We start from the raw sequence: 137,464 nt of genomic DNA, 5'->3' as shown, positions 1-137,464 counted from the left end.
ACTCCAGGACAGCACCTGCTGGACCGTCCAGGGGCTCCACTGGCCCAAGGCTCGGGCCCTGCTCCAGCTGTGGGCATGGGAGGGGCAGGTGAGCCTGGCTGGCTGGGCAGGCCCTGTGTGCCCCGGGCACCCTCCCCTGCTCACCGCCTCCTCCAAGGCTCGCAGGGCCAGCTGGTCCCGCAGCACCCCCTCCAGGCCCTCCAGCAGCAGCTGGCACAGCTCTCTGTCCAAGAGCTCCAGTTCCTTGGAGATGGCCTCCACCTCTGCCCTTAGGCCCTGGAAGTCTTCAGTGAACGTCCCCTCCGCAGGGACCCCATCTGTAGGAACAGAGGAGCTGGCACTGCCTAGGTGCTTACAGGGCCCTGGAAAGCCTTGGTCAGGATAGGCAGACCCCAGGGGGCAGAAGGAGAGCCCACCAAAGGTCCCCAGGGCGGTCAGGAGGGTACTGACCTGCCGAGAAGTTGTGGAGGCACCCCATCATGGAGAGGACTGAGTGCAGCTGTGGCCAGGCGCCTACACTCCTGGAAGGCTTGTGGCCTGGGCAGGGGTATGGGAGGGCAGGGCTGGTCAGTGCAGGAGATGGGTGTCTGAGCCAGAGAGGGCTGAGGACTTCCCTGGGCCGTCACAGCCCCGGTCACCACCTCTAACAATGGCAGCCCAGGGCGGGGGGGGCCAGGGAGGCCCAGGGTCAACTGTCCTGTGTCACCCCTTGTGTGTGTATGGGGGGTGCCCACCGCCTCAGGGGGCTGCCCGGCCTCCCTATGCCCTGAGAACATGAGAAGAAAGCCTCAATTGCCAAGGAAGCGTGCTTTTCCCACCGGACACCCCACGCTGGGGTCTCTCGGTTCTCACCTGTCGGGGGCGGCTGGAAGGTCCTCTGCTTCTTATCCGGGAAGAGAAGGATGTCTGCCAGCCAGGTGGGAACAGACAGGGACAGGCATGTCACCTAGATCCCAGCCTCCCCTCCCCTCCCCTACTGGGAGCTCCCTTCCAGCTCAGGCCCTGCCCAATCACCCACACACCAGAGCACAGGACCTCAGCCACCTGCCAGACACAGGACGTTGTTCAGCCAGGGGCCCACAGCAGCCCATGCTGGCAGGTAGCTCTCCGCAGGCCTCCCTGCTTCTCTTCCAGAGCCTGGGCCCGAGACACCCCCAACTCCAGCTCACCCAAGTCAGAGTTAATAACCAGCTGGGCCACTCGGAATGCGAGGATGCTGCCCGAGGGGATGGTGACCGTCTTCTTCTGGCTCAGGTGGCCCTGGCCCTCACCCTGAGGCATGAAGATGGGCTCAGGGCTGGGCCCTGGGCACCAGACTGTGGGGTATGGGTGTGGGCTGGGTGCAGGTGTGGGCTGGGTGCTGGGGGCAGGCCTGCCACCAGGTGACTTCAGCTCCGCAGCCAAGCACAGGGCTGGGAGCTGCTCTGAGGGGCCTTGGCAGAGCCCAGCCCCGCAGCCTCCATCACCCGCCGCTGCATGCCCATGTGGGGCCAAGTGTGGCCCGGGGCTGGCTACATACCTGCAAGCACATGGCTCCCGGCAGGGAAAACTGGCCCGAACCCTCCCGCTTGTGGGTCTGTGTGACTTCCACCTCCTTCTGCGTCTGTAGCACCTCCGTCACCACATACACGTTGTCCCCGCGGCTCCGCAGCTGCTGCAGGATTTTGTGCTCTGGCTGCTGCAGGTGCCTGTGGTCCGAGAAGCCACAAGCTCACTGGGCCACAGTCCCCGAAGATGTCTTCCCTCCCCTCACAGCCCCATGCCACTGAGGGAGGTGGTGCAGAGGGGCCTCCAGACGTCTGTGGATGCCAGGGGACCGGCAGCCTCTCTGTGGGCTCTCCACGGGGATGGGATCCCATGGGGAAAGGTGGACTCGGGGACTCCAAGTCCAGACTCGGGGAGCAGCCCCCTCATCTGGGCCCCTATGTTCACACCACCACTTGTCCTCACAGCAGCCTGGGGCTCAGTCTGGTCCTTAGGATCCAGTCCTGGCAGCTGAGGCCCCAGATGACCCCTGCAGCGTCCTTCCACAACCCGGTTCCAGCCACAGCGCTCCTTTGCCTTTGGGACTTTTCAGATGCCCCAAGGTTGTGACCTTCCCAAGAGCAAGGCTGGGACCGGGCACAGTGGCTCACCCTGTAATCCCAGCCCTTTGGGAGGCCGAGGCAGGAGGATTGCTTGAGACCAGGAGTTCAAGACCACCCTGGTCAAGACAGCAAAACCTCACCTCAAAAAATAATTTAAAAAATAAATAAATTTTTTTTTTTTTTTTTTTTTGAGACGGAGTCTTGCTCTGTCACCCAGGCTGGAGTGCAGTGGTGTGATCTCGGCTCACTGCAAGCTCCGCCTCCTGGGTTCACGCCATTCTCCTGCCTCGGCCTCCTGAGTAGCTGGGATTACAGGTGTCTGCCACCACACCCGGCTAATTTTTGTGTATTTAGTAGAGACAGGGTTTCACCATGTTCACCAGGCTGGTCTTGAACTTCTGACCTCAGGTGATCCACCTGCCTCAGCCTCCCAAAGTGCTGGGATTACAGGCGTGAGCCACCACACCCGGCTAAAAATAAATAAATAAAAGCAGGGTTGCTTGGGGTCGGTGGGGCCCTGCCCTCTTTGGGCCCACCTCTCATGGAGCAGGGTCTGCCAGGTGTTCGGGTCCACACTCAGTGAGTACACATGCATTGAGGTGCTGGAGCTGTCAGACACCGAGGCCCCGCCTGCGATCTTCGCCTGTCCTGGGGCTGACAGTTCCACGCCGCCCCGTAGCTGCCCATCCACGGCATCGTAGAAGTGGAAGGTGCTGCCACGCTGCAAATCTAAAGCAAGGCCAGACCTGAGGCCCTGCCCACCCACCCCGCCTCTCCCCTGCCCCCACCAGCCCTGTCCCATAACCAGGGCAGAGGGACCTTTGGAAAAGCCCTGCCCTCTGGAAGGGAGGCCCAGAGCTACAGCCTGCAGAGCACGGCGGGTGGCTGGCTGGACCTGGCCCACTGCCCTCTCCCACCCAGCCTCCCTGGGGCTCTGCCTCAGCACCACGTCAGGCACCTGGTTCTGGGGCATCCGGCTCCAGGATGTCCTTGATTGACAGGTTGAGAGGCTTATAACACGGTTTCCAGAACCATGAGCTTGAGGGCTTCCTGACCACCAGGAAGTAGGGCTGGAAGCCAGGGGAGTCCTTTGGGCTGGTCATGGGGATGAGCTCCCCACTGTGGTCCAGCTCCTGGACCACTCTCCGGACCACCCACTCAAAGGCTGACCCCATGCTCCTGAGGAGGGAAAATGGGTGAGGCATTGTGCCCTCCGCGGGAGGGCAGGAGGGAGTGGGAGAAGGGTCAGTACCTGGATGCCTCCCATGGTGGGGGACTCCCTCCCTCGAGAGCAGGCCTGCCCAGCTCATCCTGGGATGCTCCGGCTGGCAGAAAACTCCTGTCCCTGGCTGCTCCCCAACACAGAAATAGTGTCCTCCCTGCTGTCTACGGGGCCATGAGCACCTCCAGCCCGGGACAGTGGGGCCTGATGCCCAGACCTGCTCTAACACAGAGGGCTCTGTCCGCTAGAATGGCTGCCTCTGGCTGCGAGGAAACAAGCTGTCACCTCCTGAAAAGGCACAGGGACTCACTGTAAGACCCAGCCAGAGTGTCGCCCCATCCCAGCTGCGTCCTCCAGGGCCTTCTCTGTGTCTAGGCCACCTGTCCAAGGCTGAGGCTTCAGGCGTTAGAGGCCATAGCGGGCCTCTGCTGGAATAGGGGTCACCTGGGCCCCAGTGGAGGGGCCGCGGCTGCCCCAGGAAGCCTCTGAGTGCCGGCCCTGCTGAAAGTGGAGGCTGGGCCCAGAAGGCAGCTGGGAGCGGGACGAACACCAGCCCGGACACCTGGACCTGGACGGCGGACCTGGGAGTCAAGCCCAAGCCCAGGTCCAAAGGCGGGGCCCCTGGGCTGGCCAAGGGCAGCCTTCCCCGCAGCCCGGAGCTTCCCTCCCCGCAGCCCGGACCTTCCCTCCCCGCAGCCCGGACCTTCCCTCCCCGCAGCCCGGACTTTCCCTCCCCGCAGCCCGGACCTTCCGCCCCAGTGTGCGGCGCGGAGCCTTCCGGGTGAACGCTGGGACCGTGGACGCAGGGGCGCAGCAAGGTCAGCATCCCCGACCCGGGAGCCAGCGACCGGCCCCACCCAGGAGCTCCAGCCAGGCCGGGGGAGGGAGCGGGGCAGCAGCTCACCGTGACCGTCGGTGGCCCGAGGGGCGCGTCTGGTCTCCCTGGGAGCTGTCCGGCGAGCGGAATTCCGCGGAGGTGCCCAAACCTAAAAGTGAAACTGCGACCCGAGGCAGGGCCCGCCCAGGACACCCTCCCGGAACTGTCCCGGAGAGCCCGCCCCCGGCCCCCTTCCTGCCCCCTCTTCCCGCAAGTCGGCCTGGAGCACCAGCCTCGTGCGTCCCGAGGAACCTCGGCCTGGCGCCCCATCCTGCTAGGCTCAAACTTCGTAGCGCTTTGTGGTTTTTCTTAAAATTCTGGACCTGTGCCTGGGCAGATCACCTGAGGTCGGGAGTTCAAGATCAACCTGACCAACATGGTGAAACCCCGTCTCCACTAAAAATACAAAATTAACCGGGCGTGGTGGCGCATGCCTGTAGTCCCAGCTATTCGGGAGGCTGAGGCAGGAGAATCGCTTGAACCTGGGAGGCGGAGGTTGAGGCAGGAGAATCGCTTGAACCTGGGAGGCGGAGGTTGCAGTGAGCCGAGATCATGCCATTGTACTCCAGCCTGGGTGGCAGAGTGAGACTCCCTCTCAAAAACAAACAAACAAACAAACAACTTTGGGCCTGTGCCAAAGGGGCTGGGCAGATCTTCCAAAGATATACAAAATGTAGAACTTGCCCTCAAGCAAATGCAAAGATGCTCAACATACTTAGCCATCAAGGAAATGCAAATGGCATCCACAGAGAGATACTGCACACCCACAAGGGTGGTCGTATTACTAAAGGTGAATAACCAGCACGGGATGACATGGAGTCACTGGAACGCTGTGCAGTGCTGGTGGGAATGTCAACCCATGTGGCCCTCTGGAATAAGCCTGGCAGCTCCTCCAAGAGTCACCCTGTGACCCAGCAATTCCACCCCTAGCTCCACCTAAGCCTGGCAGCTCCTCCAAGAGTCACCCTGTGACCCAGCAATTCCACCCCTAGCTCCACCCACAGGAACCGAAAGCAAGACTTGAACAGATGCCTGTGCACCAAACTTCGCGGCAGCATCCTTGGCCATACGGCAGCATCCTTTGCCATAGCAGCAAGGTGGAAACCCCATCCATTCACTGAGGCATACATAGACTAAACATGGCCAGTCCAGGCGCTGGAATCCAGGCCATGGAACGGCGCCCACGGTCAAAAGGAACAAGACCCTGAGGCACTGGACGACACAGACGGACCTCGGAGACATCATGCTAAGTGAAAATCCAGGCACAAGGAGCAGATGGCGTGATCCCGCTCACATGACGTGTCCAGAATGGGCACGTCCAGAGGGCAGAAGGGAGATGGCGCTGCCGGTGTCTGGGGGAGGGGGTGGGAGCGACGGTTGCTGGTTTGGGGTTTCTTTCTGGGGTGAGGAAGTGTTTTGATATTGGCCGTGGTGGTGTTTGCATACCTCTGAATATGCTAAAACCCACAGAATTGCACACTTTAAATGGATGAATTGTATGATATGGGAATTATATAATTATGTCTCATTAAAGCCGTTATTTTAAAAATCTAGTGCCCAGTAGCAACACCCAGTCTCGGCACAGGCTCCCTCAGTGCCCTGCTGACCTAAGTCATGGTGGGCCCGGGGCCAGGGGCCTTGGGCCCGCCCCTGTACATGGTAGTCCTCACACCCGGCCCTCCCAGCTGCTCTGAGGTTGTGGATGGGGCCATTTGGGCTTGGGCCCGACTGCCAGGCCTGAACACAGTGGGGACGAGGTGGTGCCCTGTGGGTCCTTCTTATGCTGTCTCCTGGCTCTTTTGCGTATTTTTTATTGTTTGTTTTGTTTTGTATGAGGCAAGATCTCTCTGTCGCCCAGGCTGGAGAGCAGTGGTGCAATCCCTGCTCATTACAACTTCGACCTCCTGGGCTCAAGTGATCCTTTCTTGTCAGTCTCCTGAGTAGCTAGGACTACAGGTGCTCAGCACCACACCTGGCTAAGTTTTTGTTTTTGTTTTGAGACTGAGTCTCGCTCTGTCACCAGGCTGGAGTGCAGTGCTCACCCAGATCCTGCAGCCCAACCTTGAGCCCAGCCGGAGGTGTTCAGGGCAGGGGTGTTGTGGCAGCCTGGGGCTCTGCACCCTCCACTCTTCACCACCACATTCTGCCTCTTGGCCTTTCCCTCCAAGACCTCTGGGGCCAGAGCAGACCCCCACCCTGCCTGGCTGGCCTGGCCTGAGCCTCACCCCGAAGGCTCTGTCACGCTCCCTCATTCATCCAACAAATGTGTATTAGCACCTGCTGCTAGGTGATCTTCCAGCAAACAAGACAAGGTCTCTGCCCTGGTAGGTCTGAGGCTAGTACGCTGAAGGAGATTTCTGATGGTGTGTGCATTGGGATGCTGCAGCCACAAATAACTGGAAATTCAGATGCCAACAGAAGGAAACGTTATCTTAGGTAATCAGAAACCCAGAACTGCTGTGTACCCCAGGCTGAACACAGGCAGGCCTGAGAGCTTTGGCTGGTGGTGGGCACCTAAAGCGGGGGGTACCCAACTCTGCCTGGTGGGCTTCTAGCTCTGGTCCAGCTGGAGCCCATTAGCTGGGTGTGGGCCCAGAATCCTTGCTCATAGTGGCAGGAGACTCCAGAAGCCTGAGTAGCGACTAATGAACGCGTTTGTGCGCGTTTGCATGCACGTGCGTGTTGTGTGGGCGTTGGGCGCGTGTATGCAGTGCGTGTTTGTGTGCATGTGTATGCACGTGTGTGTTGTGTGCATGCTTGTGTGCTTGTGCATGCATGTGTGTTTGTGCACGTGTGTATGCACGTGCGTGTTGTGTGCGTGTTTGCGCGCATGTATGCACGTGCGTGTTGTGTGCGTTTGCGCATGTGTATGCACGTGTGTGTTGTATGCATGTTTGTGCGTGTGTGCACGCATGTGCGTGTTATGCGTATGTGTATGCATGTGTGTGTTGTGTGCATGTTTGTGTGTGCATGCATGTGCATGTTGTGTGCGTGTTTGTGCGCGTCTGCACGCACGTGCGTGTGCGTTTGTGTGTGTGTGCACACGTGCGTGTGCACGTTTGTGCGCATATGCACGCACGTGCGTGTTGTGTCCACGGGTTTGTGCTCACATAGTGCATGTACACGTGCATTTGCTCATGTGCTCCAGCTCGTTGATGCAGGCACGCGTCTGCATTTAGAAGCATGTAAGGGCCGGGCGCGGTGGCTCAAGCCTGTAATCCCAGCACTTTGGGAGGCCGAGACGGGCGGATCACGAGGTCAGGAGATCGAGACCATCCTGGCTAACACGGTGAAACCCCATCTCTACTAAAAAATACAAAAAACTAGCCGGGCGAGGTGGCAGGCGCCTGTAGTCCCAGCTACTCGGGAGGCTGAGGCAGGAGAATGGCGTAAACCCGGGAGGCGGAGCTTGCAGTGAGCTGAGATTCGGCCACTGCACTCCAGCCCGGGCGACAGAGCGAGACTCCGTCTCAAAAAAAAAAAAAAAAAAAATAGAAGCATGTAAGTGGGACTTTGTGTTCCTGTGTGTGACATGTTGCTGTGTGTGTTCATGTGCAGGTCAGGGTGCGCAGCAGGTTTCACGCCCGTGGCTGTCCGCTGCCTGAAGATGAGCCCCTCTGGGCCTCCTCCCTCCTCCCTTCTCCCCTCCTCCTGCTTTTCTCCTTTCCTTTGCAGCAAAATTCCTGGAAAGCCTGCGCTGCCTCTAGGTCTGTGGTGCGCCAGGCCCCTCCCAGACACCAGTGGGAGGTGGCGGCCTCCTGAGCGCAGGGCGGGCCTTGCCTCCAGCAGGGTTGTGAAGAGTCCAGGCTTATTTTCCGGGAAGGCCTCGCTGCCTTGTGGGGGAATGGGGTGGAGGCGGCAGGCACGGCAGCCTCTGTGGGACTTGATCTGAGGCCAAGCAGGCGCTGTCTGTGGGCAGGAGGGGCAGGTGAGGGCCCGGACGGCTGAGGGGGGTGTGGCCCACTATGCCTGCAGGTCAACGGGCAGTGAAGTCACCTCAGCTTCCAGCTGGGCGCTGGCGAGGACAGGTGCAATGACAGCTCTGTCCACACTCAGTTCTTTAATAATGACAGGAAGTGCTCGAAGGAAGGCAGAGGTCAGCCTGGGAGGAAGGAGGGAGGCTGGCCCTGCCCCATTGCTCCCAGCCACCATTCACCAGCGGGGCCAGAAGTCTTGAGGGTAGGAACTCTGCACGGAGAGGGCAGCCCCTCCGTCGCCTGTGTCGGGGTTCATCCGTCCTCCCAGTTTACGGAAGTGGGCGAGGTGCCCTGAGCCAGGTCCACGCAGGTCCTGGGGGGCCAGAGCCTGGGGGACACCACGTCCCTTCTGCTGTGTGTGCAGAGTGAGCGGCGGGTGGCGGGCGGCAGGGCTCCAAGGAAAGGCGACCCTGGAGGCGGCTATCTCGGAGTGTGGCTGAGGGGCCAGCTCCTCAGAGGGGGCGCCTCTGCCCTGAGCAGCGTCCAGGCCCCTGGTCCTAGGAGCCGAGACAAGCGCTGGGGTGGAGGTGCGCAGAGCACAGAGGAGGGCACCAACGAGAGAGGTGATCTCGGGGCAGGGAGGGGCACGAGGACCCCATGCCTGACGGCAACCTGGACAACCCGGCCTGTGGAACCAGCCCCGTGCAGGGCGGGACTTCGGGTGCCTGCCAGACCTTGTCCCGGCCTGGCAGCAGCTCCCGAGGGGGTCTGGGGTGCCAGGGAAGTCCCCACCATGTCCTGGCAGCCTCACCCCTCGCTGGCTTCTCTGCCCTGCCCTGCCCCTCTCCCACCCTCTCCCCCCTTCCCCCCCCGCACCCATCCCCCTGCCCCCTCCCCCTCCCCGCCTTTCCCACTCTGCTCCCCCTGCCCTCTCCCCCTCTCCGCCTTTCCCACTCTGCCCCACCCTGCCTCTTCACAGCTTCACCTTTCCTGGTCCTCTTACCCGCTGCGCTACACACAACCCAACCCCCAGCCCCCACCTCCGCCTCCGGGGCTTTGGGCGTCTGAGCCCACGTGGGGCAGATTGTGGTGATGGGGCCTGGTAGGAGAAGGTGTCGGGTTCAGAGGCGCCCCAAGAGTGAGGAGAGGCAGGTGGCAGGGGAGCCCTGCTAAGGCCAGCAGCTCCTGGGCACCCCACGGCTTACACCCTCCCCTGGGGCAGAGGGCGATGGGGTTAGGGGCCAGCCACTGCCTGCAGAGAACCCAGGCCTTGCCTCCCAGTGCTCTTCCCTGGCGCGCACCCCCCATCCTGTCTCCTTCTGGGGTCCCTGCCCTGAGGCCTGTCCTTTCCTCCCCAGCTCCGGGAGAAGTGTTGCTGCCTGGGCAGGTTTGGGGTGGGCTTGAGGGAGGGTGACACAGAAACGTGCCCCACCTGGCTTCTGGCTTTCTGGGCCTCTGCCTCTCTTCACTTTGCTAGAAGAAGCCGTGACTGCCGGGATCCAGGCGTTACTTTGGGGGTGGGGAGTGTTTTCCGTGCAGGCAGGGACCCCGCGCTTTGGCCAGTGCTTAATGCCCATGGAAGCCTGGCACAAAGAGATTCACACCCTCCACCCACCATGGTCCCAGAGAGCCTGATGGCAACGCCTGACCTCAGGAATAGGAGACCAACAAAATACACTTACTTGGCTCGGTGCGGTGTCTCACGCCTGTCATCCCAGCACTTTGGGAGGCCGAGGCAGGCGGATCACATGAGGTCAGGAGTTGGAGACCAGCCTGAGCAACGTGGTGAAACCCCGTCTCTACCAAAAATACAAAAATCAGCTGGGCGTGGTGGCATGCCCCTGTAATCTCAGCTACTTAGGAGGCTGAGGCAGAATAGCTTGAACCTGGGAAGCAGAGGTTGCAGTGAGCCAAGATCACGACACTGCACTCCAGCTTGGGGGAGGGACAGAGCAAGAACCCATCTAAAATAAATTTTAAAAAATACACTTTCTCCCAAAGGTGCCAGCCCAGAGGGCCTGAGGGCCTTGCAGTGGAAGGTGAGTGTCATGCGCGTCTGTGACAGTGGGGAGAGTGGGATGCGGGGGACCCACCGGACCTCTAGGGCAGTTTTCTCCCACCATCGCTTTCTCCCTCCACAATAGAGGGCACAGGGGGCATCATGGGGCACTGGCTGTGGCCGGCCAGACACCTGTTCCCACCTGAGTGATGCATGACTTTCCTCAATCACTTTTGCCAGCTGGAGACACCCAGCCAGCAACACCCTTGCCCTGCCTCGGTCCTCGACTTCAGGGCTGGCTCAGGCCCAGCGCCATTTCTGCCACAGAGGGCGGAGGGCCACAGTGTCACAGCCTTCTCTGTACCACGTTCGGTGGGCCCCATGCTCTTGTACTGCATCCAAGAAGAATGAGGATCTGTTGACAATCAGATAGTGAGGAGGGGCTGTGTGCAGTGGCTCAGGCCTGGGAGGCTGAGGTGGGAGGATCACTTGAGGTCAAGAGTTCGAGACCAGCCTGACCAACATGGTGAAACTCTGTCTCTACTAAAAAAAAAAAAAAAAAAAAAGCCAGGTGTGGTGGCGTGTACCTGTAATTCCAGCTACTCAGGAGGCTGAGGCAAGAGAATCACTTGAACCTGGGACATGGAGGTTGCAGCAGTGAGCTAAGATCATGCTACTGCACTCCAGCCTGGGTGACAGAGTGAGACTCTGTCTCAAAAAATAAAACAAATTAAAATACAAATAAAAAATTACCCTGGGGTGGCAGGCACCTGTAGTCTCAGCTACTTGGAAGGCTGAAGTAGAATTGGTTGAACCCAGGAGGTGGTTACGGTGAGTCGAAATTGCGCCACTGCACTCCAGCCTCTGTGACAGAGTGAGACTCTGTCTCTAGACAAACAACCCCAGAACACCCCAATAAAGAGTGAGGAGGGTGGAGAACAATTTTATTGAGCAATGGAGTAGCTGTCAGCGGAGGGGATAATGCTGAGGCAGTTTCTCTCCCAATGTGGCTGAGTCCTGGGCTGTCATGGACTCAGAACAGGGGAGGGCGTGCTGATTGGTTTGTGGGCATGCAGAGAGAGGCTAAAGCAAAGGCACCACTGAAAGGTGGGCATAACGGTGTAGAAAGCCAATTATGTCGGGTAGGCATATGTAAAATAGGTGAAGGGTGGGGACAAATCAGAGGAAAGTGCGCCAGACAGGAAGACAGGTTCTCAAGCCGGACTGAGATTTAACTTGTAGCTTGGCTTTCAGGCTGTCTTTGGCTTGGAGGTGGGGCTCCACCAGGGACCCACTCCTATCTGCGTAGGCGTTTGTCTGTCTCCTGCCGCTGTCTCGCTATCACGAGTGCCTGGGGCCTGGCTGCAGGCAGAATCCCCACCTGGCAAGGAAGGCAGCTGGAGGGGTCAGGGCTCCAGGGCCACACCCCGAGGCGGGAGTGGCTGAGTCACTGGATGGGAGAGGCAGGGACTTCCGCAGGGCAATGAGATGGGGTTGGGGGTGGGGTGGAGGGGTGGTGGGGTCTGGGGAGTGGTGTTAGGGGGTGCATAACTAGCCCACAAAAGGCCTGACATTCTGCGCACGTCCCCTGATAAAAGTGCGTTTAGCATGGCTACACTGCGTCTCATTAGTCCTCCCTCCCCCAACAGAGGCTAGTGCTCGGGGCAGCCTTCTGAGGTTGGGCTGGAGAGAAGTGGGGTGCTTTGGGGCCCAGGGCACACCTGGGGGAGTGTTGGGCAGGTGGAGAGCTGCCTGTGGATCCAGAGGGAAGAAGGCTGCTTAGGCTCTGGTGCAGAGAAAGCCTCTGCATAAGAAAAGAGCTGGAAGCTGGGTGTTGGGGAGGGGAGGAGAGCAGAGGGAGGTGGGATGGGGCAGAGAAAAATCTCCCATGGGGAAGGAGAGGGAGAGGTCCACCGCAACGGACAACAGGGATGGCTCACTCTCGGGGTTCATCTGTTTACTGGAGTCTGTGATGGGAATCCCACCCCACTCAGACCCACACTGGGCAGCGCTATGGGAAGGAGCTCCACGAGAAGGAAGGAGACGCCGAGGGAGAGTGGGCGGCCAACACCTGCAGGCGCCGGTGGGAGAGACGGCCACGAAGCAGCTGGCCCAGGATGTGCAGTGCACTGCCCTTGGGAACACCAGTGTGCACAGCAGGTGGTGTAGGTGACTCTGCTTCCCGCCAAGGTGCGTTGTTTTCACGTTTGCTGGTTTCACACGTGCCAGAGCTTTCAGCGTAACTGCGGGGACCGGTTTTAGCAAGTTAACTCTGACAGTGCTCACATCCCATTTGCAGTTTCACAACCCCAGAAAAAAAACCCACACACCTTGCCCCGTCTCAGCAAGTGGCTGGGCCTCTCCCACCACCCTAGTACCCAAGAATACATCAGTTGTCGCTATCCACTGATTTGCTGATAATTATGGGAGTTGGTAATTTAGGCTGTGTTCAGCTAAGATGGCTCAACTCTGGTCCCTGTGGTGCCATCTGGGTTCACTGGCTGGCAAGAGACAGTCAGCTGGCTGACATGTTGGGCAGATAACTGTTGGCAGGAGGGTCAGTGGTAGGAAACTGGAGTCTCACTCAGCTCGAGCTGCTATGCAAATCACCACAGAATCGGTGGCTTATGGCCCAGCACAGTGGCTCATGCTTGTACTACCAGCACTTTGGGAGGTCGAGGCAGGTGAATCACCTGAGGTCTGGAGTTCGAGACGAGCCTGGCCAACATGGTGAAACCCCATCTCTACTAAAAGTACAAAAATTAGCCAAGTGTGGTGGCAGGTGCCTGTAGTCCCAGGTACTCAAGAGGCTAAGGCACAAGAATTGCTTGAACCGGAGGCAGAGGTTGAGTGAGCTGAGATCACACCATTGCACTCCAGTCTGGATGATGAGAGCAAAACTCCATCTCAAAAAAAAAAAAAAAAAAAAATCAGTGCCTTAGATAGTGAATATTTTTCATAATTCTGAAGGCTGAAAGTCTGAGAGCAAAGTGCCAACCTGGCTGGGGTGTTGGTGAGGGTCCACTTCCTGGTTTCAGTGGGATGGGAATTCAGCACAGCTTGTTTCACAAGATACAGGTCACAAAGAGCCCACTGAGACAGCAGGCTGAGGGAAAGGAGCCAGCCCAAACCCACCAACACCGAGATGGTGATGAAAGTGACCTCAGCGGGCCTTGGTGAAGGCTCAAGCCTGAAATCCCAGCACTTTGGGAGGCAGGCAGGCCCGGATCATGAGGTCAGGAGATCAAGACCATCCTGGCTAACCTGGTGAGCCCGTCTCTACTAAAATACTAGCCCGAGGCGAGGTGGCCGGGCACCTGTAGTCCCAGCTACTCGGGAGAGGAGCTGAGGCACAGGAAGAATGGCATGAACCCAGGAAGTGGCGGGCTTGCAGTGAGCTGAGGTCCGGCCCTGCCTCAGCCTGGAGTGACAGGCCGAGGGCCCCTCAGCCTCAAAAAAAAAAAAAAAAAAAGAAAGTAGTGACCCCTATTCGTCCTCACAGCTCACTGTGCCCTACTTGCAACACGTTAGCATACTACAGGAAAGTCCCACCAGCACCGTGATGGTTTACAAATGCCAGGGATCTTCTGCAAGTTATTCTATATGGTCTGAAAGGGGGAGGACAATCCGTTCTAGGAATTCTCCACCCCTTTCCTGGAAAACTCATGAGTAATCCACTGCTGGTTTAGCACATAATCAAGAAATAATCATAACAAGAGTCAGTCAAGCAGCCCAGGCTGCTACTCTGGTATCGATAGTCACCCATTTATTCCTTTTACTGTTTTTTGAGACGGAGTCTCACTCTGTTGCCAGGCTGTAGTGCAGTGGCGTGATCTCGGCTCACTGCAACCTGTGCCTCCTGGGTTCAAGTGATTCTCCTGCCTCAGCCTCTGAAGTAACTAGGACTACAGGCACCTGCCACCACGCCCGGCTAATTTTTGTATGCTTAGTAGAGACGGTGTTTCACCATGTTGGCCAGGCTGGTCTCGATCTCTTGACCTTGTGATCTGCCCATTTTGGCCTCCCAAAGTGCTGGGATTACAGGTGTGAGCCACCTCACCTGGCCTTCCTTTACTTTCTTAATAAACTTGCTTTCATTTTCCTCTACAGGCTTGCTCTTAAATTCTTTCCTGTGGCCGGGTGCTGTGGCTCATGCCTGTAATCCCAGCACTTTGCGAGGCCAAGGCAGGCGGATCATAAGGTCAGGAGTTTGAAACCAGCCTGACCAACATGGTGAAACCCCTTCTCTACTAAAAATACACAAACTAGCCAGGTGTGGTAGCGTGCGCCTGTAGTCCCGGCTACTCTGGAGGCTGAGGCAGGAGAATCACTTGAATCCAGGAAGCGGAGGTTGCAGTGAGCCAAGATTGTGCCACTGCACTCCAGCCTGGGCAACAAGGGCAAAACTCTGTCTCAAAAAAAAAAAAAAATTCTTTCCTGTGTGAAGCCAAGAACCCGTGTAGCCTCCTGGGCTGAGCCCCAATTTGGGGATTTGCCCTGTGACATGCAGACACACAGTCAGCTGTCTTCTTTTCTTTTCTTTCTTTCTCTTTCTCTCTTGCTTTCTTTTTTTGCGACAGGATCTTGCTTGGTTACCCAGGCTGGAGTGCAGTGGTGCGATCATAGCTCATTGCAGCCTCAACCTCCTGAGCTCAACCAATCCCCACACCTCTGCCTGACTAGTAGCTGGGACTACAGGCACGCACCGCCATGCCCAGCTGACTTTTGGTATTTTTTTGTAGAGACGGGGTTTCACTAGGTTACCCAGGCTGGTCTTGAACTCCTGGGCTCAAGTGATCTGCCTGTCTGGATCTCCCAAAGTGCTGGGATTCCAGGCAGGAGCCACTGTTCCTGGCCCAGCTGTCATCTTGCTGTGTCATCACATGGTGGATGTTACATATAAAGTTCCGGTGATACAAAAGAAATAGCACTCAACGCGGTGGCTCACGCCTGTAATCCCAGCACTTTGGGAGGCTGAGACGGGCAGATCACGAGGTCCGGAGATCGAGACCATCCTGGTTAACCCGGTGAAACCCCGTCTCTACTAAAAAATACAAAAAACTAGCTGGGTGAGGTGGCGGGCGCCTGTAGTCCCAGCTACTCGGGAGGCTGAGGCAGGAGAATGGCATGAACCCAGGAGGTGGAGCTTGCAGTGAGCTGAGATCCGGCCACTGCACTCCAGGCTGGGCCACAGAGCGAGACTCCGTCTCAAAAAAAAAAAAAAAGAAATAGCACTCGAATATAAAATTTTCTTTTTTAATTCTCAGCAAGGCAAGGTACTTCTACAGAAGGGCGCGCCCTTACAGATGGAGCAATGGTGAGCATACACCTAGACAAGGGAGGGGAAGGGGTTCTTATCCCTGAGGCATGTGGCCCCTGCTGCTATGTCATTCCCCTGTTGGCTAGGGTTAGACCACACAGGCTAAACTAATTCCGATGCGCTAATTTAAAGAGAGTGACAAGGTGAGTGGTTTGGCTGGAAAAACGGTTATGACAGAGCAGGTAATCGGAATGAGTCAGGGTGGAGCAGGTAATCGGAATGAGTCAGGGTGGAGCAGGTAATTGAAAAATGTTGCTTTATGAGGAAGTTAAGTTTAAAAGTAGAAGGCAAATAATTCAACATACTGACATATTGATTCCTTTTTTTTTTTTTTTTTTTTTTTTGAGACGGAGTCTCGCTGTGTCGCCCAGGCTGGAGTGCGGTGGCGCGATCTCGGCTCACTGCAAGCTCCGCCTCCTGGGTTCACGCCATTCTCCCGCCTCAGCCTCCGAGTAGCTGGGACTACAGGCGCCCGCCACCTCGCCCGGCTAGTTTTTTGTATTTTTAGTAGAGACGGGGTTTCACCATGTTAGCCAGGATGGTCTCGATCTCCTGACCTCGTGATCCACCCGCCTCGGCCTCCCAAAGTGCTGGGATTACAGGCTTGAGCCACCGCGCCCGGCCGACATATTGATTCTTTGAAAAGAAATTTAGCACCCATATCTAACAGCGGAGAAAAGAGAGAGGTAGTCTCTGGCTGCTTCTTTTTGTTTGAGATAAAGATCAGCTCTGTCACCCAGGCTGGAGTACAGTGGTATAATCTCGGCTCACTACAATCTTTGCCTCCCTGGTTCAAGCGATTCTCCTGCCTCAGCCTCACAAGTAGCTGGGATTACAGGTACCCGCCACCATGCCCGGCAATTTTTTTTTTTTTTTTTTGAGATGGAGTCTTGCTCTGTCACCCAGGCTGGAATGCAATGGTGCGATCTCAGCTCACTGCAAGCTCCATTTCCTGGATTCAAGTGATTCTCTTGCCTCAGTCTCCCAGATAGCTGGGACTACAGGCATGTGCCACTATGCCTGGCTAATTTTTGTATTTTGAATAGAGATGGGGTTTCACCATGTTGGCCAGGCTGGTCTTGAACTCCTGACCTCAGGTGATCCACCTGCCTTGGGCCCTCCCAAAGTGCTGAGATTACATACAGGCGTGAGCCACTGCGCCCAGCCACACTGTCCGCTTTTTTTTCTTTTCTTTTTTTTTGAGAGAGAGTCTTGCTCTGTCACCCAGGCTGGAGTGCAGTGACGCCATCTCAGCTCACTGCAACCTCCGCCTCCTGGGTGCAAGCGAGTCTCCTGCCTCAGTCTCTCGAGTAGCTGGGACTAAAGATGCGTGCCACCATACTTGGCTAATTTTTGTATTTTTAGTAGAGATAGGGTTTCACTATGTTGGCCAGGCTAGTCTCGAAGTCCTGACCTTGACCTTGTGATCTGCCCACCTCGGCCTCCCAAAGTGCTGGGATTACAGGTGTGAGCCACTGTGCCCAGCCTCTGTAATTTTTTTTTGACATGGAGTTTCGCTCCTGTTGCCCAGGCTGGAGTGCAATGACGTGATCTCGGCTCACTGCAACCTCTGCTTCCTGTGTTCAAGCGATTCTCCTGCCTCAGCCTCCTGAGTAGCTGGGATTACAGGTGTGTGCCACCACGCCCAGCTAATTTTTTTGTATTTTTAGTAGAGATGGGGTTTCACCATGTTGGTCAGGCCAGTCTCGAACTCCTGACCTCATGATCCACCTGCTTCGGCCTCCCAAAGTGCTGGGATTACAGGTGTGAGCCACTGTGCCCGTCCTATCTGCTTCTTATAGGGCACTAGTCCCATTCACGAGGGCTCCACTCTCATGACCTAACCACCTTCTAGAGGCCCCACTTCCTGATACTATCACACTGATAGTTTGGATTTGAACAGATGAAGTTAGCATGTGGGGGCGCAAACATTTCGTTCTCAATGCTCTGCATGTGCTGGGCACAGTCTGGCAGGCCACCCCCGGCTGTCACAAGGTAGTGGTCACAAGAGTCTCAAGGGAGACAAGACAGGGCTAGTCCACGGCACAAGTGCTCATCAAGCCTCCTGGTGGGAAATTTCATCCCATTCATTCTCAGAGTCCTCTCATGGTCACCCAAGTCCTGGCACATAAGTCACTCCAGAGTCACCCACGGGCTTGTCTCCAGGCCACTCGCAGTCTGCCTGGAGGGATAGAGGCAGAGACTCTAGCGAAATGATCAGCTGGGAGAGTTGCAGTGGGAGCGAAGGAAGAGGAGGGAGGAGGGAGGATAGACAGGACTGGGTGGTGCTTGGATGGAGTCTGCAAGGCAGCAGGAAGCAAAGATGGTTTCACATGGATTCCGCCTCTCCTCGATCCATCTGGGTTAGGTGGGACTCCTGGCTGGGGCTCCCATGGCCTGAGTCGGCCTGTTCTACTGCCTTGACTTCCCAGCCTCCATTCGCCCTTCTGCTTGGGGAGCCAGCCCTCTCCAGCCAGCAAGCTGCCTTTGCCACTGCCACTGCAGAAGCCCTCACAGTGCCCATCACTGTATGGGGGGTGGAGTCACACTAGCCTGGCTAGTGCTGGCCTTAGGAGCAGGACAGAGGCAGGCTGGGTGGAGGCCATGGATTGCGTCCTTACCTACGTGCACAGGTATCTCTTCAGAGGCACCATGCACGGGAGTCCTCTGCATCACTGTTGCCATGTGTTTCATGTCTACATATGTTAGAAACCTCAATATCTTATTTTTGCTGCAGCTCCTTGTGTTTTACAGAAAACAAAGAGAAAAAATTTTCATTTTCTAACATACTTCTCATTTCCTACACTCTTTCTTCTTGTAGATCTGAGTCTCCATATTGTATCCTCTTCAGCCTGAAGAAATTTCTTCTTTTATTTTTATTTTTTTTGAGATAGAGTTTCACTCTTGTCGCCCAGGCTGGAGTGCAGTGGTGCCATCTTGGCTCACTGCAACCTCAGCTTCCCAGGTTCAAGTGATTCTCCTGCCTCAGCCTCCTGAGTAGCTGGGACTACAGGCATCCCCTACCACATCCAGCTAATTTTTGTATTTTTAATAGAGAAAGGGTTTCACCATGTTAGTCTGGCTCGTCTCAAACTCCTGACCTCAGGTGATCCACCCACCTCAGCCTCCCAAAGTGGTGGGATTACAGGTGTGAGCCACTGCAACCAGCCTGAAGAACTTTGTTTCTTTTCTTTTTCTTTTTTTTTTTTTGGAGACGGAGTCTCACTCTGTTGCCCAGGCTGGAGTGCAGTGGCGCGATCTCGGCTCACTGCAACCTTCGCCTCCCGGGTTCAAGCGATTTTCCTGTCTCAGCCTCTCGAGTGGCTGGGACTACAGGCATGTGCCACCACACCCAGCTAATTTTTTTGTATTTTTAGTAGATGGGGGTTTCACCATGTTGGTCAGGCTGGTCTTGAACTCCTTACCTCATGATCCACCCGCCTTGGCCTCCCAAAGTGCTGGGATTACAGGTGTGAGCCACTGCGCCTGGTCCTGAAGAACTTTAACATTGCTTATTCCTTATTCATTATTGTAAAATACATACAGCATAGAAGTGGTCATTTTAGCCTTTTTTTTTTTTTTTTTTTTTTTTGAGACAGAGTCTTGCTCTGTCTCCCAGGCTGGAGTGCAGTGGCACGATCTTGGCTCATTGCAACCTACGCCTCCAGGCTTCAAGCAATTCTCCTGCCTCAGCCTCCTGAGTAGCTGGGATTACAGGCACCTGCCACCACGCCCTGCTAGTTTTTGTATTTTTAGTAGAGACGGGGTTTCGCCATGTTGGCCAGGCTGGTCTTGATCTCTTGACCTCGTGATCTGCCCGCCTTGGCCACCCAAAATCCAAAGTGCTGGGATTACAGGCTTGAGCCACCCCGCCCAGCCTAGCCTTTTTTATTTGTTTTTTTGAGATAGAGTCTCACTCTGTCGTCCAGGCTGGAGTGCAGTGGCGCAAACTGGGCTCACTGCAAGCTCTGCCTCCTGGGTTCACGCCAGTCTCCTGTCTCAGCCTCCTGAGTAACTGGGACTACAGGCGCCTGCCACAATGCCTGGCTAATTTTTGTATTTTTAGTAGAGACAGGGTTTCATCATGTTAGCCAGGGTGGTTTCCATCTCCTGGCCTCGTGATCTGCTCACCTTGGCCTCCCAAAGTGCTGGGATTACAGGTGTGAGCCACCGCGCCTGGCCCAGCCTAGCCATTTTAACGTGTGTAATTCAGTGGCATTATTACCATCACAATTTTGTGTAACCATCACCACTACTTTCAAAACTTTTTCGTCACTCCAAACAGAAACCCTATACCCATTAAGCAACACTTCTCCATTCCTCCTTATCCCAGCCACTGAACCTCTAATCTACCTTCTGTCTCTAGGAATGTGTATTCCAGGTACTGCACGGAAGTGGAATCACACAAGATTTGTCTTTTTGTGACTGGCTTATTTTACATAGCATAATGTTTTCAAGGTTTATCCATGGTGTATCCTGTGTTAGAATTTCCTTCCTTTTTTTCTTTTCTTTCTTCTCTTTTTTGAGACAAAGTCTAGCTCTGTCGCCCAGGTTGGAGTGCAGTGGCTCAATCTTGGCTCACTGCAACCTCCGCCTCCTGGGTTCAAGTGATTCTTCTGCCTCAGCCTCCTGAGTAGCTGGGACTACAGGTGCGCACCACTATCCCCGGCTAATTTTTTGTATTTTTAGCAGAGACGCGGTTTCACCATGTTGACCACACTGGTCTCCAACTCCTGACCTCGTGATCCGCCCGCCTCAGCCTCCCAAAGTGCTAGGATTACAGGCGTGAGCCACTGCACCCGGCCGAATTTCCTTCCTTTTTAAGGCTGAAAAATATTTCATTGTTTGTATGGACCACATTTTGTTTATCATTCCATCCACCCACTTTTGTTGCTGTCTTTTGGCTATTGTGAAAAATGCTGCAGTGAACATGGGGGCACAAATATGTTTGAGTCTCTGATTTACATTCTTTTGGGAATATAGGCAGAAGTAGGGTTGCTGGATCATACGGTAGTTCCGTTTTTGTTTTCTCCTAGAAAGGCAGATTGCCACATGCAGCGCCTCATTTGGATGCGTCTGGAATCTTGGAAGCTTGACTACCCTACATTCTCCTACAAATGGACCTTGAGAGCTTGTTTGGATGTTCTAGCAGGGGAGCCCAACTCCTCTCTTGGGTACAGTCGTCCCCTTCGATTGAGCCGCAGCTTTGGGAGGGACGCACATGAAACAGTGAGGAAGGAAGGGGACACTGACCTAGCCAACCAGATCAGCCGAATCAACCCTGGCAATCAGTGGGATGACAGGTGTCGCAGCCAGATCGCCCTCATATCCGGTAGTTCTACTTTTAACCTTTTGTGGAATCTCCATAGTTTTCTGCGGTGCTGCGCCATTTACATTCCCACCAACTGCGCACTTGTACATGTTTCCACTGACGAACCAAAAACTTTCATGTTTTCAGAGGTTCAACATGTCTATCCAGGGAAACTTGCTCTCCGATGTCTTCTCCTCTGGCCACAGTAAGAGGTTTCACAGACCCTCGTGGGTCAAGAGTAACTGTTAACTGGCCCTTCTCCCATGGGGTCCCCCCGTAGACCTCCAACTCTCAACTGGGGCGAAATGAAACGCAGGGACTGTGGGAAGGAACTGCGGTATGGGCTGGGAGGGCCCCAGGTCTCGCCCCTCGCCCAGTCTCCCAAGGGGACCCGATCCCGGACTGCACAAGCTGGGCCGCGCGGCCTCCCAGCACCCGAACCGTCCCTTCCCAGCGGCAACCAGGCTACTTCCCGACGCTCACTAGTGACGTCCCCGCCTCGCTCTGCGCGTGCGCGGCTCCGCCTCTTCGCTGCCGTTGCCAGGGCGACGGCGGGTCGTCTGCGGCCGGCAGACATCCGGGCCTGCTCCCCGCGGCTCCGCCCCGGCCCGCTCTGCCCCGCCAGCGGCAAAAAGGTCGCGTAGCGATGACGTCGCGGGGGCTTGGCCGGGCGTCGCGGACTTGGGAGATGGAGGAAAAGGAGATATTACGGCGGCAGATCCGTCTCCTGCAGGGTAGGTCCGGCCGGGGCTAGGACGCGAGTCCCCTTCTTTCCCCCTCACCTCGCGGCCGGTCTCTGTCCGCCTCGTCGAAGGGGTCGCTCACCGCCCGCGTGTTCCTGGTGGCGGCTGGTGTGGGGAACGGTAGGGTCCGCCAGGACTTGTGGGCCGGCTCAGGGCCCGGGTCAGTCCCCGGCTCCAGCTTTGTGGAGGGAGCGGTGCCGGCCCTGCGGGGGCTGCGGAGGGTGGAGGCAGGGCCATCGCTTAGTAACCCGCGGGAGGCGTCGGCCCTCCCCACCTCGGCGCCCACCCTCGCTCCCCGCGCCCCACTGCGGGACTGGGACTGGTTCATGGGTCATTTCGGCAGAGCAGGCTCCGGGCGCACACGGATTCTTTTCTTGACGCCCATTTTTTTGTTGTTTTGTTTTGTTTTGTTTTGTTTTTTTGAGACAGAGTGTTGCTGTTACCCAGGCCGGGGTGCAGTGACGCTATCTCGGCTCGCTGCAACCTCCGCATCCCGGGTTCAAGCGATTCTCCTGCCTCAGCCTCCCGAGTCGGTGGGATTACAGATATGCGCCACAACGCCCGGCTGATTTTTGTATTTTGAGTAGAGACGGGGTTTCACCATGTTGGCCAGGTTGGTCTCTAACTCGCGACCTCAGGTAATCCACCCACCTGGGCTTCCCAAACTGCTGGGATTACAGGCATGAGCCACCGCTCCCAGCCTCGACGCCCAATTTTGATGCCCCTTTTCTCCAAACAGTCACACTTCCCTTGCATTTCAGGCGCAGACTCAACAGGCTTCAGCTTCCACACTTAAACATTAAAAAACCCAAATTGGTGTTTCTAAACTTAAAAAAAAAAAAAAATCCATGTACGGACGCAATGGCCCACGCCTGTAATCCCAGCACTTTGGGAGGCCATGGCAGGAGGATGGCTTGAGCCCGGGAGTTTGAGACCATCCTGGGCAACATGAGGAGACCCCGTCTCTACAGAAAAATTTTTAAAAATGAAATGGGCGTGGTGGCTTGCGCCTGTAGTCCCAGCTACTCAGAGGTGGAAGGTTCGCTTGTGCCCAGGAGGTCCCGGCTGCAGTGAGCTGTGATTGGGCCACTGCACTCCAGCCTGGGCAACAGAGATAAGCCAAATAAAATAAATAAATTAAAAAAGCCAAATAACATCTCAAATAAAAAGCCAAAACCAACCAAACAAAAAAAACTAACAAAAATTAAAACTCCTTTTTGCTTTTACTCTCACAAAGGGAAGACTTAAGGATTGGGAAAGTGTGTATGGATAAGAGGCCGGGTGGACTGCCTCCCACTTGGGGACACTTCTTGGGCTCCCATCACACCTGCTCGGGGTGTCACCACGTCTGGACATGGCTTTCTGTGTCCCCAGGGGCAGGGCCTGTGGTGGGGGAATGCTGATGTCTGGGAGGCTGGCTGCTGCTAGTTTGCTGGTTGAGTCGGAGCACCCCTGGCTGCTGCTGCCCTTGCCTGTGTTCCTGGCCCTCCTGCACTGGGATAGCTATCCAGGGACTTATTTGGAAAGTCCTGTGATTGTGTCAGTTTACTGCAATAGGACTCTAGCCCATTGCTGTCTCCTCTTCTGCAGGGAAGACTGTGACGTCTGGCAGGGCAATGGTCTCTGCTCCTAGTATTCTTTTTTCCTGTTGTCAGGCAAGGCGTCCTCAGGAGTGTCAGTTCTGTTTCCCTTAGTGGAGTGACTCCTTTCCATCTGTAGGCAAGCCAGAGGGCCTGCGCGGCCGACTTGTCCCCTCTGATTCAAACAGTGCAGAGGGGATCTTTGCGATTCTCTTCAGACTGAGTGATACTTCTCATCAAAGGACTGTGGACTCAGTAGACCAGCAAATAAGGGTTGTACCACATGGTTCATTTTTGTGTTAAGCAGGTGGAAGTAGGATTGAAGTGGAGCTGTTGGAGAAAAGGCTCATAGAAGTGACAGGCCCAGGTGGCGCGGCCTGAGTTGTCAGTGAGTCCCAGGTGCTGGGGGCTGTGCCTCCTGAAACCGGCAGGGGCTCAGAAGTGAGATGAGATCTGGGGGTATCTTGCCAGCTGATGCCCTTCCAGGGTAGTCATGATTGTTACGGTTACCCTCTGGCTAACTGAGCCTGTGGTTCTGTCTTCTCAGGTCTAATTGATGACTACAAAACCCTCCATGGCAATGCCCCAGGCCCTGGTACCCCAACAGCTTCTGGGTGGCAGCCACCCACTTACCACAGTGGCAGGGCCTTCAGTGCCCGCTACCCTCGTCCAAGCCGGAGGGGCTACTCCTCACACCATGGGCCTTTGTGGCGCAAGAAATACTCCCTCGTGAATCGGCCCCCGGGACCCTCAGACCCACCTGCCGACCCTGCTGTGCGGCCGTTGCACGGGGCCCGGGGGGGCCCGGCTCCTGTCCCGCAGCAGCACATCCTTGGGAGACAGGTCCAGCTCAATCAAGGTCAGAACGTGGTCATCAAAGTTAAACCACCATCAAAGTCTGGCTCTGCCAGTGCTTCAGGGGCCCAGCGGGGCTCTTTGGAAGAATATGAGGACACCCTCTGGAGTGACCAAAGGCCCCGGGAAGGTGAAGGTGAGCCCCCTCGGGGACAGCTGCAGCCCTCGAGACCAGCAAGAATGAGGGGGACCTGCAATGTGGAAGATCCTCTTCTGGTCTGCCAGAAGGAGGCCGGTAAGCCCAGGGTGGTGAAATCAGTGGGCAGTGTGGGCGACAGCCCCCGGGAGCCCCGCCGGACAGTCAGCGAGAGCGTGATTGCCATCAAGGCGAGCTTCCCATCCTCCGCTCTGCCCCCACGCACTGGTGTGGTCCCCGGCCGGAAGCTGGGTTCTCATTCCGTGGCCAGCTGTGCTCCACAGCTCCTTGGGGACAGGAGAGTAGATGCTGGCCACACAGATCAGCCAGTTCCGTCAGGCTCAGTGGTGGGCCCAGCCAGACTGGCCTCAGGACCCAGGCAGGCCCGGGAGGCCTCGCTGGTTGTGACCTGTCGAACTAACAAGTTCCGGAAAAACAACTACAAATGGGTGGCTGCCTCCGCGAAGAGTCCCCGGGCTGCTCGGAGGGCCCTCAGTCCCAGAGTGGCCGCAGAGAATGTGTGCAAGGTCCCTGCTGGCACGGCAAACAAGGTGGAGAAGCCGCAGCTCATAGATGACCCAGAGCCCAAGCCCAGGAAGCCAGCCACGTCCTCCAAGCCAGGGTCTGCCCCCAGCAAGTACAAGTGGAAGGCCTCCAGCCCCTCTGCCTCCTCCTCTTCCTCCTTCCGTTGGCAGTCAGAGGCCGGCAGCAAGGATCATGCCTCCCAGCTCTCCCCAGTCCCGTCTAGGTCCCCGCCGGGGGACAGGCCAGCCGTAGGACTCAGTGGCTTGAAGCCCGTCTCTGGGGAGACCCCGCTTTCGGCTTACAAAGTGAAGAGCCGCACCAAGATCATCCGGAGGCGGGGCAGTACAAGGTGGGCATCTCGGCCGGCTGCGGTGGAGTGTGAGGGGCCGTGAGGAGGGTTTGTTTGGCACCCCGATGGATCTTCTGAGCTCGGAGCTTTGCCTGCAGTTGGGTTCACGTTTCCAGCAAGAAATGAGGCAGGAAGTGCTGCTGTGGTGGTTTGGGCTAGCCTGGGGCACAGAGTTAGGGGGCAGGTTTCCCATCCCTCATGCTGCTGGCAAGCCCATGCTTTCTCCTGCTGGTGAGAGACAGCAGCTTCCATTCCAGTTGCACAGGGTTCACAGAGGGAAGGCTTTGGGCCAGGCCAGGCGCAGGGGGAGTAGTTCCCAGGGACCAGCCCAGGGTCCATGTGTCCCCAGGGGGATGGTGAGACAGTGAGAGCAGGTGTCTGCCCCTGGCCTGGAGCTGCCAGCCACAGGTCTGTGCTGGGAGGTGGACCAGGGCTCTGGGCCCTGCCAGGGGTGTCTGGTCTTTCCTTCCTGCCCTGTGTCTAGGGCTTGGGCTCCAGGAGACCTGGCCTTTGCTGGCCCCCAGGCTGAGGACTGCTCCAGCTGGGCTGATGGGCGGGGGCCAGGAGCTGCTGGTAGGCGGGAGCCTCCTTGGGCATTCCTGGCTTTGGGCTCTGTGGCCTGCCTCGCGCAGTGCTGAGGCTGCGGTTGGCCTCTGGTCCCAGGGCGACCAGATTGGTGTTAGGTCCCAGCCCCCTTGGCTAGGCAGCCAGGCAGAGTCACTCACTTGCTTGGCACACTTCTCTCCCGGCCTCCACCTTTGCGGACTTGTGATGAGACTGAGAGATGGTGTCATGGCGCAGTGCTTGGTCTGGGCTCAGGGACTCCATCAGGTTGGCAGCTAAGGTGGCAGCTGCACCTGCTGGGCAGAGGGTGGAGGTCCTGCCTTCGTCATCAGACACAGCGGCGCGCACTGTCTTGGAAGGCACCTCCTTGCTGCGCACCCCTGCTGTCTGGTCTAGGTCGCTGGCTCGTGTAGCTCATTCTCTCTGGCCCTGCTCCCCGAGACAGGTGCTGTCTTGAGGCACATGGGCACCTGGCTCCCACTCCTGGCTGTTTCTCGGTGGCAGCTCTGCTCTAAACCATGCTGGCAGCTCCCTCTGTCCAGGAAGTGTGGAGAGGGAGTGCGGAGAAGCTGCCCCCTTACTGAGGGGCTTGGAAAGCCACGTGGGGCTGGTGGCCGCTCTCCTCAGGGATGTTGGCCCTTCCCTTTGCCCCATGCAGGGACTCCTCTGGCCTGGGTAGATGGGGAAGGGGTGGACATGTGTGTGGGGACAGAGTGCTGAGGCCCCTCTGTTCTCCCTGGGAGCATGGTAGCCTGCCCTAGTTCTGGGGTCATCTGGGATTGTGGATCCAAGCCTGCCGCCTCAGCCTGGCTGTGGAGAGTGGGCAGAGCTGCCATGGGTTGAGGGAGGCAGGGTCCAGAAAGGACCCGATGTGTCCGGGTCCTGGCCTTCAGGAGCTGCTCCCATGTTCCTCGGGTCCTGGTGAGGAAGGGTAGGTGGGCAGAACCCCCAGGGCTTGTTGAGAGCTGCCTGTATTTTGTCTCCACAGCCTTCCTGGAGACAAGAAAGGCAGCCCCGCACCTGCCACCACCGCCAAGAGCCACCTCAGCCTCCGGCGGAGACAGGCCCTCCGGGGGAAGAGCAGCCCTATCCTGAAGAAGACCCCCAACAAGGGCCTGGTACAGGTCACCACGCACCGACTGTGCCGCCTGCCTCCGAGCCGGGCCCACCTCACCACCAAGGAAGGTATGCTGGGAGCAGGGGCGCTGGGTACTGGGGCTGGGCATGCCTGCACTGGATCTGCTGGCGTGTTAGGAGCCATGGTCACCTTCCCTGCCTTATGCTGTTAGAGGCCCTGGCTGGGCGGGCACTGCCTGGCAGACGGTGGTGGTGGGCTGGCAGGTAGAGGAGAGGGCCCGGGGCCGGGCGCGGTGGCTCAAGCCTGTAATCCCAGCACTTTGGGAGGCCGAGTCGGGCGGATCACGAGGTCAGGAGATCGAGACCATCCTGGCTAACAAGGTGAAACCCCATCTCTACTAAAAAATACAAAAAATAACTAGCCGGGCGAGGTGGCGGGCGCCTGTAGTCCCAGCTACTCGGGAGGCTGAGGCAGGAGAATGGCGTAAACCCGGGAGGCGGAGCTTGCAGTGAGCTGAGATCCGGCCACTGCATCCCAGCCTGGGCGACAGAGCGAGACTCCCTCTCAAAAAAAAAAAAAAAAAAAAAAAAAAGAGGAGAGGGCCCGGGTGCTGCGCCCTGCAGTCTGGGTGTGGGATGTGCTGCTAGGCAGGTGCTGTGGCCTCTTCTGTGTGTCTCTTGGTATGGACCCAGCTGCGTCCCTCCTGAGGGAGGAGGGGCGGCGGCTGCTGAGCCCTTAGGCAGGGGTGAAGCCCTCACTTGTGCTGTGCTGGGCACCCCCAGGCCTCTGCCTCCTCCAGGGCCCTTCTGTGCTCAGCTGGCTGGGGCTGCAGGTCTGCCTGCCCTGCCCTTTCTGAGTGTCACATGGTGCTGTGCGAGTGTTTTGAGCGGACTGAAAGAATTGGTCTGGTCTCCCGCCGTACCACTCTGAGTGCACCCGGTCCCGCCTGGAGAGAAGTGGTCTGAGCTCCTGAGAGCCCCTGTGGTGGCCGGGGAAGGTCCCGGCCTGCAGAGAAGTGGTCTGAGCCCCTGTCGCGGCCGGGGAAGGCCCCGGCCTGGAGATTGTGGGGTGTAGCCCCTTTGAGGTTGACCCCCACTGCGGTGATGGTGCCGACACACTGGGGGAGCAGCCTCCAGGCGGGCACGTGGTTGGGGGTATGTGGTGAGAGTCTAGCCCTTGGGTGTGGCACCCCCCAGACACTGTAAGGGTCAGTGTGGAGCCACGTTTGTCCGTGTGCACCTGGTCCCGTGCGACTCTGTGGCTCCCCTGGGCGCGTTAGGGCAATGGCTTCCTGAGCTCGTGTCTGTGACATCTGGAGAAGGTGGGGTGTTGGGGATTGAGCAGGCTTGGACCTGGGCACTCCGACTGGGGACTGGTGCTCAGAAATCTAGCCAAGGCTGGCGTGGTTGCTCACGCCTGTAATCCCAGCTCCTTGGGAGGCCAAGGTGGGAGGATCACTTGAGGCCAGGAGTTTGAGACCAGCCTGGCCAACATGGCAAAACCCCGTCTCTACCAAAAATACAAAAATTAGCTGGGCATGGCGGCACATGCCTGTAATTCCAGCTACTCGAGAGGCTGAGGCAGGAGAATTGCTCAAGCCTGGGAGGTTGCAGTGAGCTGAGATCGCGCCATTGCACTCCAGCCTGCAGCCTGGGCGACAGAACAAGACTCTCTCTCTAAAAAAAAAGAAACCCATTCAAGCATACTATCATCTAGGGAGGCTTCAGAAGACTGTGGAAGGAGCTGGGCCTGGGCAGAGCCAAGAGTCATGTGGGGGCTGCCACGGGAGGGCAGGGCGTGTGGTTCCAGATGGAGGACTGAATGGGGCGATGCAGCCGGGTGTTGCAGCACGGGGAAGGGGGGGCAGGCGAAAGTGAGGCTGGGGGCGCAGGTCGGCTGTCCCCTATTAGCAGACACCTGCTGCATGCCAGAACACGTGGATTTCATCCTGGTGACAGGGAGCAAGCAGAGACCCATGTGGTCCCTGGTGGCCACAGTGAGGTGGCCGGATGGGGGTTAGGTCATGGGCTTGTCTGGGAGTGGATAGTAGGGTTGGCTTGGACAGTTGGCAGTGTCCCCTGGTCACCTGGGGAGGAGGGGTTGAGGAGGCGTCCAGCTCTGGGAGGTCAGGAGGGGCTGCTGAGCCCTAGGAGGCTGAGGCTTGCAGATGGCGTGGTGGTTGGGGTGAGAGGCTCCCCACTGGGTGCAGGGTCAGCCCTGCTCACCTGGCCTGCTCCCTCTTCGGGCCTCTAGTAGAGTGGGGCATAGGCAGGGGATGGGGGAGGCTGCTTCCGGCTAATGGGGCCTTGCTCGGCACCCCCGGACTCCTGTCGGAAGGAGTGTGGCTTGGGAGGCCACCAGCTTCACCGGCTGACCATGGTGGAGTGCACGGTTGTGGGGCTGCTGCGGTCCTGCCTCACTAGGGGGAAGGGTGTAATTGATCTCATCTTTTTTTTTTTTTTTTTTTTTTTTAAATAATGTTTTTAGAAACAGGGCCCTGCTTGCCTCCCAGGCTGGAGTATGGTGGTGCAATCACGGCTCACTGCAGCCTCAACCTCCTGGGCTCAAGTGACCCTGCTGAATAGCTGGGACTGCAGGTACCGGTCACTATGCCTAGCTAATTTTTACTTTTTTTGTAGGGACAGGGTCTTGCTTTGTTGCCTAGGCTGGTCTTGAACTCCTGGGCTGACGGGATCCTCCTGCCTTAGTCTCTTAAAGTGCTGGGATTACAGGTATGAGCCACTGTGCCCAGCCAAACTCATAAAGACCAGTGTGAAGCTGGGTGTGGTGGCTCACGCCTGTAATCCCAGCACATTGGGAGGCTGAGGTGGGCAGATCACCTAAGGTCAGCAGTTCAGGACCAGCCTTGGCAACATGGCAAAACCCATCCCTACTAAAAATACAAAAATTAGCCGGGCATGGTGGCAAGTGCCTTAATCCCAGCTACTTGGGAGGCTGAGGCAGGAGAATCACTTGAACCCAGGAGGCAGAGGTTGCAGTGAGCGGAGATCTCCAGCCTGGGTGACAGAGTGACATTTTGTCTCAAAAAAAAAAAAAAAAAAAGACCAGTGTGACTGCATGGAGTGAGAGGAGAGGGTCCTGTGTGAGGAAGGGGTGGGGGTGGGGAAGGCGTCCCCCTGACTTGCCCACCACTGGCCCATCTGGCAAGCACAGTTGAGTCACTGTGCCTGGCAGCCTGCTGGCTCCTGCAGTGAAGGTGAAGAGATGATGAGGCTGGAGCCGCCTTCCAGTGGTGGAGACAGGCAGCCACCGGAGTGCTTGTACATTAGCCAGAAAGGTGCTTCTGAGTGGAAAATGCCTTCTGAGGAACAGGCAGGGGGATAGCACAGGACCAGCTGCAGAGAGGTGGTCGGCGAGTGGGAGGGCTTCTCTGAGGAGGTGACCTGAGCAGAGAGGAGCGAATAGGGCTCAGCTCTGTAGGCTGAGATGGAGGTGGGAATGAGCTTGCTGCGTTCTGGAGCATGAGGAGGCTGTGGGGCCGGTTCACCGTCTGGGAGTGTGGCTTGGAGGGGGTGGAGCCAACGGGGCAGAGGGACCAGGTCCCGGGAAAGGGTCTTGTAGGCCACAGGAGGCAAAGGGGGGTTGGTTCTGGTTACGTTGGGAAGCCAGGGAGGGACAGGGGAGGACCCTGAGAGGGGAAGGTCCGGGGCCCCAGGGTGTCTGGCAGGCCTGAGCAGGCAGTGAATCAGGAGGGCCTGTGTGCGAGGCTGTGGACGCCAGGCCAAGGAGCAGAGTCCACACGCTCTCAAGTGGGCAGGGAGCCCATGGCGATGTGTGCAGAGGTGAGAGGCCGAGCCTGCATCTTGGCCTGGTCACTCAGGCAGCTGATCCCAGAGACAACCACTGCAAGACTCCAAGCTGGCCGCAGGGGAGATGGGCATGGCCGGGACATCTGCTGAGGTGGGAGGCTGGGGCCCGGGAAGCTGGTGAGTGGCTCCCCGAGGCGCCCTCCTGCAAGGCCCACCATCTCCCTCCCTGCTTGCCTAAGAACTGAGGCTTGCCTGTCCTCAGCCCTGGTCAGGTGGGCTTCTGGGCAGGGCCCAGCTTTGTTTCGTTTAACACTGCAGTGCCCTGGTGAGCCAGTGAGCCCTCCCGCGTGGCCAAGGCCTCCATCGGCCGGGGCGTTCGTTCCTGGATGCCGGGGTTGTGTGGGCTGTGGGTGGGGCCGCCAGGTGGGGCTGCTCCTTCGTTTGGCTGTTTGGAGTTTTCTTTTCCCATTTTCTGCCCAGCAAAAGCTTAGTTCCAGCTCCACCTCTCCTCTTCAAGGAGAGGGCAGTGTCCCAGTGTCCAGATGGGGACGACTGCCCTGTGGGCTCCTGCACTAGGGACGGGCTTCTGAAAGCTGCCAGGCAGCCGCAGCCCTGCTGCCCCGTCCCTCCCCCGCCACACTTCAGCCTTGCCGTGCGGCCCAGTGGCCAGCAGAGGGCGTGCTTGCCCCTCCTATCCCCTCTGTCCGCCCTTTTTTGGTAATTGATCGCCTAATTTCCTCTTTATGTGAAAGAAAGCAGATATCAAGTAATTTGCAGCAATAACCTGCTAATGCTGGGCCAGTATCGAAACTCCCTTGTTCATTTCAAGTGGTAGATAAAACGCTAATACATAATTATCCTTGCAAATTGGATTATTTTAAATAACCAAAAGGCTACGGCCAGGAGAAAGCGATCCCATCTCCCCTGAGTTACTATTGCAGCGTAATTGCCGCGTTCAATCAATTTCCCTGGCATTAGAAATTCCATCACAATCAACATTAAGCTTTATTCATTGTGATGGCTGAGAGCTGGGCCATTTCTCCTCTTTTTCTTAACTGGCAAAATTAATCAGGGAAAAGATTTTAAACATTTACCCGTGCGAAAGAGGTCAGCCCTGCCACTATATTGCTCAGCAGATAAGGGGGCTAATAAAAAGAAAATTGAATTACTAATGATCACCAAGAACAGAGTATATAAAACCTGGCCATCGCCAGTTCAGGAAAAGGGAGAATCAATTTTCTTGGGACAAGGTGCGTTCATTTTTTATTTTGGCGCATATTATCAGCAATTTAATTTGAGAGGCATAAACAGGAGGAAACAGTTAGGGAATAATGAGCCTGGAGGTGTAAAGTGCCGCAGGATATATGCTGTACACAATTTATTTGGCACAACAGATAATCGCTTTAATTGAATTCAAAAGTGCATTGTTCAGCAGCAGCGTGGCGGCTCACGCCTGGGGACTGAGACTGTTAGGAAGGCTCCAGTCTGACTCCTCGGTGCCTTTTCTCCCCTCCCCTCTCCTGGCCCTGCGAAGTCCTCTGGGCCTGGAGTCAGACCTCGGCTGGAGTGGGGCAGGGGATTCCTGGGGGTCTCTCCCTCTGCCATCAGTGTGCCCCTTGCCTTCCATTTCTTCCTTTCCTTTTCTCCTGGGGATGGGTCTGTTGGCAGCTGGGGGATGAGAATGTGAGACACTGGCCGGGCGCCCAGGCTCATGCCTGGAATCCCAACATTTCGGGAGGCTGAGGCGGGTGATTACTTGAACCCAGGAGCTCAAGACCCGCCTGGGCAAAGTGGCAAAACCCCATCTCTACAAAAAACGCAAGAATTACCTGGGCGTGGTGGCACATGCCTGGAGTCCTAGCTACTCGGGAGGCTGAGGTGAGAGGATCACTTAGGTCTGGGAGGTTGAGGCTCTAGTGAGCCATGATCGCACCACTGCACACTGCAGCCTGGGTGATAGAATGAGACCTTGTCTCAAAAAAAAAAAAAAAAAAAAAAAGAAGCTATAAGACAGCCCCAGAAGGGCAGCCTGGGCGAGTAGCCTTTGCTGGAGGCTGCAGTAGAGACCTGCCTGGGTTGATCGGTCTCTGGTGGACCGGTGCTAGAGAGGGCATTTGGGCAGAAGAGATGAAAACCTTTTCGGAGTCTGAACATGGGGTCCTGCTTGCCACTCGTGTAACTGTGGCAATTAGTGCTCTTGGTGTGCAGTGTTTACAGAACACACAGCTGAGCCGTGTGGCCAGGCCCTCACTCTGGTGCGGGGGATGCGGGGCCAGCTTCGTGGTACGTCCTCCTGGGGCCCGTTGCTGTGCTTGGCCACTCTGGGATGACAGGCATGACTCCCTAAGCCTAGCTGGCCTGTGCAGAGGAACGCTGTCCAGGCTGTACACTCCAGGCCAGGCCAGAGTGAGGGCCAGCTCTCCCACCCACCCCAATGCGCCCAGGCTGAGGAGCTTCTTGGTGGCGGGAGGTGATGGAACTCCTACCAGCCACATGGAAGCATCTGCTCTTTTATGCCAAGGAAAAGTCGTGGTAGGTGGGTAGGCAGTGGTGTCGTCATCTGCTGGGGTGGGAGGGCCCCCTCTGCTTCACCCACCCAGGATAGTGGATGCATGCCATTGGCCTGCCCCCTTACCCCATGGCCTGGAATGAGCCCAAGGCCCTGCCTGGGAAGCAGCCACCTTCCCAGACTTGTTGCCAGTGTGCTGGGTGAGGGTGTGGGCCTGGTAGGTCCTGGGCACACCTGTGGTGGACAGAAAGGGCCTGGCTTACATGGTGGTCTCGTGTGGACAACCAGGCTGGGTCGAGGCCTGCTGGCTGCCCAGGCTTTGACAGGTGCCAGGCCAGGCATCTGCCTCTGGCCCAGAGCTTGCTGCACAAAAGGCGATTCCTACCCATCCCTCAGTTCGCCGTGCCGGCCCCAGGGTGTGGAGGAACTGCTGTCAGCATTCGCAGACGAGAAGTGGAGTCTCCACTCACCCCAGGTCACTGGCAGAAAGGGCAGGCATGGGTCTTGGACCCTCCTCTGGTGTCACCAGGTGCCAGGGCTGCCCCACCCGGGTGAGTCTTTTGGGGCCTGGATGCCTATTCCCTGACTCCAAGTTTCTCTGAGGAAGTGCTTAGGGATACGCTGTGTGAGCTGTTGGCCCTCAGCCCCTCCCTGCCACCAGGTGGTTGTCGTGGCTTCCCCCAGCCCCAGAGCGGGACCCAGAGTGGGACCTGAGGGGCTGGGGTCCCTCAGGCACATGGGCTAGAGGGTGAGGATACTGGGTCTCACCCTCTAGCCCTGGCAAAGCCAAAGGCAGCCTCCCAGGAGCCCTGGCCGTCCGCCCAGTCCTTTGTGGGGTCTCCCCTGACTGTGGTGTGACATTTCCACGAACACTGCCTCCTGACTGCTGGGTCTCGGAAGGGCCTGCCTTGGCGGCTGTTCATGGGACCCCTCTGAGTCCTGGGGCCCTCCTGTGTCCTGGGGCCCTCTGTGTCCTGGGGCCCTCTGTGTCCTGGGGCCCTCTGTGTCCTGGGGTCCTCTGTGTCCTGGGGTCCTCCCTGTGCACATGGTCATTTCTGTGTTGCCTCCCGGTACCTTGGAGAGGGGTGGTTTGCCAGGCAGCCCTGGCATCAGAGCCCCGGGTGGATTCTGCACCCAGCCCATGCTGTGGCTTTGCACTGTTTGGCCACAGATGCTTACGGGGATGTCACTGAGCAGGCACCAGCTTGGGAGTGTGGTGGCCCCTCTGCCTCTCTGTCCCCAGCGGCTTCTCCCAGTGACCCCCGCAGCCTGTGGATTCCAGTGCATGGGAAAAACCCAACTGCTTTCTCTCGACTGGCCCTGCCCCCACCGAAGACCCTCTGTAGCTCCAACCAGGCCCAACCTCTGGCCAGGCTCCTCCCCCACCCTTAGGGGTACACAGTTTGCTCCCCTCATTCGGGAGTCTGTGAGGTGGGCCATGGTCCACCCTGCCAGGCCAGCTCCTCTAAGATTGCGTCCCAGCCGCCCCGCCACCGTGGGCGTTCCTTCCTCCTGCCTCATGTTTTGTATTGCAGGAATTGCCGGATTATTGTCCGTCCTGTCAGTAGGAAGGTGCTGTGGGCAGCACCTTGGCTGCCCTGTGTGCATTTGAGCCTCAGGCTGTGGCAGCTCCTGGTGTGGGTGAGGCGCCCCCTCCCAGAGGACTGGGCCTGGGCAGAAGGGAGGGCCTCGCTCCCTCAGGAGACCCCATGGGCAGGCCTTGAGCGGGAAGGCGGGGCAGTCGCCATGCTGAGTGGGCAACCGAGTGGTGAGGGCCTGGCAGAGGGCTGCCCACCAGGAGGAAAAGCCGCAGGGCTCCCTGCCCCGACACTGTCCTGCCCCCTTTGAGATGCACAGGGTGGTGGAGGTTGGCAGCAGCACTCAGAGGCTCAGTGAGCAAGTGGGCAGGGTGCCACCAGCCTCGAGCCCCGGCCTCCAGCGGAGGGGCTGGTTTTTGTGCCATCCGAGCTGTAACCTCCTGTGCCAGGCTGCTGGGAGGCCTTTCTGAGCCTGGCGGTCTCCCCAGGAGGCTGGCCATGGATGGGACGTGAGGCATCGGTGGAGCCCTGACCTGCTGCACAGAGCCTGAGAACAGAAGCTTGACCGTGGAGGGTGTCTGTCGCTGCCTGGCCCAGGCGTGGGCGCTGGCCCCACAGCCCCTCGGCAGTGCCACCTGGCTTCTGTGGTGAGCTGGCCGGGTCTGGGTCCCAGCCTTGTGGGGAGCTGGAGCGCTGTGGTCAGGAACAAGATGGCTCCCCTGCCCTGCGTAGAGATGAGTGGCAGCCCCTGAGGAGGCAGGAGTGCCCAGGGCCCGAGGCGCACCACAGGGTGGGTGCCAGGGTGGGCTTACTATGTCTTGGCAGTGGGGGAGGGTGCCAGGGGCAGAGGGGCCAGAGACTCTCCCATGGCCCCAGCGAGAGTGAGGGGCAGGCACCCTGCCCCATGCTGCTAGGTACGGGGGAGCAGCCCTGTGTCCGGTGCTGGAGGCTTGGATCTTTGCTGGATGCCAGGAGGCAGGGTTATGAGCCCCCAGGCGTGATGCGGGCATGGCCTGGCGGGAGACTTTGGCCCTGTCTGTCCGTTCTCCTTGCTGGTGCTCGGTTCCGTATCTGTGAATGGGGTCGAGAGTGTTTGCCATGGGGCTGGGTGTTTGTTGTGGGGCTGGGCGTTTGCCGTGGGGTTGGGCGTTTGCCGTGGGGCTGGGCGTTTGCCGTGGGGTTGGGCGTTTGCCGTGGGGCTGGGTGTTTGCCGTGGGGCTGGGTGTTTGCCGTGGGGCTGGGCGGTGCTTTCGGGTGCTGTGGCCCGGTGTGGTGTTCCAGCTGGGCTGCGCTGGCGGCCAGCATTGCCCACCTGGGAGGCTCTGCCTGGCGCCTCTGGGGTATGTGATCCAGCATTGCTTGCTGTGTGCAGCGGGGCTGTTCGATTTTACTGTGGTGAACCCCGTGAAAGGGCATGAGAGCAGTTAGATCTGGAGTCCTGCTTTCATAAGGGAAAAAGAAAATGCTGAATTAGGCTTCAGGAAAGGCAGCCACAGCGATCCTTGAATCTTGCATAAATTATCAGGCATGCCGGAGGCCTCCAGTTCTGCGTGTGTTGTGGCTGTGCTAATTAATTACTCCACAGAGCTGGCATGGGGTTGCGTGTGTGCCGTGGTGGTGCTGCACTGCACTGTGGGCGCAAAGCTGAAGATCTGGGCTGCCTGGGCAGGGTGGCGTTCTCAGGAGAGCCAGAACTCACACTGCCGTAGGACGCTGGGTCCCCAGACTGGGGACAGCTTGGGCTGGTCCTTTTGTTGAATGGATTGAGATAGTCCTCTTGTCCCTCTCCTCCCAGCCCAGGGCTGCCACGTCCCCCTAATCACATGTCTTGTCAGACTTTGAATCAAGTGCAGGACACCCCGGGTGGGTCCCTCACCCTGGTGGCCTCTCTCAGGAGTCCACCAGACAGTGGGTGTTGGGGTGCAGGACACAGGCTCTCTCATCACCTGCCAACCCCCACCACGCAGCCAGGGGCACGCTGCCGCGTGCTCGGGTGACTGGTGGGCATGGCTCAGGGCCGTCCCAGTGGCCACCCCTGCTGGCCTGGTCCTCTTCCCACTCTGCCGGCGTGTGCCCTTCCTGTGACCGGCCTCTGGGGTCTGTCTCCAGGCACAGCCAGCAGGGCTTATGCTGCCTGCCTCCTGGCGGTGTCTTTTCGCCAGCTCTCGGTTCTCCCACTGGAGTAACGGGGGCATGGCTCTGCCAGCCTCAGCTGGCCTCCTGTTGAGGGGCTGGGGAGTGGGTGTGGCTCTGGGCACTGAGGCGGCTTTCCAGCTGGGGACGAGTGTGGCCTGCGCCTTCTGGGATTTGGCCCCTTCTCCGCATGGGGTCAGGATGTTGCTGGGCCCCCGTGTAGGCCCCTGCTGGGGCTGCAGCCTTCTGCGCCCCATCCGCTGCCCATAAGTGGCCCCTGCCAGCCTCCTCTGTCTCTCCACCTTGACCCTTGCCTGAGGGCACCTGCTGTGGTCCCACAGGTGGGTCGTGGCAAAGCTGGGTGTGGTCAGAGTCCATGTGGACTTGGGCATCGTCTGGGAACCCTGTGATCCCACTGGTTGTTTCCCCTGCACCAAGTCTGATCATGTTCTGGGCGGGGTCCTGTTGGGCCGGAAGTCCTGGTTCCCCAAGGGGTCTCCTGCTCGGCACCAGCAGCAGTACTGGGAGAGGAAGTAGCCCCAGCCCAGTGTTTCCTGCCCACAGACACCTGGTCTTCCTGCCACTCATCCTCCAGAGCTGGCCCTGCCCTTGCTCACTGGGCATCTGCTGAGCTCTGGGGCTATGTTGGGACCGTGACTGGTGGGCCAGCCCGGCAAGGCCCTGATGGCACGGGTGTGACTCTTGGTGGGAGGTGCTGGGCTCTTGCCTGATGGCAGACAGAGAATGTCCAGCCAGGGTCTCTCCAGGGCCTCTCCCACTGGACCCCCACTGAAGTCAGTGCCCTCTGTGGCCCACTGGGGCAGCAGCCTGCATCCTAGCATGGGTTTCAGTGTGGCCCTGGGTGGACTTGAACTATAGTGGCTGTGAGGGTTCTCCAGGTCCCCCACATCTTCAGCGCCAGTGCCAGCACCCTGGGCTCTGGGCCAGCTGCAGGCTGATGCCACTGAAGCGGGGACAGTGCCAGGCCCAGGCAGAACGTCAGGCTTGGGGTTGTGTGGCAGGCATGGCATCCAGATGGGTGGGGAGGCCTCCTGGGAGAGTGGTGCACAGGCACTGCCTGCCCCCGTGGCCTGGCCCATTCCCTGTCCTCCTGTCCCATCCTGTCCCTTGGTACAGATCTGCTGCAACCATTGGCCAGCTCTGGTCACTGCGTGTGTGCTGAGTGGTGGAATCCCAGCTGGCCAAGCTGTGCTTCCCGTAGAGAGGTGCATGGGAAGGCATAGCAGGAAGACCAGGGCTGTCTGTGGCACCCTTGATTGGAGCCCCCTCTTTCCAGGGCTGAGTCCAGTGACCGCAGTCTCTGGTCCGTGTCCTCGTGGGAGCAGGGTGACATGCAAGGAGCCCCTCAGGATGGGCCCCAGGGATGCTCCTGTCCCGGCTCCCAGCTGAGACCTCTTCTTTCCGTGCTCTGGGGTCCCTTGGGTGGCTCTGCCTTGGGAGGGACACAGAGTCTCTGGGCCCAGCTGTTCTGGAAAGGGCTGGGCCACATGTCTCTCTTCAGGGCTTCTAGATGGCCACGGGAATCCTGAAGAGGAGACCGTGGCCATGCCCGTGCCTGCGCCACCTGCCACCCCTTAGGGCCCTCCTTTCTGGTCCGCCTGCCCGTGGCTGTCCAAGGCCGTGCCGACCTTGCTGTCAGGAGCTTTCACTCGGCAGGAGGCTGGCACTGTCACCAGCTCCTGGGGTAGCCTCAGGCTGCACGGCCAAGTGCGACTGCTGGGAGGCCTGGGCCGACTGGCCAGGCCAGAAGAAGCCAAGCACTTGCCACGGCCTGGGCCATCTGGCCCAGCTGGACGGCGAAGTGCAACTGTGCGTGGCCTGGGCCTCGGGGCTCGCAGAGAGAGCAGATGGAATTTCAGAGGATTCTGTAGCTGGATATGATGACCGTAAACTTAGCAGCTTCTAGACGTTAAGTGTCAAGTTGTCTGTTGGTTTGCTTGAGTGTGTGTTACGGATCCCTGGTCTCGGAGATCAGCCCGGGGACCCCAAGCTCCCTCTGGCGCCTTTGATCCGGGGGCTGGCAATGGTCTACACCCAGCCCAGGGACTGGCGTGGCACTTGGCGTGGCACATGTGCGGCTTCTGCCGCTGGCTGGTCTGCGCAGCATGGACATGGAGCTTGGGCTTGGGGCAGAGCGTGGCCGGCAGGTCCCCTGCTGTGGGGTTTTGTGTGCAGAAGCATCAGCTGCCCTCCCTATTCCTCTCGTTCCCCCAGGGAGCTGAAGCCCAGGGCCAGGCAGCCACCAGTGCAGCACAGCGCAGCTCATTCCCCTTTGCCTCGAAGGTGCTGCCCAGTGCAGGTGTCAGGTGTGCGCCTGGAGCTCACAGGGGCCAGTCTCCTCCCCCAGGGCCAGGGACCAGCTGCTGTTGGCCCCTTCCTTGACCCACCTTTGTGTGGCTTGCCCGCTGCTAGCGTGATGGGTTGGGGGCCCGGCTCTGAGGCCGCGGCCTCATGGCCCAGCTGGGGTTTCTTTGAGGCAGACCGGCTGGCGGTGAGCTCTGGGCCCTTCAGCCAGGTGTGTCTGACCAGCGCAGTCAGGCATGAAGTACCGAGGCTGCCCTGCGCTTGCAGAGCATGGCATGTGTCAGGGGCTCTGGGAACCTTAGCCCAGACCCCCAGGGAGCTCTCCCCTAGGGCCTGGTGTCATAGACTGTTTGGTCTCAGTAACTGTGGACTCCGGGACTGTGTCCCCACCTGCTGGAGTTGTGGGAAGGGCTGAGAGAGAGTGGGGCTCGGAGCCCACCAGGGTCTGCTCTGTGCCGGCCATGTTGCTCCAGGGCCCATCCTAAAACAGGCTGTGGGCACCGCAGGGGCACTGTGCCCGGTGTCTCTCCCAGGCACACTTGCCCTTCCTGCCCATTGGGGGACGGGGAGGCTGCCCTGGAGAGACAGGACCACCTGGGAACACGGACTTCTGTTCCAGGACTGCGCCCTCCCCCACTGGCTAGCTCTGTCTGGGAGACTCCTGGCATCCAGGCAGTCCTCCAGGCTGCCCTGGGCGCTTGGGTGGCCTTGGGTACCCCGACATGGCCCCGTGAGGCCTGTAGTGAGGCCCCGTCCTTCACCCACCCCAGCCCATGCCAGCTCGCTCTCCGTCGTCCTGCGGCCCCGCTCTGACTCAGTTGGCCCTGGAGTGTTGCTGCGTCTCAGTGCGCTCTGGCTCCAGCAGGTTAGTGGCGGGAGGTGGCAGCTCTTCTCCCGCCAGTTGCCCTCTGTGTTATCTCGGGGTGATTCAGGGGTGGGGCAGCCTGCAGAGAACGCACTCCTGGTGGCATGAAGCCTGGCGGTGGCCACTTTCCTAGAACGCAGCAGAGGGTCTGCCTGCCCAAGCTGTGTGAGGACAGGGGCCCTCACACGGATGTCCTGGAATTCTAAGCTGTGGTCTCCCACTGCCTCTGGGAGCTCACCAAGCTGGTGCTTGAGGAATGGTGACAGTTGTCCTGAGGTGGCTTCCATCTGTAGCAGGCAGTGTCTTCCAGGATGGCTGCAAACACCACCCTCCCTGAGATCACCTTGCAGACAGGATGTCGGGAAAGCATGAGCTGCAGGGGTGTGGTGGGAGCGTTCTGAAGCCGCCTGCTCTTGTGGGACCCCTGTCGGGCTCTGAGCCACTGGTGCTGCAGGTGAGCTCGGTTTCATTGTGCGTCTGTCTTTGCTACAGCCCCCGGGGATGTGGAGCAAACCTGGAGGGTTGTGTGCAGTGGGAGGTGTGGGGGCCAGGTGGTGCCCACCAGAGTGCTGGTTGACGAGGGAGCGGTAGCCAACACAACCGAAAGCACCTCCTCCAGGGAGAAGAGGCCTAGTCTGGGGCACCTCTGGGCAGGGCGTGTGGCAGATTGCCCTGTCGCTAGCCCCTGTCACTAGCCCCTGCCCCTGAGGGGCCCTGGACTAGCAGGATGAGGGGGCTTAGGTTCTGTGTACGTGAAGGGCTAGGCTGGATGGCTCCAAGTCACCCAGGACAGGGCTCTTGCTGAAATCAGAGGGCAATGTATGTATTTTTGAGACAGGGTCTTGCTCTGTCACCAAGGCTGGAGTGCAGGGGCACCATCTCACTGCAATCTCTGCCTCCCGGGCTCAAGTGATCCTCCCACCTTAGCTTTCCAAGTAGCTGGGACTACAGGTGTGCGCCACCACACCTGGCTAATTTTTGTATTTCTTTTTTTTGTAGAGACAGGGTCTCACCATGTTGCCCAAGCTGGTCTCCAATTCCTGGGCTTAGGTGATCTGCTTAACTCGGCCTTCCAAAGTGCTGGGATTCCAGGCGTGAGCCACTGCACTCAGCCCAATACGTTTGTGTGTGTGGTTTTTTTTTTTTTTTTTTTGACGGAGTCTTAGTCTTGCTCTCTTCCCTAGGCTGGAGTGTGCAGTGGCACGATCTCAGCTCACTGCAACCTCCACCTCCTGGGTTCAGGAGATCCTCCCACCTCAGCCTCCTGAGTAGCTGGAATTACAGGCTCACGCCACCACATCCGGCTAATTTTTGTGTTTTTAGTAGAGACGGGGTTTCACCATGTTGGCCAAGCTCGTCTTGAACTCCTGACCTCAGGTAATCCTCCAGCCTCAGCCTCCCAAAGTGCTGAGATTACAGGCGTGAGCCCCTGTGCCTGGCTTCCAATACAGTTTTAATGAGGTGAAGGAAATAGGCCTGTCGTCAGGTCAGGGCGTCTTCTGTGCTGTGCGGTGCTGCGGCCCACAGGGTTGTGTGTGGCCCATGCAAAGACCTGTCAGGAGCAGCATGACATCTGCAGTGAGCAGCCAGGCTCTGCTGAGGCCACGGGTCATCAGTTCTATTTCAGAGGTAAACTTGGATTCCGAGGGAAGGCTGGCAGAGGACCAGGTGTCAGGGGGCTCAGCACTGGGCCACACGCTTACAGCAGCAGAGGGACCCCAGAGACACACCTGGGCAGGCACACCTCTTCTAGTTTGACCCCTCCATAGAGGGCACTTTGTGGGGATCCCCTGAGCCCCCAGCAGGGAGAACTCCCGTGACAGCCATGCCCATTGATGCTGGCTCTCCTTTCAATATGGGAGCTGCCTCTGTGGCCAGAGGCTGGGGCTGCATGGGTGGGGTGGGGGGTGGAGGACAGAAAAACCCTCCCTCCTGTTCTAGCACCTCTGAAAGGTGCATGGGTGCTCGAGTTACGTTCTTCCTGGGGACCCCTTCTGGGGGCCTCAGGCTCTGAGAGCCCCAGACAGGTGCACTGGTGGGGGCGGGGCTGAGTCCTGGCCTCACGGCTGTGGGGTGGTGAGAATGAGGTAAGGCGGTGTGGGGATGCTGCTTGGATGGGCTGGCCTCCCAGGAAGTCCTCCGTGCCTGTCCCACCTCCTGCCTGCCCTGGCGGGTGCCACTGGACGGTTGCAGGTGTGGCTTGTTTCTGGGCCCTTTGAAAACATAAGTAGCAGATGCCCCATGTACAGGAGGCCCGAGCTGCTCCAACCTGGGCTTCCTGCCCACAGCCAGTCCCCCTCCCTGCTGGGAGCTCCCCAGAGGCGGACATAGTGCTGGGGGGCAGGGCCTGCCCAGTGGGGCACCAGGACTTGAGGAGCCCTTAAGGCTTGGGAGGGGGTCCCAGTGGGTGGAGGGTGGGGTCAGTGCCTTCAGACTTCCGAGGCTGTGCCCACATATCACCACTTTCACGACCTGGGTCTTGGTGTGCTCCGTAGCCTCGTGACTTTGGGCCATTGCCACCACCTGTGCCTCCGCCCTGTGTCTCCAGCCTCCTTGCCTCGTCTCATTGAAGGCCTCTTGGGAGGAGCCAGGCTGCCCCTGGGGTGGCTGTGGTTTTCTTGTTGAGAACACTCTGGGCTGGGCAGGGGCTGTGGCAGAGCCGGGCTTGCCCCTCCCAGGGTCTGTTTCCCTGTCCCAGGCCAGCTGTTCGCAGTGAGAGCCCTATGGGCTGGGCGGGCCGTCTGCCTGTGTGGCTGTTAGTGTGTGTGGGAAACCTGCCGCTGTGAAGCCTGATCCCCTCTCTGGGTAGACGGGCCAGAAACCCAGCCATAGGGGGTGCTGCTGGGCAGAGATCACGGTTGCCAGCCAGCGAGGCTGGAGGATGAGGGCAGGGAGGGGGCAGTTCCTGGCCTAGCTCCTGGGCAGCGGTGGGCCCTGGTGGGTGCCATGAGCTGCCCTCAGTGGGAAATCAGATGTTCTGTCCCGTGGGGCAGAAGGACGCTGTGAGATTCAGCCCCACAGCCCTGTTAGCAGGGCGGTGCCAGCCGGCTGGGATCTGGGCACATCCCTGACCTGCACCCCAGTGCTTCCCAGCTGGTTCCCACTGTGTGGGCCTGGGAGGACAAAGCAGCACTAGGGCTGTGTGGAGGCCCGGGGTGGGCAGCTGGCCATCGGCTCCACCCACCCAGGCCTTCCTGGTGGCCTGCAGCTGCCCCTCCCACCGCATGCAGGGCTGGAGTGGCCTGGGAAGGGTGCTCTTACCTCCTCCCAAGTCAGGGGAGCCTGCCCCCAACCTGCCCTCTCCCAGGAGACGTCAGTCCCCTGCCAAAGAGCTCTCAGCATCTTCTTTGTTCTGTTGAGGAGGAGACCCCACCTGCCTCTTCCTCATGGTGGCCCCTGGGAGCATTTTCATGATGCTGGCCATGCATCCAGGACTGGGACTGCCCTGCAGAGCTCTGGGCACCCCCACTGCTCTTGCCTTCTGCCAGGGCCCCTTCTTGGGCCCTGAAGAAGCCCACCCAGCTCCATCGTGCCTTCGTGTGGGAAGGAGGTGGGTAGGGCAAGCAGTACTGTTCTAGTCCTGCCAGGCCTGGGGAGCGGCCCTAGGCAGGCTATGGAGTGGTTTGTGTCTGTTGGGATGGCATGGGGCTGGCGGTCTGGCTGCAGCTCCCCTGTGGCACCGTCGGGCTCAGAGGTGCTGGGCCGTGGCTTCCCACAGGGTAGGGCACCTCTGGACTGCGGGGGTGTTCTGCGTCCCCTGCAGTGCAGCCTTTGGGCCCATGATGAGTCCTGGGCATGGGACTGGAGTGGTGGTCTTGGCTGCCCTGAGGTCTGGTTAGGCTATTGTCCCCAGGTGGCCTGCTCATGGGGCCTGCGGCTGTGAAAGGTGAGGCGGGGCCGGGCGCGGTGGCTCAAACCTGTAATCCCAGCACTTTGGGAGGCCGAGACGGGCGGATCACGAGGTCAGGAGATCGAGACTATCCTGGCTAACACGGTGAAACCCCGTCTCTATTAAGAAATACAAAAAACTAGCCGGGCGAGGTGGCGGGCGCCTGTAGTCCCAGCTACTTGGGAGGCTGAGGCCGGAGAATGGCGTGAACCCGGGAGGCGGAGCTTGCAGTGAGCTGAGATCCGGCCACTGCACTCCAGCCTGGGCGACAGAGCGAGACTCCGTCTCAAAAAAAAAAAAAAAAAAAAAGGTGAGGCGGGCTGTTTGCCCCGTGCTGCTGTGTGGGCTGCTGTGGCCCATGTGCACACACAGCATGGCACGCTCGCCTGTCCTTCCCATGGGTGCCAGTGTGAGCACACGTGCACACTGGTCAGATCTTGCCCGCCGCTTGGGGCTTGCCTCTGTGCACCCCGAGCCTCTGTTTCTGCAGCTGTGACGTGGGGTGCTCAGGACTGGGGTAATGAGGCATGTGAGGCTTAGTCATTCTTAACCTTTGCGCTTTCAAGACACATAAGCTCATCTTACTGAAAGATGAGCTCCCAACCCCAGGTCCCGCCCACTGCACCATGGTCTGGGGCCCTGAAGGCCAGGGCTGGTGCTGGCCCCAGTGGTTCTCACCCATCCTTCCCCGTGCTCTCCCTGAAGGCTGGAGCCCCAGGGCATTGGCCAGGAGTCTAGTTAGGGGGAATGGAGCTGGTCGGGGACCTGTCTGCAGCCCACCTCCTCAGCTCCTACCCTAACCCAAATGCGGGGCCACTGCCTGCCTGGCCCTGTGCCCCACTGCCCTCGGTCAGCCGTCGCCCCACTGCCCCCGTCAGCCGTCAGCACACTCGCTGCTACCCCTCCCCTCCTCTCCTTCAGAGGATCGGTGAGTCACCTTCCTGGGGAGGCTGGCATAGTGCTCGCTGCACCCTGGCCTGGCCTTAGACCCCATAGGGTCCGTTGCTCACTGTGCACTGGGGAGGCATCGCCGGGAGGCAGGCATTGCTGCTGGGGCTGCACCCCGTGCTTGGGGATGGAGGATCCAGAGGAGAGGGGATGGGCTTCCCTCAAAGGCAATGGGCTGCCGGCCGGGCTGGTGCCACCCCAGTCAAGGCCAGGGGAGCCTCTGTCCCTTGCCCCTGTGGCCCCTGTTGGGTCGACTGAGGGCAGCAGCCCCTTGCTGCCTTCTCAGGGTCCCCAGTTGCACGTTTGTGTGTCCCAGAGGGAGCACAAGCTGTCGAGCCAGTGTCCCTGAGACTGCGATTGTGGCTCCCACGCACCATCTCCAGCCTTGGTGGGCCTGACCCCGATGCTGTGGCTGCCAAGACCAGCCCTGGAGGAGGCCCTCAGGGCACACCTGGTGCCTGGCACCCACGACCTCCCCTCTGCGGCCTGCCCACTGTCCCACAGCCATAGGAAAGGCCAGGAGTGGCCCAGAGGAGAGCAGCATGTGGCCGGGGAGTCCTGACAGCCTGCAGTTTCTGAGTTGGACACGCGGTTTCTCTCGGGGGCTGCTGCTTTCTGTAGAGGGTGTTGCCAGGACTCTCTCCAAAGAATCTTTCTTGGGCTGTGCTCAGAGGAAGAAGAGGATTCCTGAGAGAAGGCCGTGCCACATGGCGGAGCTGGGTCCTCGTGCCGCCCGGCAGCCACTTGGTCCCAGATCTGTTCCACTGACCTTGGGATCCAACCAGACCCAGCCATGTGAAGGTCAAGGGTGGGCTGGGAGGGAAGGGCCTGGGGCTTCCTGGGTTAGGCTGAGGCCGTTTCCAGTCTGGGCTGCCCAGTGGAATCACCGGGGTCCCCCCAAACAGGAGCCTGACTCTGCACTAGGCATCCTGGCTCTGGAGCTGCCTGCTGGCCCACAGCACCAGCCCCTCTTGCAGCACCAGGGCCATGGCGTTCATGCGGAAGGGCTGGGTGCCCTGTGGACCAGGAGACCTGAGGCTCTGCTGAGTGGCCGCCTCCAGGTCCAGTACCCTGAGACGTGGTGGCCAGGGCCTCGGGACTTGGCTGTGCCTCGCTCAGAGCCTGGAGCTGCTGTCCTGGCCCGGAGCAGGTCTGTCCTCTGGGGGCTGCTCTTCCGCCCTCGAGTGTCTGGGTGCCCCCAGTAACTATGTGTGCAGGTGGGGCAGGGAGCACAGGTGGGCCTGGAGATTTGGGGAGGGAGCTCAGGTGCCGGGCAGGCGGGAGCTGGGGATCAAAGCAGAGACAAGGTGAAGAGGCGTTCTCAATCCGGTCAGAGCTCCCAGCCTTGGGAAGGGCCCGTCCCAGGTGCCTCTTATGGTGAGACGGGGAGCAGGTTGAGCTGCAGGCCTGGGGTTCTGGGCACACAGGCTCTCTCCAGGCTGGCTGGGGCTGCAGGCCGGTGGGGAGAGCTTGGGGAACATCGTTCACAAAGCACGTGCCCTAGACCCCAGTCCCCTTCTTTGTGAAGTGGGGACGGAGGCTGGGTGCACGCCTGGCAGCACACACCTGGCCAGGCCCAAGCCCAGCTGTCTTTCACTGCAGCCTGCATACCCTGAGCCTACCCCACCTGCTTGGAGCGTGGCCTGGGGTACAGGGCCAGCTTGGTCCCGTTTCCTCCTGCTCCCCTGCACCCCTGCCCAAGGCCTGTGTTCACCCTTTTTGGGTGAATGCTGCACTGTCCCCTCCAGCCGTGAAGGGCAGGGAGGCCCCCTTTCTTCCCCTGCACCTGAGGCTGGGTAGAGCTGTGGGGAAGAGGGGAGGAAGCCCCACCCTCTATAATCTATAGTGACTGTCACAGAGCAAACTATTCTCATTTCATACAGGCGGGTCAGGTGCCGGCGTGCGATCGATGGCTTGCGCACAATAATTACAGGAACTAGCAGCTTGTGTTGCTTGAGTGACTTTAAGAAGAGTAGGGTCTCAATCTTCCCTTTAATAGGGCTCTGACAGTCTGCAGCGGCAGCTTCGGTGGTGCTGCATCTCTGGCTGACAGTGTTGTCATTAAACACCAGGTAGTGTGGAACAACAGAGAGCACGGATCCCACACTGGGGGACAGGGCGGCTGATAGCGGTCATTTGTCATCACTGAGCTGCCCAAATTCAGACTGCACTGCGAACGGCTGCTTAGGGTGACTTATGGCCCTGTCGGGCTGCTGTTGTGATTTGATAATCCGTAAATGTTTGTCAAAGATGAATCCCCAGATCCCACAGGGCTGCAGCCCAGGGACGCGAGGCCGGGGCGTGAAAGCTGAGGGGCCATCCTCTCATGTGGCCAGCCACGTGCTGCACCCACCTGGGGAGGTGCTGGGGCCCAGCCTCCAAGACAGTCCTGGCAGGGCTCCCAGGAGGGGCCGGGTGCGCCTGCTCCTCCTCTCTCAAGACTGGAGTCCTCTGCCGTCTCTGTTGTGGGGTGAGCATGTGCATGAGAGCGAGTGTGTGTGTGTGTGTGTGTGTGTGTGTGTGTGTGTGTGATTGCAAAGTTTCCTTTCGTGCTGACGAGGCTTTGAGGCAAGTTTTTCTGCCAACGTGGGATTCTGGCAGGGAGGGCCTAATGGCGGCAGCGAGCAGGTCTCTGCGCTCCACCCTGCTGAGCAGCCTCAGGGCGTGGGGCCAGAGGATTTGAGGTTGCCCAGGAGGACCCCAGCAGCCCCGTGGCCCTGCTCCTGGCCACCACCACACACAGGAGCTCCTGCCCTCCGTCTGCAGCGTTTGAGGTCCTGGGAGCCATCATGCACAAGAAAAGTGAAGTGATTTATTAGACTCATAAAAATTCATACTTTGTGGTTCCAGTCATCCCACATCTGAGGCTTGTTAGAGCGCGGTCCTGGCAGCTCCCACCGCACCAGCATGGGGGTGGGGCACTCACCAGCCGCCCCCTGCCTCGGCTGCCATTGCGGCTCATTTATAGAAATGGACGGGCCTGAAGCACACGCAAGCACGCAAGGGGAGGGCCAGCAGCGGTGGAGGGCCCAGCCGTGTCACCAGCACACTCCCCGAACCTGCAGGGCCTGGGCTGGAACCAGCAGGGCTGGCTAGATGCCAGGGTGCTGAGTGTGGGCAACCCCTGGGGCTGGCTCCAGATGGGCAGTGAACCTGTGACAACACAGCCAGGGGTCTGCCCACATAGATGGTGGTCTGGGTGCGCAGGTGGAACGGCCAGTGTTTCCAGCCGTCTTGAGTGACGCAGGTGGAGTGCCTGTGCAGGGGCCGGTGTTTCCAGCCGTCTTGAGTGACACAGGTGGAGCGCCTGTACAGGGGCCGGTGTTTCCAGCCGTCTTGAGTGACACAGGTGGAGCTCCTGTGCAGGGGCCGGTGTTTTAGCTGTCTTGAGTGACAGGTGGAGCGCCTGTGCAGGGGCCGGTGTTTCCAGCTGTCTTGAATGACAGGTGGAGCGCCGGTGCAGGTGGAGGGGGCTGGTGTTTCCAGGCTCCATCCCTTCCAAAGGCACCCGCAAAGGCTCCTTGGCCCAGCACCTGCCTGACCCAGCTGTACCATCTGTGGGCATCATGGGCTGGTGTCTTCCTCTAGGCCTTGGCCACATTCCCACTGCCCTCAGCTGATGTGGCTGGCATTGTGGGTTCTGTGTGGTGGCCAGGAGGGGCAGAGGTGCCTCCCTTCTCGTGATGGGGATGTTCTGCCTGACCTGGCCAGAATCAGGCAGGAGCCCTACCTGGATCTTTCCCTCCAAACAGTGGAGGAGCCTGGGAGGCCCGTTTGTGGGGAGAGGCTGAGCCTCCCGTGGTGCCCACTTTGATTCCACTTTTCCGCACAACTGCAGGGTCCCCACAGCCTACCAGTGCTGTCTGCGGGAAGCTGATGTCATGCATGACCAGCTGGGTTGTGTGCTCATCAGCACTAATCGCTGCAGCCCCTCGCTGCGCCCCAGGGGCCCTGCCGATGACCCGCCTGGCTGGCGCGATGGAGGGCTGAGGCGTTGCAGGCCGGGGAGTGTGTGTGCGCCACAGGCTGGCTCCATCCTGCTCTTCTCGGTGTCTAGGTGAGAAAAGCAGCTGGGAACTGCCCATCTGTGGTCGGGGAAGAGAAGAGCAGAGGCTGGGCTTCTGGATCGGGGAGCGGGGCAGGAGCCCCATGGCAGGCCTGGGCCCCAGGGACTGACCCTCATGTTTCTCAGAACCCAGCAGTAAGGACTGGTGAGTCCAGACAGTGGGTGCAGGGCATGGCAGGCTCCCTGAGCTCCCAGCGTTCACCGAGGGGTGTGTCTACAGGATGGTGGGGGCACTGGCCAGGCACAGGCCTCGTCCTGCGGGAGCAGACACCCAGGACCACAGCAGTTGCGGCGGCCGGGCCTAGCTGCACATGGGCCAGACAGGGAGGGGACTGAGAAGGGCAGAGAGAAGAAACAGACAAAAAACCAAGGAGGCTTTCCTGTCCTGCCTCGGAGAGTGGCCTTGGAGAGTGGCCTTGCAGCCCCTAACTTCACCAGGTGTCAGTAGAAATGAGGCTGTTGGTCCTGCAGATGGGTGCCCACAGGTGCACGTCCAGGCGGTGAGCCCAGCTCCTGGGTTGGGCCGCATTTGAGCTGCACAGCCTGGCTCAGCACAAAACTCGAGGGCCTGAGTGGGGGAGCGAGAGCCGGGTACAGGTTTGTGGGGTGAGCAACCTGGCCCTGTCCTGGCTGCTAGCGGCGAGAACCACAGGATCGGGAATGACCAGGCCCGTGTGCTCACGCCTGTGTGCATGCCCACCGCCCACCATGTGCATGTCAGTCTCTGCGCGTGTGCTCTTGAGTGCACTTGTGTGTCCCGGCAGGATCATGCTTGCTGTGTGGTGACACCAAGTGGACGCTGGCAGGCAGGCCTTGGGTGGGCCAGTGGCTCCAGGCCAGCTCCACTGTAGATGATGCAGACACTGGGGAGACAAGGGCCCGAGCCAGGGTGGGGCCTGCAGTGGCAACCCAGGTGGGAGTGATGGGGACCCATGGCCTGAGGCTCCTGGGAGAGCAGGCAGTCTCCTGTGGACCTCATGGTGGCACTTGAGAGCCAGAGACCTCCTGTTTGACCTCACTGCCCCCTGCACATGGTGGACCTCAGGGAAGCTGCTCCTGATGGCCCCTGGGATCTACCCACCCTTCCTTGGAGGCCAGAACCCATGTCACCCCCAGTGTAGCGTTGGCCTCGCCACCTTCAGGACCTAGCACGTGGAAGGGCTGGGGGTGAGCACCAGGCTACCAAGGTGGTGACCGTGCGGCCCCAGGGGACAACTCAGACTGGGCCAAACTTCAGAAAGGGCCTGGTGGAGGGACCCTTGGTGGTCAGGCACTGGCGAGCTTCACTGATTTCAGCTGCTCCACAGCCCTTCACCTTGGCTGGGCTACCCTGTCCACCCCCACCAGCCTCAGCAAAGGCTATGAGGAGCTGCCAGGCCCGGGTGCCTTCCAGGAGGTGCCCCGGACTAGGCCTGGGCTGTTCAGGGAAGGGCTCTGTGCTCGCGATGGTCAGAGCCTCCTGCCCTAGGAATAGTGAGAACTGTTACCTGAGCTGCCTTCAACGGGAGACAGTTCTGCGAACGCTACCTCTGATTGGCTGCAGTAGCAGGCGCTGTGCCCCCACCAGGTCTGGGTGTCTGCGCACCACTCAGACATACGTCACGGCCTGAAATGCAAGAGCCCGGGGCTCTCAGGAACATGGGCCATATGCTCTGTTGGAGTTTTCATGGCTGTTTCTCCAAGAGCGCGATCAGCTGCTGTCAGGGACGCTGCCTGATGGGACTCCGTGAGCCTCCAGCATGGGGCCTGGTGCTGGGTGTTCAGCAGCCTTGGTGGGGGCGGGATCACCTGCCAGCTGCAGCAGAGGAGATGGGGCCTCTGGGCTCACCTGCCTGTCGGCTGGTCTGGAACTTGCCTGCCCCGTTCCCTGGGGCGCCCCCTACTCCCTTGCCTTTGCCCCTCAGCAGTCTCCTAGCCAAGTTGGGAGGGGTGGGGGTGTGAGGGGTCTTTGAGCTGGACCTGCAGGGGTGGAAGGTGGGGCCTGCGCTTGGCAGGTGCTTCCTGAGGGCGGCATGGTACCAGAGGCTGTGGAGCCAGCTGAGGCCGCGGGTGTGAGCATGGTGCCAGCCAGGCAGGAGCACAGGGTAGGCCTGGCCCTGACTCCCAGTGCCCCCAGCTCTCCTCCCACGCTCCCTGCCCCGACTTCCCCACGGTGCCTGGGCACCCCCCGCCCAGGCTGTCCCAGCCTCTTGCAGCCCCTACTCCTCTAGTCCTGTGCCTGTGCCCTGCTCTCCCCTCTCTCAGGAACCCCAGGCTCTGCTCCTTCCAGGCAGGCTTGGCTCTCCTGGAGGGGCACTTCCCGGTGTTCCGCCCGCCACGTGGACGTCCCCGCGCCACTGAGCACTCTCTGTTGTAATCACAGCTCTAATTAGGCGATTAATCGTGGGAACTCTGCTCTCTGGGAGTCGTTGCCTCGTCCCTGGCGCCCTCTTGCGGCTGTGGGGCTGAAGGCGCAACCCTGAGCTCTGGGTTGGTCAGGCAGTGCGGGAGGGAGAGAGGAAGAGGCCCGGCCAGTGAGTGGGGCGGGGAGTGTGACTGGAGCTGTGTAGGGGGGCCTCGTGAACTCAGGTTTCTGGGAACGGCACAGGGCCTCCTGCCCTCTCTTTAGGCTGTGTCCTGCTTGCCTGCGGGACACTCACGGCCCTACTGGAAGGTGCCATCCCTAGTCTGTGCTGTTGCCAGGCCCCTCCTGCCTCGTGCTCAGGGCACCGGGGCCAGAGACCTGGGCTGGCACAGAGTTGGCACCACCTCAAAAACTACAACAGGACTGGAAAGACACAGAACTAGGTCACAGACACCAGGAGAAGTGGGTTTGCAGCGTTTAAGCTGCCATTAGTCAGAGAAGGGCATAGGCAGTGTGGAGATGGTGAGGTGCCAGGGCAACTGTTGATAAAAAGCAGATCAGGTAATGTACAGAGAAGGTGGAATTGTCAGGAATTAGGGATGGGGGGCCTGACTGGCTGGAATGTCCATGGCCCACAGCCATCCATCACCCTGGGCAGCGCTGTAGCAGCCCCGGGGGCTGCACCTGGACTGGCCCCTTCCTTGCTCGCTCTCCTTGCATGCAGGGTCTGGGCTGCCCCAGGCCTGTTCTGTGGGCCTGGCCCATTCTGGCTGCTCACTGCTGCCACTTGTGTCAGGAATGTGGCGTGGTGCGAGGCGTCTGTTGGGCAAGTCAACATCATCCCTTCATGGGCCCAACACCGTCCTGTCTGCTGCTGTGGGGGTGGCTATGGCCGATTCCAGCAAATTCCATGCCAGTCTTTGGCCTCCTCCTCAACCGTCCCCACTCCCCAGCTGGGATGAAGCCTGCGGAGGCTTGGGGAAGGGGCTTCTAGAACCAGGGTACTGTCTTGGGCCGGCAGCCCGGCAGTGACAGTTTTGCTGTCTTTGCGCTGGGCCTGTCTGCACCAGGGCCCACTCTTGTGCCTGCTGTTTCTGGAGGCCTTGGTGCTCCCATCTCTGTAGCCCACTGTGCATGAGGCCCAGGGGCTGGTGGATACTGGCCTGGGGCCAGTCAGAGTCTGTCTGGGTCTCCACCTCAGTTAATGGGCGAGGCCCTCCCTGATGGAGTTGATCCTGCTCCCATCGGCAGGCTGGGAGCTGGACAGACAGCTGGACAGCTCCCTGGGACACTCACTCTGGCCCTGGTGGGCTGGACAGTGGAGTGGTGGAGCCGCCTTCTCTCCTGCTTGGCAGCCTCACACAGTTCTTTGCACAGAGTAGTAATTCTAGTTTCATCTTTTTATTCATTAACCAATTGTGAAATTGGCAACTCATTTTCTTGCTAGTTATTTCCCTTTGAAGTTCCATAAAAATCTGAACTCTCCCTCAACTCCTGCTCCGCGTAAAACAGAGAAAGGCTGCAACTTCCATCTGATCAGATCAGCCATCTGTGTTGGAATTGTCCGAGGAGAGTGAGCTGGGTGGGCAGGGCCAGGCTCTGCAGGAGCAGCTCCTGCCGGGGGTGGGACCAGACTCCTGGACCCCTGATGGCCGGGCCCAGCCTCAGCTGCCGCCCTCCTGACGGTGCATCGTTGGGCATGTGGTGCTTGGTACACAGGAGGGCTCTTGGGGTGCCTGAGGGCTGCCCCACCTGGCCCCTGGCCCGAGGTGGTGCCGTGTGCAAGAGCTCAAACCCTGCTGATGGATGGGCTCATATCCCATTCACATATGATGCCAGCAGTTTTTTTGTAGTTTGTCTTCCATTGCGGTAGTAAAGTTTTTAATTAGGAAAGCTAATGAGATCGATTAGTCATTAGAAGTGACCTCTTGATGGCGGGCGGAGAGGGCCGTGTGTGCGGGGCTGATAACACGGGCCGGGGCATTGCCGGCAATAAAGGCGCAAGGGGCTCGACGTGCGCCGAGTGTGCCACGGGAATGCGTCACGTGGAGAAAAAAATTACAGCCCTGGGAGTCTGTAATGAAGGGAATTAAACCAACATCCTATCTAAATAACATGATTATCTACACAAACCCCAGCCAGCCAGGAGGGATGGGCGCCTGGGCCTGTGTCCTCAGGGAGGAGGGAAGAGGCCTGTTTCTGCCTGGGTCCTGCTTGGCCACAGAGCAGCGTCCTATAGCCTCCCAAGCCTTACCACCTGCCCACGCCGTCGCCGCACACCCTGGGGAACCGGGCCGGGGAGGGACGCTTCCTTCCCGCAGCCCTGACTTTCTGGGTCTGTGTGCCCTTGCTCCTGCCAGCCGCTGGGGGCCCAGCTCAGAATTCATCTGCCACTACCCCTCTGTCCGGCTGTGCCCTGCCCGTCCTGGGTTGTCATGAGCTTGTCCGAGCTGCCCATCTGGGAATGACAGGGACTGCCCATGGTCTGCAGGGCCAGGCTGTGGGGGACATGACCCTGCTGTGGGGGTGGGTTGCAGGCTAGAGCTCAGCTTGGCCCCACACTGGCTGCCACCTTCCCACTGTGAGCCCCTCGAAGTGCCCCCACTCTGCTAGCGACTGTGGGAGAGGGGTCTGTCTAGGTGACATGTGCAGAACATACCTGCCCAGCCTGAGGAGGTTGTGACAAGAGGTTGGGGCCGCGTTATGACCGTGTGGTTTTCAGGAGGGGACGTAACACGCAGTAAGGCAGAGAAGCCTGACCTGACTGCTGTCAGCACCGCGCGGGAGCGTGATCACGGTGCCGCCACCTGCCAGGCCCTGCCTGCCCCAAGCTGCCCCTCCTGGGCAGAAGTGTTCCAGAGTGCAGAGTCTGGTCCTGTGTGCAGTGGGGGCTGGGACTTCCTAGAGGACTTGGCATGTGCTGGACCTGGGAGGGAGGGCGAGCTGTGGTCCCCAAGGTTAGAGGTGATTTTAGCCAAAGGGATGCTGTGCACTTGGCGATGGGGATGGAACTGGGCCAGGTCTGGGGGCTCCTGTGCTCAGAATTTGGGGAAAGAGGTTGATGAGGGGAACACAAACCCCCAGGGCCCGAGTGTGGCCCAGTGTCCCTCCTGCCTTGCTTGGCCCCACCTGGCCTCTGAGCAGGACTGCACCCTAGTTTTGTCGCACTGTGGCTCCAAGGGGGCCAGCATTGCCCCAGGCTCTACGTCCCAGAGCAGCAGGCATTGGGCGGCCTGGGAGGCTTGTGGGAAGCCGTGGTGGGAAGCAGGCTGCAGGCTGGCAAGTGGGTCACCAGGGCACTCTGGGGTTGGGGGTGGGCAGGTGGCAACCCTGAGCCCTGGCCCCACAGCTGGTGGTGCTCCAGTGGGTGCCCTGACTGCCCAGGTGCCGAGGCTGGCCCCCAGCTTGGCCCAGGTGGGGCAGGAGCAGCTGGGCAGCCCATTGCTCTCCTCAGGCAGAAGCAGGGAGCCTGCAGCAGGGCTGGAAGGTGGGGAGGTCACCTCGGGGTAATTGATAACTTAAGGACTTCTTATGTTCTCCAGCGCTTAGTTGAAACAAGCTATTATTGATTTTTTTGCTGGTCTCTCCTTGCTTGTAAGACCTTGAAAATTCAATTGGCAGACTCTCTGATGTGGACTCGGGGGGCCTCTTGGGAAGGCTTTGATGCCGTGTTGGGGCCAAGTGTTCCTGAGTTGCTCCCGTGCAGGCTGACAGGTGCCTTGGTAGAGGCTGCAGCTTGGATGGTGCTGGGGAAACGCCAGAGGGAGGGGCTCTTTGCTGACATCTGACAGGGTGAAAAGTGGTGAGAGGATGAAGCCTGTGGAGATGGGGTCAGAAGGCTCAGGGAGGACTTAATGCTCAAGGTCCATTGTGTTTAGGGCTCTGGAAAAGAATTGGGAAATAGAAAGCACATCCTATGGAGGTGGAGGGACGAAGGGGGTGGAAACCGGAAGGGTCCGGGGCAATAGGGGAAGGAATTGACTGAAGGAGGAGGCCCTGGCCATGGGGGCCTGGAGGAGCCAGGGGTGGTGGAATGGAAGGAATGGAATGGAATGGGGGTGGAATGGAAGGCCCTGAGTGGGGTGAGGGGGCGTGGGCCCCTGGGGCCACCCTGGAGGGGTGGAGGGGGCGGAGCCTCCTGTGGCACCTGGAGGGTGGAAGGGGCAGGCTCTCAGCAGCCCCCTGAGCCTTGGGCTTCGAGGGGAGCTGTTAGAGGCATGGCCTGCACCCACTGCTACAGTTAGCTTAATGATCGGTGCTGAGCTGTACATCACACCTGGGCAGCCAGAGCTGTACATGATGCAAGTTAGGCAATTAGATGCAACGCTCAAAGCTGTGGGTAAATTGCCAGCTATCAAGTGGAAGGGAATTCGGACAATAGATTCCTGTAAATTGCATGAAATGTTCAGCAGGAAAAAAGCTGTTGTGTCTATCACCCTGCGAAATGTTATGAAAACAGTGATTAAGTACATAAATCTGTCTGGGCACGGAGGTGAGGAGGTGCCGCTTGAGGAGGTAAGTGCTCCAGCACCCCTCCCGTGTGCAGGGCACAGGCCAGGAGCCTCTCAACCCCCCACCTCTGGCCTGGGTGAGGTGGCCCATCTGCCTGCCTCACTGCCCTGCTGCGAGTCAGCCAGCCACCTCAAGTCCACCTGGTGCGGATACTGTCTAGGGGACTGCAAGGCATCCCCAGCTGCCAGGCCCCTGACTTCTCCTGGTTTTCCTGTGGGCATTCCATTGCTTCTCCAGATGGCTAGAGGGTGTGAGGGGCTGGTGCCCACCTCTCCTAGAGGCTGCACTGGCTAGCTCCTGAAGCGTCGGCTGCCAGGCACCCTGGGGATATGTGTGCCACATGGGTTGAGAGTTTTATCCACGGGGTGATGGAGAGTCTTCAAGCTCTGGCGGAGGCGGTAGGCAGAGCTGGCGCTGTGGGCAGCCTCTCTGACCTTGCCCTTGCCGGCCTTCCCTGACCCACGTCTGTGCCCTGGGCTTTCTCCGCAGCATCCAGCCTGCGTGCCGTGCAGACGCCACCCACCAGCAAGGTGATCAAGACCCGCTACCGCATTGTCAAGAAGACGCCGGCCTCGCCTCTCAGCGCCCCGCCCTTCCCCCTGTCTCTGCCCTCCTGGCGGGCCCGGCGGCTCTCACTGTCCAGGTAGGAAGGCTTCCTCTGGGCTCCTGCAGGCATGGGAACTGGGCTGTCGGGCCCTGCCCTGAGCGCTGCAGGGTAGAACCCGAGGGCCAGGGGGAGCTGAGCGCATCCCAGAACTGCTTGGCATTTGGCTCGTAGGCTGGGGACCAGCCTGATTTTTCTGTGTCTTTAGCAATTTCTGCACCAAATAGGAGGCCAGCCTGTGAATACCACATACACATGAAGACGGACGGACACACACGCACACATGCCCTGCTGTTCTCAGCAAGCCTATTAGCTGGTGAGGGCTCTGTGCCATGGAAGCTTCCGCTGCCCGGACAGTCAGGGCCCACGCCATGTGCTGTCTGAGCATCTCTCAGGGAGTAGCTTCTGGTGGGAGAGGCTGGGCCTTCAGCGGCCTGTCTGGAAGCTGTCAATGTATGATTGTCAAGGTGGTGATGTGAGCTCCTCCTTGCCCTGCTGCTGGCTGCCTGCCTGTGGTCTGGCCCCCACTCGCACTCTGACCTTGATGCAGGCTGGGAGGGCGGCTCTGTCAGCGGGGAACGGCTTTTGCCTTCCTGGGGCCCTCACCCCAGGAGGCTTTGCCACCTGCTCAGTGGAGGTTGCTCAGTCTCTGGGCCTCAGGAGGCCTGGCCCTAGGGGGTTGGCCCCTTCCTTTGCTGTGGTGGTGGTGCCCCATCTCCAGGATCGGGAGAGGGTGATAGCCCTGGCGGGAAGCAGACAGTGGCAGACCCCTCCGTCTGTCTTCTGACCTCCCTGCGGGAGCCTGCTCCTGGGGGAGTGGCATGGGCCAGAGATGGTGGGCGGGGCCTCGGGGCGAGCAGCCATAGTCCAGGGAACCGCCACCCGCCATACCGTAGCTGTCTGGCGGTTCCCTACTGCCAGCCAGAGGTTTCCAGGCCTGAGGCTAACTCCAGGGGATCCACCCACCAGTATGGGCAGCCCTATCCAGCTCTGGGGCCCTGTGGCAGGTCAGCCAGCTGGCAAGCCCACCAGGCGGTGTCCTGCTGCCTCCCGTATCACCCGGCCACACTCAGCTTGGCCCTGCTGCTGACTTTTCTGGAGGCAATAGCTGGAGTATATTTTAAATTAATTTTACTGCACTTTTTGTAATATTTTTGTTTTAAATAGATTTATAAGCATCTCGGGGGCTATTTCTACAAATTTATGAAGATAATTTTTATTCTCTCGATAAGGTTAAATTTACACCTGCTATTTCCATATTAATTCACATTGCTAAGTGGATCTAATTTTCTTCCGTTCTTCTATCTGGTGAGCATGGCCTTTCCTAATGCAATTTCCCCCACACTAAATCACTGTGATCGGGAGTCATGATCGAGCTAAATTAACTTAAATTAATTTACTTAATAAGAGCCCCAGATCATCGGGAATGAGGTTCAGATTTATGGATTCTCCGCTCCTGCTCCCCGTCCTGTGGTCGTCGTCAGCCCGACGTCGAGGGTCCATCTCTCCTGGGGGTGCACCTGGGGGCTGAGTGATGATTTTCCTCAGGGTGGACCCAGCAGGGCCTCTCCTTCAGGATTCTGAAGGCTGAGAAGGCCTCCGGTTTGGGTCCGGCTGGCCTGGGTCCTGTAGCTGGGTCTGCTCAGGAGGCCCTGACGGTGTTGTTGCACAGAAATGGGTGCCCGGGCCCTGGGGCTGAGGAGGCCGGGAGGAGGAGGAGGTGGCAGCCGGCCCAGCACCCAGGGCCTCCTGTCGGTGCCATGTAGCTGAGAACAGCGGGTCAGCTGAGAGGCTCCCTGCAAGGTCCCTGTTCTTCCAAAGCGAAGCCTGGCCAGCTCCCCTGCAGGGAGCGGCCTTTACTTTCTGAGTGCTCTGGTGTAGGGGCTGGACCACAGGCATGGGTGGGTAGGAGGTGGAGTAGACCCCGCCTTTGATGGATCAAGACCCCCAGCACCAGGAGCCTGAATTCAGCCCACCCCTGGAGGCCCTGGCTGTGGTTGGTGGCCATGGGCTCCAGGCCTCAGTGTCTTCTCTACGTGTGAAGGCCAGGCTGAGCCCACCCCAGGGTGCACATGTGGCTAAGGAGGTGTGTGAGGGGCCCTCCCCGCTTTCCTGACCACCTCACCCCAGTCCTGTTCCACCCCTTGCCAGGCGTCTGGGACCGTTTGGGGCCTGAGCCCTGGGCTTGTGGGGGTGGGGGTGGGGTGGGGAGGGTGTTGAGCTGAGGGGCACGACTCTTAGGAAACCTTGGGAATAATGGCCACCAGTGGGCTGGGCCTTCCTTGCCCGGGGTCACCTGCGTCCCAGCATGGCTGCCTGGCCTGCTGTTGGCTGTACACATGCCTGGGCTCTGGGTTGTTGAGGCAGAAAGGGCCTGTCTGGGCCAGCAGCTGGTCTGGCCTGGCCCATGCGCCATCTCCCGTGCTCCATCAGAGCCAGGGCTGCCTGCATGTGACTGAACCCTCAGCCCTCCCTGGGCAGGCCCAGGCCACCATGGACTAAGGGCTGCATGGAGAGGAAGAAGGCAGGCTGTCCTGCCAGTTGGCTGGCTGGAGCCTGAGACCAGGGCTCTCCTTGGACCCCAGCTCCCCCTCACCCATCCCTGGAGGGGCTGGCGGGCAGGCCCCAGCAGTCCTGGAAGCCACGGTGGTCACAGTTGGCAGGGGCTGGTGGACACGCGGGAGGGGAGGGAGGCAGGGTGGCTAGCTGCTGAGGGATAGCGCTGGTGTGGTAGTGTGGGATGCCCCCGGCCGACCCCTCACTGTGATTGGAGATCTGGTCGCCCTGAGAGGAAGTCATGTGTATACGTGAGGCCTCTTCCCCTCAGCGCCTCGGCATCTTTCTCTGTTGTTGAAGCAGACCCGCAAGTTCCGAGCACGGAGCTTCAGGCCCTGAGCTATTGGCCCTAGCTCTGCCCTGGGCAGTGGGGAGGACTCAGTGTGATTAGGCCTGTTCCCTCCTCTGGGAAGCTCTAGAAACTCCCCTTCCCTGTAGCCCGAGGGAGGGAGGGTGGGCAAGTGGGTGCCTGGCCTGAGCCTAGGCCTCTGCCCTGTTCCAGGGGGTGATTTGGCACACGTACCTTCTCTCTCCCTCTCCTAATTTAAGTAGAAAGTTACTGTCGGCCTGGTGGTCGTGTTGGGCCCATGTGGACAGCATCGGGGCCCCTGATGGCTGGGTTTGTAATAAGCCTGGGCCTCCCTGTCAGCAGCTTTCTCTGGGCCTGGGCATGGAGGAGGCCGTGGGGAGATGGCTGGGTGCTGGAGGAGGTGATAGTGGGGAGACGGCTGGGTGCTGGAGGAGGTGGTAGTGGGGAGACGGCTGGGTGCTGGAGGAGGTGGTAGTGGGGAGACGGCTGGGTGCTGGAGGAGGCGGTGGTGGGGAGACGGCTGGGTGCTGGAGGAGGCGGTAGGGAGCCGGCTGGGTGCTGGAGGAGGTGGTGGGGAGATGGCTGGGTGCTGGCTGGTAGTCTCCGGTTTGTGACCGGCCAGTGCTCATCGTCAGACAGAAGACAGAGGCTGCTGGGCAGCAGCTCCTGGGGCTTCTGCGTGCTGCCAGCCAGGTCTCTGAGGATGGACACACCATTGAGGCATGCTCCAGACATCATACGTAGAGACTGGGGTGGGGCAGAGGGTGGGAGGAGAAAAGGAGCAGTGCCTGTGTGCCACGAGCAGGACGGGACTCCTGCCTCAAGGGGTGGCATCCACGGTGCCACCTCTGCTCCCATCAGAGGCCGCATTGCCCTTGCCTCCAGATGCCCGGCCATGTGGCTACTTGGGGCGGGGCAATAGCTGACGGGGTCATGCTGGCGGTGTGCTGGCCATGTGCCATCTCTCCCCAGAAGCTGAGGCATGGGACTGGGCTGTTTTGCTGAGTGTGGTGCCCGTCACATCTGCCCAATACACAGGAAGGGGCTGTTGCTCTGGCCCGGGGACACTGGGAGCTTACTGTACTGCTGCTTTACGCGTGCCCTGGCCCTGCCACAGTGGTCCCTGAGAGCCGGCCCTGGCCAGCCCTTCCCCGGGCCCCAGGACTGCTGCCTTGAAGTGAAGCCTGTCCCGGGGGTGCCAGGCCTGGAGCCAGCCCAGAGGCTCAGTGGGCCTGGGATGCAGGGGTGCGAGGCAGAAGGTCAGTGAAGGGTTTTGGAGGAGCCACCCTGAAGCCTCAGGCTCTACTGAGGGGATTTAATTTTTTTGTTCTGAGATTTGTGGATTTGCTGGTGCCCTCACCAGCTCCAGCAAGTTCTTTAATCTGAACTGAAGCTGAAATGTGACTTATGTCCCTAACTGCCTGTCACCTTTTTTCTCTTTCCAAATTCATTTGACATGAAAGTGCGAAATAAACAGAAGCTGCTGCGCTTCAGCAGATGAATCGGAGGCTTTTCCATCCTGCCTACAAATGGCCCTGTCAGGGGCTGCCTCTCGCTGGGCTGCCTTATTTTATTTTATTTTATCTTGTGTCTGTGCGGTAAATCTTAAGTAATCTGTACAGTTTTGACGAGGGTTAGGCCAGGATTTTGAAGGGCTCTGAAACGCTTCTCCAAAGTGACGCCTCATTAAGAGGGATTCAGCCCGGGGAAGGGAGGAGTCCCCGCCACGATGCTGCGCTCCCCATGCGTGTCTCCTTAATGAGCAGGTGTGCCTGCACAGCCTCCTGGGACACCAGCCGCCCTGCCCCGCCTCTTGCCAGTCTTCTGGTTTGGGCACTATCTTTGTCGACCGGGGCCGTGTCACACGGTAGCACAGACTGGGGCTTCAGCAGACGCTGACTTCTCACAGTCCTGGGCCGGACGTTCGAGACCAGGGTGCTGGGCAGACTTGGTGTCTGGCGAGGGACTTCCTCCGGGTTTACAGACAGCTCTCTTCCCACGCATCCTCACATGGCCAGAGAGAGGCAGGGAGAGCGTGGTGAGTGCGTGTGCACCCCGGGGTCTCTTTTGAGGATGCTTGTCCCATCACGAGGGCCCCACCTCAGAACCACTTCACCTCATCACCTCTGAAGGCCCTGCGTCCTCACACCATCCCGCTGGGGCCAGGACTGCAGCATTGGGTTTTGAGGGACACAAACATTCAGTCCACAGCAGGGTTCTCGCCATCTTCTGATGTGCCCTGCAGGGTGTGCCAGTCAGAGGAACCTGGGATGAATCCTTATGTAAAACCAGTGCCCCGTGGCCAGGCATGGTGGCTCACACCCATAATCCCAGCACTTTGGGAGGCCGAGGCAGGTGGACCGCTTGAGCCCTGGAGTTCAAGACCAGCTCAGGCAACATGGTGAGACCCCATCTCTACAAAAAGTACTAAAGTTAGCTGGGCGTGATGGCTTGTGCCTGTGGGTTCAACTACGTGGGAGGCTGAGGAGGCAGGAGGATCCCTTGAACCTAGGAGGTTGAGGCTGCAGTGAGCCATGATCATGCCACTGTACTCCAGTCTGGGCAACAGAGCAAGACCTTGTCTCAAAAACAAAAACAAAAAACCCCAGCACTCCATCATGGCCCAACTCTGGGTACCCTGGTGTTGAGTGTCTCCTCCAAAGCTTATGTTGACGTCTAACAGACATGGCCGGGTGCACTGGCTCACCCCTGTAATCCCATCACTTTGGGAGGCCGAGGTAGACAGATCACTTGAGGACAGAAGCTCAAGACCAGCCTGGCCAACATGGTGAAACTCCGTCTCTACTAAAAATACAAAAAAATTAGCTCCTGGGCTTCCCTCACAGCCAGGAGCCCCTGCGGGGTCCTTCGGCATTTGCCACCCTGGGCTTGGCAGTGGTCCTGGCCTGCAAAGGGCCCGGAAATGCGGCTTGTGTGGTTTCGGCAGCTCTCAGCTCCTTCTTGGGGGAGGCTCACATTGGTGGCTTGTGTTTGAGCCATGGCTCTGCCTCTGCCCCGCCCTGTACCCCTCTGCCCCCGGTTCCCATCCCCCTTAGGCTGCTTGGTCCACACAGCAGTGTGGGGGCCAGTAGGTCCAGAGTGGTGAGTGGGCAGAACATGGGGTGACCCCCTCCAGCCGGGGAGGACAGGGCTGCGTGGGGCAGGAGGCTGGTTGGGAGCACTGCTGCCTACCCTGTATGTCCTAGCACAGCTCTGGGGGCAGCCTGGAGCCACTACAGCCTCCACAGCCTTTCCTTGCCTCCGTGGCAGGACAGCAGGCTGGCAAGGCAAGATGACTGGTGAGCGGGCCACACTCAGAGGCTGTGGGCTCAGGTCAGGGGGTCTGGGTGCAGGTGACCCTAAGTTCCGGGGTCTCCTGATTCCCCCCGAGCCAGGAGGGCAGGAAGGCTCTAGCACTGCAGGTTCTGAGAGAACCTGGCCTGACAAGGCTTCACATAGAGGGGTGATGGTTTGGGTTGTGGTTTTTAACTGGGTAGGAGCCTTGAGTCTATTGGGTTTTGTGGGTGCTGTCACTCAGGCCAAGGTCTGGCTTCTTGACCTTCTTTCCAGGGTCCCCCCAGGCAGGTGGCTGCAGCAGGCTGCGTGATACAGCCCCTGCCTCGGTCCCCGGTGCGCGGCCCAGGCGGTTCCTGCCTTTCTCTGCCTTTCTCCGCCTTTCTCCTTGGCTCCTTCACTCGCATTTGCTCACCTGGTGTGTTGAGGGCCTGCCCTGTGTCTGGCCCTGCCTGCATGGAAGCTGTGGCCCCATGGGGACTTAGGGACAGGCTTTTTGGGGCCTCTTCGTAGCTGTGGTGCCTGCCAGGCAGAGAGGGGACTCTCTTGGGGAAGGAAGCAGCTGGCACAGCACTGGGGAGCCCCAGAAAGCCCTGTGGGAGGCACAGCGTGTTCAAGTGCAGAGACTTGGCCAGGCCTTGAGCTGCTGGCAGCCCAGGTAGCACACGTGAGACCCAGAGACCACGGAAGGAACCTGGACTTGGCCATACCAGACAGCCATGTAGTGACGGGCCTGGTTCAGCTTCTGTGTGGGGCTGTTGGTCAGCAGGTGTCAAATCTGTGTCCAGGCTTGCCCTGGCCCCTGGCTACCCAGGGCCCTCCTGACCACAGCATTGCGTCTGTGCTCCGCCTTTCCCGGGACTCCACTAAGACCTCTGCCTACAGATGGCTGCAGTCAGCACCAAAAGACCACAGCTGCCAGGATGGGGCAGGGGCAGGCGGTGCTGGTCCTGGGCTGTTGCCTGTCAGAGGCGGGACTGCTCTGTAGCTCATGGCCCATGTGGACCCCAGGATGCCCTCCTGGCTTTATGGCTACACCTTCAGGGGCAGCTTCCTGCTGCTGCCCACCCAGCTGCAGGGATGAAGTGGCAGTGACTGGTGGCGGGGTTGGGGGGCATTAGGAAGGCAGTGCTGCTTGATGGACAGGTGGGTGCAGAAGCCTTAGGGCTGGCCTGGGTGCTGAGTCTCCCTGTCCTGGCTGTTCTGGGAACCCCTGGGAGGGAGCAGAGTAGCTGTGTGGCTCCTGGGCTCTTTCCTCTTTCTTCTCCTAATTAGCTTCTTGCATTTAATTTTTTGGGATAACTTTTTATTTTGATATACTTTTACAGTTACGGAAGTTGCAAAAATACCACCCAGGACTCCCTTACCGAAACTCAGCAGTTGTTTATATGATATTTCATCGCATTTGCAGTATTGCTTTCTCTTCTTTTGTAGACGAGCTTTTGCACAGAAGCGGGAGCCTTGGTGCCCCTGGAGCCTGGTGCTTTGGGACGTCTCTGTGACCACGTGCAATTCTCCAGTGCAGGAAGGGCTGGGAGTCTGGACAAGAGAGGCCAGCTATTTTGTGACCCTTCCACTGGGCTTATCTGACGTCTTTTTGTGATAAGATGCAGATTTACCATTTTGGCGGGAAAGCCATGGCAGCACTGGTGTGGCCTCAGGCTGCCTGGCGTAGCGGTGTTGGCCTGACCACTGGGTTTATGTCATCTGGCAGTTTCTCTGCGGAGCAGGTTACTTTGGGCCATTGTTGGGGAGAAGCGTGAGGACTGAGGGAGCATCCTGTTTCTTATTGGACTTCTGTCCACTCATTCAAGATGTTGGGATCACTTTCCCACCTCTCCTTCCATCCTGTGAGCGGTGGCTTTCCCTGTCCCCTTTGCCCTGCATCATTGTTGACTGGTTTAGCGGTGTGGACTCAGGAGTCCTACTCCACTTGATAGGCTGTGATCTGCTCTGTGATTTTCCTCCCCTTGATGGGCTGTGATCTGCTTTGTGTGATTTTGGTTCTCACTTGGTCCCGGCCTTGGCTGGTGGAAGCCGCTTGAGGCTGGCCTACGTCCCTTTGATGCGTCCTTTCGTTCCTGGGCACGTCCTCACGTTCTGCACGGCAGGTGCTCCAGGCTCACCCTGGAGTCAGCTGTTTCTCTGCAGAACCCCGGCTCCTTGGGGTGCAGTGGCTCTCGGCCTGCCTTGGCCAAGAATCACACAGCCGCAGGTGTCGGTGGTGCTAAGGTCCTGGCCTGGGGGCGCATGCTGCTGCCCTCTTGAGTCAGAACAAGGGCATTGAGTGTCTGCTGCCACTCCCGTGCACACCCTCACCCTGACAGCATGAGTTCCACTCCACCTCTGCTGGCTCACTCAGCCTTCCGTCATTCCGTGCTCCTGACCTCTCCAGCCAGGAGGCAGCTGCCGCATCACTCTCTCAGTCTGTCTGCTCATTTGCTCGGGCCTAGCACACAAGTTCCAGTGCTATTAACAGATACCACGGAGCAAAGCAGGGCTACCAACTAGGGGTCCACATTTGTTCACAGTTCTTTTCTAGGTAGAATTTACATACAGTGGGAGGTATAAATCTAACAGTCTATGCGTTCTAACAAATGAATCACCAGGTGCATTACAGGCTTGCACCTGTAATCACAGCACTTTGGGAGGCTGAGATAGGAGGATAGCTGAGCCTGTGAGTTCAAGACCAGCTTGGGCAACGTAGTGAGACGGCTGTTTCTACAGTTTAAAAAATAAAAAAAGAAAAAAAAGAAAAATTAGCCAGGCATGGTGGCATGTACCTGTACCCCAGCTACTCAGGAGGCTGAGTCAGGAGGATCGCTTGAGCCCAGGAGGTCGAGGTTACAGTGAGCCATGATTGACAGTGCACTCCAGCCTAGGCAAAAAAGTGAGACTCTGTCTCAGAAACAACAACAGAAACCCCAAAACGCATGCACCTGTGCAACACATACCTCGTTGAGATAAAGAACATCACCATTGCCCTTCTCTGTCCTCTTCCCGGTAGAGGCCTCCACCCCCAGAGGTAGCCCCAGCTCTGATCCTCTCACTGTGGATTTTCTGCCTGTTCTGGAGCATCCTGTGGTCTGAGTCTCTCACTATAGACTAACTGCCTGCTCTGGAGCTTCTGGAAATGGAGTCAGATGTTCTTGCATTTCTTCCAGCTTGGCTCACTCGCTTGGCACCTGATTCAGGCTCGTGTCATTGCTGGCTTCACAGTGCACGTCCCGTCTTTGCCAGGGAGCCTTCCTTTCTTGTTCCACACTTTATTAATTTTACTTGAGTCACTTGCAGTTTGGGGTGATTGTGAATAAAGCCTGCTGAGTCCTCGTGCAGCTCTTTCTGTGCACCTGTGTTTCCATGACTGTTGCACGTGGGATCGCTGGGACGTAAGACATCTGCTGACTTGATGTGAAGTCACAAAACCGCCTGCCAGCGTGCCGCGACCCCTTCTGTTCCCCTCAGATGTGGTGGTGTCAGCTTTTTAATCTGCATTCTCACGTGTGTGGCCTCTCACTGTGGTTTTAATTGGCGTGTCCCTGATGTCCAGTGATGTCCAGTTACGTTACTCGGCTAACGTAAGGTCGTTGGTTGTCCTCCTGTCTGAAAGATCTGCTCAGGCCGTTTGCCTGTTTGTGACCCGTATTCTGGCTCCTCATCCTAGACTGCAGGAGGCCCCTTCCCCACCTTACTCAGCCAGCCTCGCCCTGTGGAAAGAGGCCTTTGTTCCTGCCAGGGTCTCAGGGTGAGTGCGGGGGCTCCTGGCCCTCTGGGGGCCATGTTCCTGTGCTCCCATCCCCTTGTGTGTCAGCCCGCAGCACCCCATCCCCCGACCTGCCGCTTCCCTGCTGTCCCGGCTGGCCCTCACTCTGGGCTCTGCCGGCGCTGCTGTGCTCGGAAGCCCTGACCTTCCCAGGCCTTGTGTGAGCCTGTTGGCAGGGGTGGTCACAGGCTCCTGCACTGTGGGGCAGGGTCCTGTGCTCACCCCTCAGGGGTCATCTGCTGGAGCCCTGTTCTCCGTTCTCCACATTGGCAGGCGTTTGTGCTTTTCCCACCCAGAGCCTGGGGCCTGGTCAGAGGGAGGGCTGGCAGGCTGCCACCGATCCCGTTGCCTGAGCTTCTCATTCACGCTCTCTCAGATGCCTTGGAATTTGAGAAAACTGGTAAAGAAATCAAAGCAGGAAGTTCGGCCTGAGGGTGGCAGGGAGTCTCTGCTGGAGCTGGAGGGTCCAGGGCGTTCTGGGCCTCTGTGTGGGATGTGGGTGGGCACCAGGCATGGTCAGCCTGTGGGGTCTTGGGGCCCATCCTGGCCCTGGGGAGGCCTGTGGGGACGGCCCCCAGAGCTCCCCTTCCCCTCCCCTCCCCAGGCTTTCCCTCGTGCTGCTGAGGCAGGACTCCGGCAGGTTTTTTAGAATTTTATTTTATGGGAACAGGCGGTTACAGCTCCCCAAGTGCTGTAAAAGTTAATGTGATGGCCTCCCTGTGCCTGTGCTCATTTTTATAATTTTTTATTTTATGAAACAGGACAGGGAGCTTAGTGACTTATTACTATTCATTTCGTTTCAATGCAGTAAATATTGATTCAGTTGGGGGTTTTCAATTTAAACCACTCGGCGATTATATAAAATATTACTGGCCTCTGAAATTATGCTTACCGATCCCTTCGGCTGCTCATTAAGGGAGGAGTGCAATTTTTAGATCCCTTTTGCCTTCATCATTCTAATAAATGGGCTGAGATACGGTTTTGCACGGAAGGTGCCACAGAAGCTGCTAGCAGGGGCTTGACAGCATGGATGCAACTCTTAATTTGGAAGTCGTCTCGAAGTGTGCTGTGGTTATTTATTTATTTCTCTGTTTGTTTGAGGCAGGCAGGCCTTTCGGCTTTGTGAGTGGAGTCCTTGGCAGTGCCTGTGGCAGCAGGGCTGAGCTGGCATCCCCCCGAGCCTGCATACCTGCCACCTTCTCTCCAGGTGTGGCTGAGACCCCTCTTGCAGCCTTGGCCTTGGTGGTTTGGGGCAGGGAAGAGGGAGGAGAGCCAGTCTTGCCAGGGCCTGAGCTAGCCCGCATCCACACCGAGGCTGAGATGTCCCTGAGGGACACCTCTGATCCTCTGGGACTTTTTCCGGACAAAGGGAGAGGGACTTTTTCCTGGAGATCTTAGACCCCAGGCAGGGCAGATCTGGGCCAGGACACAGGACCCTGAGGAGGGAGCCCCTGGGCCAGGACACAGGACACAGGACCCTGAGGAGGGAGCCCCTGGGCCAGGACACAGGACCCTGAGGAGGGAGCCCCTGGGCCAGGACACAGGACACAGGACCTGAGGAGGGAGCCCCTGGGCCAGGACACAGGACCCTGAGGAGGGAGCCCCTGGGCCAGGACACAGGACCCTGAGGAGGGAGCCTGGGCCCAGGACACAGGTTGGCCCTGAGGGGAGGAGGCCCTGGAGGACACAGGACCTGAGGGGAGGAGCTGGGCCAGGACACAGGACATAGGACCCTGAGGAGGGAGCCTGGGCCAGGACCACAGGGGGACAGCCTGAGGAGGGAGAGCCCCTAGGCCCAGAGCCCCTGCAGGACACACAGGACCCTGAGGAGGGAGCCCCTGGAACCGGGGTGCCTTCTTCCTTTGCTGTTCTGACCAGCAGGAAGTGCGTGCGGTCAGGTGCCCACACAGGTGTAGGTGCGAGGTGAGGCCCTCCCCAGGCCCCTCTGGCATCAGTCCCTTGGGAGCTGAGCATCAAGCCGGCAGTGGCTCTGGGTCCAGGTCTGTTTGCTGGCTCCGTTCCTGTCCCCACAGGTGGACAGCTCTTCACAGGGAGCTCAGGATGGTCCTGTGGTCAGTGCTGCAGAGGGTCAGGGCCAGTGTGTCCTGGACTGAGGGTCCAGATGGTGGGGTATAAGGCGGGCTGGGGCGCTGGGAATGGCCCGATGCTGAGGCCCCGGTGGGAGGAGGGAGGTGGCTGCCACCGGATCCCCCTCACTGGGCCAGTCCGTGGTGTGTGTCCCCTGACTGTGGTGTTTTCAGTGGGTGGCTGGTGAGGAGGGGGCGCCTGGAGGCCACCAAGGCCAGCACACTCCTCCCCCACCCCAGGCTCTGCCACCTGACCTGGGCCTGCTGGTCCCTGCATCTCTGTGCCTCTTAGGCCTCCACCCTTTGGTCCCATGCATGTCTGTCTTTTCCTTATTGTTTCTCCTCTCCATCCCCTGTCTGCACGCATGTGTCCGGCTCTCTGTAGTGTGCCCTCCTTCTGCTTTCACTCCTTCTCTGCCCTCCTCCCCTGGGGTAAAAGCCACGCTCAGGTGCTGCACCTGGTGCACCAGGTGGAGGCAACGCCCCATGGGGTGGGCTGTGAGAAACAGGGTGGCCGAGGGCTTCCCAGCAAAGTGGGAGGCCAAGAGGAGTAGGTGCTGTGAGTGAAGTCCAAGCCAGGCCCAGGGCCGAGGGTGTCCTGTGCCCACAGGACTGAGGGAGTCACGCCCTGTTCTGCTCCTTCTCTAGGGCCCACCCTGCACCCGGCCCCACAGCCCTGCACGGCCTCTGCCTCCCCTACGCTGGGAGCAGCTCCACTCAGTCCACCCCATCCCTGCTGTGACAGCATGGCCTGCTGGGCAATGGCGGCAGAGGGACCTGCGAGTCCAGGACAAGGGGGTCCTCTCTGTACCACTGTGACCAATGCATGGCTCCGGGCTGGGCTGGCCTGAGGAGCTGGTGATGGGGCATGTGCCCCGAGCCGTGTGTGGCACGCTGCTGTGGGGCTCAAGGTGCTGCTTTGCCCTTTCGGGCTGGCTCCTGTTGCGGTCATACGGGTGTGAGCCTCGCCCAGCCGTTGTGGGCAAACCCTTGGGGTAGGATGCAGGAGCTCCCTGGTGAGATGCTGCTGCCACCTCGGCGGAACTGCAGGCCACAGCATGGTTCCCTGTGGCCAGCAGTGGCATCGAAGGGACAGGCTGCAGGGCGTGCCTGGTGACAAATCCGGAGGGAGCATTCCTTCAGTTTACACAAGGACCTTCTGGGAGGGAGCTCAAGGGCCCCCGGGGTTTCCTGTGGGATCCGTGGAATTCCCCTCAGCCTGTGGAGGGCAGAGCCCCCCGTGCCTGGGCCCTCCTGCCCCGTGTGCCCAGCCGTGGACATGCGTGTCTCTACCAGTTGGTGCCTGGGCTCCCTGGAGGGAGGGGCAAGCGTGGGCATTTCTAGAAACTGAAAAACCGCCCCTGACAGGGAGAAATAAAATGTCCTTTGCACCCGGCGCTGCCTGGGAGCCTCACACAGTTAAACGCCTGGTTTTCGTTTTTTGTTTTTTGTTTTTGAGACGGAGTCTCGCTTTGTCGCCCAGGCTGGAGTGCGATGGCGCGATCTCGGCTCACTGCAATCTCCGCCTCCTGGGTTCACGCCATTCTCCTGCCTCAGCCTCCGAGTAGCTGGGACTACAGGCGCCCGCCACCTCGCCCGGCTAGTTTTTTGTATTTTTTAGTAGAGACGGGGTTTCACTGTGTTAGCCAGGCTGGTTTCAAACTCCTGACCTCGTGATCCACTGGCCTTGGCCTCCCAAAGTGCTGGGATTACAGGCGTGAGCCACTGCACTCAGCCGTCAGTATCTTATTTAATTCCTCGAATATATCAATCCTCCAGCCATATCTCCCCCAAAACATGATTAACCTCTCAGGGCTGGGCTGAGTATCTGGCAGATGGACAGGGGTGGCGCAGTGCACTCAGGACCTGGGGACCCTTCCAGAACAGGCGCTGTGGTAGCTGTGGCATCTGCCTACCTCGTCCCAGGGCCCCACTGGGGAGGAGGGTGGCAGCAGATTCTCTGGACTGGGCCTGGGTGGCCACTGCAGTTGGCATGTGGACAGTGCCTGACAGAGGACTGAGGCCCCCACAGGGGACAGGAGTGCTCAGGAGAGCTGGGCCTGTTCGGGGTGGGAGTCCTTAGCCTGGCTGCCCCCAACCCTGGCCTCCCTACATCCTTTCTATTGTATTGCTATGTGGGCCCTCAGAGATGGGACTGTGGGTGAGACTCCCGCAGGGTCCAGGCCCCGGGGGGCCTTCCAGCTGCTGAGCACCATGCAGCCCACCCACCTGCTGGGGAGGCTCCCACCTTCCTCATGGCCCCCTTCCCCCACCACCTCCATGGTCCCCAACACCTGCTAGGGCCCTGTGTGTCAGGTGCCTGCTGGGCGTGGCTTAGGAGCCACAGGTGTCTAAGGGTGTTTCCCTGGAACCGTGTGGCCTGGAGTGTGGGTGGGGGCTGCAGTTCCAGAGACCCGTGGCTCAGGGACAGGCCCTGGGACCACGGCGGGTAGGATGCACCCAGCACTTTCCTGACTTTCCTGCAAGTCAGCAAGCGTCCCGCTGCCCCGCCCACTCCCCAGAGTCAGGCACGGTTTAATTTGCGGTTGGATGTCTGCTAAGATTGCGTCCACTTTCCAAGTCAGCACTTAATTGGCAAGGCGCTTGATTTAACAGCGTGGGAGCCTCCACCGGAAAAATGGCTTGAATAAATCACCGCCTGACGCCAGAAAATAGATATAATCTCAGCATTAACTACATTAATAGTAGCAGGAGCCGAATTAAGAAAGCCATAAAGCATTGGCGGGTGGACATAAATTATGGCCCAGCTCAGTACCCTCAGTGCTCTGGCTTGCGCGGGGCGGTCCTGGGGCGGGACAGGGGCGAGGCGCCCCCATGCCTGCGGAGGCTGCTTCCCGCCGGCCCCTCCCCTGACCCCTCCCCTGGCCGGGGCGGTGGGCGGGGCCAGGCAGTGGTGGGCGGGGCTCCGCGGCCCAGCCGCGGTGGGAGGGTGCATCCCCCCAAAGGTTGGCTGAGGAGCCCCAGCTCCCTCCTTTCCACTGGCTGCGCGTTCTCCAGGACTCCACCACCCCACCCTACCCAGCTTCTTGGAGCCAGGCCCTGGCTGAGCTCTTCCCACCTAGGGTGTCCCCTGCCCAGTGGGTACCAGCAGTCATGGGGAGTGGCAGAGCAAGGAGACGATTCAGTTAGGGCACAGGTACCAGACCCAGCTCCAACCTTTCTCTGGTGTCTGCAGCCTAGAAGGCTCCCTGCAGGCAATGACGTTTGACTTGCCAGGTAGTCACAAGCTGATCCCCACCCAGGCCCCACCTCGCTCCTCTCATTGCTAGTCTTAGGCCCTCCCCAGAGAAGCACCTTCATCTGGATGAATAGTCCTGGGGGTCAGTGCTGCCACCGGCTTGGGGGACAAAGGGGGTATGGACCGCTGGCCCTTCTGGGCCTCATCAGCGTCAGCAGCCATGGACAGAAACATGGACAGCAGAGCAGACGAGGGTGCCATCCAGGCTTAACTTTAATTCTTGGTCAAGTTCAACATGGTTTGTGTTCCCTTGTTCACTTGTCTCCAGCTGGCTTGTTTCTTATGGATTCATGGAACTCCGAGTGTTCAGGAGGGTCGCCTTTGTCATTTTCCTCACTTTGAATTTCGTGAGGATGTTTGCAGAAGTTTTTACTTTTCTGTGCACTTAAATCTGTCAGTGTCTTGAGATTTCATGTGTTGATGTGCTTACAACAGCCTTTCCTGTCTAAGATGGCATGAGTTCTGGAAGCTTCCCTCCGGCCTTTCCCACTCATGTCTACCCCACGAGCACCTGCTCTTCTGCTCGCTGCCTACCTCAATTGGCTTTGCCTGTTCTGAGCTTCGTGGCGATGGGGCCGTGGAGCAGGTGCCGTTCTGTGTGTGAGCTTTGTGATGGTGGGGTCATGTAGTGGATGCTGTTCTGTGTCTGATTTCTTTTGTTCATCACTTTTTGTGGACTGAATTGTGTCCCCCACCAAATTCATAGATTGAAACCCTAACCCCCAATGTGACTGCATTTGGGGATGGGGTCTTCAAACAGGTAATTGAGGTTAAATGGAATTATACATGTTTGGCCCTGAGCCACTAGGACTAATGTCTTTACAAGAATAAAAAGTGCCACCAGGGGCACATGCCCAGAGGAAAAGCCATGGGAGGACAGTGCAAGCCAGGAAGGGAGATCCCACTGGAAAGCAACCTTGCCAGCGCCTCGATGTGGCGCCCCAGCCTTGTGAGAAAGTGTGTTTCTGTTGTCAAAGCCGCCCAGTGCAGCGCCCCAGCCTCGTGAGAAAGTGTGTTTCTGTTGTCGAAGCCGCCCAGTGCAGCGCCCCAGCCTCGTGAGAAAGTGTGTTTCTGTTGTCGAAGCTGCCCAGTGCAGAGCATTCCATGACAGCAGCCAGGCAGTCGTAGGCGCCCACGTTTGTCGCTCTGCTGCAGTGCCACGCGTGGCGGGAACTCGTTCCTTTTCCCTGCTGTGTGGTGGTCTGTGATACGGATATACCGTGTGTGTCCATCTTGCGGTTGATGGGTGGGTATCTGGGGTCTCTCCCATCCTTGCCAGTTATGAAGCTGCTGTCTTAGGCGTGTCTCTGGGTGCCTGGTAGCCCTTGTTTCTGTGGAGTTGCTGCCTCAGAGGGTGATGGACACTGAGCTTTGGAAGCTGAGGCCGGAGCATATCCCACATAGCTGTCCCAGCCTGCCAGCAGCAGCATGTGAGCGTTGCGGCTGGCCCGTGGCCTTGCCAGGATTCGCAGTCCCGTGTCTCCTATTCTCGCCGTTGCTGGGGGGTGTGGGGCCTCATGCCCATCCCGCTGGCTGGCATTGCTGGGCATCTTTTTCTTCACTCAGGTCTCGTGGTGGTGCCCTTCTGTAAAGGGCCTCTTTGGGTGTTGGCCTGTTTGTGTGTGATTTGCCTTTTGGCTGATCTGTGGGAGTTCGTTTTTGTGTGGATGTCTTCCGCCCCACACGTCTGCTTACAGCTGAGGGCCTGCTCTTCCCCGGCGTCTGGTTTTCAGCCTTTTATGAGTAGTGCTCTTTGTGTCCTGTTTAAGAAATATTTGTCTACCCCACATTCATGTTTTCTTCTAGAAGCTTGGCTATTTTAGCTTTTACATTTTAAGCCTGAGGCTTCTTGAATTAATTTTTACTTGTGGTCGGAGGTAGGGGCCAAAGTCCTTTTGTCTCCCCATGGAGACACATGTATTGAAATGAGGCCCTGACCCACTCAGGTGCGGGGTGCCCACGTCACTTGGGTGAGCAGATGTATGGGCTGTTCCCAGACTCTCCATCCTCACTGTTGACCCACTTGTCTGTGCCCTTCATTATTCCGGAATGCTTACTCTTCCAGATCACCTTAGAAACACTGGATCGGGTGCTCGGCCTCACCAGGGAACCAGCCTCCAAATCATAGATTTGCATTTTCTTCTTATGATTTCAGCTACACACACAAGCACCTCAGATCCCCGGCCCCGCCTGCCTCCCTCCTGTTCTCAGCACCCGGGAGACCCACGCTCCATAATTTCCACATGCTGGCCAGGCACACCTGCTGTAGAAGTTTTCCTAAGTTACTTTATAGTTTTTCTGGCTTTTCTTCTTTCTGTGTTCCAACTGGTGTTTGCCGGTGTCTTGCAAGGCTTTTGGTTTTCACACATCTTTGCTTCATAATTGGTTCTGGTTACCCCTCTGAAGTGAGTGGGTTTTCCGTGGTTTTTGCAGATACCACTGTCCTTGGGAGGGCCTCACGAAGTTTGCTGAAGTTACCACCCTTTTCCAGGGAGCTGAGCCGCATTTGCTGTGTGGTCTTCGGAGGGGCTGTCCCAGGGTCTGGGAGTGGGGGGATGTCTGCTGTGGGTCTCTTTAGACAGCAGTGACCTGAGGGGTCCTTGAGGGCCTAGGCAGGATTCCTGGCCAGCCTGCCCCTCAGTAGCTGGCACAGGCAGAGTGGGTCCTGGGCCGATGACCCAGCTCAAAGGTTGGCACAGGTGCAAAGGGTCATGGACCCGCCAAGGACGGCTGCACCTGGCCTCCCGGTGCCTCTGCCGGACGAGCTGAACTCGGCACTCCAGAGCGGGGCTGTGAAGTCCCACTAATACTTGTTTTTTGCAGCTGACATACAAAACACCAGTGGCTTCAGCTGAAATGGATTTTTAAAAGTGTCATTTTATGGAGAATTTTACTTTCCATCTTGTTGTTTATTAGGCTCTTAAAGGGAAAGCTTGTAATGCATCCATTGATCGAAATACCAATTGCATAGATGTGAGCACATAAAATACATAAAATAGTCCCAGCCCCTCATAATAGACCACGGCGTTTGTAATGGAGGCAGTGTAATTAGTACTGCCCCCTGCTACCCAGCCAGGCTACAGAGGCGCCCCCGAATCCTTCTTATTCATTACTGGAGTGAGACGGGGCAGGGGTGGCCCTCAGAAGGAGCAGTGCCCGGTGAGGAGGTCCTCAGGTGTCACAGCAGAGCCTCCACTCCATGAGTCAGCCTAGGGGCCCAGGGAGGCGGCTCTGCTCAGCCTCCACTGGACCAGCCGCACTCAAGGCTGTCCCTGTCCTCATGGGGTCCCCAAACAAGGCTGCTCTCCCCAAGGCTACATGGCTCTTTCCCCTCATGGCACCTCTGGCCTCTGGTGCGGGGGTCTCAGCTCCCACCCAGGCCTATAACCCTGCCTGCCTGCTGGAGGTGTATCCTGGAAAACTGAGCAGCTGGCCAGTCTCTGCAGGCCCCCGTACTGGGACGTAGATGCTGTGGGGGTAACAGAGGGAGACTGGAGAGCCCATCTGGCCATGGCCCCGGAGCCCCTGCTGAACAGCAGCTACTGCCCCAGGAGCTGGTGAGGGCCCCATGGTCTGGGTCCAGGGGTTTGGAGGACAGGGGGCCCGACTTGTGAGGAATAAGTTAGAAGAGGGTCCTTTCTGTACGATCAGGTGGCCGTAGCCATCGTGAGGTCTGTGTGGCCACCACGTAGTCAGATTTCAGCCCTGGCAGCCACGGGCCCTTGGACACTTAGCCCTGGCCCTGAGATCGAGGGGGCAGAGTCCAGGAGCCGGGAGCCCGCCTAGCACCGCTACCACATGTCTGTGCTCTGGCCTGCCCGCCCCTCCCTGCCGGCCCAGCTTGGGCCTCTCCCCTGAGAGACTCTTCCTCCTCCAGAACCCAGGACATTCTGTGAGTGCCTGTCCAGTAGACCCACCTCTCCTGCATTGCCCCAGCCTGACGGGGCTGGGCCTCTCCAGGCGAGGGCCCCATGTAGCCTGGTCAACCCACTTGGGGGCCACAGCGGCTCAGCACCAGGAGAAGCCGGGAGGGAGGCTTCCAGTCAGCCCCACACGCGCACACCCATGGGCGCACACGCATGCTCGCCTCCCGAGCCAGCACTGTGATGGGGGCGTCAGCGTTTCCAGTGGAAAGCCCCACTTAAGCAGTTTAGTGCCTGTCACGGCGCGGCTCTGCCTGACCTACTTGGGGATTCGCTGCGGCGCCGCCTCCCCCGGCCGCTCCTCTTCTGCTGACTTTGCACTCCCCGCTCGGGCTCCAAGCTTCGAAAAATTGTGCTCCATTTCCTGAAAAATGCTTCCCCGGTTGTTTTCTCTGTGTCCCAGCTGGCCTGCCTGTCTACTGCGTGTCGCCACTGGCCTGGGCGACCTGGCCGGGGGCTGCTGGGTCCCCGGCCCACACACGGACACAACCCCAGCCGAGGAGGCCCTGAGGTCGTGTCCCCGTGGCCCAGTGCCTGCTCCTGTGGTCCTGCCTCTTTAGGCTGCAAGGGCCAGGCCAAGACCTCGCTCAGCCCTTGACCTCTCTTGCCGTCATCATACTTGTGCCCCCGAGGGTCTTTCCACATCTGCATGTTGCACGTCCGTGTCCCCTCCGTAGCAGCCTGGTCATCATCCCGGGGAGACAGGGACAGCCTGGCCCTTCTCGGAGCTCTCAGGACATGTGTTCTGACCCTGCCTCCCTCCTTGAGCCCCGCTTCTCCCTTGGTTCTCAGAGAGCCCATCTCGCCCCAGCCCGCATTCCCAGCGCCTGGCCCTTGCTGCCTGAGCTCACTCCCTGCATATGCTGACCAAGCCGTGGCAGCCACCTCCCTGCCACAGGTCTCCTTCCTGAGTGTAACTGACCAGGGCCTCCTGACCCTTCCCCACCCCACACTCCTCCTAAGAAGTCCTGGGAGCCCCAGGGTGGCACACACTTGGGTGTGTTCTTGCAACACACATTTACAGAGTCCCCTGCGTGCCTGGCACATCCGCAGGGCCAGGGGCGCGGCAGTGGTCTCTGCAGATACAACCCCTGTGCTCAGCTTCCCCAGTAGTGTGACATCTGCACTTGGCCTCAGGCCTGCCCTGGGATCTGGACAGAGGGACAGCATGTGCAAAGACCTGGCGCCAGGAGGGAGCATGGTGCTTTCCAGAAACCAGAACTTCCCAGGGGAACAGGAGTTCTAGGCTGGAGGGAGGCTGCATGGGAGCTGTGGCCAGCAGGACCTGAGTGCCTGGCCCCGCAGGGCCTCTGACGTGGTCATCTTGAGAACAAGGGGACCCACTACAGGGTCTTGACAGGGACTTGATCAGATGTGTAGTGTTCAAACCAACCGGCAGAGTGGGTTGGGTACAGCCCCCCTTTCAGCTGTGAACCAGGGTGGAGACCCAGCTGGCTCAGTGTGGGCCTGGGGCTCTGTGTGGTGTGTGCAGGGCCTGGACATTGTCTCAAAGCGAGGCTTCTGTCAGTGGTGAGGCTGAGGGCCCTGGGCAGAGGGTCCGAGTGGAGGCTGATGAGGCCCCTCATGGGGAGAACTGCCGACCGACCCTGGCTGCGGGGCCTGCCTGTGGGAGCAGGAAGGCCGGCTGGGGCTGGCTTGTGTTTAACAGTCAAGACTGGAGCTGGATTGGCAGCAGCAGGCGGTGCGGGGTGACAACACGAGGGTCCTGGAGGGTCCCCACCGTCCCTCTCGGCCTTCAGTTTCCCTTCCAGGGTCTGATGTCCCCTCGCCGGCTCCACCCTGTGGTGGCGCTTGGCAAGAAGAAAACTTCAAACCCCAGCCCTCCCTGCTGTGGAGCCGCTGGCAAGTCTGGAGGGTCTGGGAGCGACTCTCCCCTCTGCTGGCCTTGCCTGCCCTGCTCCTGGTCACCTGTCTGTTCCCAGGTCTTCTCCTCAAGCACAGACACAACCTCATGGAGGTCTCAGGGGCTCCTGTGGGGTGGGATTGTCGCTGAGGCTGGCACAGGAGCTTTGGGAGGGTGGGGAGGGAAGGATGCTGAGGGGCTGCTGTGGGGTGGGATTGTCGCTGAGGCTGGCACAGGAACTTTGGGAGGGTGGGGAGGGAAGGATGCTGAGGGGCTGCTGTGGGGAAGGAGCCCCTGGTTCCTGTCAGCGGCTCTCCTCCAGATGAGGGTCTGTGGTCCCACTGTGGTCTGTGTCAGCCTTTGTGCAGCCACTGGTCACACCACTGGGCCCGGGAGCTGGGTTGGGAGGATGCTCCGGAGAGGCCCGGCCTTCCCAGGGCTGCCTGCAGTCTGGCCTAGGCCTTGAACCCCTGGCCACATGACCCGAGGCCTTGGAAGACCCCCTTGTTGAACAAGCCGCAGGGCCTCAGGGAGGGTGTCCTGGGCAGCATGTGTCTGAAGGTGCTCTGGTACTAAGCAATCGGAAGACACAGCTTCCGGGCTTAAAAGCTGCCTGGCTGTGGCCTGGACCCTGGGTGCCACCAGTGTGTGTCCGGCCAGGGCATCCTGGGGGCTAGGCTGCTTCCCGGGTCTCTAGGGTGGAGGAGGCCTCCCCCAGTCCCCTCACCACCTGTGCCTGAGTCCAGAGAGCAGGCCCCTCCCTCAGCCTTCCCACCGTGCCAGTGTGCCAGTCACACTGCCAGGCCCAGCACTTTCTGATTGGTCTCGGAGCTGGGTCCCATGGCGTGGAGACACCGCAGGCAGCGCGCATGGCAGGGAGCAGGGCCTGAAAGGGCCTGGGTGCTCAGAGGGCTGGACTTGCCCGAGGAGCTGCATTGGTTTGTCAAATGTGTTTCTGCTGAGCTGGGGCTTCTGCTGGGAGCGCAAGTGCTGAGGCCATCACCCTGGGGGCAGGCAGTGCACAGGGTCTGCTTGATGTGCATGCACTGCCCTGACTGCGAGGCCACTGATCTGGTCCACGTGTGTGTGCGCATCTGTGCCCAGGAGCAATGACGTGGCCTGGGGTGAGGCCCCTCTCAGCATGCACGGCACACGCGACATGGCAAGGGGGTGCTCTGACCTGCCACGGGCAGTGCCCTCAGGAAGTGGGTAGAGCGTGGGTGTCCAGGGTTGGTCCTCAAAGTCCTTGCGTCGACCACTCGGTAGTCAAAGTCCTTGCGTTGACCACTTGCCTGGAGGCCTGGCAACTGGCAGGCTGTGCGTGGGCATGCCTTGTGGATGCCGGCAGGGGATGCACCGGGTTTGCCCTTGGGTTTTCAGGAAAACCAGGACCTCAGAGCGAGCTTCTCTTCCATCTTGCCCAGGCCCCCAGCACCACTGAAGTCCGGGGGACAGGCGAGAGGAGTCCCTGAGGGTGGAGAGTCAGAGGTCCACCCGGCCCCCACTGTTGCTACCTGTGCCTAGCAGCGCTGGCAGCACTCAGCAAGACCGAGGGGCCCAGGCTGAGGCAGGACAGGGGCTTTCAGAGACAGAAGGGCCTGGACTCAGCCCTCTGGGCACCCGCGGTGCCCCTCGCCAGCCTGGACAGCTTCTGGCCTGGAAGTTTCCGGGTGCTCCTAAAGCAGTACTGCACAGACAGCTTCTTTATACACCTACTTTTGTGGTGTGTGTGTCTTTCTCCCCATTACCGCTGCTTTTCATTTAAAATGTTATCTCCCCCTCCTGGCCTTTGTGCCCCCCCAGGGGGGAGAGGGGAGGCCCAGCCTCGCCCTGGTGTAGTCAAGGTTATGGTGATAAATCCTGGGGCATTGTCACTTCTATTCGGAGTAAATTGGCTGGCCGCTTTCGGGCTGAAGGAAAGATAATTTGCTGTAGTATTTCAAATGGATTAGAAATGGATTTGAAGGGAAAGTTCATGCCTCCCATTACAAAGGCGAGAAAGAAGACTATCTTAAGGCACTGTTCCCTCCCTGGCCTTCATTATCCACGCTTAATACCTTTCCTATTTTCCAGCGTTAATGAAATTTCCTGGCGGCGTGGGCCTGCCGGATGGACGGGAGAGGCCTTTAGATCTGCAGCTCCCGTCGCAGAAAAGGAATTACAGAGCCTTGCTGTGAGGGCAGACGCGCACTCCGGGTCCTTGGCCCTGCTATTATCTCATTAATTTCATCCCCCTTCTCAATGCAGTTCGTTTCCAAAGGCCGTCCTCTCCATTAGGGTCACAATTTACTGGAGTGCTGTGACACCCACGGCCATGAAAAGCTACAAGGCCCTCACCCCACACCCTCCCAGCACCCTCCTGCTGCAGGTTCCAAAGCCAGCCAGGCAGCCAGGGCGAGGGCAGGGGCGAGGGCAGGGGTGAGGGCAACCCCAGACAACTCTCCGTCACCCGCCAACCTGCGCAGGCCCGAGGTTCTGCCACAGCATCTTCCCAGGATTCAGCTTCTCGGAATGAGGCTGCTGGGCTAGGTGTGCTGAGCACCGGGAAGCACCCTCCCCCATTCCCAGGAGGCCCTGGGCTCCGAGGCGGTGGTGGGCAGTGGGAGGCTGGAAACATTCCCAAGCATGAAGAGCGGGCACAGAGCCTGGGACGGCTCAGCAGGGGCTGCCGCATCTCCATTCCACCCAAATCACTAACGTTCTCTGGGTGCTCTCACACTCTAGTAAGTTGTTTTTTTTTAGGAGGGAGGAGAAGAGGACAAGCTAATTGTTCATGTTCATCCATAAGAATGAGCGGGGGCGGCTGGGCGCAGTGGCTCACATCTGTAATCCCAGCACTTTAGGAGGCCAAGGCAGGTGGACCACCTGAGGTCAGGAGTTCAAGACCAGCTTGGCCAATGGAATGAAACCCCATCTCTACTAAAAATACAAAAATTAGCCGGGCGTGTTGGCGCATGCCTGTAAGCCCAGACACTCTGGAGGCTGAGGCAGAAGAATCTCTTGAACCCAGGAGGCGGAGGTTGCAGTGAGCCGAGGTCGCACCATTGCACTCTAGCCTGGGCCACAAAAGCGAAACTCTGTCTCAAAAAATAAAAATTAAAAAAAAAATGAGCAGGGTCATGGCCAGACCAAGCTCCTGAGACAGAGCTGAGAGGCAGCCCTGATGGGTGGGGTGGTCCTGAAAGCTTCCAGTGCCTCCTGACCCCCAGAGGCCCTGCTGCCTCTGCCCCACTGGCCTTTCCTGGGCCTGGCCAGCTGTGGCTGCCCCTGGGGGAGGGGAGCAGGTGCTGCAGGCCCGGGCCTCGCCCTCCCTCCAGGTGCCTTTGGAGAGCCACACAGTCAGTGGGTGGTGGCCCGTCCCCATGTGAGCCTCAGTCAGGGGGACACTCCCGCAACCGAGTCCTCGCGTGCCTGGGTTCTGGGCCTCCCTCCCAGCCGTCCCCTCAGGGCGTCCTGGCTGGACCCAGGCGGAGCTGGGTTGGCTCTGCTACCTGCGTGTCCCTCCTGCTTTGTGGCGGCCAGGGTTGAACCCATCCTGTGCTGTGGGTAGGGTCGGGCATGCAGGAGGGGGTGCTTCCCGCAAGAGTGCAGCCTTACCATCTATTCACTGGAGCCTGTGGGGAGGCAGGGAGCTGGGGGCTCCCGGGAGCAAGTCCAGGCTGGCCCTGAGCGGCCTTTCTGGGGCAAGGACCACAGTTAGCTCTGGCCCCAGTTGTATGATGGCCAGAGGCTCTGTGAGTGGTTGGTGCTGCAGTTGGGGGTGCACCCTGGCCACCAGCCCCCTCACCCTCCCAATGCCGCCCCAGCCCTGGGCTGGCGTATGAAGGAGCAGCTGGCTGTGGGTGGTGAGACCCCTCAGGCCTGTGGGTACTGTGAGGCTGGTGCAGGGCCCTGGGCTCAGCCTGACTGTGGGATTTGGGGTCAAGCTGAGTGTCCCCCAGGCAGTGGCTGTAGCTCCTGTGGAAGGTCAGAACCTGCCTGTGAGCCCCCGGGACTGACGGGGTTCTCCAACCGAGAGGCTGGTGCAGGAGGTTCCGCCTGGCCTGGCCCTCCCTCCAGGCCTTGTGCCAGGATAAGCCGAAGGTATGGGCCATGCACCTGCTGGGCCTGCAGGCACCCGGAGGCCAGGGCTGCACCGGGACCCCAGGGTCTGATGAGAGCCTGGAGGTCTGAGTCTGGCTGGCAGGATGCCTACCCTCCACCCTTCTGGCCCAGACAGTGCCCGGCCGGGAGTTGGGGAGCAGCTGGAGTGTGCAGGGCACAGACAGGATGGGTGGGAGGTGGAGGCCAGCAGACCACTCAGCACTGCCAGGCCCCTTGGTGGGCTCTTTCCCACCAAGATTGGTGTTTGTGAACTAGAATTTTAATTAAAGGAAACTGGGTTAAGTGCTCTGGCCGCAGTGCTTGTACTTACACTGCAGCTCCAATCCCCGGCGCCAGGCTCTCTCTGCTCCCATTCTCTCTCTAATGGGCCCTTGGAGGCCCCCGGCTGCTGAGAATTACCCCAGCTTGCAGGCAGAGGGACCGAGGCCCGGAGGGGTTGTGGGGCTGAGTGGTGGGGATGGCGGCTGAACCCGACAGCAGGGCTGCTCCATCCCCAGTGCCACCAGATCTGTTGGCTCCTCGTGGGTGGCTTTGACGGATATGCTGCCGTCCCCCTGCACCTGCCCCATCCAGCCAGACAAGCGAGCCCCACCTTCATGCTTGCTATAGGTCTGAGTCTAAGGGGCACCCCACCCTGGCCCAGACCAGCTGGAAAAGGGTCTCCTGCAGCTGTGGCAGAGTTGGGGAGCTCGGGTACTCCACAGCAGAGGCCTGTGCAGCTGCAGGGCCATGGGGACTGGTGTGGCATGGAGAGCGTAGAGCGGGGACACAGCCCTGTGCCAGGCCTGAGCTGCCCGTCCTCGCCTTCCACTTGACTGGTCCCTCTGCTGCCTGTTTATCCATGGCTGCCCAAAAACGTCCTGCCCACATTTGCTGCCCAGATTTGCTGGGGGCGCGGTACCCACCTCAGGAGTCGTGGCATCATAAGCAGAGTGTGAGCCCATGTGGAATGAAGCGCAATTTGCACGAGCTGATCACTGCTGAAATGCACCCTGGCAGCCCTGTGCCCTGCAGAGGCCCATGCCAAGCCCTGAGCCCCCCACCTTGGGGGCTGCTTGCCCGCGGGTCTGCAGGGCTGTGGGTGTGGCTGGCAGCTGCAGGGAGGTGCCTCTGGAGTGCAGCTCAGGCCCCTCCTGTCTTACTCTTCCCCTAGGCTGTGGAGTATCTGACAGGAGTGGGGGCTGCCAGGGCGCAGGGTCTGTTGGCCTAGGTCTCCTCCTCTAGCCAGGGTCATTGGCTCAGCTAACTCCAGGGGCTGTCGCGGCCTCTTCAGCCCTTGGACTTGCATTTCCCTCAACCTGCCTGGCCAGGGGTCTGTGAGGCTGTCGCTGTGCACTCTCAGTGCGGGGCTCTCTGAGCTGTGGATGAAGGGGAGGCAGGACAGGGTGGAGCTGACCCTATCGTGTCTGTGGTCCTGAAGGCCAGGGTGGTGTGTGCCGGGGCCGCTTTGGTAGAAATAGCCCCAGCCTTGAAGCAGACTCAAGGGAGCCTCAGCCCAGGTACCAAGGGCCAGGTGTGCTTCTCACCAGCACGTGGACACCTTGCAGCCCCTCTGCCCTGCAGCCCCAGGGACCCTTATCCCGCAGTGCACAGCCAGTTGGCCAGGGCGGGGTGGTTATGTCCACAGGAGAGGTGTGCACTGGAGGACACTGCTCCCTCACCGTGGCTCTTAGGGGCTCATGAGTTCCCAGCCTTGTGGGTGGGGTCGGGGGCACCACTTCCTGGGACTCCTTGTCAGTGTTCCCTGATGACAGCCAAAGTGTCCCTGAGGTGGGGGTCGGGGGCCAGAGGGGGCCAGAAGTCTCTTGGCAGCTGGGCCAGTGGCCTGTGGTCACCGCAGCTGGAGTGTGTGCCCACCGCAGGTGCTGCTCCCTGTCCCCCTCGGGAGGCCGGGCCTGGGCTCAGCCCCTGGCACTGACCATCAGAGCTGTAGTCTGTCCCACCGCAGGTGCTGCTCCCTGTCCGCCTCGGGAGGCCAGGCCTGGGCTCAGCCCCTGGCACTGACCATCAGAGCTGTAGTTTGTCCTGGGGCCAGGTTTGATGGGCATTTCCTGTCTCTGCAGGTCCCTGGTGCTGAACCGCCTGCGTCCAGTTGCCAGCGGGGGTGGGAAAGCCCAACCGGGCTCCCCTCGGTGGCGGAGCAAAGGGTACCGCTGCATCGGAGGGGTCCTGTACAAAGTATCTGCCAACAAACTCTCCAAGACCTCCGGCCAGCCCGGCGACGCGGGCAGCAAACCCCTTCTCCGCACAGGTGAGAGGTGAGGGCGGGGGCGCTGGGAGGTGACACCGTCCGGCCAGTGTGTGGTGGGCACTGCAGGCCCGACCCCCTAACCTCCAACATGCTGTGGCTACTCTGGGCCTTGGCTCAGGCCCCTGTCTTAGGGAGGAGGTCAGGGGCCTCATGCTCCTGGGGAGCCAGTCCAAACAAGCACTTCCCAAGTGGGTCACCTCCCAGCCTGGGAGTTAATTTCACTCTTCCATACACCCAGCGCCTTTGTAGCCATCCCTAGTGAGACTGACAGGGCAGCCGGAGAATGGAGGGTGCCAGGAGGCCGGCCTTTCGCTGGCATCCCCCGGGAAGGGCTCTGGAGTGGTGCCCGGTTCGTGTGACTGAGCGGCCCCTGATTTTCTGTGGGGTAGGGAAGAGTTGCTCACAAGCACCGTGTTTCGCTTTTGGAAAAAGGATGAGGCCAGGTACGGTAAACACGCCCGGGCGAGCGCACACCTGGGGCCGCGGTGCCCGTAATCGCATTGGCGACGCCTCGACAACTGTGTCTGGAGGCAGCCGGCGCCGCCACCTCGCACCCTCCCAGCCCAGGGAAACAGGCTCAGGAGAAGGAAATGCTTTGGATTTGCTTATCCTACAAATTAACTAGAAAAATATTTTGGTTTCAGTCCAATTTTACTCCTTCTTGTCCATCAAAAAAAAAAAGGGTGGGGGAGATTGCAAGCGGTGTTGGGATTGCAGAGGCTGGGCCCCGCTGGCTCCCCGACCCGCCTGGGGCCTCGACGGAGAACAGGTTCAGCCCTGGAGGAGGTGGACTCCGAGGGCAGGGTCTGCGGGGGTCAGAGGAGAGGCGGGAAGCGTCCTTCCCTGGAAGCCAGCCTCACTGGCCACCCTGCCTGGCTGTGTTCCTAGTGTTCATCTCCGGGCTCCAGGGGCTTCCAGGTTGTTTCCCGGGCAGGGTCGCTGGGGGCAGCATGAGGGCCCTGGCACCTGCCTCGCAGGGCTCTGAGCCACACTGTGGCTGGCCAGTGCCCCTGACCATGCCTGCAGGCTGGTGGCTGGGGCTGGGGGGCCTGGTGAACTGCGTGGGAATAAGTCCTCACTTGGTGAGGATCTGGTGAGAAGCCCTGGGTCCCTTCCTGGGCACTGTGTCACTCCTGTGTGTGCCTCCGCTTCCCCACCCGTACCTTGAGGGGCTGGGCGGTGTGATTTCTGTGTGTGGCCTCATCTCTGCTACACCCAGGGTGCTCAGTGCAGGAGCTGACTGAGAACATGGGGGCCTTGGTGAGGCTCCGCCCCTGGGGGATGCTGCCGTGGGTTGGGGGACAGGCCCTCCTGTCACCCAGCAGGGCCTTCTCTGGTTACCTCTGACCCTCTGACTCCAGAGCTTCGTGACTTGTGGGGCCCTACACACAGCTGTTGTATCATGGAGGGCAGGGGCCTTGGTCTCATCTCCAGCAGTCATTCCCTGAGTGAAGCATAAGGCCCTGGCCAATCTCTGGCACAGCAGGTCCCAGGTGCCTGCGGCCATCCACCCGCCACCAGCCATGTGGGCCAACAGGGAGCCTGAGCAGTGGAGCTCCTGGGGCCGGCAGCAGGCGCTCTGAGGACGTCATGCTTGACCCCCCAGGGACAAAGCCATGAGGTGCCTCTCTGCTCATGCCGGGTGGTCCCACCTTTCCCCTGGGCCTCCTTGGCAGAGGCCAAGCCCCACGTTGGCTGGCACTGTCCTGAGAGCACTGATCCTGCAGGCACAGTCCTGGCACTGGCTTTCCTCTCTGGTCCTGAAGGCAGTGGACAGAGCATCCGGGCTGATCCCTCTGCCCAGGGAAGGGTGCCCCGAGCCCTCAGCTGCCTGCCTGGGTGGGAGGGTGCCCTGCACCTCCCACGGATGCTGCCTCTGACATCCCTAGTGCAGGGGGAGGCGCGGGCTGAACACGAGTGAAGATTCCTAGGGCCCACAGGCGTAGATTCGTAGACTCGTGTCCAGTCAGGCGGTCAGGGAGGCCTTTCTCATGAGCTGAAAACTGAGAGGAGCTCAGAAGGGACAGGAGCAGCAAGAGCATCCCTAGGTGACCGTGCAGAGGCCTGGGCGAGAGCGTGCTGGGGTGTGAGACATTGCAGGACCCCGTGCACAGCCAGCAGGGAGATGAGATGGGTTGGGGGCAGGCGGGGTCTGCCTGGCACCCCTGCATCCCCATTCAGAAAGCTCCTGGTAGTCATGATAATAGCATTGACTGAGGTTGATGGTTAAGTGGCCAAGACAGCAGCCATGGAGACCATGATGTCCCGACGTCCCCGAGAGCCCCGGGCGGCCAGGATAGGCAGCTGAGGCTGCTCCTGGCAGTCAGTCTGCAGGCCCTGCCCTGCTCTGCGGAAGCCGGAGCCAGGGAGGGGATGCCTGCTGCCCTTTCCAGAGCCAGAGTCCATCCCAGGGACCCACCCACTCAGGGAGTGGCCCCCACTACAGCAGCTGCATCCCACTCCCTGCACAGTGCCAAGGCTGGTCCCACCTCTTCACCCCAGGTCGCGGTGTATCCTTGGGACTCTCCCCATACTGTGCACCTGTGGGACCCACGGAGGGGCTTGTGGCTTGGGTCCGTCTCCCTGCACCGGGGTCCTTGGGTCGCCGGGATCCTGTGGTCCACTTATATTGGGCTGGGTGGGCCTGTTGGGGGAGGTGCACCTGCCACCCCGGCTGCTCCCATCCCTCAGTGTCCATGAGATGCCTGTGGCAGGCAGCAGGCAGGCAGCAGGTTTGCACTTGGCCCCTTCAGACACGGTGCCCACCACCAAACGGCCCAGGGTCTGAGCTTTGGGGAGGAGGGAGTGTATAGCCCTGGCCTGCTCAGCAGTAGGGAGGGGAGGGAGGGGCTGCCACACTCCTCCCTGGGAGGCTGCGGCGCTCCTGCGTCTCCCCTGCATCTCCCCCTCGGTGCCAAGTGCTGAGCTCCGCAGAAGCTTGCCTTCCCATTTACACACATGGCAGGCGCAGAGCCCCTGACATCACCACACTGTGAACAGTCTATCCCGGCCACCCTTGCTGACTGGCCCCTGCCTCTGCTGGCCCTTCCCTTGCCCCAGAGCCATCAGAGAGCCAGTGTGGTTCCCCCAGCCCTTCTGGGGCACATCTCACCCCTGCACCAGCAGCAACTCAGAGCTCCCTCATTCGGCCTCAGCAACACAAGCAAGGAGGGTCTGGTGCACAGAGGCCAGTGGCAGGCAGGGGTCCTGGGGCCTCCTTCCTCCCACCTCTGCCCCTGGGGAGGCCCCGCCTTCCATCAAGTAGGGCTGCGGCCTCTGGTGTCCTGCTGGCCAGCCTTGGTGGCAACTGTGGCAGTCCTGGGCCTGTGCAGAGCCCAGTGAAGCCGCACCCACCCTTTGGGTCGACAGCCGAGGCCACAGCTCCAGCTGCCCGGGCCCCCACCGGCCCTGCCTCGCCATGAGGAAGGTAGATGGCTCCCAGCTGTGGGGATACCGCTGACCAGCCCACTTAAGAGGAATAATAATTAAAGAAATAAATTTCCTCCCCTGGTGTCAGCAGAAATTTGACTTCAACAAGAAAGTGCAGCCTTCTTGGAAGGGGTGGGGGTGGTTGTCCTGGCTGAGCCCCCGGGCTCTGGGCCCATGACAGCAGAGGACAGTGTGGCTTCTACCCCCAGCTTCCCCACTCCGTGAAGCCGAGCCCTCCCTTCCCGGCCCACCTGCCACCTGAAGGGCTGAGCTCCAGGGCCCCTCCCCACATACTCCTGTGTAGGCCCCCAGTGAGCATGGCCCATATATGGCCACCAAGAGCCTGACGGTCCCTGTGATGGGGCAGAGGCCCCAGTCTCTGGCCACAAGGCTGGCCTTGGCACCTGTGGTTGTGGCCCTCCCTGCTGCGGGCCAGCTGCTGCGTGTTCCTGGCACGTCCGGCCTCTGCACCTCCCCTGCTCGCCACCTGCCCTCCCTCTCTGGGGTGACAAAGGCCCTGTCTGAGAGCCCCCGCCCCACATTGCCTCTCCTGGGGCGCCCTCTGCCGCTGGCCGCCTTCTCCCAAGGGTGCAGCTTCCATGTACCAGACGGACGTGCCCTGGAGGGCCTGGTGGGCACGCTGTGAGCAGACCAGGGCTTGGCGCGGCCCTGCCTGACTTCCTGGGAGAGGGCTGGCCTGGGAATTGGGGCTGCCTGTGTGCGCCGCTCATCATGGATGTTGTCCCTTGGGCCAGGCAGCAGCTGTCCAGTGGGTGCTGGCCGGAGCAGGGACTGGAGGTGCTGAGGAACCTCTGACTTCAGGGCCCCCATCCCGCTTGCCTTGCAGGGCCTGACATCCAGCGGTGCCCAGAGGAGCCTGGCCCAGAGCCGGCACTGGGGCACCGAGCAGGGGGTGGGGCTGGCGGGAGCCGTGTCTATTCTGGGAAGATCCCGGGGAAGTGAAAGTTCTCTGGAATGCACGGCGCCTTCTGCTGTTGAGTTGCTGGGGGTTATTCAGTTGAACTTTTTAGCACCTCTTAGGCAGCCCCTGCCTCTTTTCCAGCCAGCTATTTTATGTGCATTTTTTAACACTGCAAAGCATTTGAAAAAGTGCCTCCTGTTCTTGTCAGAACTCCTGTCGTAAGCCTCACACTGGGAATTTTTTTTTGTTGTTTTTTTGAGACGGAGTTTCGCTCTTGTAGCCCAGGCTGGAGTACAATGGCGCAATCTCGGCTCACAGCAACCTCCGCCTCCCGGGTTCAAGCCATTCTCCTGCCTCAGCCTCCGGAGCAGCTGGGATTACAGACATGTGCCACCACACCCAGCTAATTTTGTATTTTCAGTAGAGACGGGATTTCTCCATGTTGGTCATGGCTGGTTTCGAACTCTGGACCTCAGGTGATCTGCCTGCCTCTTCCTCCCAGAGTGCTGGGATTACAGGCATGAGCCACCGCGCCTGGGCGACACACTGGCATGTTTTTTAAATAGCACAAAGTGGAAAGGGAAGTAACCCCCCCCCCCCCGCTGCACCCCAGTCCTGCCAGGCAGGCATGTGATGCCGGCATGTCCCTGGCTGGGAGCGGATGGCGTCACAGTGTCACCGGCAGCCTGGGCAAGAGCCTGGGAACCAGCAGTGTCGACAGGCCGCCGCATTGCCGCGTCCCTCACCACACAGTCTGGCAGGTGCAAGGGCATGCCCGTGCTGCCTGGACGGGACCCTGCTGTCCACCCGGGGACAAGGGTCCCAGCCTGAGAACAGAAGCTGCCCTGAGCTCCCCCCCCACATTGGTCCCCCCTGCCCCAAGACCCTCATCACCCTCCCTTTGCCCTTGGCCTCCCCACACTCCCCAGGTTTCTGCCTTCCTCAGTGCCTCCTTTCCTGCCCCCAGGCACCATTACTAGCTCCTGCTTCTGCGCCTGCAGGGCTCACTTGCCACTCAGCTCTGGAGCTGCCCTTTTGAAACTTGAGATGGTCTGAGAGTGGGGACACTAGGCAGGGTCCCTGAGGGCGAAGGGCAGCAGCACCATTGACCCCAGCCAGGGAGCACTGGGCTGGATGCAAAGCACAAAGCGAGGAGTGTGGGGGGCTCCAGCCTGAGGGTGCAAAGGAGAAGACGGCTTGGGTCCTCGGGTGGGAGCCTGCGGCTGCTGGGCCATCTGGGGAGTGAGGACGAGGCTGCTCTCCAGTGCTCAGAGTGGGGCAGGGCTGGCTATTTGGGGCTGGGCAGCTTTGGGACGTCCCTTTTTAAAGCAGGATGGCTTTGTCGCCACCTCAGGTCCCCAGAATTTCTGAGTGATGTCATCTCTGCCTCTTAACTGCAGTGTCCATTTCAGCATTTGCCCTGGAGGAAATTGGATCTGGTCTGGGCAGGATCATGCGTGTATTTGAGGAACCCGGGAAAGCCGCCCTCAGCAGGCTCGCCCTGCCCTGCCCACCCCATGATCCTGGGTGACCTCTGTCTGTAAAAGGCAGGCAGGACTGTGTCACCGGAGTAGACCCTCCTCCTCCAGGTGGCACCCCCTCCCCGCCTCATCCCCTTGGCTCTCAGGCCTCGCAGCACTCGGCCATGTCCAGTCCCAAAGTCCATTCCCTTCCTGCCACTGCTGCCCTCTCAGGCCATGGTGTGCAGTTTCAGAAAGGCTGGGGTGGTCCTTATGCTCAGGGTTTTGAGGAGTATCTGATGAGGCACCTCTAAAATTTAGAGTAACAGGCACTAGCCAAGATCTGCTAGGGCCAGCCCAGGGCCTCAGGGACAGGTGCCCTTCCCCCAGGAGCCCACAGCTGCAGTGGGCAGCCGGGCAGATGCCTCCGCCGAGTGGGCTTTGCCCCCACACCTTCTCTGCTGCATTTCTTTAGTTTTACAGTCCTCTAAAAATCAGAAACCGCTCTTGCTCCTAAAAGGCCAGACCGGCCGGGCGCGGTGGCTCACGCCTATAATCCCAGCACTTTGGGAGGCCGAGGCGGGCGGATCACGAGGTCAGGAGATCGAGACCATCCTGACTAACACAGTGAAACCCTGTCTCTACTAAAAATACAAAAATTAGCCGGGCGCGGTTGTGGGCGCCTGTAGTCCCAGCCACATGAGAGGCTGAGGCAGGAGAATGGTGTGAACCCGGGAGGCGGAGCTTGCAGTGAGTGGAGATCGCGCCACCGCACTCCAGCCTGGGAGACAGAGCGAGACTCCGTCTCAAAAAAAAAAAAAAGCCCAGACCATGTGTGCCCCATGGGCCATATTCACGCCCCTGGTCTAAGTGACCCTGCAGGTGCCCCACAAGCCCCAGCCCAGGCTCTGGCAGAGGGAGGTGCTGCCGTTAGCAGCTGTTCTGTTTACAGGGCAGCTTCCTGGGTAGCCGGGGCTGAGGAGAGAGCCAGGAGCAGTGTCCATTGGCCAGTCACTGCCTCAGCCCAGGATGGGCACCCAGGGACATGAGGAAGCCAGCAGGGGGGTTCCAGCCAGCAGAGTGTGGCCCTGGGGAGCCTGACCAGGGAGGCCGCAGGGACAGGCGGGCGGCTCCAGCCCACATGGCCAGGCCCTCCGCGGGTGCTGCCTGGCCTTGCTGGCTCTGAAGGCAGGGACAGGAGCCCTTCCTGGACCCTGCCCTGGAGAAGAGCCAGACACAGGGCCCAGCAGCTCCCCACTCTCAGGTGCTGTGTCCCCAGAGGGGCCTGGCAGGGCCCAGGGCGTCTGAACCACTGTGGGGAGGGGAGCTCTGGGCAGTTTCCTGGAGGGGAGGCTTTGCCTGAGCCGAGGGCTGGGACCCCTGAGGGCCTTCACTAAGGGGGTTAGCAGGGAAAGGGCCTGTGGGCAAGGCTGTGGCCTGCTATGACCCGTGCCTCTCTCCCCAGCAGGCCGGCTGGATCCTGCAGGCAGCTGTAGCCGTTCCCTGGCCAGGTACTGCCTTCGGGCTGGACAGTGGGTGGGGCTCCCTGCTTGCCTTCGGGCTCACGCACCTCTCTCCCTGTCTGCAGCCGGGCTGTGCAGCGCAGCCTGGCCATCATCCGGCAGGCACGGCAGCGGAGGGAGAAGAGGAAGGAGTACTGCATGTACTACAACCGCTTCGGCAGGTGCAACCGCGGCGAGCGCTGCCCTTACATCCATGACCCTGAGAAGGTGGCCGTGTGCACCAGGTGCCCTCCTGCCCTCGCCTGGGGGAGGTTCTGTGCTGGGCCCTGCCCGTGGTCCCTGCTGGCTCTTCCTCACACCCTTTTCTCCTGGTGCTGCAGGTTTGTCCGGGGCACCTGCAAGAAAACGGATGGGACCTGCCCCTTCTCCCACCATGTGTCCAAGGAGAAGGTGAGTGCGGCGCTGGTGGCCCTGTTCCTGTGCACCTTTCTCTGGGGCCTTGGCCGCCTGGCCTCTGGGCAGATGGTGCCCACAGCTTTCCCTGGGCTTGGGACATGCAGATCCCTGCCCTGGCGTCCTTAGAGTCTGCTGTACTGCCTCTACCCCACTGCAGGTTTTGCACCTGGGCTACACAGGAAAGCAGCACTGATAGGGTCCCCGCTCACCATGCACAGGGGTCTCTTTTGCCTTCTCCTGACAGCACCAGGCCTCACCAGATCCCCAGGCCCCCCTTACACATGCCCAGGGGAATGTGGTCCCATAGGTGCCCCTGTGGACCCAGAGCTGAGGCCTCAGGGCCTCTTCAGACTGGGCTTGGCAGGAGCGGGGAAGCTGTATGTGAGGGGCTGGGTGGGGAGGCTGCCTGGGCAGAAGGCAGGAGGGAGGGGCTGGAGGGGAAACAGCTGGACTCCTGGCTCATGCGGTTGTCCCCGCCTAAAACCCCACAGACTTGCTTTGAGCCAAGGTGGGTCCCCTGCTGGGAAGAAGCAAGAGCGCCCCGGGGCTGGGGTCAGGGGTCAGTGCTGGCGGGGACACATGTAGCTCTTGTGCGCTGGACTCAGCCACGGTGTGACCACAGCATGCGAGCGGAGTGAGGGCTGCCTCGGATGAGGGAGGCGGTGTTGGGCAGGGGTGCTGCTGCCGCAACAGCTTTTCCCCTTGAGGAACTTGAAAAGAATCAGCATTTTTCTCCCTAATAGAGCTTCGGAACTCTGTTGTGAGCAATTTGGAAATTCACGTCGAGTTTCGGGTTCATTAGCTCCCAGCTCCAAAGCCAGAGCACATTCCAAGCTGTCTAATGTGGACGCCCCGCACCAGTGCCCTGAATTAATGTTATTGTTATTTGTGTGGACGTGGCGGGGTGCAAACAAGGTTAATTGAAATGAGAACGCAGTTTCCTCTTGATAACAGCCCCGCTCTGACAGCCAGGAGGAGCTCCGTTTGCTGTAGAGTTGGCTTTATCATCCCTTTTTATTAGAGCTAATTTGGGCTCTATATCAAAAACCACATTAAGGGAATTGTCTACAGCCCACCACCGCCAGCCCCAAACGGGCCCCCAGCCCCTCTCCCCTCTGCGGCTGCAGTTAAAAGACAATTAGAAATAAACTCCCGCTCGTTAAATCACCCTTTGTTTCTTTGCCTTCTCCCTCCCTCCCTCTCAGCCCTGGCCGCTGGCTCTCTGGACCCCTTCTTCCCTCCTTGGCCTTAGACAAGTTCCTCTCCCGTCCCCAACCTCGCCCCAGAAAAGTGACTTTTTGAAGCCTCTGGATCTGCCCAGATCCCCCAGGGCTCCTCAGGCCCCAGCAGCTCTGAGCAGGCTGGAAAGGGGAGGGGGACGGGGGTAGTGGGAGCCGGGAGGGTAGTCTGACCCAGGAGGGAGCAAGGCCCTGGGAGGGGAGTGGGAATAGCCTGGGGCAAGGCTGGAGACCCCCGGGGTGCTGGCAGGGGCTCTGTGGGGGCTCCATGCTGAGGCCAGACGGTGACATCTTTGTTCTGGACTCCCAGGCAGCCCAGGAGGAGCCTGTGGTGGCCCACAAGGGGCAGGGAGATGTCTCCTGGAGACGGCAGGAGACCCCCTGCTTCCCTCCCTGGGTGGCCCTAGCCCAGCCATTGCTCCTCAGGCCTGAGGTTCCCCCAAATGGGAGGAAAGTTGCATTGCTTCCCTCTCCCAGCCCAGTGGTGATAACAAGCACTGACTGTGGCCAGCGGCCCTGTGCTGGGGAGGAGGACACTGCTGGACCCCTCCTGCTGACAGCCTCGGCCTCCACGGTGCTGGCCTGCAGCCAGTGCCACGCCAGGCCTGCCTTCAGGTAGAGCCCAGGGACACTGCCTGTGGCCCACAGGTCAGGTGCCTGGAGAGCCCTCTGTTGGGTGCTGGCCTATGGCTTGTCCTCCTACCTAGACACTGGTCCCCATGACCTGACAGGCTCCAAGGGCAGCCCTGACCACAGGCCTAGTGGTTGGGAGCCCTGGCTGCCATCTTGCCCTGGACGGTGGGCAGGCTCAGAACAGGTGAGGGACTCAGAGGAGGGTGCCCCTGAGGCTGAGCCACAGGGCTGCTCCATGCCTCCTCTGGACAGAGCAAGGGCAGGGGTGTGGCTCACCTGGGAAGGCGGGGGGCCCACTTCTGAGCAGCAGCCTCCCTGCCCCACGGGTCCTGGTGGCTGCCCTTCCTGCCTGCTGGTGCCGTCGTGTCCATTTCTCCCTCGAGCGGGGCTGTAGGAGGGTCCCCAGCCACCATCTGTGGGCCCTGGAGGGTGGCCGCCTGCTGGCCCTCACTGCTGGCCCTCCCCGCAGATGCCGGTGTGCTCCTACTTCCTGAAGGGCATCTGCAGCAACAGCAACTGTCCCTACAGCCATGTGTACGTGTCCCGCAAGGCTGAGGTCTGCAGCGACTTCCTCAAAGGCTACTGCCCCCTGGGTGCAAAGGTGAGAGGTCCGTGGGAGCCCGAGTGGGCGGGGTTCCTGTGGTTTGGTCGTCCTCTGTTCACTCCTGGGTGCCTACCGTGGCTGGATGACCCTTCTGCAGCCCTGAGGTGGTCAGTGTCATCACGTCCACCTCACAGGTGACTGAGAGAGGTCCAGCAACTGTCCTGGGGTTGCACAGCACCAGCACAGGGCGGGGTTTGAACCATGGGAAGGTGAGACGCAGAGGACCTAGACTTCCAGGTGCAGCACGGGTAGCCTGGAAGCTGGCCCCCCATGGTAGGGGTGTGGCGGCTGGGCCGGAGCAGCTCCTGGAATGTTGCTGGGGATGGCAGTGTGGTGAAGGGGATATTGGAGGCCAGGGGGCCGGCAGGGCTATAGGTGGATGTGGGGCCAGCAGCCTCCACAGGAAGGCAGTGGGTGGATGGGCACTCCCACCCAGCCTGGGGCAGAGGGGTGGGCCGGGCAGAGCCGAGGGGGCCGTCTGAGCCGTGGCTGGCGAGGCTGGGGTGAGCTGGCACTGGAGCTCATTGTGGGGCACCACTGCTGGGTGGGGAACTGGGGACCTGGGCTGCAAGGGTCACCTGCAGCTGATGGCTCCAGCTCCCCTCTCCCCGGGGGTGTGACTGACTCCTGCATTGGGGAGGTGCTCACAGGCTCACCTGTCTGGGAAATTCCCGGCAGTGGAGCCAGCTCCTCCCCTCTGCCTCAGCCTGCCCTCTTGGCTTCACCAGGACTCCCCACCCCAAGCCATGTAGCCTCAGCATCCCCAGTGGGCCTGGTCCCAGGTACAGCCCCCCTCTCCCCCAGCCTCTCATGCCTGTTTCTCTCCCTGCCTGGGGGCTCCTGCACCTGGCCTAGGGCTGGTGGCTGAGGGTGGGGAGGGGCCGGAACTAAGGGACCTGGAGATGCTCCTTGTCCCTGGCATCTTGAGAGGAAGCCCCGGGGCCTGCAGCCATGGCTCACTGCCACTGGGTCCTCACACTTCTGAGTGTTGGCACTGCCTCAGGGTCTGTAACCCCCATGAAGCCGAGAACACCAGGCACCCCAAGAACCCTTTCCCCGCCCACCCGCAAGGATGCCAGACCCTAGGCTCTCCTGCCCTCCCTTGCTGGGTTCCCCTGTGGGGAGCTGTGGAAGCTGGCCACACACTCCTTCCTGTGCACAGCGCTCTGTGGTGGGCCGGGCCCTTCCCAGCATCCTCTCCCTCATCCTCAGTCCTCACATCCACTTCCCGGGAGGAGCCAGCCTTCAGCTCCTCCTGCTGCCAGGCCAAGGGTTGGCCAGGCCGGGCTCCCCAACCTGAAACCTGGCAGGGAATCCCCTCCAGGGAGGTAGGGCCTGGCCAGGGCAGCCCCAGACCCTGTGGGGGCAGTGGCAGGATCCCCATGGAGGCCATGGCTGATGATTGTAAAATGTTTCAATTTAAATGAAAATATCAAAGTGATATTTAGGTCCTGCTTCTATTAGTGGAAGTGCTTACTGCTGCCTTTCCGTTTGTCCGCGCCGCGGCGCCCGCATGATGGATAGCAGCTTGTAATTATATATGGGAAAGCGCTGAGCCGGCCAGATCCAGTGAGGACAGGCGGCAGCCCGGGCCTGCGAGGGTTAATTTTATTCTCTAAATAATGTGAAAAGTGCTGAATCGTCACCTTGCGCCTGAAGTAGAAGTCCTCAAGCGGACCCCAGAGAGTTTATAATATTCCACTGAATCAAGTGGAATTGTTAACCTTGCTTCATAAAGCGACGGCTTGTTAAAGAGCCACATTCCCTTTCCTTGTGAATAATTTAGGCTGGGAGTAAATCTCCGCTCTTTCCCCTTTTGGGGGGCCACGGCTGTGGCTCAGGGGTCAGCCTCCGCCAGACGCTGCCTGTCCTGGATATCAGGACGGGGATGACTTCAGACCGCCTGTTTGTACACACCTGCGGGGTCTGCCGCGTCCTGCCACATCCTTCCTGGTAGACGTCCCTGTCTGGGTGCAGCGCTGTTTTCCTCCCTTGCCTTGGGAGCTTGCTCCATCCTTGTCAAAGGGATCTCCCTGGCTGACAACGTTTTGCTGAGGAGAGACTTTGAGACTAGAAAACCTCACCTTCTCCCCTTAGTCTTAATAGCCAAACGTGTCTATCTGCTGTCAAATTCTGATCCGCTGCCTGCGTCCTTGAACGGAAGAGTTTTCCCTCCTCCGTGCTCACTGCTCGCCTGTGTGTCCACGGGTGTGTCCGGCTGGCCCATTGCCATCCCCTTTCAATACTCACGCTGCCCTGCCGGGGCTCCTGCCCTTATGATGTGCCTGACAACTTCTGCAGCCTTCCTTGCTTTCTGGCACCCAGATGTTCCCAGCACCCGGCGGCTCTGGGACAGCCGCTTCTGGCTCCTTGTGGGTGTGCTTAAGACTCAGAGTCTGGGCCAGGCGTGATGGCTCGCGCCTGTAATCCCAACACTTTGGGAGGCCGAGGCAGGTGGATCACCTGAGGTCAGGAGTTTGAAACCAGCTTGGCCAACATGGTGAAATCCCATCTCTACTAAAAATACAACAAATTAGCTGGTTGTGGTGGCAAATGCCTGTAATCCCAGCTACTCAGGAGGCTGAGGCAGGAGAATTGCTGGAACCCGGGAGGTGGAGGTTGCAGTGAGCCGAGATTGTGCCGTTGCACTCTAGCCTGGGCGACAAGAGTGAAACTCCGTCTCAAAAAAAAAAAAAAAAAAAAAAAAGATTCAGGGTCTGGGCACTGCTCCTGGTGGCTCTAGATGGGACAGCTGCTCCGGCAGGGCACCCTGGTTCCTTCTGGGTGTTTAGGACCCAGGAGCTGGGTGCTGCGTGTGCGTGTTGCGGCTGGGGTGTTGGCTGCTGCCAGCGCCCCCAGTGCACAGGCCTGGGAAGCATCATGTGCACATGTGCGGGGGTGACAGTGACTCCATCCCCACTTCTGCGTTGAGAGCTCCTGCACACCTTGGCCCTCCTGCATCTGCAGCACCTGCTCTGTGAGCCTCCATGCTGCCGTTTTCTCCATGTCCTGTGTGTGGCTGGTGCCTGTCTGCAGGGAGCTGCTGAGAGGGGGAGGACCCTGACTGAGTCTTGGGTTTCAGCTCCCCAGTGCGAGCTAAGAGTTGAGACACCTGGGATTCCCCTCATGCACACCCTGCCTTCAACCTCCAGGCTTGAGGGGCTCCTGTGTCCTCTGGACAGCGCCTGTCTTGATTTTGGTCACATACAGCGCTTCTCTGTTGTCACCCTTGCTTTTGCCAGTGCTGCTTTGTTAGGCCGAATCCTCCGTCCTTTATGAGGCGGGGTCCTGACATCTTTTGCCCTGTGATTTGTGCTCGGGAGTCTTGTTTAGGACCAGTCTGCACCCGCGGTCACAGAGGGCCTCCTGCATCGCCTGCCGCTGGCTCAAGAGGCACCTGTGCGTGTAGCTTGTCCCTGCGCAGTTACTTCCTCCTCTGGCCTCAATCTCCTTTTATATACAATCAGGATAACAGCACTGCCTATCTCAGAGGGGCATGGTGACTCTTCAGGGGGTCACAGTGGGCCTGGCAGCATCCTGGGCGGCCCCTGGCATGGGGAGGCCTCCCTACAAGTCGGCTGCTGTTCGCTGTTCTTTATTTTCGTGTTGTGTGAGGTGGGGCCCCACTTAGTTTTTCTTCATGTCATGGATGCTTTCCCCTCAACAGTGGTCTAACCCTTTGATTTGTGGTGTCAGCTTAAAAAAACAAACAGCTTTATTGAAGTACAGTTTCCCTCCCACACAGTTCCTCTGCTCTAGGTCTGTGGTTCTGTGGGTTTGAGTAAACCCAGAGTCGTACAGCCGCACCATAACGCAGCTTTCCATAGTTTTCATTGCCCCCCAGAATTCCCTCAGCTCTTTTCGTCATCAGTCCCAGCCCCGCCTTCCTCCCACCCCTGGCCCCTAACACTCATCCACTTCTGCCTCTGTAAGTTTCTTTTGTGGGCCTTTCGTGTAACTGGAATCGTACAGTACACGGTCGTTTGGCATCTTTGATTTTGCATCATGTTTGGAGGTCTGTCCTGCAGCACTTCAGCGCTGCACCCCTTTTTATTACAGAGGCCAGCCACTGCAGAGACTCGCCAAACTTTTTCCGTTCATGAGCCAGGGACATTCGAGTGGTTTCCAGTTGGGGACTATCGTGAATAATGCTGCCTCGAACGTCTGCGCACGAGCCTTCGTGTGGCCGATGCTTTTGCTTCTCTTGGGTAGACACCTGGGAGTGAAATTGCAGGGTCATAGGGTCACTCTGGGTTAACAGCCTCCTGTTTTCTAAAACGGCATCACTGTTTGACACTCCTGCCAGCAGCGAGCAAGGCTTTCGTGTGTTTACTTCCTCGCTAGCTCTTGGTGTCTGCCTGTCTGGCACAGCCGTTCTGGTGGGCGTGGCCACATCCCTGGGGTTTCTGGCACAGCCATTCTGGTGGGTGTGGCCATACCCTGGGGTTTGGGTTTGTATTTCCCCGATGGCCTGGACGCGCAGAGCACCTGGGTGCTTATGGACCATTCCTGTCTTTTGTGAAAAACAGCTTTATTGAGATATAATTCACATACCACGTAATTCACCCATTTTAGTGTACAATTCAGTGGCTTTTGGTATACTTTTTAATTGTGGTAAAATATATTTAACATAAATTTTGACCATTTTTAAGTGTCAAAATGGCACTTAGTTAAATAGCGTTAACTACGTTCACAACACTGTAGAGACATTCCAAAATGTTCTCCTCACCCCGACAGAAACACTGAGTATTCACTGAGTATTCAGCAACGGCTCTCCACTCCCCGCTTCCCAAACCCTAGTTAGACACCTAGCTAGTTATCTCAGTGAAGTCGCCTCCTCTAGCTGTGTCCTCTGAGTGGATCGTACGTCTGTCCTTTGGTGTCTGGCGTCTTTCACTCAGCGTAATGTTTCCAGGGTTCACAGGTGTGGCACCACCTCGTTCCTTTCTTACAGCAGAGTAACCTTCCGTTGTGTGTGTGCTGCGTTTTGTTAGTTCTGTCATGTGTTGGTGGGTATGCGGCTGCTGTAACTAGTGCTGGAGTGATTCCTGACCGGCAGGGATCTGTTTGAGTCCCTGCTTTCACTTCCTTTGGGTGTATATGGAGGAGTGGAATTGCTGGAGTCTGAGTAATTCTGTGTTTAGCTTTTTGAGGAGTCGCCAAACTGTTTTCTGTTGTGGCTGCACCATTTTACATTGCCAGCAACAGCGCACAGGCTCCGGTTTCTGCATATCCTCCCCACCACTTGTTGTGGTTGAATTTGTTTATTCTTTCTTTTTTTTTTTTTTTTTTTTTGTGGATTCTTTAGGGTTTTCTTACAGTCATCAGCAAACAGATAATTTTACTTCCTCCTTTTCAATTTGAATGCCTTTTCTTTTTTTTTTTTTTTTTGAGACACAGTCTCACTCTGTCGCCTGGGCTGGAGTGCAATGGCACTATCTTGGCTCACTGCAACCTCTGCCTCCTAGGTTCAAGTGATTCTCCTGCCTCAGCCTCCCAAGTAGCTGGGACTACAGGTGCATGCGCCACTAAACCCAGCTACTTTTTGTATTTTTAGTAGAGACAGAGTTTCACCATGGGGCCAAACTCCATGGTCTCAAACTCCTGACCTCAGATGATCCGCCTGCCTTGGCCTCCCAAAGTGCTGGGATTATAGGTGTGAGCCACCACGCCTGGCCTCTGGCTAGAACTTTTAATACTGTGTTGAACTAAAATGGCAACTCTGGGCATCCTTGTCTTTTTCCTCATCTTAGAAGAAAAGCTTTCATTTTTCACCATTGAATATGACGTTAGCTTTGGGCTTTTATGTGTAGTGTTTACCACACTGAGGAAGTTGCCTTCTGTCCTATTTATTTATTTATTTATTTTTTATTTTTATTTTTTTTTTTTGAGACGGAGTCTGGCTCTGTTGCCCAGGCTGGAGTGCAGTGGCTGGATCTCAGCTCACTGCAAGCGCCGCCTCCCGGGTTCACGCCATTCTCCTGCCTCAGCCTCCCGAGTAGCTGGGACTACAGGCGCCCGCCACCTCGCCCGGCTAATTTTTTTTTTTTTTTTGTATTTTAGTAGAGACGGGGTTTCACCGTGTTAGCCAGGATGGTCTCGATCTCCTGAACTCGTGATCCGCCCGTCTCGGCCTCCCAAAGTGCTGGGATTACAGGCTTGAGCCACCGCGCCCGGCCTGTCCTATTTATTGTGTTGTTGTTTTTTTTAATCATGAAATGGTGTTGAATTTTGTCAGGTCTTTTTCTACATTAATTGAAATGATCTTGTGGTCTTTTTCCTTTGTTCTGTTAAGGTGGCCAGCGCATGACTCTGACCATATTGAATCACAGTCAGTCACAGTCTCATTAATTGATTTTTGTGTATGAAACCATCCTTGCATCTGGGAATAAGTTCCACTTGGTTATGATGTGTAATCCTTTTATTGGTTTGTTTTTGAAATAGAGTTTTGCTCGTGTTGCCGAGGCTGGAGCGCACTGGTGCGATCTTGGCTCGCTGCAGCCTCCGCCTCCTGGGTTGGAGCAATTCTTCTGCCTCAGCCTCATGAGTAGCTGGGATTTCGGGCGCGCGCTGCCAGGCCCAGCTAATTTTTGTATTTTTAGTAGAGGTGAGGGTTTTGCCATGTTGGCGAGGCTAGTCTCAAACTCCTGACCTCAGGTGATCAGCCCGCCTCAGCCTCCCAAAGTGCTGGGATTACAGGCGTGAGCCGCCGCGCCCGGCCTGGATGTGTAATCCTTTTAATGTGCTGCTGAATGTTTTGCTGAGGATTTTTGCATCAATATTCATAAAATATATTGGTTGATAGGTTCATTTTCTTTTTTTTTTTTTTTTTTTTGAGACGGAGTCTTGCTCTGTCGCCCAGGCTGGAGTGCAGTGGCCGGATCTCAGCTCACTGCAAGCTCCGCCTCCCGGGTTCACGCCATTCTCCTGCCTCAGCCTCCCGAGTAGCTGGGACTACAGGCGTCCGCCACATCGCCCGGCTAGTTTTTTGTTATTTTTTAGTAGAGACGGGGTTTCACCGTGTTAGCCAGGATGGTCTCGATCTCCTGACCTCGTGATCCACCCGTCTCGGCCTCCCAAAGTGCTGGGATTACAGGCTTGAGCCACCGCGCCCGGCGATAGGTTCATTTTCTTTTAGTGTCTTTGTCTGGTTTTGTTATCGGGGTAATACTGGCCTCACAAAATGAATTAGGAAATGTTTCCTTCTCTTAAACATTTTGTAAGAGTTTGAGAAGACTTGGTGTTGATTCTTCTTTTAATTGTTTTAGTAGAATTCCCCAGTGAAGCCGTCTGGTCCTGTGCTTTTCTGTCTTTTTTCTTTTCTTTCTTTTCTTTCTTTTCTTCCTTTCTTCCTTTCTTTCTTCCTTTTCTTCCTGTCTTTCTTTTCTTTCTTTCTTTTCCTTGAAGAACAAGGTCTCGCTATATTGCCCAGGCAGGTCTCGAACTCCTGGGCTCAAGTGATCCTCCCACCTCTGCCTCCTTAAATGCTGGGGTTACAGGCATAAGCCACTATGCCCAGCTGTGTCCTGGGCTTTTCTTTGTTGGGAGATTTTTGATTACTGACTCAATCTCCTTGCTGCTCCTAGTTAGATTTTATACTCTTCAGTCAGTTTTGGTGGATTGTGTATTTCTAGGAACTGGTTCATTTCATCTAAGTTGTCAATTTTATGTGTGTATAATTGTTTGAAGTGTTTAATAATTGTCCTTTTGATGTCTAAAGAATCTGTAGTGATACTGGAAATTTCATTTCTGTTACTGGAAGTTCGTGACTTCTTTTCTTCATTGTCTGTTTTACTAGAGGTTTGTCAATTTATTGATCTTTTCAAAGTACCAGTTCTTTATTTTACTGATTTTTCTCTATTGGTTTTCTGTTTTTGATTTCACTGGGCTTTCTGCTCTTATTATTTCTTTCTTTGCTTACTTGTGGTTTATTTTGCTGTTTTTTTCCCTCTACATTCTTGAAATTGGAGCTTAGATTATTGATTTGAATAATTTGAATATTTTCCTTTTTTTCTGAGATAGGGTCTCACTCTCACGCAGGCTGGAGTGCAGTGTTGCAGTCATGGCTCACTACAGCCTCAACCCCCTGGGCTCAAGCAATCCTCCTGCCTCAGCCTCCTGAGTAGCTGGGACTACAGGTGCATATCACCATACCCGATTAATTTTTTAAATTTTCTGTAAGACAGGGTCTTGCTGTGTTACCCAGGCTGGTCTCAAACTCCTGGCCTCAAGCATTCTTCCCACCTCAGCCTCTCAAGTAGCGGGGACTACAAGTGCATGCCACCACGCCTGGCTAATTTTTGTACTTTTTATAGGGATGAGGTCTCGCTATGTTGCCCAGGTTGGTCTCAATCCCCTGAGCTTAAGCAGTCCATCCACCTCAGCCTCCCACAGTGCTGGGATTATAGGTTGAGCCGCCAAGCACAGCTCCTGTGAGTTTTTTGTTTGTTTTATGTCCCTTAAGATTTTCTCTTTGCCCTGTGGATTATTTGGTAAAAGGCAAAAGAGTCATATGATCTGAAGAGAAACCAGAGTATTGCCTGTAGATTATTTAGAAGTGTGTTATTAAGCTTCCAAATGTTTTGAGATTTTCCTGTTACCTTTCTTTCATTGATTTCTAGTTTGATCTATGTTTATTAAAATCATACAGATTTTAATTCTAAGTTTCTCACGGTTTGTTTTATGGCCGAGGATATGGTCTGTCTTGGTGTATCTTCTATATGTACTTGAAAAAAAGTGCGTATTCCACTGTTGTTGGTGCTCTATAAATGTCTAACAGGTCTTGCTAGTTAAAGGTGTTTTTGAGTTCTTCCTTGACGATTTTCGATCTGGTGTTCAGTTGTTGAGAGAGGTGTTGAAGTCTCTAACTATAATTGTGGATTTGTCTAGTTCTCCTTTCATAGCTATCAGTTATTGCTTCATGTATTTTGCAGCTTTTCTGTTTGGTGCATATACATTAGAATTGCTGTGCATTCTTTTTGTTGTTGTTGTTTGTTTAGAGAGTCCAGGTCTCGCTTTGTTGCCTAGGCTGGAGCTCAGTGGCGCAATCACAGTTCACTGCAACCTCAAACTCCTGAGCTCTGGCGATCCTCCCACCTCAGCCTACTGAGTAGCTAGGACTACAGGCATGCACCACCATGCCTGGCTACTTTTTAAATTTTTTTGTAGAAATGGGGTCTTGCTATGTTGCTCAGGCTAGTCTTGAACTCCTGGCCTCAAGTGGTCCTCGTTGGCCTCCCAGAGTGCTGGGATTACAGGTGTGGCCCTACTATGCATTCTTGATAGATTTACTCTTTTATTTTTATATAATGTTTCTGTCTCTGGTGATTTTCTTTGCTTTGAAGTCATCTTTTTCTGATATTAATATCGCCACGCCTGTTTTCTTTGAATCAAGTTTTCGTAAGTCTTTTTTTCTCTTTTTACTTTAAATTTATCTATGTGTCATATTGAAGTGACTTTCTTGTAAACAGCAGATAGTTCAATCATGTTTTAAAATTCACTCTGCCAATCTCTGTCTTTTAGTTGATATATTTAGGACATTTACATTTAATGTGGTTATTGCTGTATTAGGGCCTAAGTGTATCATTTGATTTATTTTGTTTTCTATTAGTTCTTTTTTTCCCTCTGGGTTTTTTTTCTCTTGCCTTCCTATGGGTTACTTGAACACTTTTTAGAATTTTTATTTGATTTACTTATAGTGTTTTTCAGTATAGATCTTTATTCAGTAGTCTTCCCTTCTCTGTGGGGGATGCATTCCAAGATCCCTCATGGATACCTGAACCCATGGGTGTCATGGAACCCGATTCCATCATTTGGAACATGTTTCTATTATCTTCCACCCACAAATCAAATGCCTTTTTAAATCTTTTTTTTTTTTTTTGAGACAGAGTCTCACTCTGTCGCCCAGACCGGAGTGCGGTAGTGCGATCTTGGCTCACTGCAACCTCTGCCTCCTGGGTTCAAGCAATTCTTTGCCTCAGCTTCCTGAGTAGCTGGGTTTATAGGCGTGTACCACCACGCCTGAGTAATTTTTATGTTTTCAATAGAGATGGGGTTTCACCATGTTGGCCAGGCTGGTCTTGAACTCCTGACCTCAAATGATCCACCTGCCTCGGTCTCCCAAAGTGCTGGGATTACAGGCATGAGCCACCACGCCCAGCCGCCTTTTAAAATAACTAAACGTTTATCACACACTGTAGCCCTAACTTTTGCAGTTTGCAGTGTGACAGCAAAATTAGCATTAATTTCTTTTTCTTTCTTCATAATTTCTTTTGTTTTTTTTTGAGACGGAGTCTCGCTCTGTTGCCTAGGCTGGAGTGCAGTGGCCAGATCTCAGCTCACTGCAAGCTCCGCTTCCCGGGTTTACGCCATTCTCCTGCCTCAGCCTCCCGAGTAGCTGGGACTACAGGCGCCCACCACCTCGCCCGGCTAGTTTTTTGTATTTTTTAGTAAAGATGGGGTTTCACCGAGTTAGCCAGGATGGTCTCGATCTCCTGACCTTGTGATCCGCCCGTCTCGGCCTCCCAAAGTGCTGGGATTACAGGCCTGAGCCACCGTGCCCAGCCTCTTTCTTCATAATTTCATGGGTGGAAGATTCATTCTTACTGTAGATTTCAGCAACCTCAGAATATTATATTATTATTATTTATTATTATTTTTTTTTGAGGCAGAGTCTCACTCTGTTACCTAGGCTGGAGTGCAGTGCAGTGGCACGACCTCTGTCCACTGCAACCTCCACCTTCCATGTTCAAGCGATTCTCCTGCTTCAGCCTCCCAAGTGGCTGGGATTACAGGCACTTGCCACCATGCCTGGCTAATTTTTGTATTTTTATTTTTATTATATTTTTTAGATGAAATCTAGCTCTGTCACCCAGAGCGGAGTGCAGTGGCACGATCCTGGCTCACTGCACCCTCCATCTCCCGGGTTCAAGTGATTCTCCTTTTTCAGCCACCTGAGTGGCTGAGATTACAGATGCTCACCACCATGCCCAGCTAATTTTTGTATTTTTAGTAGAGATGGGGTTTTACTGTGTTGGCCAGGCTGGTCTCGAACTCCTGATCTCCTGATCCACCTGCCTTGGCTTCCCAAAGTGCAGGGATTATAGGCGTGAGCCACCATGCCCAGCCTTTTTTTTTCTTTCTTAAGTCGAGAACTTTCACCTTTTTACCTAAAGGAAGCATTTTACAGCTTCTCTTATCCAAATTGTTAGCATCACTACTGTTGCACTTTGGGGCCATTTCTTTGTGAAAATAAGGGTTACCTGGACACAAGTGCTGCAGTACCACAAGAGTCAGTGTGACGAGGGAGGCAGCCACTAAGTGACTAATGTTAGGTCGTGTATACAGTGTGGAAAAAGGAATGATTTGTGTCCTGGGCAGGACAGAGCATGACAGCACAAGATTTCATCACACTACTCAGAATAGCATGCACTTAAATATTTATGAATTGCTGGCCAGGCGTGGTGGCTCACACCTGTAATCCCAGCATTTTGGGAGGCCAAAGTAGTGGAACAGGTCGAGATCTGAGACCATCCTGGCTAAACACAATCAGAAACCCTGTCTCTACTAAATACAAAAGAGTGGCTGGGCATGGTGTGAGCCTGTAGTCAGCTACTTGGAAGGCTGAGGCAGAAGAATGGCGTGAACCCGGGAGGGCTTGCAGTGAAGGATCAGCCACATTGCACTCCAGCCTGGGTGGCCAGTCGAGACTCCATCCTAAAAAAAAAAAAAGAAACAAGGTGACTGGGCACGGTGGCTCACACCTGTAATCCCAGCACTTTGGAAGACTGAGGAGGGCAAATCACCTGTGATGAGGCAGTTCAAGACCAGCCTGTGGTCAACATGGTGAAACCACAATATACTAAAGTTACAAAAAAAAAAAAAAAATTAGCTGGGTGTGGTGGTGGGCACAGGCGAAGGCCTTGGGCCTGGGAGTGGAAGGTTGCAGCGTGACTGAAGTCACCTGTATTACTCAAGTGAAAACTCCATCGGGAAAAAACAGCAGGTGTTTGCTTCTAGAGTTTTCCCATTTCAATATTTTTGGACCAACAGTTGACTTCAGGTAACTGAAACTGCAGAGTGAAACAGTGGAAAAGGGAGGCCCACCATATAGCTTTTGTAGTGCTTACCCTGGATATTATATTGTATTTGCATGACTGATCCACGTCCACTGGTGGTGGTGTTTTGCCAGTTTGAGTGAAGTGTGGAAACCCTACTTTCCCTCATCTCCCTTAACCTCCCCTTTTATAACCGTCTAGAATACTTCCTCTACAGAAGTTAGAACCACAACAGACACGGTTATGATTTTTACTTCAATCATCAAACATAATTTAGAAAACTGGGGAAGAGATGGAAAGTCTGGTATGTTTATCTGTGTTTTTGCTTATCTTGTTCTTTATTCCTTCCTTTTGTTCCAAGCCTTTTTCTTGTGTTTCCTTTTTGTTTGGAGAACTTTAACCACTTTTTAGGGTAAGACTGGTGGTGACATTGTTTTTCTTCATCAGAGAATGTCTTGAGCTCCCCTTTATTCCGGAAGAATAATTCACTGGATATGGGATTCTGTGTTGACAGTTCTTTCTGTTGAGCTTGAAAAATGTTATGCCTCTTCCTTATGTCCTCCATGGTGTCTGGTTAGAAATCCACTGTCGTTTGAATTTTTCCCCTGTAGGTAAAATGTAGTTTCTGTGGGGTGCCGTGACTCGTGCCTGTAATCCCAACATTTTGGGAGAACCAGGTGGGCAAACTGCTTGAGCCCAAGAGTTTGAGATTAGCCTGGTCAACATGGCAAAACCCCATCTCTTAAAAAAAAAAAAAGTTTAGCCACACATGGTGGCCTGTGCCTGTGGTTCCAGCTACTCAGGTGGCTGAGTTGGGTGGATTGCTTGAGCCCTGGAGGTTGGGGCTGCAGTGATCTATGATTGTACCACTAGGCAATAGAGTGAGACCCTGTCTCAAAAAAGCAAACGTAATGTGGTTTCTCTCTGGCTGCTTTGAAGGTTGTTTCTTTGTCTTTAACTTCCACTGTCTGACTATAGTGTATTCTGGGGTAGATGTCTTTGGTCTGTCCTGTTTGAGGTTTGCTCAGCTTCCTGAATCTGTAGGCTTATCTGTTTTACCGAATTGGTAAAGTTTGTATTATTTCTTTGGGTTATTTTTCCTCTGTGTCTGCATCTCCAGTTCCGTGAATGTTAGGTCTTCCGTTGTGGTCCCAAGGTCCCCAAGGCTCTGTTCATTTTTTAAAACTTATTTTCTTTCTTTTGTTCAGATGGGTTAATTTCTGTTATTCTGTCTTCCAGTTCTCTGTCTCTTCCATTCAGCTGTTGAGCCATACACTGAGTTTTTTATTTCAGTTATTGTATTTTTTAGTTCTAAAATTTTCATTTGGTTCTACTACATCTTCTTTTTCTCTATTGTTTCTTTCTATTTCTTCTTTTGTTTCCAGCATGTTTGTAGTGCGTGTAGAAGTGTCTTTGTGATGCATTCTGTCTTTATGAAGTAATTCTGACGCCCTGTCCGTCAGCACTGGCACCGCCCCTCTTCACCGAGCCCGTCAGCACTGGCACCGCCCCTCTTCACCGAGCTTGGAGCCTCCCTTGTTCTTAGTGGGAGCTGCCACTTTCTGTGGGAGCCTAGTCGTGCTGGCTATTTGGTGGAGGTGCTGCCTCCTTCTTGCCAGCTAGGAGTGGGAACCAGCTCCCTGCACTTGGCCTCATTGACGCTGTGGAGGGTGGTGTGGACAACAGACCTTCCATGAACCTTCCGTCCCTGCTTTGGGGGAAGGAGTTCCGCAGTGCCTCTCCCACGTGGCCTCCACGGACTCTGGGGGGGGGATGGAGAAGGGGTGAATGTCCTGGCTTTTCACCACCCTGGCAAGCAGGGGAGGGGTCTCCTGGCCAGGGTTGAGTCTGGGCTCCCTCCTCAGCCTTTGCTGGTCTGCTGGGGGCGCAGTGGTTTCTGGGTGTTGGCTGGAATAGCGTGGCTGTTGCCTGAGAGTTTCTGTCTTGCTGGGCTGCCCTTTGTCTGTACCTATGGGCGTTTCTGGGCTGTGGCTTCCTTGACTGTAAGTCTTGGCTGGGGACAGGAAGCAGCCCAATGGAGCCTGCCACCAGTCGTACCCCGATCCCTAGCCATTATCCCTCTCCACAGCCAGAGGTGACTTGGGTTTGTTACGGTGGCACTTCGTGGGAAGTACAGGGATGGTAGGATGGTACTTTGGGTCTGTCTTCCCAGCAATGCAAGCTCCTTTTTTCTTTCTTTTTTCTTTCTTTTTTAGACAGAGTCTCACTCTGTCACCCAGGCTGGAGTGCAGTGGTGCTATCTCAGCTCACTGCAACCTCTGCCTCCTGGGTTCAAGCAATTCTCCCACCTCAGCCTCCCAAGTAGCTGGGATTACAGGCGTGCACCACCATGCACAGCTAATTTTTGTATTTTTAGTAGAGACGGGGTGTCACCATGTTGGCCAGGCTGGTCTTGAACTCCTGGCCTCCCAAAGTGCTGGGATTACAGGGGTGAACCACTGTGCCCAGCCTACTTCTTTTTAATGCCAGTTTTGGCTTATTTTCCCCCAGAAATGGATCCGTTTTACTGAGTTTTTCAACGTATGGGTGCATGTCAGTGTGTCTACAGCATCCTTTGTTGCATCTGGAGTTTTTTCGTCTGTATTTAATCTGTGTTTTCTCACTTGTTTCTGGGAACAGTCTTGCTAGGGGCATGTCTCTCTTATTGCCCTGTTCAGATGACCAGCTTCTGGTTTTGCTAGTGTTCTTTATTGCTTGTTCCTTTTCTTTTTCTTTGACTTCTGTCATTGTTCTTTATCATTTCCCTCCTGCTTTAGGTTTTCCCCGGGCTCCTTCTTCTTCCTGCCTTCTGCTCTGGGAGCACCTGTTCCCGTGTCCGTAGGTTTTGGGTTCTGGCTGATGTGCTTTGAGCTCTTGGCCTCCCTCTCAGGAGCCCCTCCCTGCTGTCCGTGTGGGCACCCGCAGTCCCCCACACCAGCCCCACAGGCCTTCTCTGGTGATTTGTTCACTGGTCAGGGTCTGGTAGAAAGCATCCAGTCACTTACTGTGTTTAATAAACTTGTTATTATTTTAGATTTACCAAAAGGTTGCAAACGTATCACAGAGAGTTCCCATATACCCTCAGCCAGCCTCCCCTGCAAGGAGCGTCCTGCAGATCCACAGCCAGCAGTGTGATGTGGTTTGACCGATGTCCCTGCCCAAATCTCATGTCGAATTATCATCCCTGATGTTGGAGTTGGGGCTTGGTGGGAGGTGATTGGATCATGGGGATGGTTTCTGACAGTTTAGCACCATCCCCCAGTGCTATTCTTGTGATGGAGTGTTCATAAGATCTGGCTGTTTGAAAGTGTGGAGCACCTCCTCCCTCTCTCGACCTCCTGCTCCAGCCCCCTCTCTCGACCTCCTGCTCCAGCCCCCTCTCTCGACCTGCTCGGCCACATGAAGCGCCTCGTCTCCCCTTCGCCTTCTGCCACGATCGGAAGCTCCCTGAGGCCTCCCCAGAAGCAGACGTTGCCATGCTTCCTGTGCAGCCTGTGAACTGTGAACCAGTTAAACCTCTTATCTTTATAAATTACCCAGTCTCGACTGGGTGCAGTGGCTCACACCTGTAATCCTAGCACTTTGGAAGGCCGAGGTGGGCGGATCACTTGAGGCCAGGAGTTCAAGAGCAGCCTGGTCAACATGGCCAAACCCCATCTCTACTGAAAATAGAAGAATTAGCTGGTCACAGTGGTACATGCCTGTAATCCCAGCTACTTGGGAGGCTGAGGCATGAGAATCAGTGAAACCTGGAGGTGGAGGTTGCAGGGAGCCGAGATTGGGCGATTGCACTCCAGCCTGGGCAGCAGAGTAAGACACTGTCTCAATGACGAAATAAATTACCCAGTCTGCGGTATTTATTTACAGCAATGCGAGAGTGGAGTAATATAGAAAGTTGGTACTGAGGAGTGAGGCATTGCTATATAGATACCTGAAAATGTGGAAACAGCTTTGGAACTGGGTAACCCACAGAGGTTGGAAGAGTGTGGAGGGCTCAGAAGAAGACAGGAAGATGAGGAGAGTTTTGAACTTTCTAGAGACTTGTTAAATTATTGTGACCAAAATGCTCAGAGTGATATGGACAGTGAAGTCCAGGCTGAGGCGGTCCCAGATGGAGATGAGGAACTTGTTGGGAACTGGAGCAAAGGTTACTTTTGTTATGCGCTAGCAAAGAGGTTGGCTGCACTGTGTTCCTGCCATGGGGATCTGTGGAACTTTGAACTGGAGAATGATTATTTAGGCTATCTGGTGGAAATTTCTTGGGTTTTGTTTTGTTTTGTTTTGTTTTTCTAAGACAGAGTCTTGCTCTGTCACCCGGCCTGGAGTGCAGTGGTGCGATCTCGGCTCACTGCAACCTCTGCCTCCCAGGTTCAACCAATTCTCCTGCTTCAGCCTCCCAAGTAGCTGGGTTACAGGCATGTACCACCACACCCAGCTAATTTTTGTATTTTAGTAGAGATGGGGTTTCACCATGTTGACCAGGCTGGTCTTGAACCCCTGACCTTAGGTGATCTACCTGTTTTGGCCTCCCAAAGTGCTGGGATTACAGGCATGAGCCACCTGGGATTACATGCACAGCCAGTCTGGTGGAAGTTTCTAAGCAGCAAAGTGGTCAAGGTGTAGCGTGGCTGCTTCTGACATTCTGCACTCATATGCGTGAGCAAAGAAATGACCTCAAACTGGAACTTATATTTAAGAGGGAAATAGAGTTTGGAAATTTTGCAGCCTGGCCATGTAGTAGAAAAGAAAAGCCCATTTTCTGGGGAGGAGTTCAGGCAGGCTATAGAAATTTGTGTGACTAAAAGGAAGGCGAGTGCTAATAGCCAAGGCAATGGGGAGAAAGCCTCAAAGGCATTTCAGAGACCTTCATGTCAGACCCTCCCATCACTGGCGTGAGGCCTAGGAAGACTAAATGGTTTCCTGGACCTGGCCCCACTGCCCTGCACAGCCCCAGGATCTGGCTCCCTGCAACCAGCCATTCCAGTCCCAGTTGTGGCTCAAAGGGGCCAAGGTACAGCTCTGGCCACTGCTTCAGGGAGTACAAGTGAGCCTCAGTAGCTTCCACGTGGCAGTGAGCCTGCAGGTACTCAGAGTGCAAGAGCTGAGGTTTGGAAGCCTCTGCATAGATTTCAGAGGATACGTAGAAAAGCCTGTATATCCAGGCAGAAGCCTGCTGCAGGGGTTGAGCCCTCACAGAGAACCTCTGCTAGGGCAATTTGGAGGGGAAATGTGGGGTTGGAGCCCCCACACAGAGTCTCCACTGGAGCACTGTTTAGTGGAGCTGTGAGAAGAGGGCCACTGTCCTCCAGACCCTGGAATTGTAGATCCACTGACAGCTTGCACCATGCACCTGGAAAAGCTGCAGGCACTCAATGCTGGCCCTTGAAAGCAGTTGTGGGGGCTCAACCCTGCAGAGCCATGGTGGCAGAGCTGGCTGAGGCCTTGGGCGCCCACCCCTTGCATCACTGTGCCCTGGATGTGGAATGTGGAGTCAAAGGAGGTGATTTTGGAGCTTTAAGATTTAATGACTGCCCTGCTGGGTTTTGGTCTTGTATAAGGCCTGTAGCCCCTTTCTTTTGGCTGATTTCTCCCTTTTGAAATGGGAGTATTTACCCAATACCTATGCCTCCATTGTATCTTGGAAGTCACTAACTTGTTTTGATTTTATGGGCTCACAGGTAGAAAGGACTTGCCTTGTCTCTCTTTTTTTTTAGACAGAGTTTCGGTCTTGTTGCCCAGGCTGGAGTGCATTGGCGCTATCTTGGCTCACGGCAACCGCTGCCTCCCAGGTTCAAGCAATTATCCTGCCTCAGCCTCCCTAGTAGCTGGGATTACAGGCATGCAACACCATGCCTGGCTAATTTTTTTTTTTTTTTTAAGATGGAGTTTCGCTCTTGTTGCCCAGGCTGGAGCGCAATGGCACTATCTCAGCTCACTGCAACCCCCGCCTCCCGGGTTTGAGCAATTCTCCCGCTTCAGCCTCCCGAGTAGCTAGGATTACAGGCATGTACCACCACACCCGGGTAATTTTGTAGTTTTAGTAGAGACTACAAAAGGATTTTTTAGGGTTTCTCCATGTTGTCCAGACTGGTCTCAGACTCCTGACCTCAGGCAGTCCACCCACCTCGGCCTCCCAAAGTGCTGGGAGGCTTGAGCCACTGCGCCCGGCCATCTCTGCCGGTTTCTAATGGCTTAGCACCATCCTGCAGGTACTGTTCTTATGATAGGGTTCTCATAACATCTGGTCAGTTAAAAGTCTGTAGCATCTCCCCGCGCTCTCTCGTCCTCCTGCTTGGCCATGTGAAGTGCCTCGCTCCCACTTTGCCTTCTGCTATGACTGGAAGCTTCCTGGGGCCTCCCCAGAAGCAGATGCTGCCATGCTTCCTGTACAGCCTGTGAACTGTGAGCCAGTGCAACCGTTTTTCTTTATACATTGCCCAGTCTCGGGTATGTCTTTAGAGCAGTGTGAGAATGGACTCACTTACCATCTCGCTGTCAGAACTAAGACATCCACTTTGTTGTGGTGTAACTTGTCAGCTCAACTCCAGACCTTATTTGGATTTCCTCAGTTTTCCCTGATGCTGTTTTCTGTTCCAAGACACTACATTCCATGGTCACTGATTTTGGAGTGCAGGGGAGAGTGAGAAAGACGGAGAGGGTGGATAAAAGTGTCTGGAATGCGTCCTCCACGGTGGCTGGTGGTGGTAGAGGGGGCCGCTTTGATTTTGGATAATGGGAAGGAAACGGGCAACTCTTCTGGGGACAAAGCGTGTGTCGCAGCCATCAGAGGTGCTGCTGGCCTTGGGGTTAGGGCCTTGCCCCCAGGATGTTGTGGTAGGGCCGGGGCCCCTCAGGCCCCAAGCTGAACCAGCACGAGTGGTGAGGGAGCTGCTGTGGCCAAGCCAGCTGGGAAAATCAGCCTGCTCTTGGTCAAGGAAGAGAGCGCCATGGAGCCTGGCCCAGTCCCTGTGCCCCTCATGTCAGCTCCGCAAGCACAGGCTGGGCGAGTCTCCCTGTGGACCATGCTCCCGGGGCCAGGCTGGCTTGGGGAGGAGGTGACCTGGTGCCTGGGAGATTCACCCAAGGCTGTCCACTCTCTTGGTGCTGGTAGAAAAGGCAGATGACCAATTAGTTACCTGAAGACAGTTCTCCCGTTCCAGACCCCAGTCCAGGCCCCAGAGGGCACCTTGTGGGAAACACTGCCTCAGTGCATGGCCAGGCAGTGTGGACACTGGCTTAGCTGGAAACATGAGCCTACCCAGGCCGCCTGGCCTGTCACACTCGGCAGCTTGGACGGGCCTCCAAGCTTTCTGTGAAGGCTGGGCTCAACCTTTTTTTACTTTCCGACCATTTGAAGTATTAAAAGCTGTCTGATATTTTAAATTGGTATTTCTCTGATGTAAACTGAAGTAGAAGACTTTTCCCGTGTTTCCGAGGCCTGTGTGCCTTCTCTTCTGGAAAATACCTGGAGTCTTTTTGGTGAGGGTGATCACGGGTGTTTTTCTGTTGGGTTGTTTGATTCTTACTGACTCAGAGGGAATTTATAAACGTAAACATAAAAATATATATAATGTCCTGGACTTTAATCTCTTAGTCACATGTCTTCTCCGTTTGTGGTTTATCTTTGCATTTCTTTGTGACACGTTGAAAATCAGAAGTTCTTGATTTGAACGGACATAGTTTTATCGTTTTCTTTACATTTTGCGCCCTTAGTGTCTTGAATAAGAAATTCTTCTTGGCCGGGCGCGGTGGCTCAAGCCTCTAATCCCAGCACTTTGGGAGGCCGAGATGGGCGGATCACAAGGTCAGAAGATCGAGACCATCCTGGCTAACACAGTGAAACCCCATCTCTACTAAAAAATACAAAAAACTAGCCAGCCGGGCGAGGTGGCGGCGCCTGTAGTCCCAGCTCCTCGGGAGGCTGAGGCGGGAGAATGGCGTAAACCCGGGAGGCGGAGCTTGCAGTGAGCTGAGATCCAGCCACTGCACTCCAGCCTGGGCGACAGAGCGAGACTCTGCCTCAAAAAAAAGAAAAAAGAAATTCTTCTCTACACTAGATTGTGCTCAGTTGCCTCTAAATATTTTGTTGTCTTTACTTTTGACGTTGAGACTTTCATCCAGCTGGAGGTGATTTTCTTGTGTGGTGTGTGCGGTGAGGTCCACTTCATTTTGCTATGGCGCCTGGCATCGAAAAGCCCGTTGTTTCCAGCGGGTGTGCGGTGCAGCCCTCCCCGCTGCGGTCAGGTCTGCGTGGATGCAGGCTCTGCTTCTGGCTCTCTGTCTGTTCATTGGTCAGTTTGTCCCTGAGCCAAACCATACTCTGAATTATTTGAGCTTCATGATAATAAAGCAAGTTTGGGCCGGGCGCAGTGGCTCAAGCCTGTAATCCCAGCACTTTGGGAGGCCGAGACGGGTGGATCACGAGGTCAGGAGATCGAGACCATCCTGGCTAACACGGTGAAACCCCATCTCTACTAAAAAATACAAAAAACTAGCCGGGCGAGGTGGCGGGCATCTGTAGTCCCAGCTACTCGGGAGGCTGAGGCAGGAGAATGGCGTAAACCCGGGAGGCGGAGCTTGCAGTGAGCCAAGATCGCGCCACTGCACACCAGCCTGGGCGACAGAGCGAGACTCTGTCTCAAAAAAAAAAAAATAATAATAATAATAATAAAGCAAGTTCTTTCACCTTGTTCTTTTTTAGAACCAGTTTCAGCTATTCTTGACCATTATTCTCCCAGAAATACCTTTTAGATTATTCTTGTCAGGTTAAAAAAAAAGTTGGAATTTTGATTGAGATTGTCTTGAATCTGTAGCTCAGTTTGATGGAAATGGGCATCTGTTCCCAGAGCAGTGAGCCTCCAACCTGTGGGGATGGCGTCTGTATTTCTTCAGTTAGACCCTCCCTTTTAATGTCTTTTTTTTTTTTTTAAAGACTGGGTGTCACTGTGTCACCCAGGCTGGGTGCACTGTTGTGATGATAGGTCACTTTAGCCTCCAACTCCTGGGCTCAAGTAATCCTCCTGCCTCAGCCTCTCAAGTAGCAGGGATTATAGGCACATGCCATGACACCTGGCTAATTTTTTTTAAATCTTTTGTAGAAACAAGGTCTTGTTCTGTTGCCCAGGCTGATTTCGAACTCCTGGCCTCAAGCAATCCCCCCACCCTCCCCCCCTGGCCTCCTACCTTTAATGTGTTTTAATAAAGTTATCATCTTTTTTTTTTTTTTTTTAAAGACCGAGTTTCACTCTTGTTGCCCAGGCTGGACTACAGTGGTGCAGTCTCAGCTCACTGCAGCCTCTACCTCCCAGGTTCAAGCAATTCTTCTGCCTCAGTCTCCTGAGTAGCTGGGATTATAGGCATGCGCCACTATGCCCGGCTAATTTTGTATTTTTAGTAGAGACAGGGTTTCTCCATGTTGGTCAGGCTGGTCTCGAACTCCCAACTTCAGGTGATCTGCCTGCCTCGGCCTCCCAAAGGGTTGGAATTACAGGCGTGAGCCACTGCGCCCAGCCCTTGATTAGGTTTTGTTAGATTTATTCCTAGTACTTTTATTACTATAAATAGTGTTTTTAAAATGTTTATTTATTTATTTATTTATTTTTTTTTTTTTTTTAGGCAGAGTCTTCACTCTGTCGCCCAGGCTGGAGTGCAGTGGCACCATCTCGGCTCACTGCAAGCTCCGCCTCCCGGGTTGGCGCCTTCTCCTGCCTCAGCCTCTGGTGGCTGGGACTGCTGACCGCCACTTTGGCGTGCATTTATGGTAAAGGCCGGGAGTTTCCACCGTGTTAGCCAGGATAGTCTGATCTCTGACCTCGTGATCCGCCCGCCGTCTGACCCCTCCCAAGATGCTGGATGGCGTATTGGTGTACGGCCTAAATGTTGCAGTATTCGGTGGTTGAGGCTATTTTATAACATGGATTTTCTCTCTCAGCAACTTTGCTGGGCTGTCGTAGTAATTAATTTACTCTTCTCTCTTGCATTTTTCTGCCATATTAATTTGTTGCTCATTTGCGATAATGTTTTTCTTCTTCTTCTTGCGGTCAAACAAGTGTTCTTTATTTTTCTTGCCTTCTGCGGCTGGATGGTTATTTAATAATATTTGGGCGGGCTGACGCTTAGTGGGCGTGGTGCATTTCTGGGAGTTACCTTTAAAGGCAGCTATCAGGCTGGAAGTTGCGGCTAATCGCTGAATTTGCTTTAAATCTTTAACGGCGGTCGTCCTTTGAATTTTTATTAAGCTGATCTGGCTGGCTGACTCAGCCTGTAATCCAGCCTTGGGAGGGTGGTCATGAGATCAGGAGATGAGAGACCATCTGTGCTTTTGTAAAACCCTGTCTCTACTAAAGCCCGCCAGCTTGAGTTAAGCGAAGCCTGTAGTCCCAGCCACTTGAGGCTGAGAGACAGAAATAAGCGTGAGCAGAGAGCCTTGGAGCTTGCAGTCAGCTACTGCACTCTAGCCTGGGGCACAGAGCAGACTCCGTCTCAAAAAAATACAAAATAAAATAAAATAAAAATAAATAAGAAAATAAAAATAAAAATTTTTTATTCTAATCACTTCTTTCATATCTGTGAGGTGATTATGATTCTTCTCTTTTGTGTTAATGTGCTTTAATTTTTGTTCACTGGTTACTTCTAACGATATTTTGGACACTAGAATGGATACCAACTTGAGTCCTTGATATAACCATTATTTCCCCACGACTACAGAACTCTTATTTACTCATTGTATGAGACTTTACATTCTCTTTTCACTGCAGAATCTTAAGCTATCTTTTCTCCGCAAAGTCTAATTAGATTGGTTTCAGGTGTCCCAGCCCTATAAGCTAGGCAATTCCTGTTTTCTAATTGGACTTACCTTCCTGGGAAGGACTGGGTGCCCATCTGGGTGTTGGTAGAACACAAGTAAAGGCCAGGCGGTGGCGGCTCCTGTGCTGGGAGGCCGGAGGCCCGGATCTGAGTGCGGGAGATCAAGACGTACCAGCCATCATGGGTAAAACAATCTCTACAAGCCAGCTAGGCGTGGTGGTGGTGGGCACCATAGTCCTCGGGCTATGAAGGCCTGGGAAAATAACCTGCAAGAACCAGGCAGGCTTGCTGGTGGGCGGGGTGGCTGCTGCTCCGTGCAGGGGTGGCCGAGACTCCGTCTCCAGAAAGAACTGCAGAGTAGGCCTTTTGGGGTTGGGCTTTTGCTTGGAACTACTTTGGTTCTGGTTTTTCTTGGTGGTTTGGCAAGAGTAGCGGTTTGTTTTTATTTGCGTGGTTTTCCAGGATTTGTCGGGTTTAACGGTGGAACTGGCAGGTTGGGGTTGCGATGCGTGCGGCGTGGTTTTAAAATGATCTTTGGTTTGGCGTTACGGCATTTGTTGTGCGTCGCCATTTATGTTTTGGCGAACTTTATGAGTCGAATGGATCATGATTCATTTCTCAGAACTCTTTTAACTCACCAGTTTCGTCATATTTTCTTCCCTCTGCTTCAGTTTATTTCCTCTTTTTCAACATAAACTTCGATCTTCTATTGTCGCTTATTCACTATCTCCTTCGCCACTGTCCAGATCTTTAATCGTTAATCTTTGTTCTGAGTTCTGTTCCAGATTGATTTCTGTCGTGAATGGAGCTAAGTGAACATAGGTTGATTAGAGCCTTCGTTTCATTTGGCTGTATTCCAGTGTGTTTCCTTGTATATTTCGGCTCATCGTTTTCTTCATAAGCTCTAAATTGTCAAAAAAGTTCTTTTTGGATGGGTCTGGAGTGCAGTGTGCAATCTTGGCTCACTGGCGCCACTTCGGGTTTGGCTGGGTTCTCCTCTCAGCCAATATCTTGGACTGGGTGCGTGCACTACACCCAGCTAATTTTTTATATATTTTAGTAGGGCAGGGTTTCGCCAGCTGGGCTAGGCTGACGCTCTGGTTTCTGGCATCGGTGATCCACCTGCCTTGCAGGCTCCCCAAAGTCCTGCTGGAATTACAAGTGAGCCACATATTGCGGGCTCAGAAAGGATTCTATTTTTGATCATAGGTGTTGGTTGTGTTCTGCCAAGAGGGTTCACTGACCGGCTGTCCAGCCTGGGCATGTATAGGTCTGTCAGGCAGTTTCTAATAATACAAGGTTAAAAGATACCAGCAGATATAAATCATATCATTTTATTTAACCCACATCCTATCAAAAATTTCTTTGAGGTCATCTCTCGACTCTTGGTGCGATGTGGCGGATCTCAAACTCACTGCAGCTCCAGCCTCCGGGTTCCGCGCCATTCTCGCCTCGGCCTCGGTGAGCAGGGACCACAACGACAGCCGCACCTCATGCGACTATTTTGTGTTTTTAGGCGGTTTTGCGTGACAGCCAACATGAGTCTCGATCTCGACCTGCGTGATCGTATCTGGAAGCCTCCCAAAGTGCTGGGATTACGGAAGCTGAGCCGCAACCGACGCCAAAACAATGTCATCGCGATGTATTTTGTTATTTTGTTCCTCTTCGTCCGGCCTGGCACATAGTTTATAACACCACTGGCGCTCCCACTGGCTGTTAACAGCGGGCACCTCAATAGCCATCAGCCAGGCCTCCGTTGTCGTGATGTTGCCCCACCAGCTGTTTGGTGGTGCATCTCTGAAACAAATGCACGCGAAACCTTGGCGGCATGCCGTCCCTGCCTTTGTGAACCATGGACCCGCATGCCCCCATGGGGTGCCCTTGGGATGTCTGTGCTGGTGCTTGAGCCAGCATGTCAGGCACAGCCTGCCCCTGCCCCCAGACTGCTCCCCGGGCCTAAGCCTGCTCTGCAGGGCCGAGTATCTCAGGCTGAGGAGCACAGTTCATGGGCCCCACAGCACTGCCAGGCCCTGTGTAGAGGGACTCAGACTCAATTAATGCAGAAGGAAGAATGGTAGGTGAGTGAGGGTGGTGGTGATCTGGTACAGCTTCCTATGAGGGGCATGGCGGGGGCCCACCACCGTCAGGGGAGAGGTGAAGGGACAGTGCAGGAGGGTAGGGGGACAGTGCGGGGAGGGTAGGGGGAGGGAGAGTGCCGGGGTGAGGGGACATGGTGGTGGGAGGATGGGGACTGGGGGAAACAGGGGAGGGTAGGGGACAGTGCACAGGAGGAGGAGAGCAAACATGGGAGGGCGGGAGGAGAGTCTGGGGTGGGGGAGAAAGTCTGAGGGGAGGGCAGGACAGTGCAGAGCCCCTGGGACACAGACGTTGTAGCCCAGGTACAGGAGGCACCTGGATCCCAGATTGTAGAGTCCAGGTGCCAGCAAAGGGACCTGCAGTGGCTGGGAGGGATGGGTTTTGGGCTGCTGGCACCCCCACAGGCGACCTGCTGCTGCCACAGGTTTGAGCTTCACTCTTGGTGGGTCAGGCAGGGAGCTTGTCACAGTTCCCATTGGGGACACCTGTCGCCTAGTCCCATGAAGAACAGTTTGGGTGCCCCATGCAGTGGGCTCTGCAGGGTGAGGGGGAGGGCATAGCCTCCCTGAAAGGCCTTGGGCACGAGAGAAGCAGGCAGCTGGGCTGCAGAGCAGAGCCCAGGAGGGGTGGGCAGAGGAAGGGCAGGCTGGGCGCCCTGCTCCACAGGCCGGACTGGGCCGCTGGGGCCTGGGGCAGCCTCTTTGTGTTTCCCTGTGGGCCTGGTAGGAGAGCTGGGGCCATGTTGCTGCCCAGAGCACCTGCTGGCTGGCACACCCCCTGCCCCGTGGGTATAATTAGCGCTGTGACAGGTGCTAGGGATCGCGTGCCCAGCCCAGCCCTGACCCAGTGCGGCCTGGCCTTGGCTGACCTGCCGCACCCTCCCCTGGCCCAGCCCAAGACCTCCAGGTCTGTAGCCACACCCACCTTCCCGGGCTCCCTCTGTGCTGCCAGGATGGGCGGGCTGGGGTCTGGCAGAGGCAGCGGGTGGGCCGAGCCCTGAGCCGTGGCCTGGCTGCAGGTTCTGGGAGTCCGCAGGCTGGCCCAGCCCCGCCCTGCTCTCAGTCTGTGCCCAGGGCTTGCAGTTGCTGAGGTGCCTCTTATGGGTGGGTGAGGGCCCAGGTGGAACCTCTCTGGCCTGGTGGCCTCAGCCTTCCAAGAGGAAGCCTTTGCCCCAATACTTGGGCAGAGCCTATGGGGCCCCATGGTCACTCAGGGGGCCTGGCCTGGCCCTCTTTGCCCTCCCCGTGCAGCGCCACAGCCTCCAGCCGGCCCACCCACCCGCACCCCTTCTCTCTGCAGTGCAAGAAGAAACACACGCTGCTGTGCCCCGACTTCGCCCGCAGGGGGGCGTGTCCCCGCGGCGCCCAGTGCCAGCTGCTCCACCGCACCCAGAAACGCCACAGTCGGCGGGCAGCCACGTCCCCTGCCCCGGGGCCCAGCGACGCAGCTGCCAGGAGCAGGGCCTCGGCCAGCCACGGGCCCAGGTGATGGGGCAGTGGGCACTGTACATGTGAGCCTGGGTGGCCCCTCCCTGTCCAGGGAGATGCTCAGGGCCCTCTGGTTGAGCCCCCCAACTCCAGCTCTTTGGGCCTCAGACCCAGAAATCCCAATCCAGGACTGGGGGTCACATGACCTCCAGAGATTCCCCTACCCCACTTTCAAGTCTGGACAGAGCCAAGGGCATTCCTGGCCGATGGAGGAAGGTGGGGCTTCACAGAGACCTGCTCACTGGGAGAGGGTGGGAGGCCCAGCCCCGGGAGGAGTCTGGGGGCTCCCTCATCCAGCCCCCCTGCTGTGTGGGTGTGAGAGCCCCATGGAGACCAGGAAGCCAAGGCCCTGGACGTGAGGGGCAGGCTTGTTGTGGAGCTGGGGCCTTCTCCACACCCAGCCTGTCCTTGCGGCCAAGGACCAGGCTTGACCTGTGCCTCCAGCTCACCCTGAGACCACGGGGGGCCACGGGAGCAGGAAGCAGCCAAGAGCATGGGCAGCCTGTCGCTGGGATCCCCGCCTGTCACCCCACTTCACACATCTGCCCCTTCCTTCCCTGCAGGAAGCCCTCGGCAGCCCAGCGTCCCATCAGGCAGACACCCAGCTCCCCTGCCCTCACTGCAGCTGCGCTGGCTGCACCTCCCCGCTCCCCAGGGGGGTCAGCCTCTCCCTCATCCTTGAAGGCTTCCTCCTCCTCTTGTTCCTCCTCCTCCTCATCCCCTCCCGCTTCCTTGGACCACGAGGCACCATCTCTCCAGGAGGCCGCCTTAGCAGCGGCACGCTCCAACAGGCTCTGCAAGCTGCCTTCCTTCATCTCCCTGCAGTCCTCACCGAGCCCAGGAGCCCAACCCAGGGTCCGGGCCCCCAGGGCCCCCCTCACCAAGGACTCAGGTAGGCAGCGTGACCTGGCTCAAGCACAGGGGAGTTTTAAATGCCCACCTCAGACCACCACGTCAGAATCTCCAGGTGGGGCCTGGGTGAGTCCCGCAGGCGCCAGGGGTGCACCTGCCAGCCCTGGGGCAGGGCCAGCCAAGGTGCGAGTGTAGCAGTGGCTGCTGTGCAGTCCACCCCAGCTGAGGGCTGATTTAATTAGAAAGCACCCATTTCTGTTAATTTGTTCTGGAAGATCACCACGCACTCCTGGAGAGAACAGATGTTCCCTCTCCCCCGATGAGCATTTGGGGCTTGGTAAATGGCTCCACTCAGCCTTGTTTAGGAGAGAAAAGAGGATTTTATGGCTGCAAACGACCCTTTCTGTAAACATTTTACAGCTCTCCGCGCGTTTGAGTGACGATAAACCCCACGCAGCTCGGCGGGCTGCAAATTTGCGAACATACGGCTATCATTTTATTGTCATATTTCATGGTCGTAACGTTAATGGAAGATGCTTGCTGCAGCCTTCTCCAAGAGCTCCGCTGAGCACGCTCAAACGCCTGCCTCGGAGGGGCCGCCTCCTGTTCACAGCCTTCACATCAGGGGCATGGAACCGTGGCCAGACCCTCTGCCCCACGAGACCTGGGCACCCACTCCCTCCATCTGGGTGGGCCTCTCTGGGTTGGGGGAGCAGATGGGGCCCCGAGGCAGCCACTATTTTTTTTTTTTTTTAAAGATCAGGAACCTAGCAGCCAGTTCCAGAGCCAGTGGAGGTGGGCAGGGTGCTGAGGGGTCCAGTGTGCAGCTTGGGTGGGGCCCAGGAAAGGCTGCAGAAACCTCCCCTGCTTGGCCATGTCCAGGAGCTCCGGCAGGTGGAGGTGCCTGGGACAGTCTCTGGGCAGGAAGCTGGAGCTGCTACTGGAGCGGCCACCGCAGGGGCAGGCTGAGAGGGCAGAGCCTGTGTAGTCTGTAGCCTGGGCCCTGGCTGCTGGGCCCAACTCAACTGTGCGTGGGTGAGCGGGCTCATCAGCCCTGAAGAGGGGCACCTGGGCAGGGCCAGTCCTGTGGGCAGCTACACGGAGGCATCTCTATTCAGCGGGCCGCCGCGGTGCCTGTCAGGTGGTCTGGAGATCTGGGGAGGGAGGAGAGGCGCTGGCACCCAGTGAGTGAACATTCATGGGGCAGGAGCCCCTGGGCTTCCCCACTGTGGGGAACTGCTCCCTCCTACGCTGCCTGCCTCCAGGCCCTGCCCGCCTCACCCTGGGGCCTCTGCTCTGCTCCTGCCCCTCCCCGCCACAGCTCATGTGCACCCCGACTTGCCACATGGAAGGTGTATCGTGGCCGCCTCACGTGTCTGGCAGCCTCACTGATTGTGCGGGGTTGTCTGGTGCTGTGTGCGCCGGTACTGACGGCTCACCCTGTAGACCTTGGGGCCGGGACTGCTGCCCGCCCAAGAGGACCCTTGGACTGTAGGCAGAAGCCTCAGTTGACCTCATAGACTGAGCCTGCACCATGGCTAGACAGCCACAGAGGCTCACCAGGACCCGTTGGCAGCAGGGGGCAGAAGCTGAGGCCTGTGGCCTGACTGTACTCTTCTCTCTAGAACTCGGGGGGGTGTCTGCAGACCCTGCCATGTGTGTTTAGGCTGACAGAACTCCCCCGTCCTGAGCCCCTGACCAGGAGCTTTGCAGGCTGGGAGGTTCTTCAGGGGTTTCCTGGCACCTGACTTTTGCCCTCTCTACATAGGGAAGCCTCTGCACATCAAACCGCGTCTGTGAGGACCCCAGGGACCGGCCTGCACCTACCTCAGACCCTCATCCTTGGAGAGGAAAGAGGCTCTGTCTGCCACTCTGTCCCAGAGGAGGGCCGCCCGCCACCAAGCCTCACCTGGGGGCCACAGGGACACTGCTCTGCCTGCCTGGCCCTCAACCTTCCACGACCAGCGTGTGCCCAGGGCCTGGTCTTCCTCCCCCAAGCCGGGCCCCTGTCCCCACCCCACCGCCCTCCAGGGTGCCAGGCAGGGCTGGCCTCCAGGCCTGTCCCCGACTGCCATTGGCAACAGTGGCCCTGCAGCCCCCCAGCCCTCCCCACCCAGGTCTTCGGCCCAGTGAAGAGGCCACTGGCCAGGCCTCCCAGGCAGGTGTTTTATGTTCAGCAATAAAGGTTCTGTCCGTAACTGGTTGGCTTGTCCTGACTCTTGCCACTGCCAGGTGGAAAGCACCGCGCCTCTGGGCAGGACTATGGGGCCCTTTCCTACCTCCCAGGATGGTTCAGAAGTCAGAAGGAGCTTCTCCTTGGACCTGAGCAGCACCATCTGGGGTGGGGAAGGCCTAGGGGGCACTCTGGGGCCCCAGGTGCAACAGGCTGGAGCCATGGTGGGCGGGGCAGCTCAGCCAGCTCCCAGCTCCCCCACTCTTCACGGGTGCCCCTGCTGGAGGGGCCTGGCCAGAAGGCCTGGCTGAGGTTGTGTCAGGGACCCTGGATTGGGGGAGGCAAGTCTTGGAGGGGCACAGGCTCCTCTAGGCATCCGTTCCCACCTTCCCTCACCTCCAGAGAAATGGGGGGTTGCCCCGGGGGAGGCAGTCCAGCAACGCCTTCAGGGCCCCCACAGTGCAGCCTGGAGTCAGATGCATGAGCCTTGTGCCCTCTGCCTGCCTGGGCTCCGGGTGGGTGGCACTGCCACTGCCCAGCCCACACCCCGCAGGGCCCCTTGGCCTGGTCCACACTTGGGCGGGGAGAATGCTCCGCCCCCTCAAGGTCCTGGACTCCACCCTGGAGTGGAGCGTCCTGACGTTGGCATCAGAGGGGACGAGGCGCGAGGCTGGTGGGATGGTTCTACCAGGGCACGTGCTGGGTGACACGGCGGCAGTTTCCAGTTCTTTCCATGGAGGTCGTCGCTGTGACCTCTACCCTGAGCCCCTGGGACCCAGCCTGTAGCCTTGGCCCTGTTGCAGCCAGATTGGGTGGGATGGCAGATTCTGGAAGCCAGAGCTGTGGGCGGGGTGTGCCCAGCTGGCTTCTGTCCCCTCCAGCACTGGCCCAGCTCACCCAGACCCAGGTGTTCACAGGGGCTCGTGTCCTTGTTCGGGACCCCAGATTTGAGGGTGGGCACCGGGTGGACATGAGGCAGCCAGATCCTCTAACTTCACTTCGTGCCACTGGCAAGTGTCTGCTGCAGGCCCAGTGGGCAGCTGGACCCACCCATGGGTGCCACTGCTTTCAGCCGCCCTGGGGCTGGCACACGGCCCTGAAACATGAAATGTCCGTGGGTGGTGGGTGGTGGGGGGTAGGGAATAGGCGCCCCGTCCACCCAGCACCTGTCTGGGACTGTGAGCGCTGCCATCTGACACACGGCATGGCCACTTGCAGGCCTGGAGCACTGCTCGTGGGCAAGGGGTGTGACGGCAGTTCAGCGCCAGGTCCACTGTCCCCAAATGCAGCCCCCGCCCCGGAGCATCCAGCAGGAAGGCTCAGAAAAGGCTGGCCACTGCCTTCGGGGGGCACCATGGTGTCCCAGTACCCCACCTGGGGACCTTGTGCAGCCCGGGCTCTGCCTGGTCACAAGTCCCTGCGTTTCCCCTGCATGGAGTGTGCCCATTTGGTCACATGAGGCCCCTCATGCCAAGGGGCAGCTGGCAGCAGACCAGTGACTGCCAGGGCACCTGGCCAAGGGACCCGGGAGGCTGGGACTAGGAGAGTCCCTGCCCCTGCATTGACCATGGCCCCAGCTGAGGACAGCCTGGTGGAATGTACCCTGCTGGGGTGGTCAGACAAGGAGGGCTTCCTGAGGAGAGGGGTGCATAACCCTGCACCCAAGCCCATGTGTGCAGTGGAGTGGTGTGTACTGGGGCAGCCGGAGGGAAACCCCACAGCGGAAGCACACGGCACCCTGGGGGGTCCTCAGAGCCCTGGTGGGGCATGGCCGGGTCCCAGGCAGGTGATGCCCCCACCCAGCGCCAAGCAGATGGGTTTTAGGGCTGTTGCCTCGTCTGAGGGAGATGTGATGGCCACAGAGGTGGGAGCCGTGGGCAGAGTCCAGGGCCACTGCGGGAGGTGGATGGGCGAGCGGGCGGGGGGGCAGCAGTGACTTCAGAGTGTGGCTCTGTGTCCCGTGCGCCTGGAGGGGTGTCGGCTGGGCAATCAGATGCTGGCCTGGAGTCCCCTGGGGGCTGGGAGGTGACCGAAGGGTGAGTGTCTGGGGGTCAGTCGGGAGCGCCCGCACCTTCCTGGGCTAAGCCTGTGCCCATCCTGCCTCTGGGCTGAGGGCTGACCCTGCGTCGCTTAGCGCCCAGCAGCACGGGAGCTCAGAGGGCAGGGAGTTGGGCGTGTCGTGGCTGAGCGAATGCCCTGACTGGCGCCTGGCATACAGGAGGCGCACCATCCGCGCTTGAGTAGGGGCACAAGGAAGGGCGGAGCAGCGACAGGCTGAGGAGGGACTCAGGAGGCCCTGGGCTTGTTTTTTGGTTGTTTTGTTCTTAAATGCAAATGAGCCCCTGCATGGAGGAGGGGCGCCCGGACAGCAGGAGCAGGGTGGGGGTGGAGGCAGCCCCAGCAGCCCCTATCCCAGAGGACACAGAGCCTCTGTCTGCGGGACAGAGAAGGTTCTGTCTCCCGTGATCACTTCCGCCCAGCAAACGCAGGCACCGGGGGTGTGGGGGTTCTCCCACCTAAATAAATGCCTCCAAAATGACACTCTACTCCAGACCCCACGCGAGGCTCGACGCAGTTCCGAGCACTCACTCTTGGGGTGGCAGGGTGAGGTTCAGGAGGCCCACGCATGGCCTGGCAGGGTCAGCTCAGCCCTCCTGTGCCCCGTGCTCTGGCAGGGGTGGAGGAGCTGTGCCGGGACAGTCCCCTCAGGCCCCTCCCTGCCGTCAAAGGCATGAGCTCAGGGCCCCAGCAGACAGCAGACTGCGTGGGGTCCCATGGTGGACAGCAGAGAGGGCTGTGGGGGTCAGGTGGTGAACACCCCAACCTCCCTGTCCCTCCTCGTACCAGGTTTCCCTCCACCCAGAGCCCTCTGGGGACCCACGATGACTTCCTGGACCCTACACCAGCCCCCATGGGCTCTGATCTTGACCCAGCCACCCTGGGCCCTTCTGGCCCCTCCCAGGCAGTGGCTCTGGGCTCCCTGCTCCCTGGCCTAAAGGGCTGGCCCCTCCATCTGCTCAGGTGTCCGTGAGGCCCCAACCCCACTAACCCAGAACTCCCCATCTAGCCAACCTTCTACCTTCTCACAAACGTGTGGGGCACAGGCCTTGAGGTGGCCTCATGACCCACCCCCCGCAGCGTTCCCACCCTTGGGTGACCCCTTTCCTCCAACAGACTCGTGGAGGAAACTCGTCTGAGGCACGTGCACCCCTCCACCTTTCTCTCTTGGATGCACACACTGGGAACCAGCAGCCATGCTGTGAGGAAGCCCAACCAGCTGCGGGGAGCAGCCCTGTGGAGGTGTCATAAGTAGCTGTTTCGGCCGACAGCTGTCACCATCTGCCAGGCCTGGGTGTGAAGACCCTGCCCAATGGCACCATCCATCAGCTGACCTGTCACCCCAACCCTCAAGTCCTCCCAGCTGTCAGGACCAGAGGAAAGCTGTGCCCCTATTCCCAGGACACATCTCCCCCTTACAGAGCCCATGGATAAAATAATGCTGCCTTGTGCCATCAAGCTCCAGGGGGCTTCTCAACAAGCGACCCTGGCCACCTTCCAGATGGGATGTGCCCCCTAGGCCAGCTGGTTGACATACACTAGGTGCTCAAGAGAAGCCTGCTGGGTGTATTGAGTTACCCAGCCACACAGACAGCCCCTGTGGAATTCTGTGAGGACCAAATACTGAAAGTTTGGAGGGTGTGAGAAGCCCTTGGGTGGGAGGCTGGCGGGAAGGGAGAGTGCTTCTGGGAGCCCAGGGAACAGCCGTGCACGGGTGAATTCTAGGGAGCCATCCTGGCTCGGTGGTGACAGCACCAAGCCTCGAGGAGGGCTTGGCAGGCTTGGGGTAGGTGGGTTAGGGCCGATCTTTGAGGCCACCCCAGCCTCCACCACCTTATCCCACCTCTCAGAGCAAGATGAGGCACTTAGGCTTCCTATGGGTGGTGGCAGGATGGGGGTGCCACCGAGTCCAAGCATGGCTGTGGGGTCAGCGTCCCTCAGCCTGTGGTCATAGCTGTGACCCCTGGGAGGGTTCTCATTGCAACAGCCTGGGGTCAGGCACCTCCTTCATTCCCACGGGTGTGCCGGAGTCTCCTGGGCTGGTGACCAAAAACCCTCTCCTGGTCTACTTGGCCTGGCAGGAGCCACAGTGCGACGGGTTGGGGGGTCGGGTGGGGGCAGTGAGGACACAGCACAATGCAAACACTCTCTCTTTCCTCTTGAACTCCCTTTCCAGCGTGCCCCAGGGCCGCCAGGGTGTGGTGCCTAGAAATGCTGCTAAACCCTTGAAGCGGCCGTGGAAGGGCCCTCTAGCCCCAAGGCGTCTTGCGGGGCTGCAGGTACAGACAACCTCGACTACCACCAGCTCTACTGCTCGGTAGCATCCTCCCTTCCCGGGCCTCCGTCTCGATGCAGGGTGCCATAAAGGAAACCCCACACCCCTGGCTGGTGGACCACTCATGTGGTCTCAAGTCCAGGTACCTGGTGTGGGGACTTGGCTGCTGCATGCCCACTTCATTTCTTCATCTATAGAAGGCTCATGATACTGGGAGGGTGGTTGTGAGGCCACCAACCTGCAACACTGGTTGCAGCATGGAGTCCTGAATGAGCTGAAACGGGTGGGGAGCTCAGAGTCCCCTCTGGGACAGGGTCGGGGGAGAGGGGTCCCTGCAGGTGGGTCCTCATGCTGTCCTTGGCCCTGCCTTGCAGGGAGGAAGGCCTGGTCTTCCCAAATCTGCAGTCCCAGCTCTGCCCAGAGGAGTGGGAGGGTCCAGGGGAGGGCCAGGGACACCCCGAGACACCTTAGGAAGCAGGTGTTCAGTCCTCACTGCATGACCCTCTGGCTACAAAACCATCGATCTTTGTAGAGGGAAGGAGGTGAGGGCCTGGCACTAAATCAGTGGCGCCGTGACCAGGCCTCCCCATGGCCTCTGTGCAACTTATTCCAGGTTATTTTCTCTACACAGGTGGTTACATTTTAGACTTATTTTTTTAATTGTTGAAGTCATAGAACAGCAATGGAGAGAATTTAGAGCAAAACCAATAGGCCCACTTCGGGTCACTGGCCTCTGACTCTAGGGACATCCCTCCCATCACCCGGCTCGCTGGCGTCGGGGACCTGGGGTCACAGGCCCATTGCCCATCGTCGCCTGCCTTGCCCCGTGAACCGGAGCTGTCTCCTCCCAACAGGTGCACGGCCGCCAGGTGGAAATCCCCGCCTCCCTGACTCAGTTACCCCCATCCCATCCCACTCCAGGCCCAGCAAGGCGCCTCCAGCCCCGCCGGGGGCGAAACTGGGTGGTGGGCGGCTTGGACCGGGATTCCTAACGCCCTGAGGGGCCGCCAGCCCGTGGGCCCCGCCGCCGCCGCTCGCACCCACCCGAGTCGTCCCGCGACCCCCACAGTCCTGCGCCCTCCGCGGCCCCCCACACGCCAGCCCTACGTCCCCGGCCCCTCGCGCCGCCCCCTACGCGTGTGTGCCCCTCCGCCCGCCCGGTGCGTCCCGGCGCCCGGAGGTGCCGGCAACTTTGTTGATCAAATTCCTGAACGCGCCGGAGCCGCGGGCTAAATATAACCCGCTGAGCGAGCCACGCTCTGCCGGGCCGCGCGGTGTCACCCGTGTCCAGAGGCCCGCAGTTCCCGCCGCTGCCGCCGCCGCTAGCGGAGCTGCCTCCGGCCCCGAGGCCGGGCCGCGAACCCAGGGGGCCGAGGGGGCGCCCCGCCGCGTGGCCCGAAGCGGACGAGGCCCCGAGGGGGTCCCCGGGCGCGGCCCGCGTCTGCTTCTCCGGACTCTCCGGCCGCCGGGTCTGGGAGCTGAGGCCCCTGGGGACCGCAGTTGCCCCCTGCGACCGCGCGCCCTCTGCCCGTGCAGTGCCCCGTGATGGCCACCAGAGGGCCCTGCCCTCTCCTCTCGCCAGCGGCCCGTCCCCACCCCTTCCCACAGCTGTTTCCCGCAGGAGATTGACAGCTGGGCGCTGAGTTGCCATGGGGATAAGCAAATGAGGGCGGCGGGGCTGGGGCTCCGATTGGCCCGGGGGCGCGCGCCCCTCCTGGGGAGGCGGGCCCAGGCGCCCGTCTCTATAAAGGGGCGCGCGCAGCTTCGCGTTTAGCCGTGGGAGGCGGGGCCGGCCGGCGGCGCGGGTGGGGCGCGGGAGCGGGTCCGGAGCAGCCCGAGGCGGCGGCCGCGGGGAGGAGGCGGCGGCGCGGGCCTGGGATCGACCGAGACACCCGGCCAGCGGCGCCCCTAGCGCGCCGCCCCGGAGTTGACCACGTGAAACTTTTCCCTGCGCCGCTCGGCGCCGTCGCCCCGTGCCGGCGCCCCCCCGCCCCCGCCGGGACCGCCGCCCGCGGGGAGCAGGGGGGGGAGAGGCCCGCGGCTCCCCCACCTCGCGCCGCCCGTCGGGGCGCGGCCGGGCGCGGGCCCCGGGCGATGGCCGCGGAGCTGGCGATGGGCCCCGAGCTGCCCAGCAGCCCGCTGGCCATCGAGTACGTCAACGACTTCGACCTGATGAAGTTCGAGGTGAAGAAGGAGCCGCCCGAGGCCGAACGCTTCTGCCACCGCCTGCCTCCCGGCTCGCTGTCCTCGACGCCACTCAGCACGCCCTGCTCCTCCGTGCCCTCCTCGCCCAGCTTCTGCGCGCCCAGCCCGGGCACCGGCGGCGGCGCCGCGGGGGGCGGCGGCGGTGCGTCTCAGGCCGGGGGCGCCCCCGGGCCGCCGAGCGGGGGCCCCGGCGCCGTCGGGGGCACCTCGGGGAAGCCGGCGCTGGAGGATCTGTACTGGATGAGCGGCTACCAGCACCACCTCAACCCCGAGGCGCTCAACCTGACGCCCGAGGACGCGGTGGAGGCGCTCATCGGCAGCGGCCACCACGGCGCGCACCACGGCGCGCACCACCCGGCGGCCACCGCGGCCTACGAGGCTTTCCGCGGCCCGGGCTTCGCGGGCGGCGGCGGCGCGGACGACATGGGCGCCGGGCACCACCACGGCGCGCACCACGCCGCCCACCACCACCATGCCGCCCACCACCACCACCACCACCACCACCATGGCGGCGCGGGCCACGGCGGCGGCGGCGCGGGCCACCACGTGCGCCTGGAGGAGCGCTTCTCCGACGACCAGCTGGTGTCCATGTCGGTGCGCGAGCTGAACCGGCAGCTCCGCGGCTTCAGCAAGGAGGAGGTCATCCGGCTCAAGCAGAAGCGGCGCACGCTCAAGAACCGCGGCTACGCGCAGTCCTGCCGTTTCAAGCGGGTGCAGCAGCGGCACATTCTGGAGAGCGAGAAGTGCCAACTCCAGAGCCAGGTGGAGCAGCTGAAGCTGGAGGTGGGGCGCCTGGCCAAAGAGCGGGACCTGTACAAGGAGAAATACGAGAAGCTGGCGGGCCGGGGCGGCCCCGGGGGCGCGGGCGGGGCCGGTTTCCCGCGGGAGCCTTCGCCGCCGCAGGCCGGTCCCGGCGGGGCCAAGGGCGCTCCCGACTTCTTCCTGTAGGCGCCGGACCCCGAGCCCGCGCCGCCATCGCCGGGGACAAGTTCGCGCAGGCCTCGCAGGGCCTCGGCTCGGACTCCGCGGTCCAGGACGTGGACGCCAGGCCCGGCCCGGCCGTGCTGGCCCCGCTGCCAAGTCTGCGGGCGCGGGGCTGGAGGCCCCTTCGCTCCCGGCCCCCGTTCGTGCGCGTCGGCCTGGGTCGCCGTCCTGACGTTGCGCGGAGAACGGTGATTTCCAAGGAAACTTGAGCCAGGTCTAACTTCTTTCCAAGCGTCCACTTGTACATATGTCGAACGTGGTTCTCCGTTCCCACCTTCGCCCTGCCAGCCGAGAGGGGCCGCGCTGCCGTCCCTTTCCGGGTAGCCCCTGCCTGCCCCCGCCCTCCTCCGTTCTCTTCTCAGCCTCCCTTTCCTTGCCTTTTTTAACTTCCCCTCCCCCTTTAAAAATCGGTCTTATTTTCGAAGTATTTATCTTTATTATGCTTGGTGATTAGAAAAGAAAGCCTTGGAGGAAGCCTCTTCCTTCCCCAGCCGGGGTCCGCCCTCAGTCGCGAGTCGCAGCATGAGTCGCTCGCCAGGAGGGGCCCTGCCCCTGCCTGCCCCCTCCCCGCTTGCCCCCGACCCTGCTACCGGCGTTCCCTGGAGGTCGAAACCAGGGACGTCACCTGTGCTGTGTCCAGCCTGCTGTCCTATGCTCAACGGTGGGGGGAGGGGGGTGGGTCCTGTGCTCAGCCGGGTGGGGGCTGGCCCGGACCCCGAGCTGCTGTCTCTCTATGCACCAGAACATATCTATGACTCCTGGGGAAATGTATCTTATTTTAACCTTCAAGAGAAGTGAAAGAAAAAAGTAATGCACAGTATTTCTAGCAGAAAAAAAAAAAATTTTTTTTTAAGAGGAGGCTTGGGCCAGAGCCTCCTGGCATGAGGCGGGTGGAGAAAGTGTTTTTATTTTAATTTAAATTGTGTTTCGTTTTGTTTGTGGAATCTTTCTTTAACGCTTCATGGCTTTTTGGACTAGCTGGGAGAGAGGGCGAGGAGGCGGGTGCTCCCGGCCCTGTAGGCTGGGCCAGGCGCCTGGGGGATCCGCCCGGTTTTCCGGGGCCCTCAGGGGCCATCACTGGGATTCCAGCCGGTCCACACCCCTCCCCTGAGCACTCGGAGTGGAAGGTGCGCCCACTTGTTGAAAGTTTTGTTGTGTAGTTGGTTTTCGTTGAGTTCTTTTTTCATTTGCTACGAAACTGAGAAAAAGAAAAAAATACACAAAATAAATCCGTTTAGATCCAAGTCACTGCAGCCTGGCTGTTTGTCGGTGGCTTTCAGTTTTGCTGTGTTTCTCCCTGAATGGAAGGAAGAGGAGGGCCCTGCATTGGGCTTTGTGCGGCCCTGGGTGACGGCAGGACCAGGGAGAAACTGAGCAGCGAGGCACCGTCAGCCGGCCCTTACCCTGCAGACCTGTGCCCTCTGCGTCTGCCCTTGGTGAGGAAAGACCGAGGGGCTTTTGGGGAGAGTCACTGAGGCAGGCTGCGGGTGCAGGGCAGGAGGTGTCCTTGGTGGGATGCCCCGCTGCATCCTGGTGGCCAGAACTGTCCCCAGCCCTCGGAGTCCGCCCGTCTCCCACCTGAAGGCGCAGCCTGCCCTCGTTCCTCTGAACGGCTGGCTGGGCATGGGCTGGGAGCACCGGGGAGGAGGCAGCACCCCCGAAATCTCACCCCCAGGGCGGCTGCAGGACGTGTGGTTGATGGTTCCCTCCCTTCACTGCCGGAGGAGAGGCAGGCGAGGGTCTGTGGTTTGCAAATTTGGAGAGAGGACTTCTGGCCTGCAAGGGCTCCCCAGGCTTGCCTTTTTTGGGAGGGGGCTATGCTGCTTTTCCGTCGGGGGTAAACAGAGGTTCTTTCTGGGGACGGGACGGAATCATCTGTGAGTGAGTCTCCTGAGATTGTTTTATCGTTTCAAGTGGAGAGACCTGGAGGAACGCGAGTCCCTGTCGGTCCCTGCCGCCTCCCCCTTTGTTTTCGGGTCTCAGTGGGAGTTCCAGCAGAATCCCAGCAGGGGAGCTGGCCGTGAAGGCATCTCTGTGGAGGAATATGCTGGTGGGAATTAAAGAAGTGTGGGGCGGAAGATGGAATTGAAGAGACTACGTCGGCAGGGACAGTCGGGTTCCAGCCAGCCTTGAGTGGCTCAGCCGCCCGGCCGGGGCCTTCGCTCACAGAGGCCACCTCTCCCCAAGGAGGGGCGGGGAGCCTGCCTTGGGCACATTCTCGGACGGGAATCTGCTGGCTCATTTTTCGTAGTCCGAAGTTGTAAAGAGCAGAGGACATGGGACACCTTAGTTTTCACCATTGCCGCCCCCAGGAGCCCTTTGCACAGAGCCTTTCTCCTGGCCGAGAAAGTACAGGACCCAGCGGCTTCTGGAAGCCCAGATCAGAGGTAGCCTTTTTGGGGTGGGAGCGGCGGGCAGGGAGCTGTGTCACTCTCCCTGCCCCCTACCCCCACCCCAGGCGCCTGGGAGCCCCGCACTCAGGGGCCAGAACTGGGCCTCCCGGTGCACGGGGCCTGCTGGAGGCTTGCTGGGTTTGGGACTTAGAGGAACTCCGCTGCGGGGTGTGCCCGGGCTACCACCGGATCCAGCCTTCTCTGCAGCGTGCCCGGGCTGCCACCGGATCCAGCCTTCTCCACAGCGTGGTGGGGCCTGAGCCATGGAGCCTTAGCAGCTGCTGCCGCTGGAGTCAGTTAACTTTCCTATTTTCTATTTTCTCTCCCCTTTCTCTTTCTCTCTCTCATCTGTCCCCCTCCCCACCCCCCACCACACACAAGGTGGAGCAGGCAGGTGAGCATGGAGACTGCTTATTCCTGTGTTCCGAGACAGAGCTTTTCTGAAAACCATTTTGGGGGACCCGTGAACCCCCGTGGGAAGATGACCATGTGTGGAAAGCACCTTTGGCTGCAGTTGCACCCGTGCCCACCCACACAGCACAGGCCTGGACCAGCGGCACACACCTGACCCAGACGCCTTACAGCTTGCAGGGCTGGCTGGAGGCCTCGGTGTGACCCTTCGGTCGGGAGGGCCTGCTGCAGCCAGGCCTGGCTGGGGCTGGCAGCGGGGGAGGGTGGGCAGCTCTGGGGTTCCTGGCTGAGGGAGATTATGTGGCCACGAATCGGAGAATTAGATCCCTCAGCTCCTTCTCACTGGGCCTGGGGCCCTGGAGGGCAGCAGAGCTGGAGTTGCCAACGGCACTCGTGACCATGTGTGTCCCTTGTGTGCAAGGCAGCACCAAGATGCCTGGGGCTGAGGGGAGCTGCAGGGCCTCTGGAAGGAGCGACCACACCATCCTCAGCTCAGCTCCTGGGACCCTAGCCCCAGACCCATCCTGGAAGGGCAGCTGACCCCACCCCTACCTGGATGTCCCCAGAGGTCAGTGATGGTGCCTGACCTGGATGCCCCTGTACCCCTCCACTGCCATCACTGGGAGCCAGAGCAGGCAGGCAGGGATTCCTGGCACTTCAAAGGTGCCATCCTCTGCCTTCCTGGAGGAGGCTGCCTGGGCCCAGAGGGTGGGGCTTATCTCCCACACACCCCCGCCACCACCCCACCCACCCCACGTGCCCACTGGGGGCCCACAGCAGGGACCCAGGTGACAGCCCTGGCCCAAGAGCTCCTGAGGGAGACACCAACCCCAGTGTCCTGTGTGTGACATTCAGCCCCCGCGTGAGCCCTGGGAGAGGGGGAAGCTGCGTGTGACACTCGGCCCCCGCGTGAGCCCTGGGAGAGGGGGAAGCTGGGGCCTGAGGCTGCCTTGAACAGGGATGGCACAGCATGAGGAACTTGTGATCCTGGGGCAGCTCAGATATGTGGCCCCAGGAGTTGTGTCCCACCTCCCACCAGTGGGAGCTGTCTCTTTCCAGACAGCAGGGAGAGGCTGAAGGGGCTGGCGTTAAGGCCCTGGGCCCGGGTGGACACCCATGACACGCTGGACACATGTGCCCAGGAGCACTGGCCACACTCGCCCCCCACTTGCCTGTGCCCAGCAGCCCACCTGGATGGGCATTGGTCTCCTGCCTTAAGCCCCCCTCAACCACATGCAGGGCTTGGGCTGGGGGTGCTCACAGGAGAAGACCAGGGCCTTCACCTCCTTCCCCTGCAATTCCCAGGCGCTGGGCCAGGTGTGGCCCTGTATCCGCCCCCCCACTGCCCCCCAGCATGTCACAGTGGGTGGCTGTCGGCAGGGCCACTCCCCAGCCTCCTATAGAGCCGGCTGTGAGATGAGGGCCAGGACAAAGCCGAGGTGTCCTCTGCCCCAGCCCGAGCACAAGGGTGGGTACGCTGTGGCACATGAACACACACATGCATACAGCCCAGCATGTGGGAGTAGACGCACGCACACACAGACTCAACCCACCCGGACGCACAACGGCAGACATACCTGTGGCCCTGCGTATACCATGTGTGCACCCGGCCAGCACACCTGAGGGTGGAGTTACACCCAGATGTACGCATGTGGATCCACCAGCCCCACACGCAAACCAACCTCTTGGTTTTGTCTGGGCCGGTCCTGCATGCTGAGTCCCACCTGGCCACAGTGGGCTCTGATACGGGCCTCTCCAATGAAGTGAGGTCCTCAGCCATTGTCTGCTCAGTTCAGCCCAGCCCACCCTGTCCGGGAGGAGGGATCCTGGCCCTGCCCTGCCCTGGCTGCCTTGGCCTCTCTTGCCACCTCTCTCCCAGCCCTGGTCCTTGGAGTCACCATGAGGGGCCCAGATGCCCTCCAGGATGGAGACCTCATCCTCCACTGCCAGGTGCTGAAGGCTCCCTAGGGTCATGCCCTCTTCCAGGGATGGATGTGGGGTGCAAGGCCCAGCCACCCGCTGGTTGGAACCATCACTAACCAGCCCAGCCAATCATGGAGGGGCTGAAGGCTCCATTTGCTCAGCGGGGACTTGGCTCAGCTCTGGAGGGCCCTGAAGGGGCCTGTCCAATAGATACGCCTGTGCAGGTCACAGTGTCACCAAGGGACCTGGCCCAGGGCCAGCGCTGTGACCTGCCACTGGGTATGGCTGGGAGCCTGGGGGCCCAACACCCCCACCCTGGGCCTGGAGGAAGGGCAAAGCCGTCCCTGGCCCAGGGCTTGGGGACTCGGAACAGGGTGGGTGTCAGGAAGAACGTGGCCTTCTCCCCAGGGGACCTTGGTCTCCACATCTGCCAGCCACTCTGGGAAGCAGATACTTGGGGGCTCTGAGTCAGCCACAGAGGTGATGGGCTGACATTTGGAGGACAGGAAAGGGCCACCAGCCCTGTGCGGTCCACGCTCTCCCTTGGCCAGCCCCCAGTCCTCCCTGCTGCCTTCACGGCTGAACCAGCTCTGTCTCTGCCATCCCCGGGCCTGGGTGCCTGGTCAGCAGTTCCCGGTCACGGAGTCCAGCCGAGGGCTGGGGAGGCCCAGCAAGGGTGTGGGGCAGGGTCTGAGTGCCCCTGCTGTCCCAGATTCAAGCCCAGCCTGGCCCCACCCTCATAGGGGCCCACCTCCCTAAGGCCGAGGGTCCTGGCAGGTTGGGGGGGGGCAGCAAAGACTGAGGCGAGGGCGAGGGCCCAGGTGGTCAGGGAAAGTGTAGATGGGATGGACCTGGGGGAGCTGGGAGGGGCGTGGAAAATCAGGGCGTGGGGTGGATGCAGGTTCTGTGCTCAACCTTGATGGTGTGACCCCTGGGGGTCCGCGGGAAGGGGCAGCACAGGGTGGACTTTGGGGGTGCAGTGTGTGGGTCAGCAGGGAGAGCCCGAGGCTGTGGGATGAGCTGGAGAGGGTGGAGGCCTGTGGGGTCTGGGCTGAGCTTGGCTCCTAGCGGGTCTCGAGGTGGGGGCAGGCAGCTCTGACGGGAGTACCCCCCAGGGTCCCTGAGAGGAGGCATTCGGATCCCTGGGCTCCCCGGGAGAGGGTGGTGGCCGGGGGACCCTGAATTAGGGAGTCTGGGGCGGCAGGGGAGGCTGGCAAGGCAGGGGCAGCCAGGGCCCGGGAAATGGGACCAGCGCTCAGAGGACTGGGAAGTTGTGGAGGAGGAGGCAGGACCTGGGGAAGGTCCGAGGCAGGAGGCTGGCCCAGGAGGAGGGGAAATCGCTTCCTCACCTGGGAGGCAGAGGAGGTGGGGGATGGGGGAAGGAAGTGTACCCCGAATCAGGAGACGGCAGGAAGGTGGGAGCAGCTCGGACCCCACACCCTCGACCCCCACACAGTCGGCAGTCCGCACGGGGAGCAGTGACAGAGTAATTTGCGGCTGGCAGGCTCAGCGCCTGCTTAATTTGCAGTGACACTGCTCAGCTGCCCAGGGCTCCAGCTGTCACAGCCAATTAGCCCGAGGCTGGGGAGGAGCGCTGGGCGGGGCAGGCGTGAAGGGCTCAGCGAAGGAGGCTGTGGGAGTCGCAGGAGGGGCGGGCACAGGAGGGGGCCTGTGGCCTTCAGGCCCGGCCCACCCCCCCAGGCACCCCAACCCGGCTGTGGAGAGCAAGAGGTGGGGCACCCCCCAACAGCAGCCCACCAGGCCTGAAGCCCCTCAGCTGCAGCCCCTGCTGCCCCTTTCAGCCCTGGCGTTCCCCTGAGCCTTGCCACCTCCTCCATGCTGGCCTCTGGAACTCCAGTGCCCTTGACGCCTGGCACCCGAGTTAGGTGTCCCAAGGGCAGCTGGGATCAGTTCTAGCCTGGAGGATAATTCCTCTCCACACTCAGGCCACTGCCTTCCCAGACAGAGCCACCTCAGCCCCTGACTTGAATCTGTGGCCCAGCCCTTCCCTCCCATGTGGCGGGCTCCGCCCTGGGGCCTCCCTGCCTCCACCGCACCTCCC

At 58.3% G+C, this 137,464-nt stretch overlaps 3 protein-coding genes across 7 annotated transcripts in view; 2 read left to right on the top strand and 1 right to left on the bottom strand.

Moving 5' to 3' along the window:
* Positions 1-4,360, bottom strand: part of GSDMD (gasdermin D) — a 5,142-nt gene extending 782 nt beyond the window's left edge. Inside the window, exons 1-9 of one of the 4 annotated variants that reach the window (XM_003903243.3) lie at positions 4,214-4,360; positions 3,046-3,266; positions 2,624-2,816; positions 1,520-1,688; positions 1,170-1,272; positions 853-906; positions 451-537; positions 145-317; positions 1-67 (exon numbers count right to left, since the gene is read on the bottom strand). The exon at positions 1-67 is cut by the window's left edge and continues 75 nt beyond it. In XM_003903243.3, the coding sequence (XP_003903292.1) occupies positions 1-67; positions 145-317; positions 451-537; positions 853-906; positions 1,170-1,272; positions 1,520-1,688; positions 2,624-2,816; positions 3,046-3,262 (1,063 nt within the window). In that variant the 5' untranslated portion in view covers positions 3,263-3,266; positions 4,214-4,360. Of the gene's footprint in view, positions 68-144; positions 318-450; positions 538-852; positions 907-1,169; positions 1,273-1,519; positions 1,689-2,623; positions 2,817-3,045; positions 3,999-4,213 lie in introns of those variants that run through there. The other 3 variants (XM_021942723.2, XM_021942722.2, XM_021942721.2) reach the window with 3 other exon arrangements.
* Positions 4,361-21,343: 16,983 nt separating this feature from the next.
* On the top strand, positions 21,344-123,178 carry ZC3H3 (zinc finger CCCH-type containing 3). Of its 2 annotated transcripts, none has more exons than XM_003903242.5 (12): positions 21,344-21,467; positions 23,604-24,921; positions 26,474-26,670; positions 55,952-56,105; positions 83,290-83,477; positions 90,757-90,799; positions 90,877-91,035; positions 91,132-91,201; positions 93,548-93,679; positions 119,941-120,125; positions 120,692-121,020; positions 122,749-123,178. In XM_003903242.5, the coding sequence occupies exons 1-12, from the start codon at positions 21,380-21,382 to the stop codon at positions 122,778-122,780; spliced, it is 2,895 nt and encodes a 964-aa protein (XP_003903291.3). In that variant the 5' UTR covers positions 21,344-21,379; the 3' UTR covers positions 122,781-123,178. The 2 variants fall into 2 exon arrangements, with proteins under 2 accessions (XP_003903291.3, XP_009212004.2); XM_009213740.4 differs by having other exon boundaries at positions 90,754-90,799.
* A 6,086-nt stretch (positions 123,179-129,264) lies between these two features.
* MAFA (MAF bZIP transcription factor A) lies at positions 129,265-131,919 on the top strand. The gene has a single exon (XM_003919686.5). It carries the CDS (start codon positions 129,581-129,583, stop codon positions 130,637-130,639), a length of 1,059 nt encoding a protein of 352 aa, XP_003919735.1. The 5' UTR covers positions 129,265-129,580; the 3' UTR covers positions 130,640-131,919.
* The last annotated feature ends 5,545 nt before the right edge of the window (positions 131,920-137,464 follow it).

This window comes from Papio anubis, chromosome 8 (genome assembly GCF_008728515.1).
Source record: "Papio anubis isolate 15944 chromosome 8, Panubis1.0, whole genome shotgun sequence".
Classification (NCBI taxonomy): Eukaryota; Metazoa; Chordata; class Mammalia; order Primates; family Cercopithecidae; genus Papio; species Papio anubis.
Note: the sequence above shows the minus strand (reverse complement) of the source record. Positions and strands in the feature narration are given on the sequence as shown.

Excerpts from the sequence above, each read along its gene's own strand:
- MAFA (XM_003919686.5), top strand. The coding sequence starts at position 129,581 with ATGGCCGCGGAGCTGGCGATGGGCCCCGAGCTGCCCAGCAGCCCGCTG.
- ZC3H3 (XM_009213740.4), top strand. The coding sequence starts at position 21,380 with ATGACGTCGCGGGGGCTTGGCCGGGCGTCGCGGACTTGGGAGATGGAG. Across the intron at positions 21,468-23,603 it reads GCAGATCCGTCTCCTGCAGG|GTCTAATTGATGACTACAAA; the intron begins GTAGGTCCGGCC and ends CTGTCTTCTCAG. Across the intron at positions 26,671-55,951 it reads CCACCTCACCACCAAGGAAG|CATCCAGCCTGCGTGCCGTG; the intron begins GTATGCTGGGAG and ends CTTTCTCCGCAG.